This window comes from Cyprinodon tularosa, unplaced genomic scaffold, assembly GCF_016077235.1.
Source record: "Cyprinodon tularosa strain WSP-4 unplaced genomic scaffold, ASM1607723v1 ctg102, whole genome shotgun sequence".
NCBI classification, from domain to species: Eukaryota; Metazoa; Chordata; class Actinopteri; order Cyprinodontiformes; family Cyprinodontidae; genus Cyprinodon; species Cyprinodon tularosa.
The window spans coordinates 1,478,549-1,594,618 of record NW_024037805.1 but is presented as its reverse complement, the minus strand read 5'-3'; the positions used below and the strand labels follow the sequence as shown (position 1 = coordinate 1,594,618).

The 116,070-nt window shown below is 38.8% G+C and overlaps 3 protein-coding genes and 1 long non-coding RNA gene across 4 annotated transcripts; 3 read left to right on the top strand and 1 right to left on the bottom strand.

Annotated features, from left to right (window-relative positions):
• The first annotated feature begins 7,573 nt into the window (after nt 1-7,573).
• On the top strand, nt 7,574-8,419 carry LOC119779478. The gene is made up of 4 exons (XR_005280231.1): nt 7,574-7,768; nt 7,850-7,970; nt 8,145-8,223; nt 8,301-8,419. It is a non-coding gene; the product is annotated as an uncharacterized LOC119779478 (long non-coding RNA).
• Nucleotides 8,420-18,230: 9,811 nt separating this feature from the next.
• tep1 (telomerase-associated protein 1) lies at nt 18,231-76,395 on the top strand. The gene is made up of 56 exons (XM_038279842.1): nt 18,231-18,372; nt 20,990-21,498; nt 23,000-23,188; nt 23,279-23,428; nt 24,804-24,968; nt 25,040-25,177; nt 25,336-25,407; nt 26,631-26,755; nt 27,210-27,367; nt 27,488-27,597; nt 27,696-27,774; nt 30,460-30,652; nt 30,820-31,075; nt 31,177-31,329; nt 32,939-33,007; nt 35,452-35,570; nt 35,653-35,727; nt 36,828-36,971; nt 37,061-37,352; nt 37,857-37,978; nt 38,055-38,168; nt 38,528-38,645; nt 38,961-39,149; nt 42,089-42,276; nt 42,353-42,494; nt 42,566-42,745; nt 42,828-42,920; nt 43,005-43,140; nt 44,958-45,117; nt 46,080-46,213; nt 46,290-46,378; nt 46,553-46,683; nt 48,898-48,950; nt 49,079-49,289; nt 49,466-49,586; nt 52,720-52,844; nt 52,963-53,062; nt 56,088-56,243; nt 56,546-56,758; nt 56,925-56,981; nt 57,221-57,353; nt 59,544-59,795; nt 61,920-62,071; nt 62,212-62,319; nt 63,413-63,517; nt 64,562-64,691; nt 64,772-64,857; nt 65,007-65,127; nt 68,784-68,914; nt 70,190-70,314; nt 70,453-70,596; nt 70,706-70,814; nt 72,573-72,696; nt 73,214-73,296; nt 75,730-75,834; nt 75,972-76,395. The coding sequence occupies exons 2-56, from the start codon at nt 20,992-20,994 to the stop codon at nt 76,089-76,091; spliced, it is 7,854 nt and encodes a 2,617-aa protein (XP_038135770.1). The 5' UTR covers nt 18,231-18,372; nt 20,990-20,991; the 3' UTR covers nt 76,092-76,395.
• Nucleotides 76,396-79,291: 2,896 nt separating this feature from the next.
• Nucleotides 79,292-83,395, top strand: LOC119779470. Its single transcript, XM_038279131.1, has 4 exons — nt 79,292-79,405; nt 79,773-80,081; nt 81,663-81,947; nt 82,974-83,395. The coding sequence occupies exons 1-4, from the start codon at nt 79,354-79,356 to the stop codon at nt 83,099-83,101; spliced, it is 774 nt and encodes a 257-aa protein (XP_038135059.1). The 5' UTR covers nt 79,292-79,353; the 3' UTR covers nt 83,102-83,395.
• A 3,181-nt stretch (nt 83,396-86,576) lies between these two features.
• On the bottom strand, nt 86,577-87,381 carry LOC119779965. Its single transcript, XM_038279833.1, has 2 exons — nt 86,999-87,381; nt 86,577-86,920 (listed from the first exon to the last, which is right to left on the bottom strand). The coding sequence occupies exons 1-2, from the start codon at nt 87,336-87,338 to the stop codon at nt 86,577-86,579; spliced, it is 684 nt and encodes a 227-aa protein (XP_038135761.1). The 5' UTR covers nt 87,339-87,381.
• Nucleotides 87,382-116,070: the final 28,689 nt, after the last annotated feature.

The window sequence follows — 116,070 nt, the reverse complement described above, 5'->3', positions numbered from 1 at the left end:
CAAGTTGAAGGCTTAGATGAAGACAATAATTTTGCTAATTCAGAGAGTTCAACTGGATCAAAGCAGTCTAAACCCGGTTCAGATTCCATGACTACCTCAGGTACAATCGCGGATAGAGGAGTGCTTATGATCTTATTTTTAATAAGATCAATCTTATTTATAAAGAATCCCATAAAATCATTGCAGCTAAGAGCAGGTGGAATGGACGGTTCAACAGAGCTATGGCTCTGGGTGAGTTTGGCAACTGTATAAAAAAGAAATCTAGGATTATTCTTATTCTCCTCTATTAATGAGGAGAAGTATGCTGCTATCTTGCTTTACAAAGGGTCCTCTTATACAGCAGTAAACTATTTTTCCAGACTAGGAAGGACTCCCGCAGGCCTGTGGAGCGATATTTTCTCTCCAGTTTCCTAGCATTTTGCTTCAAAGTATGCAGCTCTGCATTAAACCAAGGAGCAAGCTTTCTATTTTTAACGGTTTTCATTTTCAAAGGAGCTGCGTTGTCTAAGGCAGTACGCAGAGAACTAGCAACCCCATCAACAAAATCATCAACCTGTGAAGGGGAATAAGCTAAGCTTTTGCACTCTGCAGCACTGCTCAGTGACACAGAGGAGAGAGAAAGTGAAGCAGATTCTTTAAAATTTATAACTGCACTATCTGATAAAGATCTACTAAAATTGAACCTTCTTTTGGGGGAGGAGAACTCTGTTAAAGTAATCCTGAAGGTTATTAGAAAGTGGTCAGAGAGGACAGGGTTGTGAGGAAATACTGTTATTTCTTCACATTCTATGCCGTATGTCAGCACAAGATCCAAAGTATGAAGATGAGAATGCTTGGGACTATTCACATTTTGAACAAAGCCAATAGTGTCTAAGACAGCATTAAAGGCTGCTGTTAAGCTATCACCTTCAATGTCATCATGGATGTTAAAATCTCCCACTATGATGACCCTGTCAGTATTTAATACCAAATCAGAAAGGAACTCTGAAAATCAGAGTAAGGACCTGGTGGATGATACAAAGTTACAAAAAGAAGAGTTTTCTTGCTTTGAAATTTGGATCAGGGAAATTAAGGGTTAAATGTTCAAAAGAGTTGTAGGTATTAACTGTTTTGGGAGTAATCAGTAAGTCAGACTGGAAGATTGTTGCTACTCCTCTTTCTCGCCCAGAACTAATGGTATGTGAAAATTTAAATAGCTTGAAGGAGTTGCCTCATTTATGCTCACATAATCCTCTTGCTGCAGCCAGGTTTCTGTAAGGCAAAACAAGTCAATGTGATTATCACAAATCAAGTCATTAACTAGCAGACTTTTAGAGGAAAGAGATCTTATGTTAAACAGACCACATTTAATTGTTTTAACTTTTTCCCCAATTGGAGTTATTTTGATTTTAATTAGATTATCATGATTTACTCCTTTGGGAATATTTGCTAATTTATTAGATTTTGGTCATGGGCAAGACACTGTCTGGATGGAGTAAAGAGTGGGTAACAGTAGAGAAGCTGCAGAGATGTGTGTTAAACTGCGACTCTGCTTCCTGGTCTGCACCCTGGGTGGTCAGGGTTTTGGAGGACTAATAAATGTGGCCAGATTCCTAGAAAGAAGAGCTGCACCATCCAAAGTGGGATGGATGCTGTCTCTCCGAATCAGACCAGGCTTTCCCCAAAAGGATTGCCAATTATTAATGTAGGACCAGAGAAAATTACAGAGTCCGACAATGATGTACACTTTAACACTAACATAGTTTAACGTGATGAACACACTTAATAATAATATGAACTATAACAGAGCTAATAGCTAGGCTCATAATTATGGAAAATTAATAGTATTTTGAATTACTATTACCACCTGGGAAACGGTAAAATAACCATGTCAATGGTAATGTTATAATATCTGCTGAATAAATCTAATATGTACACATTTGCCCGAGGATGGCAAGATGGGGGCACTCAAACCACTATTTTCCAATAGCTGGGCCCTTCCATAACATAAACTGATTTTAAAACTAACAGATAGCGCTCGCTATTTATTGATTAGCAAACTATGTCATGCTAACGGCTAATGCTATCATCGATCATTGTTCTGCAACAGCAAAATAATATCATTATCATCATCTTTACCTTAATATTACCTCTGTCTTTGTCATGTTTTTCCTCCTCTTCTTTTCTTTTTTCCTCCCTTGGGCACCAGACAGTTTAGGACGCTTTGACATGGTGAGATTTTAGATGCAACATAGACGGAAAAACGAGTTGCAGGTAAAAGACGTTGGGCTTGTTTTTTTTTTTTTTTTTATTAAGGTATAGGTACTGGCAGGGCGCCCCCTGGTGGTGAGCACCCTTAGCATTTGCCTATACTGCCTAAGCCACAGGCCGGCCCTGCAAACACTCATTGGTTATCTGAAGGAAATAATCAGAAGCAAGCAGGTGTTCTTCAAACTGCAAACGTAAATTGTCTATGCCATGCTACAATTGATGTAAAAATGTCTGAAAGGTCAGATACAGGCGAGAGCGTATCTGGAGACGGAGACCAACAAGGCCTCCCTCATCCTTCGCCCGATCTCAAAGGATTTTTCGAAATATTTGAAAAATTTAGCTTTCAATTCATATAGTGGCATCTGGCTGTTTTTTTTTTTTTTAAAGGTTACTTTATACTTTTATACTTTAAGTAGTTTTTGGAGCACATACTTTTTCACTTTCACTTGAGTAAAGAGGTCAAGTTGATACTTTAACTTTTACCAGAGTGTTTTTAAACTGCAGTATCTATACTTCTACTTAAGTAACAAATGTGTGTACTTTTGACACCACTGCACAGGGTGTATACAAAATGAAATTTCGTTCACTACAGCCCTCAATACATTTCCATTTCTTCCACCATGGGTGGAAAGGAACAAAGTACATTTACTTGATTGATGTAGTTAAGAACGGGGTGCTCATTACTTCTTCCTTTCGGCTCAGTTTAGCTTTTTAATCCATTGTTGCTGTTTTTCCTTCTTGAAAAGCAATTTTAACATTCAAGATAGCAACCTTCAGGACTGAATTTGGACACCACTGGTTTAGAGATTAGCATGACATTCCCCAAATGTGAGAAACTCAGGGCAGATCTTATTGATAGTTTATTAATTTTATTAAGGCATAAGTTGTGCCATGTGGCCAGGTTGGTTAGATAAGTTCTCAAATCAGAGTTGTAGTTTCTTTGTGGTAATAGATTCAACATTAAACCTTTACAGTTTGAGGAGAATCAAGGCTCTCCTGTTTTCTTTTTGGTTTGTTTTTGAATAATGAATAATAATCAAGATAGCTGTATTTATTTTTTGTGCCTTTTTATGCTGAAGTTCTTTACAAGTGGTGTAGAATTGGTATCAGGTGGTTCTACGCATCAAGCTCTTTTAAAAGACTGAAAATTACACAGAAAAATACTGATATTATAACATTTTGCTTGTATTTTTGAATACTAATACTTTTTGAATCCTCACTTGAATATTTTGAAGATTCAATACTTCAACTTGACTACTTTGAATTGTAGTTAAGTAAGATTAGACAATGAGTATCAATACTTTACTCAAGTACTACTGTTGAGCACTTCGTCCACCACTGGACATATGCAATGTAGATTATTTCACTCCAAAGGTCTGAATGGATGTGTACATGGATGCAAAAACTGAATGGCGATTGGGAAAAAAACACCTCTCTCATTTGGATTGAAATTTCTTTCTAAATTCAATTTATTGCACAATATTTCAAGTAGAAAAGCTTAGAAAGCGGCCAGTGAGCTTTAGAACTCGCTGCTTTGCTTCATTAAATCCAGCTTTGACTGAACTCACCTTTAGGTGAGGGTGAAACTTTATAATTGCACAAAAAACGTGCTTTTTTGTTGCTAATTAGCTGCAATTAGCAAGTTTTCCCCAATGCTTCTCACGCACGCGCGCGTGCGCACGCTCACCCGCTGCCATGGAAACGGAGACCTGTAAAAGTGGCAGCCATCTTTAACGGATCCTTTCTAACCTGGACCTGGAAGCTTGAACTGCTGCAGTCTGTGATTCGCTAACCTGTTAAAGATGTGCAGGCAACCAGAGGACAACAACTTCTGGGACGATCATCTGGAAGGTTTATTTCACTCTTTTACCATGTTAATTTAAAAAAAATTGAATTGAAAAATTATTATTTTAATGTTTTTTCACGAAGTTGTGACAGCTAGCTTAGCATCTAGCATCCATCACATCTCAGAGAATAAAAGTGTTTTTTACTGATTTTGTCAGAAATGTTAACAGCTATTTAATCATTTAAAAAAATGTGTGTTTCAGAAAAACACCTTTGTTGAATTTTATGTGAAATGTTTGAAAACTAGATGGAACTAGGTCTATCATATTTAAAAAATGCCCTGCCTCTGTATGGAAATGTTGGTGAAAATACATTAAATAATTTAAAAAGACATTAGAAGGACATTTGACATAATATATTATCAAGCCAAACTGTTTATTTTCCTATTTAATAAAAGAAAAAGATTATTTTGGAGTATTTTGGAATTTCAGTGCATTTTAACTGAAAAAAAATGAAGATTCTCAAGTTGTTAAGTTTAGTAAATGTGTTTAGGAAATTATATGTTTTTAACCAGTGTTTTTAAAAAAAAAAGTTTTTTTTAAGGCGTATTATGTATTTGATTACTTTTTATTGGTTGGAAATGGGAGGAATGATAACAGAGATGCAATAATGTAAAACAGAAACAAAGTTTGGTTTGAGAGAATAATCTATGATGAATTTAATGTGGAAATGGTTGAAAAAATAAAAATAAAATATTTCAGGATAAAACGGATTTTTTTAAAATATATTTGAACTTGAAAAGGAAGGTCTTTTTTAAAACATGCAGTGGTAAACATATTGGTCTCCATGGATACCTTAGTAGAATGCATTAAATAACTTTAGGACTTTTTAAGATGGCTTATATTTTCAACTTTAATGGAAAGTCAAAGGTGTTAAAAAAAGCTTGATTTTAAAGGTTTTTTTATTTTTACTCTAGGATGCACTGAGGAGGGGTCTGATAAGCTGAGAAATTATAGATCTGAAATTTAAAGCTTGATGTTATCAAGCCTTTATTTCTGTTAATTAGTATAATTTTCTGCTTATAGTGAATGAACTTCAAAGATTGATGATTATGTTACCAAATCAGCCAATGAAACTTTTTTTTAGAAATAAAGAAATCTATCTAATAGATCAAAACTATTTCTAATTTGGTAGTATGTGTTTAATGAAAACAATTTTTACTGACAGCTTAAAATGTCCTTTAATCTGAACTAATCTTAACGCTTTAGTTCCCAAAGTGGGGGTGTGTGCCCCCTAGTGGGAGCACATTTTAACTGCAGGGGACGTGGTAGAAATAAACTAAATAAATGGACCATTTAGAGCTAATTATTTTTTTGTAATGATAACTTTCTGAAAACAAAATTCTTAGCCCTATTTAACAGTGAAATAAACATTTAGATTTAAAATAAACTTACAATGTCATGGTAGTCTTGTGATTTAAAGGATATTGTAGTTTTTTTGTTCTAAACTTAGTCGTCAGCAAGATAGATGGTGAGGAGCAGCAAAATGTTCCCCTTTACAACAATCAGTCCTCAGTGTGAAGTCAGAAAAATGGTCCTCAGGCTGATGCAGAGACAGGAGAACACAATCATCTACACATTTGTCTCATATATAAATGTTTGTCTTAATGTATTTTTGTGTGTATGTGATCTTTTACAATAGTATTTTATATCTTAACACTAACCAAACCACTAGCATTGTTTATGTTTTTTTATTGAGTTATTTTAGCTCACAGATTGATGTTCTCACAGATTAAATCTACTTAAACCTGACAAAGTAACACAGGCACATCCAGCAACCTAAAATAAAGCATTTATTTCTTTTCATTTAATGTACCTTAATTAATGTTCCTGGTCTAATTATTTTTTTCCTCACAGTTCCTGACACCGCGCTTCCAGTTGATCCTGACCCAGAGCCCCAACTCTGGATAGAGCATGAGGGTAATTTAAATCAGTACCCCATTAACAGTGAGGATGATAATGAGGAGGTAGAATTCAGAGAACTAGTGGTGAATTTAGAGTATGATGAGGAGCTGATAGACCTCGAGGCCATAGAGTTGGTGATGGAGCATAACGAGGAGGAGGAACACCTCATAGGCATAGGTGTGGTGCTGAGGCATGAGGTAGACTTAGAAGTAATAGTGGAGGGGGAGGAGGAGGAGTTAGATACTTATGAGGATAATTATAGGGCAATTTTTGGTGAGTCTCCTGACACCACAAGCTCTGAGGAAGATTATGATGATGAAGACCATGAAGACGATGGCCACCTTCCCCCACATCTTCAGTTCACCCAGAGGATTCCCCCCAACTTCAGCCTTCCATGGAACCACAAGGAGCCAGAGGAGACCCTGGAGTGCCCAGAAGACCGTGTCTCCAGGAGGAGGAGAAGAGAGGAAGACGATGAAGAGGATCTCCCTGGGAAGAGGCCTTGTCATGAGAGGGATGTTTAGGAAGACCAATTCCACCTAGATATAATTTATCGTGTGTTTTCATATCTGGCAGGTCTAGGGATGCCTTAGGTAGCGTCTTGCACCGTGGCTTTTCTTTACCCCACTGCTAGATTTTGATTTAAGTTTTAGATATTAAGAATTGTCTTTAGCACAGACATCTGAGGACATGACAACATGGTTTGGAACATGAGAGCTGGTTAAGGCAGACATAATCTAACATGTTCTACATCTAATATCAGAGCTGGACAGTCGGCCAGCTAACAGAAGGCAACACAAACAAAGGATTGATAGAAGAACAAGAAGAATGTTCAACAAGGTGAAGCACAGAGTGGAGGCAAGTTAACAAAAAACAAATAAAAACACCAGAAGACAAAACATTAATCCTGGTTGAAAGCCACAAGGAGGCAAACCAATCCAACGAAACAGCTGGACATCGCTGCTGAGGACAACGGAGGAGGTCAAACTTAAACCCTAAACGTGGAGATGAGCTCAACTTAAAGTCTACAGGCAGAGAGAAGCGGCTGTAGTGGAGGCTGATTAGAAGCTGTCTAGAGCAGAGGTTTCTCACTCCAGTCCTCTACAGCAGTGTTTCTGCATCTCTCCTCCAACACACCAGAATCAAACAAACAGCCTTTTACCAGACCTCTGCAGAGCTGAATGACTGATGAGGGAATTCAGCCCTTTGATTCAGGTCTGATGGAGAAGAGATGTGACTAAAAGCTGCAGCATAGTAGCTCTGGAGGAGTGAAGTTTGAAAGCCTGATCTAGAGCAGGACGATGCTGCTGGGGACAAACTGGATACAATGGACAGAGACACAGCTTGTGGTGATCATCAGTTGAACTGGTCTCTGGGATGTTGGTGAAAAGGTAGAGAGATGACGCTTGATAATTGATTTTAGAGCAGTTTGAGGCAGAGGACAGGACTGATGTAGGGATTTGGGTTGTGAGAGGAGCCGACTGTTAGAAACAGCTTTCTGATGTGACTTGGTCTACTTCTAGATGTTCCTCTGGTCAGTTAGTTTTCAGGCCTACTTTGAGGGAGAAGAACCCTCTGCAGAAATATTCTTCATATGATCTAGGCCTGTTCTGACCGCAGTGGATCTCTTCTGTGTTTTTTGAATCCCATGTTGGACCGAGCCTCTCCAAGCTTTGGGCCATCAGAAGACGCTGATGAGATCTGCAGCGACCAAACCAGAGGAGGATCATCTGGGCTGCTGACCTTTACAAAGAGTGAGAGCATGTTCAGTAAGGAGCAACAATAATCCATCTTTTAAATAGAAAGTTAACATTTCAGGTGGCCTCACTTAGTTTTTCATGTATGTTCAGACACTGTGGACGTCCAAAAGCAGAACTTCTGTGAGGAACCGGGACATCCAGGATGGTGAGGAGCTTCCCAGTCCCCACCTGAGGACGGCACAGAGAAAGACTGGAACAGAAAACACATGGAGTAAGACTTTATTAACACCACAAACCAAGAACTAAAGCTTCCCAGGCCTGATTAAAAGCTAACAGTCACTGAAACACAGGAAGACTCAGATTATGATGAAAACAACATCCTGCCCCAGATTTCAACTTGGTGTTGAGTCAATTCTGTAGATTAATTTGTCATATTTTTTTTCAGGGAAAGCTGGTTTAACATGGAAGCAATGTTCTAGCAGTCGGATCACATTGGAACAGAGTCCATCCACACGTGTTTGGAGGTATGTTGGTTGTTGTTTGACTAGAGAAGCATCACATGCAGACAGACTCTGAGGACACTTTGCTTTCATTGATGAAGGAGCTGAAGAAGAGGATGGAGAAACCAGACTCTCTCTCCAACGTTCTGGAGTCCTGGAGTAAAATAACGATGACGACCCCGCAGCTAAACCATCAGTCTGCTCCACCCAGTAGAAGAAGGTAACGAACATTTATTGCTTCCAGATGTTCATCAGTATTGGTGAAGATACTAAAAACAGATCCAGAACAAACAGATTTAAAAGATACAACCATCCCATCAAGGTGGTTTAACCTTTAATTTTCATCTTTCCATCATGAATGGATGTTCACCTCTATTTGTATCTCTGTAACCAAACCTTTACCAGACCCAGAAGTTCTGACTTTTACATTAGACCACATAATATGGGAGAATTTCCCCCTGGTTGATCTCTGAAGGTTTTTTTTTAGAACTTATTAAAGCAGAGAAACGACCCTGATGAAACCGACTGAAGACTCCAACAAATGCAGCATTTTCAGGCATTTTCTCCAAGCATCCATTGTCTACAGTTATCACTGCTGTTAACTTTAGCTTCTCCCTGTGTGTTTCCCTCTTCTCTTGGTCAAAGTTCCACCTCTCCCAGTGTTCATGTGTTTAAATGTCACAGACTAGCGTGTTGTTCACTAACTCCTGTTCTTCTTTTCCAGATAAGGTCATCTGCTCCTTGGACCGGCACCTCTGTGTCTGTTGGACGTCTGCTGTCCTGTTAAAGACCCGCTGGGCCGCAGTAGATGGCCGCTGACATTGAGCTGCTGGAGGTTCCTTCCTGCTTAAAGCTGCTTTTCCTCTCTACTGTCACCACTTCACTGCTCAGGAGGAAGGACTGCTGCAAAATTAACGACTGTCTGTGATTGGCTGAGCTTCCTTGGATTGAAGACGTTTCTCTGAACACCATGATAAACTCAATTTATCTTCACCATGTTGTAAATAGGATCTAATTGGATGTTTGCGTTTAGATTTGATTCTGTGTTTGTGTTGACTTCTGTTACGTGTTCCCGTATTAAAATTGTCATGTTAATTGCCTTTAGATGACATTTGTTGGGACTTGTTTCTATTTTAAGAATGAATTATATTAAATCCCCTTACTGGGTCTGGTTCTGTTGAAGGATGCTTCCTGTCGTTTTATCTTTACCTGTTATTTCTCACTATAATAAAGGTTTGATTGCTGTAATGTGAACAGGATCTGTTTGTATTTTCTGGTAAAGTATCTTGAAATAACTGGTTGTAAATTGGTTCTTTATAAATAAACCAAACTGAAGTTAACTGGAGCAAGAGTCCTAATATTACTATAGTCCAGCGCTTTGGTAGTTATTATTGTTTCTCTGTTGGGGGGTCTGACCTGACAGCTCATGTTAACAGAATACTCGTTCTTGTCACTTTGTAGTGTCAAAAGAAATTAGCTCTAAATAAGGACGGTGAGACGTTCCTCCTGCAGTTCTTCTCATTTTATTGACCTTATAGACAATCTGGGAGTTTAACAGCAGAGCAGAAGGGACACTTCAACACTGAACCATACAAAAAACAACAAACAAATATGGGAGAATAAATAAAGATGAATGTTAAAATAAAACAGGAAAAAATATAATCAACTAGGAAGATGGCAAGAATGAAATGTTTAGTGAACCCAAAGGCAAACGGCTTTGGTTAATTTGAATAAAAGATGCTTTTTTCTTCTTTTAATTATACATTTATATCTCTACCATACTTGGTCCCTCAGGGTTGCATCGCTCGCCCCTTTTAACAGAAACCAAGTAGTTAATGTTTCCATCTCTATATTCTATCAGAGGAAATGTGGGAAATGAATTTAAATGGATTGATGATTCTAAACACATTTAAACTGGTTTTGGAATAGATAAAGCAGCTTTAAATGAACATCTGGAACCTCTGCCATTCTCATGTCTGGATGACCATGTTTAAGGCTACGTTCACATTGCAGGCATTAATGTGCTGTTCGATTATTTTTTATTTAGGAAATATAATTGTTTTACATGGTTGATCACATTTCCAAATATGTAATCTCCTTTGTGAACTGAATTCATTCAACTTAAGTCTCACAAAGGAGCGTGTTCTGTGTTTACGGAAGTAAACATGGAAGGTAGAGCTGGAGCGCATTTGCAGTCTTTCATTTCTTTCCCAGCCTCAGCCAGCGCATTAACAACACAATCTTTTCAAGATGGTTGAAAATAAAGAATGCTCTCCGCATTATCGTCCGCCATGGTTGTTTTTCCTGCTGCTGCTACATAGCAAGATGTAGAATAGTGACTTTAGTTGAGTATTAGTGGCATACAGATCAGATGAATGGGTAAGATTTGACTATGAGTATAAATACTTTTACTCAAGTACTCCTGTTGAGTATAACATCCAACACTGCATGTATGTAATGACAACTTTGCTTACTGACTTCAAACTCTTCAAGTTAGTAGGAAGAAGAGTAGAGCATCAAAAGGCGGGATTTCCTGAAAAGTAGTCATTCACAGCCGGGTTGCTTTGTCCGGTGGGTAATGCCTTCAAAGCTACAAGAGTTGACACGAGCAGATACATACATCAACAGTTATTTGATAGGATGTTTTCAAAATATGGTTATTAACGAGTGGTTAAAAAAAAAGGTTAACCTGGTAAAATATAACCTCAGCAAAAAGCTTATCAGGGTGAACTGTTTAATGGGTGAAATAGGGCTTTAGGAAATAAATAAAATCAATGAGGGTCAACGGAAAAATCTGCTGTTTGGTGATGAGTTTGAAACTGAAAAAAAAAACAAAAAACATCTCTTTATCTTAAATAAAAACTCAATTTAACCAATATAACTTTATTTCTAGTGTTTGTTTTCCATCAATAAATTATTTCTCTGTATCAAAAAGAGATTTCAAATATAAATCGGCTCATCAGAATACACAATGCAAACTCTTAACCTACCATACAGTCCATTTATCATTTCATCGTCACACAGAGCCTTTGCTTTGCCCTTTAGGAGCTGATTGAAATACGCATTTAAAACATTAAATTAGACACAGACATATGTACAAAAAGACACTGTCAGTAAAATATACAAGAGTCTTTAGTAAAAAAAGTTTAAAACATAGAAAAGCTGTTGTATAAAAGAAGGCAGTGATGCATCCATCAGTCTCCTGCAGGTCATTTAAAGGTCAAATCTCTTCTATGTCCGTTTGATCCAGCAGGTTTCATTAATTTCAGGCTCAGTTACATTTGATCAAACAGATTCATGAGATCCAGTCGGAGTAAACAGACACCAACACATCCCTGAATGGGGAGTTAATGCTTACAGCAGCAAGGTGGGGCTTAAGGTCTCATCATTTCCATCATCTCCTCTAATGACACAAAGCAGCCTGAGCAGAACGGTTCTGTGTGTCCCACACCAGTGGTTCAGTCTGGGACTCTGATCTCTACAGGTAGTTAGAGGTCACAAAGCAGTGGCTGAGCGGACTCGGCTCTGGTGGAACGGGGCGCGGTCGTACGCCACCTGTACAGACTTGCGGATGCTGGACTTGCGGCCCTCCATCATGTGTAACCTGCCAGCTGTGTCATCTACTCCCAGAGGGGTCACTTTGTCGCAATGGAGCCACTGCCTACAAAAACCAGAGATGGAAGGAGATTTAATAAAACCCATCAAATCAGAATCAACAAGAGGTCTACATCTATAACAGAACAACATCTGACTTGAATCCATTTATTTGAAATGTAAGAAGGTTCAGATTTCTCTTCATTTATTCTCCTTGATCGCTTTCAAATGAACTCCAGGTCATTTACACAGGACCAATTCACAACCTGTGTGACACAGATATGTGTCCATTACATCAGTGATGGGCAGTAGCGCCGCTACATGTAGCGAAGCTATTAGTTTTACTACATGTTCCAGTAGCTTGACCGTAACGTCGCTGCTTTATTTATCAAGTAACTTTCCAGTAGTGAAGTTATTGTTTTTATCAAGTAGCGACGTAGCGTCCACAAACGCTACAAAATCCAGGGCAAAACTAAGTAATGAAAGCAGGTTTTCTATTTTGAAACAACAATCTGAGTTATTCGTTGGACATTCATGCATGAGCCTCTATTCTGCCTCTCCTGTCTGTGTCTATGAAACATACGCATGCGCACTGTAGTGGAACTCAATGAATGACACACACAGACACCCGCAGCCACAAAGAGCCACACACACAGGATGGAGGAGGAGACAGGAGCAGAGCGAGAAGAGCAGCCAACTGTCCCTACCACACCGTGGCCTTATCTTCAGAGATTATGAAACTTGTTGAATCCTCTGATAAAAAGTACGTGTGCAGATGTCTGCTTTGCAATCCAAAAACCAAACCATTGTCAATGTCCAGGACATTGAACACCAACCTAAGAACTCACATTCAGGTGAATCACTGATTTCCCTCCTGCAGTATGCAACTGAAAATATCTAGCGTCAGTATAAATCCCAACTCATTTTAGCCAAATACTATATGTAAATTAGTAAAAACAAAGCTACCCACCTACCAACAAGCAGTGTGTGATGGAAAGGGACTATCCAAGTGGCTAAGAAAAAGTGTTTAAAAAAATGCAGTTATTATAATCGTAAAATATGATTAGCCTGGTGTTTTATAATGTTCAGTTATTCAAATATGAGTGATTTTCAAGGTTCTTGGCCATAGAGAGATCATGTGGCCAAGACTAGCCATTTGTTTTACATAGCCAAACACTCATTAAAACAGTCAACTGCAGTAAATTTTTTTGAAATAAAAATGAGAAAAATATATCAGCTTTAACTTTATTGGCGCCTTTAATTTCCAGATAATTAAATCTGATGAGTGCCACTAAGATATTCTCATTAGAGAGCAGTAGCCAAACTTCGATATTGTATTTTCATGGCCTAATTTACCAGACAGGATGTTTACATAAATCTGTTTTAAGGCTTATTTGCACAGATAAGATTTTTTAGGTATGGAGGAACAGCTCTCCCATATATAAAAAGAAATACATAAATAAATACATGCTCAATAAATAAATAAGGATTCAATTAATTACCCCCCAAAATACAATGAATAAATATGTAGGTAGAAATTAAATTATACAGCGAGACATAAATGTATATATATCTCTTAATTAGCTTCTTTATTTTTTCACCTTCTTTTGTAAACAGTTTCATTTGTTACTTGAATCGACTGTTTAATTGAGGTCTGAAGAGGTTTTCTCTAAGGGAGACCCTGAAGAAATAAGATGCCTTTTGTAGGGTTTTGTTTTCCCTAGAGATGTCCATTGAATGCAAACTCATAGCCATGTCTCCATGTGTAGAACACTACACAGTACCTTTCATTTGGTTCTAATAACAGCAGATTGTTTGTCTACTAGTAATTACTTCAGTTTTTATTTTATTATGCTGATCATAAAGCAATGTTTACACTGTGTTATGTCATTGGCTGATCTTTAATAAATATTTTAACCAGTGTGTCAGACTCATTTTGAATTGACATTAGCTTGGTACAAGTAGCTTCTGATGTAGTTAAGCTACTTTTAACACATTAGTGTAACTTAGCTTGCTATAATTCTTTAGGTGGTAGCATTGGTGTAGTGAAGCTTAATTTATTGTTGAGTAACTGATAGCTTAGCTCACTACACTGGACAAGTAGCTAGCCCAACACTGTGTTACATATGCACTGTAAAAACTGAAATAGTGTTTTTCCTGGGTGGTGCGGTCGCGGTGGGTGTTGCGGCCGGTCGCCGGGGCTTGGTGCCGGGGGGCGGGGCATGTTTCGGTGCTCTGTGGGGCTGGGGCGTTTCGGTCGGTGCCGTGGGGGGGCTGGTGTTCGGTGCCTGGCCCTACTTCGGGGTGGCCGGCTGCCGGCGGGGCCCGCGGACTCGTCCCCGCGGCTCCCCGGGGCGCCGGAATGGCGGTGGCTGGGGGGCTTTTTCGTGGCTGTCTCTCCTCCTCCCTTGGTGGGGGTCTGATTTCTGGGGCTGGCCCCGCCTTGGTGCCTTCGCTTCTGGGGTCCCTTTGGGCGCCTGGGGCTTTTGGTCATTTTTTCTATGGTTAAAACTTTACATGCACAAGTTCACCCTCACAAACAATTACAGGTGCTAGGCTCCAGGTACTCAGAGATTCACTTCCATACAGAAAGCCCACATTCATATCTTCAGGTAACAAAGAGTACATGTCAGACTTAATAATATTACTTTAGCGATAGTTTCAAGGTGTTTGCTTTATTGTATATCTCGTACCATGTCTTTTGGTTGTGCTGTTCTTTTTTTTCATCTCATTGCAGGTGATGAAGCAGACTGAAAATGTTTTGTCATTTTCTCCTTCCTATCTCCTCTTTCTTTCATCTTTTGTCCTTTTTTTTCCTTTTTCTTTTTCCTTCTTCTTCTTCTGTTTTTCTGCTCTATTTACATTGCAGTGTCCATATGAACTGTAAAACTCCCTGCATAATTATAATAAAGCAATTTATATACATGAAACAAGTGGAGCAGTATGGCAATTGCCATACCGCTACACTTGTGAAAGTAAAATGTGTTGGGCTCCTTTTGGCATCAAGACAATTATTCTTATTGCCATCTTGCCAGACAGGACACTGTAAAAAAAAAAAAAAAAAAAAAAAAACTGAAATAAAAGTCAGTCAATTTTCTTCTCATTAACATATTTCTCTTTGATTTAAGTAGGCAAGAAAAACAGCTGATTGGATAAGATGATTTCCCTGCAAAATAAGCAAAAAAACCCCAAACTATTAATTGATTTCAAATGCCAAATTTTGCCTCTAATTTTTTTATTTTAAAGCTGAAGTCTGTAAGTTTTTAAAAATCACTTTTTTGTCATATTGGCTAAAACTGTCCCTATGCCCAGACAGCAGTACATGTGATATGTAACCTGTGAAAAAAAAACTGCTTCAATTGGTCCCGCCTACTGCCTGTATTTCAATCTGGAAAGAATAATTCGGGACGAGTCAAAACAACCAATCACAGCCAGAGGAGCGTCTGATGGAGTGTCAATCACAGCTCACACACGCTGAACCCCGATCCCCCCCCGTCGCATGCGGTGGGGCATGAGTGAAGCAGAGAGGGGGAGTGGCGTGAAACCAGTTTTTCTTCAAATTTTCAGTCGAAGTCTGCTCTCTCCTCAATGTTACAGACTGCAGCTTTAAAGGAAACAAATATTTATGAAATAGGCAGAGTATCTTATATACCTGCTAAAATTATGGGGGAGACATTTATCTTATGTAGAATTGAATTAAGTTTAGATCATTTGCTGCGTATTTCAATTGGATCTTGGTGTTTAAATGTTTACTCACAGGATTTAACGCATATATTAAAATTATTTTTCAACTACTTATTTTATTACTAGTTTGATCGGAATTTCAATGTTAATAATACCCATGCAAAATGCAGTTTTAAATACTTGCAAACATATATTTATTTAGCAGAACAATGGAACTATACTTAACATTTATATATAAGCTGATTAGTCACATTTCTAATATAGATAACATTAGGGCATTCTAACTAGTCACAGTTACAATATTCCTAGTCAGAAATGTAATATAAATATAATAAATAACTTGTCTGCCAGTAGATATTACGTTTAAATAATCTGATTCAATAAACTAATTCAAGTATCTGAAATGTTAAGATAAACTTTAGATAGGAATAAATACATATCTGAAACGCATTTTAGTGAAGATATAAATGTAAAAACAGCCTGCCATATTCGTATACTGTGTAAAGATTTCTAGGTAGCTGAATGCCTCTCACCTCTAACCTGGAGATAGGAACCAGCAGCCCTCACAACCCCAGCAGCAATAAAGTGGGACAAAATGGATGGATGAAACCTTATTCGTACAAGTAACATTTTATTTTTTTCGACATCCTGGAATTCAGTTTCGGTTGGCAAAAATCTTATTTAGGAAAAATAGCATATTATTTAAGTTATGAATGATCCACAAGTGGGACAACAGAGGAGAGCTCTCTTAATAAATGGCAGGACGGCCTGCCATACAGTCTCTCTCCGCATGACCGCAGTTTAAACCGCGCCCAGTCCTTAAACACGTGGTGTTATGCTGACAAAGGCGTCCCTGCCGAGACTGCGCCCCTGCTGCGGGAGCGCGCATCGCTCTAAGCTCCCGCATACTGTTGAGAAAAGGGATTGGAAAATGAGGAAGGAGGCTCCTTTAAACATATCTCTGATGTAATATGGTTTTTTATCCATGAGTGCTCTAAAAGGGGAATCTTTGGTTGGCAGATACACTTTAATAAATGCGGTTTTGACGCTTCTGTAAAGAGAGGTTTGAGTTTATGTCAGTTAGTGTTTTGTGAAAATGTTCTCTGCACTGGGGATAACAATTCCCGCTTTTCTATCAAGAACATTCTTTATTATTTCTAACAATTTATTTATCAAAGTTATCAGGGGATGCAGATATATCTGGGCTGCAGGGATCTGCATCTATGGGGCGCCGTTTGTAAAGTTATGCAGTCAAAATTTAGAGAAATATTTATAGTTATTTACCGGATTTTAAGAAAAAAATATGGGGGTTGTTTTTTACTAAGTCATTTCTTTCACTATGTCATTCATTCATTAATAAAAATATTACTTTGTAAAATAATTATTTATTTTGGAGCTAAATATTTGGTTTGCAAAATTTGCAAACCAAATATTTAGCTCCAAACTAATATCTAAATAAGATTTTTTATAAATGAATGAATGACATAGTGAAAAAAATTACTTTTCTCTATAAATACACTAAATAATCATAAATATTTCTCTAATTTTTGACTGCTTAACTTTACAAACAGCCCCCATGCATCTCCCCAAATATTGGCCTACTGATATAAACCGTATACCTTGGAGACATGCATGATTATGTGGAAAAAGGTTCTTCTTTATTCTTAACATTTAGTTTCTTTTTGCAGGGCAAATTTTAGGGCTGATTAATCTTCATTTTCCATTATTTGTAAGATAGTTGTTCTCATAATTCTTCCTTTTTGTATCTTTGGTGTTTAATTTTGGTTTAATGATGGAATTTCATAGTTTAGTTAATTTGACTATAATTAAGCAAATTGTGAAAAATTATTCTCTTTAATCACCTCTAAATGGTTTTGATTATTGACACATGATAGTTTATTGTATGAAAATAGTCTGAGTGACAGGAGCTCATGTAAAAATGTTGCATTGTCTCAGGTCTCCAACAGTAATCAGTTTTTGCAGCAGATCATGACATCAAAAATAAGGGAGTTTGTCTGTGTTTGTTCAGGTATTATTTAAGGTGGATTTAAAATAATGCAATATCACTGAACTTGGGTGTAACAGTATTTAAATATCTTCAGATATATAACACTGCAGGGTGACTGTGATGATGTGATAACTGATAACGCTGATCAGATGCAGTCATTTTTACTAATAGATTGGTGGATAAGAAATATTTTAATAATACTGTAGGAGCCAATTATTTTTTGTTAATAATTAACAAAGTTTTTTTGTTTATGTGGATAATGCAGCTAAGTTTGTTCTACTTTATTGTTTGATATCTGTTATGAGATCATGTTGTTTGGTTATTTAGTAATGTTGCTTTGTTTCTGGTTATTTATGATTAATTTGGGTGAATTATTTTTATTAATAGGCTGTCAAGGGCAGGACCAGCATGCATCTGTGTTTGGTTTTTATCAGTGGAAGAGAAGCATGGAGGAAATGTTTGTCCTTTTCTGTTTGCTTGGATGAGGAGAAATAAACTGAGAAAACTGAGTAAATTACTTGTCCACGGTGAATCTGTGGCCTCTGTGGATTTCTTTCTTTGTGTGTGTTATCAAAGCTGGGCCACAACAATTACGAATGTGTTAAAAACTCTGACTGCCTCGTCGATCATATTTTAATGAATTTTCTCATCAATATGCGAGAACCTGAAGCAGTGCGCGTTCCCGCGACAGGGGGCGCGGTTTTCTGCATGGCTGCGTATCTCAGCATAACACCTGCTATGTGCGCACGCACAGTGGTAGTTCTGCAGTTCCTGGTTTCAGTTGACAGCTGTTTTATAGGTAGATCAACTCCAGCAGGACACCGAGCGGTAAAGTCACAGCTTTGTTAGAATCGGTCCTTTGTATGTGGAGTTTAAGAGGCATTCAGGTGAATTTTTCAGTGTTTGTTCTGGACATTCATTATAGTCACGGTTAAAAATGACTAAAGTCTTTGATGGCTGCTTACTGAGTGTTTATATCCGCTTCTGTCCAGCTTTAGATACAAAGTGATTCATGTTATATTTTAGACCTACTGTACAAACCTGGATATTATTGCTGTTAAGGAGTTGTTGTTGTTTTTAGGTCCTAATAAAGTTGTATTGCTTTAGGAAAGTCAACTTTATATAATCCAAATATGGTGGATTCATATTATAATGAATAGGCACTGATTACTTTTTTGACTTTATTTAATGTATTGTTGTAATGCCATTATTCTGTTTCCTAGGTCATCTGTTTTCTTTTTAAGACACACCTTAAAAGGCAACTACGGAAGAGGATTAGGGCCACTGGAAAAAAAAAAAAAAAGTAAACTGATTTTTAAGTTTTATTTCAGTTTAACATGGAAAAAAAGTCAGAATTCTGACATTAAAGTCAGAATTCTGACTTTTTCCCCATACTATACTGAAATAAAATAAAAATAAAAATCCGTTAACTTTTTTTTTTTTCCAGTGGCCCTAATCCTCTTCCGTAGGCAACAGCAGGCATGATCAATAGAAAGAATGCAGAGGAGCAGCTGCTGAACTAAATGCTGTCTAAGGTTCAGGGAGCTTTGCAGGAGTGGTTCTGTTCTTATCACCTTTGTCCCCATGAAGCAACCTAAAGTTCTTAGCTTTTTAGCACTTTTTATGCAAAAAACTAATTGTATTTTATGGGATTTTTTGCGGGCCAAAAAATTATGCAGGACTTTCAGATATTTTTTTTTTTTAAATATTACATTTTTGTATTTTTCACGCCTTTGATCAGTTAAACATTTAATTTATTCTTAGTAAGCAATCTTGGATATGTGTCTTTATATATATTCCTTTTATTGTGTGAATCCAAATGCTTTCACTTCCCTTTCTCTCTGCTACTCTAATGGATCTAGTTCTTCATTTATGGACAATAAAACCCAAATACTTTGTAAGGACATTTCTAGTTGCAAGTCTCCACGGGTAAATCAATGATCAGCTTTGGACAAAATAATATGGAAACATTTCAAATTAAGTTAATGAAGAAGGAGTGTCTAAAACCAACCGTAGAAGCATTTAATCAGAGGGAAAAGGCTCTCTGGTGAAACTATCTGTCTATTAAGCAAATAATAGATTTTTTTCCCCCATGTCATAGAAAGGGTTCCTCTATTGACCACCGGCTACAGGAGATTAAGTAATCACAGGAGTATTTAACAGAAATTCTAGAAGAACCTGTATAGCAGGGTTGACTGATTAAAAATCAGTAGAGTCCAAAAAAAAAGAAAACAACCAGTAAAGGTCTGGAGATATTTTTAATTAAAATCCATTACTTTGAACAGCATATAACACTGAAATAAAATGAGGTGTTTATGCATCCATGCTATACTTTTTTATTTTTTTATTTATAAAAAACAAAAGGGAAAAAAACGTTTTTCCATTTTTAAATCTAAACTGCTTTTTTAAACAATCCTTCACAAGTCGGCATGTAGATGATTTCCTGACTTTTATATCTTTTATAAAACACCTGAACTGACCTTTTTTTAATCTTTCCTTCCTTTTTTTCTGGCTTAATGAGAGCAGTGGGCTTTATGCTGCCCTGCAAGGCTTTAAACCTGGGTTTGAATGGAGACAAAGCCATTCTAAAGCACATATCAAGGTGCTCATTTGAAGCCTGGATCCATATTTATTTTTTAGTATATTCATGATGGAGAATCCTGCTTTGTCTGAAAGTAGCAGTAGCAGCAACCCAGACTGACAGCAGCTCATTGGCTGATTTGCATCACGTCCAGCCTGGTGCCGGACGCTCCGCAGGGCTTTACCGTACAAGCAGGAGAAGTGGTGCAAGTAAAATTAGATACTGTTGTCAGACAACATGCGGTAATTTCTAAATGTTTTAAATCAGGTTGGGTCCAAATTAGCCAGCAGGTAGGTCTGTATCTGGACCGCGGTCCGCTAATCTGTGACCTCTACTATATAGAAATAAACCTGGCTGGTTCAGAGATTTTCCCATGTATTCTCTCCAAGGCAGTTTTACTTTTGACCATGAAGTGGTGGTTTCTTTTTTTTTCTTCTTTTCTTCATGAAGCCACTAAACAGAAAAAAAAGAACAAAAAACAAAACAAACAACAGGGCGACCATTAATTATTTTAAACATTGAGCCAAAGAGTCACTTGCACCCCTCTGTGCAGCCCCCCCCCCTCCCCTACATTGGTTGTTGTTCTGAACAATTTTGCTAAAAAAAAAAGTTGCAATTTTTCATTTATTTTTCAACTTATATTGCAGTTGGGATTTTATTTTGTGCCTCAACTTGCATTATTATATGGCAAAATGCAATTAATTGCCCAGCTCTTATTGCTTTTGGGGCAAACTTTGAAGTAGACTTTTTGTGTTCATCTTAAAACTTTCAAAAACCAGATCTGATTAAAATACAACAAATAAAAGTGAAATGTGGAGAGGTTTATGTGTCTGATCTTTTCTTATAGAATAAACATCAACCTCTTAGCTGCTTCTCCGTTAAGGTGGTCTGAATACATGTACTGTATGTTCTTCTCTCCACAGACATGAGGTCGCTGACCTTGGAAAAGATGGATGTGGCCTCAGGAGAGCAGCAACATCTGCCCACATGTGGAAACAGTCTGACCTCCAACTACTGTCCGCCAAGTTTGGAGAATAAGATTTTAATGCAGGCCTCAGCAACAAATCCCCAACCCTGGTCCTCGCTCTTTCCTACGCAACCTTCCTCCCATTCTTCTCTTCAGCCAACCAGTCTGTCCTCCACCTCCTCCTTTCTTCTTTCCTCCTCTTTCTCAGCTGATTCCCCCCTCCTCAGCACCCACAACAAACTCCTAACAACTAGTTCTGCTACCCTTACTCCTTCCTTGACCTCTACTGTTCCCTCAAACCCTTTGGTCTTCTCAACACTGACCGGGAACCTTCAGGTCTCTGGTTCTTATTCATTCCTGAAGAGCAATCTGAGTGGAGAAAAGAAGATTGATGAAGAAGCAGAGGATGAGGATGATGAGGAAATCTCAGAGGATATGCAATCCTCTTTTGAGGAAACAAGCGTGGTACAAACACCCGTGTTTCTTATTTGCTTTTCAAATCAAATGTTTACATACATTTAGACACAAGCTTAGATTAAATCTTTTGAGTTTTATGTCAAACTCGATGCCAAAGAGGATTTATATTTGCTAAATGCCAGAATAATGAGGAAAAAAGTTATTAAAATCAGACGTTTACATGCATTTTCCTTTAGTTCTCTGTATAATTACCTTTAGGGCTGTCAAATGTTTTGAGTTTACAGAGCATCAGAGCTGCTACATCAGAGGTCGGCTCTTAGGCCTCTCCCCCATAAACGCCTCTTCCTTTAAGTCCATGCATTTTCTAATAGACTGAGATCAGGCATTTCTGATGACAACCCAAAATTACTGGCTTTGTTCTCCTGAAGTCCATTTAGAAAGATTTATTGGTGCTCAAGATTTAACTTTCTGTCAGATATCTTGAAATATTTCCTGAATATTACCAACTAAAGTTCTTTTTTTAAAGCCTGGGGAAAGAAATTAGTTCTTCCTGCATAAAACAACCCCAGGTCATGATGCTAACACCGCCGTTCTTTAGATTCAGTTGTTATAAAAATTCTTCTTACACTTTCTAAAACCACAGGACGTGTGGAGAAATGAAGGTCTTTGAACCTGCCTGCTTACTGTAGTCTGGGTTTATATAAATTAATGTGGACTAATGGCTTCTTGCTCTCTGAGTGGGTTTTTCTGCCTTTTATCGGAACGTGACGCGTTTCACTGTGAATTAGAGTAGTTTTAGCTCCATATTTGACCAGAAGGATGGGACACCTTCAGCTTCTGGACGTGCTTTCTGTGATCAATCTTCAAATGTGGTAAATTAACTAATGCTGAAACATCTAATCGGATCAATTGATTATTAAAATAATTCTCAACTAATTTAGTAATCAATTAATCAATAACTGGAGTATAAAGACCCTAAAACATGCCTTTAGCTGACAGAGCGACCCACTTAGGGCAGCAATTATACTTTAATTTAAATATATATATATACATTTTTGCATTTAAGATGTAGAAAAACTTTTCTCCTGTAAATATGCTCTATCCAGAACTCCTCAAGTGGAAATATTTTAGTTTCACTTGGTTTAAAACCTTCTTTAAGGAACCTTTTGCTATTTGATTATAAGTCATTTAATACAAAAAAAAAAAAAATCAACAGATTAATCAATTAGCAAAATAACCGTTAGTAGCAGCCCTAGCATTAATAATTCACCAATTATTCTGAAGTTGACATCATTTGGGCTCTCTCAAATTATTTAAAGGCCAAGTTATCTGAGCAAATGTAAACGTCTGACTTTAAAGAAACAAATTAATAAAATTTCCCCTTTTATTCTGTTATCTAACAATTGGAATCTATCTCAGTAATCCTGACTAAAAAGTGTTTGTTTAGTTTAAACTGCAGAATAAGCTCTAAAAAAATGATAAGTTAAGCATCTCCATGACAGCCGGTCTTAATTCATCTGCTGGTGCATTTTGTGACTGACTGCTGCAGCTGGATGAAGACCAGATGTCTGAAGAGGACGGCGGTGGAGGAGACGCTGAGACCGCCGCAGAGTTACCGGTCACCAACATGGAGTGGAGGGACCATGAGAGCGATGACGCTGGGATGATCAAGCAGGAGGAATTTGCAGAGCTAGATGGAGGAACCAAAAGTGCTTTGGAAGACTTGAAAGATAAAAAGGTTTTACTTCTTAATCTGCATTCTGTAAGAACATAAATGATGTCAGTTTTTTACTCCTGGACGTTGATTGTTGTCCTTTCTGTCCCTCAGTACCTTCTGTTGAACGCAGTCTGCTGCTCTCTGGTTAATAAGAGCAAAGCTCCTGGCCAGCAGGACTGGGACTCAGAGAACAGTGTTTGGACCAGAATCACTGATCTGGCCAAGGACATCTCTGATGGTGACCCACAGTTTCTTCTTAAGGTGCGTTTGCTGGTGTAACGTCTGTTTATTGGACTTTCTGTGCACATTCTCTTCAGTTTTGGTCCATCTTCTCTAATAGACACTAAACCCATGATTCCTTTGTCTGTCATGAAAATAAATCAACAAAGATCCTGGAGGAAAACATCCTTGTGCGTTATCTCTTATGCTGCTTCAGTTCTAATTGGTAATCTATAAATGTATCTGTCTATAAATTACCTGAATGTGCAGGTAAGGCCCTGAATGTTCTGTACTAAATACAATTCAAACTTTGCAAATGTTGACAAACATGTAGAAGGAGTCATTTTAGCCATAAAAAATAAACGGAAAAGGCAATGGGAGCAAGATCATTTTAAAAACAAAGTGGTTTACAAATCTGTTTTTTTTTCTTCTTATATTGAAGAAGGAAAATTTACTACAAACACTATAAAAAGCAATGTTTGCTTCCTAACATTTTTTTTTTTTACCTTTTTTTTTTTTTTGCTTTTTCTTAATGGTTACCCTCATATTTAAGGTCTAAAAGATTAACCAAAAATCAACCAACTGGATTCTGTGTTTAAAGAATTGAATATGATTATTTTATTTTATTCTTCCACAGTCATGGCTAGTGATGGGTTAATGAGGCATCTTGAAGCATTTCCACTTATTAAAAAAACTGAATTGATGCTGCGTTCATAGTGTCTCACGGAATACTGACACCTGCTGGACATTTAAAGACACTACAAGCAGCTTATTGGACAGACTAAACTGAATTCAAACTAAATTGATGCTGCATTGATACTGTCTCACAGAATACTGACACCTGCTGGACATTTAAAGACACTACAAGCAGCTTATTGGACAGACTAAACTGAATTAATATGATGACCTGATATAATGATATAATTTAAGTTATTTTAGGTTATATTGTATTATTTCATATCTGTTTAAAGTGAAAATATATTTGATATTTTTAGATGCAGCCTATAAATAATGTCATAAGGTGAAAATTTAGGGGAAAATGTAAATGAGGATGCTTAAGGACTAGGATTTTAAATCAATCAAACAAACAAACGAGTCAATTTTTAAACTGTGAGGAGTAGAAAGTAGAGATCTGTGCAAAAAAATGTGAGTAGGAGTAAAAAGTATCTAAAAAAAATAATTACAGTATAGATAGCCAAACAGCCTATCTATTCAGAAAACCTTTTTGGAAAAACATACCCGTCTTTTTGGGGTTTTTCTATTAGCAATAAATTGAGTAGAATTACCTTTATTTTATGTTCATAAACACAGATCATTTAATAAAAACAATTAACTGGATTAACAGCAAAAAGTGTCATGAGGTTTATTATACATTTTATCACATATAACATCTGTTTTCTCCTTGTTGTCCGTCCAGGTTGCAGTTTACAGCCGACAGGAGTTAAACATCCGAATCACTACAAACTTCCTATTGGCTCTGGCTGCCAGTCTGAACCCCACTAAGCCTCATGTCCGCAGATATTTCTGTGCTGCAGTGCAGCTCCCCTCTGACTGGCTGGAAGTGGTCAGAATCTACACTACGGTAAGCCTGAGTCATCATCAACTTCTTCATATTTTCATTTTCCTTTAAAGTAACTGATTATCCTCCTTCAGTGCTTCAGCCCCAGCCTGCCGACGTGTCTGAAGAAGGCCATGGTCGACAAGTTTAAGCAGTTCAATGAGTACCAGCTGGCCAAATACAACACACGCAAACACCGCTGTAAACACAACCGGAAGAAACCAAAACGAAAGGTAGGGGGAAAAAAGGCTTTAATGGAGCAAACTATGATGGTATTTTAAAGGTTTAGTGTCTGATGCTGGTTGAAAAGCTGATGGAAACATAACAATCTCTTGTTTCTGTGAATTAGCACTGGGCTTTCCTAAATGTAACCATATTTCTAATTTTGCAGAAACCAACTTCTGCAGATTTTAAACAATGGGCTAAATTCCTCAATTCTGAACCAGAAGTTCTGAAGAAATATGTAAGTTTTTACTTTTATTTGTTTATAACAGTTGATGTTTTCTCCTTCAGCAACGATTTAACAAAGCTTTTACTTTGAAATTAAATGACGCAATCTTTGAGGAGGCTGATTTTCTTGCAAAAGTACATCAGATATTTAAATCCTTGAGAGAAAATATCTCCAATGTTTTATGGTAACTATTGCAGCTGTTTAAAGACGGAAGGCCAGAACAAACAGACTCGGATTTTGTGTCCGATCTGACAGGAAATCTTGTGCGACCAGATTGTGGTGTTTAGCGCTCATTGAAAGTCAATGGCGATGATCACACCTGGCACGATTTTACTGAGATAGACCCCATGTCTGTTTTAGTCGGACTATGCAGCAATTCAGCTGCAATTTCAATGGGTCTGACAGGAAAAGAGACGCTGTTACAAAGTAAAACACATCCGCTTTGGGTGAAAATAAAAAATAAAATCTGTTAATCACGCAGAGAGAGAGTCCGTTTTGGAGGTCATGCATTGCATATATAGCAAGTGGGACAGACTTGTGCAAAAACAATGAATGATACATTAAAAAAGGGTTCAGGAGAACACACAATAGCAAAGTAGTGTTCCTCTTTGAGCCTCGCAAAAACAATGGACTGAAAGAGCAGTTTATCAACAAAAAAAATACCGTCAGGGGGAAAAAAAGTAGATATAGTAAAATGATCCTCTTTAGCCTTACAAAAAACAAAAGAACAAGTCGCAGACAGAGCATGTAAATGTGGTTTATTTCTCTCACCTCTTTATGGGGAAAAAAAGAAGAAAAACTCAGATAAACTTCCCAGATCTCTCTGAGAATCACCTCTCTGCCTCAGTCAGCATATAAACCCTCCCACTGCATTTATTGCTGTTTTTCTTTTCTGTAGACGTAGATCTCATTACCTATCTGTTCTGGTTGAAGATGCTGCACAGACTCTTTGAGTGGGGCGTAGTTTTATATTTTTATATAACTTTTCACACTCTGTTCAAGTCAAATGTGGGAAATTGTTTTAATACTGTGTGGCACAGAGACAGAAGTGGAAAACATCAGCGCAGATCCGCCCACCCTGCCTAGTCGGGGCCTCTCTATATGCAGTCAGTGTGTCAGTGTCGAGGCCTCTCTATATGCAGTCGGTGTGACATGGAATAAAATCGTATCTGAGATTTTAAAAGTCGTTCGCAACCGGTGTGTTCAGGCCCTAACAGCTGTTTATCTGTGCTCAGCTCCAGGTGGAGGATGGCAGAGTGGTGGTGGATAAAAAACAGGCCGAGTTCAGCCTGAAGAAGCTGATCAAGAAGCTTCACATTAAGGAACCTGCTGAGCTTGTTATGGCCATTCTTGGAAAAAAGTAAGACACATACATCAAGATGTTTTTTAAACCCAGAGGGTGCAAGGATTTAACACAGCTCAGCTAGTGAAATTTAGCTATGGTTGGATTTTTTATACTTTAAGTGGGATATGAATGAAAAAATGTTACGAAGGGATTTTAAGTTATGTGAAAGATTATTGGTTATTATTATTAGTTAAAAAAAATGAAATAAGTATAATTCATATCCCACTTAAACCCTGCGGTTTAGTCATACAGTGTGAGCAGTTGCTGCGTGCAACGACTGAAAAAAATTGCACATTGTACGCCCAGCTTAAACAAGCCCAAACTCAAAACTAATCTTTTTATGAATACAAGCAAATGTCTTAAGTAAGGATTTTATTTTATTTTGTCCCCTTTTAAACATCAAGTTGCTGAAATGGTGATTTAATTTGTAGCTAACCTTCTTAAAGCCAGGGTGTTGGACTTTGTGCAGGTATCCCAATGATGCGAAGGCGTTCATCCACAGCGGGATAAAGGGTGTGTGGGACCCAGACAGAGCCGGACAGCGGATGAAGCTCAAAGAGCCTCAGACGTGGGAACGACTGCTCAGTATGGAGGGCAACAAGGCCGCCACCTGGCAGAAGCTCATAGGTCAGAAATCAACGACGAGGGGTAGCAACCTGCGCAGGACTACAGGCCAGATGGGGGGAAAGTTATGTTTTACCTTTAATATTTTTCTGTGTGGTGAAGGATAACTTTGTTTCTATTAAGACAGCAGATCTCTTCCCTTCATGGCCATGTTGAGGAACCTAAGGAACATGATCACTAAGGGAATCAGTGAGGCTCATCACAAAAAGATCCTCAGCAGGCTGACCAATCAGGTTCAACATGTTCTAATGTCATGTTCCTCCTGCAAATCAAAACTGTTCTTTAGTCTCTGCTATGTTCTCTAACGTCTGTTCTTTTAACGTCCTTCCAGAATGCAATCATTCAGAGCCGACAGTTTCCTTTCAGATTCCTCGCAGCTTACAAAGTTATCATGGAGCTTCGCGCTTTAGGTAAGAGGCATCCACAATATCAAAGTCTTAAAGGTACAGCGGGTAATAATTACAGGGATTTACTGACAGAAATTTTATATATAATCTATATGTTTGCTATTTACTGTCACCTTTGAACTGAAAATCTCTGAGCTTTGCAGCTCAACAGAGCTGCTCGGAGGCAGCCTCTTCTTTTAGCCTTCTTGGCCTATTTATTCTCAGGCTTCACAGCAGAGCATGTGCTCAATATACCTAACGAGAGGTAGAGTGAAGGAAACAGAAACGTCTGTCTCACAGCGACACTGTGGTGAAAATCAGACACTGCACACAAAGTGATTATTTTAATAGTCTCAATCTTTGCCTTAGAAATAGCTTTTTATAATCACATAGGAGTGGGTTTTGCATTTGTGGAGGCAGACATCTCTTGCGCTATGGCAGCACAGAGCTAATAAACTAGTGACTATAGAGATCTGTGTTACATTTTGAATTAAAAAAGCTTCCTGGATGGGAAGCGAAAAGTCTACAAACTTGGAAACTGTCTGGCTCATAAAATGTAGGTTTTTGCAAAAGAAGAACTGAAATACACATTATGGATACAATTTCTGCAGAGAGGAGAGACAGTTGAATCCCAGACTCAAACACACTGTCTCCCACTGGACCTCCTCTGCAGAGCGTTTATTAACAGAACATGACGCATGGTTACAAACAGAGTATTGTTCTGACAGAACAATTGATCAGTTCATGAAGACAGAATGCTCCATCAGAATGACAAGGCAGGATGGTCTCCTGACTGGATCATGACACAGGAGTGGAGCATCCCCTCGCACAAATGTTTCATAAACACACATTAATTTTATATGTGTATTTTTCTTCTTCTTCAAATGGTAGAGGTGGGCAGATCGATACCAACTTTGCTATTGAACAATATGTAGCTTTGCTGCTCCCCCCTCCCCTCTCGTCACCGGCTCAGCCCGCAGGCTCAGCATGGCCCCGCCCATTCAGCTCTCTCTCCTCTCAACTGCACTGCTGCTCCGCAGAGGAGCATAAAAACATGAAGAGGGAAAGAAGCGGCGTTCGACTATATTTTAATAATGTAAATGTAACAATGGCAAGCTGTATGGTTTGTGAAAGCCGATTAAATGCAGTGGAAACACAACAAGTTTATATAAGCACATGAAAAGCCAACACAAGCAAGAAAAGGTCGAGCTACAGAAACAGAGAGAGGAGACGAAACTTCACTCATTGCCTCAATAAATAAATAAATACATAAAACTTATATGATCGAATGATCGATATCGCCGATACTGACCCTAAATTTACTTGGTATCTTATCGATTAAGAATTCCCAGTATCACCCACCTCTTTCAAATGGATAAAAATTCTTTACACTTTTGACCTAAAATGCTGACAGTTTCATTGAAGTATTTTAGCATCTTAATTCAAACCCCATCATCCTAGTCAGTAGAACAAAGGCTTTTCTCAAAACAACAGAGAGGGTTTTAGATATACATGCTGGACCAGGGATGACTAACTCCTGTTAGCCAGTTTTTCATAAGGGCAGCCAGCACATAGGATCGATACATGCCAAGTGCTGTATATATCGATCTGGAAAATCATTTGACATATGTTTAAATCAAGCTAATATTTGGGTCAAATGCTGCAGAAGTTCTCGTTAATCTACCAAACTCGTGTTTGGTTCAACACTGCTTAATGAATGCTACGTTGAAAGGGCAGGATCCTTTAAAAGTCAAGACTGAGCACGAATTAACAAACTTATGTTTCCTTTATTCTTATGAGGTAAAGTCGTTTCACATTTGACCCCACCCCTCCGACAGTCCTGAAGAAGTTTCAAAAGACTTACCCCAGACTGGGCCTCAGGAATGCGAACTTAATAAGATAAAGTTGTATTAAAAGGCACCCATCCATCCATCCATCCATCCATCCATCCATTTTCCGTCACGCTTATCACAAGCGCAGCTGCGAGGGGTTCTGGTGCCCATCTCCAGCTGTCTATGGGCGAGAGGCGGGTTACACCTTGGACAGGTCGCCAGTCCATCACAAGCAACACAGAGACAAACAGAACAAATAACCATTCACACACACACTCACAGCAAAGGAGAATTTAGGAGCCAATTAACCTAACAGTCATGTTTTTGGACTGTGAAAGCCGGAGTACCCAGAGAGAACCCACGCGTGCACAGGGAGAACATGCAAACTCCATGTAGAAAGACCCAGAGTCAAACCGTGAACCGTGGGTAGCTCTGCTGCCTTGCACCTTTCCATTGAGCAGTCCATGAAAAGGCACCGTAGCTTTAAATTTTTTAAAAGGTATGTAGGGGCAAGAGGAGGTCTAAATATGCAGGATGCTGGCTCTAAATGTCTCAATATAACAGACCATTGACAGCGTCACCTAAAAGGACACAAATTGTATTCATTTTTAGTTAATAAGGGAGACAGTGACGATAAACGTCCACTAAAGAAGACTTAATATTTAGGATATATTTAAAGTAGTTTAAATGCATGCACCAGCTTATTGATAGGTTTTATTTTTTATCCCTCTTATAAATGTTCATTTTTCAGCTCAGTTGCACAGAAAATATGCATCATTAAAGGTGGAAAAGATACTGTAGCTATAAAAAGTATCAGTCTCTGAGTTTCTGGTGCTGGATGAGGATTTTTTTATTTTGTTATCTCCTTGTTTTTTAGCCTCTGCGTCTCAGAAAGCGATCCCATCAACCAAAGAAATCCTGGTGAGCATCCTGAAGAAGATTCCCAAAAGCAGGCGCAGCAAGAGCCATGACTGGCAGACGTGTAAGAAGAGGGGACTGAAACTGACACTTGGTGTGCCGTTTATCTACCGGCTGTATAAAAACAAGAAGGCCCAGCTTCTACAGGCCAGGTAAAAACAAAGAACTCTGCAGAAGTTATTTGATTGTTTTCCTAAATCTGATCTTATATGAAGCTATGCTTTTTATGCAGAATTGAAAAAATCTTACACTTGCATATTATAGTCTCATTAAAGCAGGTCTAGTTAAAATAAACTGACCTTTTGATCTGTGCTTTAAGTCAGAGGCTTTACAGCGTCGACCTGTTGGACCGCTACCGTAAAGCCCTGGAGACGGCCGTTCAGATCTCCTGCTCCTACAATGTGCCCCTGCTGCCTGGCAAAACCATCATTTTAGTCATGGCTGACACTTGCAGTGACGAGTCCTGGAGCAAGAAGCAGGACTTTTGCCTCCCTCATGACCCCGATGAACAGGAAGACGAGGAGGACCAGGAAGAAAAGGGCACAGAGGAAGCGCACAACCCCCTCACTCCGACTGTGAGTGCTGTTGGTTTGGTTTTAACATTATGGAGGTACATGTAGGGCGGGGGAAAGCTATCATTAAGAAATGTTGTGTCTTTGTTCATGAACTATTGTAGATGGATGAGGTTTTGGCTTTACTCGCCTTGATGATCAAGAGCAGGTCTGAAGATTGCCGGCTCTGCTTAAGTAATTACAGCTGCAGTAAGGAAGTTGAGCTGAGTTCAGACGTTCTTTTGGAAAACGTCAGAGGCCTGGTCAAAGAATTGAAGGTAAGGATTTATATTAAAGGGATGATAGAATGATTCTATAGGGTATCTGATGCTGGTCCTTAAGGTCTCTGAATGGGTGTGTAACATGGGTTGGGCTGAAAATGGCATATTTGCTGTTCTATGAGTCCTAATGCAAGCCTGGTTATAAGCCCCAGAATGAAACGACAAGTTTTCTTCCGTTTATGGTATGCTCATAAATATTTAGATGAGCTGTGCTCTGATTGGTTGGTTTACAACGAGCGAAGCTGCTGAGCAAAGACGCATCATAGCAACAAGCACTCACTCACTGAAATATCAAACTGTTGATATGGTAGGGTGACCAGACGTCTTTTTTTTCCTGGACACGTCCTACTTTTCATACTTAAAAAAATTAAAAAATTACAATTTAAATCTCATAATGTTACGACTTTATTCTCGAAATGGAAGAAAAAAAAATCTCTAGCCCTGCCCTAATACTGCTTCCTAAATGACAATTCTAACAGAAAAAATTACATTTTTCTGAAAAGTTTTTCATGGTCCAGATTTCAAATTGTTAAGACGGTAACTAACTGACTAGAGAGAAGTAAAGATAAAAAAGGACAAAAAAGCAAAAGATGGGAACAAGGACATTTAACACCTAATAGGAATGAATATAGAAGACCCTTATTTAAAGGTAAAGCATTAAAAAAAAAAACCTGTATAAGAACCACAAAGAATATCGGCCTTAATTTAATAAATTTGTATGAAATGTATCTCTCATTAGTCCACCTCCGTATCAGACATGGGCAATGTGGAGTCAACAAGTCATCTCCATGTCATGTAGTTAATCTACTCAGCCAATTAACCAGGTGAGTCCAATCTGCACAGGTTAATTCACGGTGTAGATTGGACTCACCTGCTTCAGTGGCTGAGTAGAACAAATACATGACTTGGAGATGACTTGTTGACTCCACATTGCCCATGTCTGCTCCCTATCAAGTCATTTATTTAGTGAGAATCCTAAACCAACCTGGAAAAAAAATACCTAAACCTCCAGATTTTTCGGTAAAGTTGGGATAGATTACTTCACTGTTCAACATTTTATCCTTTAACTGAGTAATTATTGGTAAACTGAATCAGATTGATTTCCATTAAATATAGTTTTCGTGCACTACAAATGTAAAAAAAGAAAAAAAAAAACATTTTGGACATGAGTTTAAAGTAAGAGCTGAGACTCTCTTGGCTTTATTTTCTCTACCAATTGGGTTATGAGCTCCTGTAAATAAATGCTTGCTTAATGAGATAGAAAATAGAAAAAATAGAAATTGAACTTAATAGGAGAAATTAACCCTCTGCATTTAACCCATCCCATTGGGGAGCAGTGGGCTGCCACTGTGGGGTCTTGCTCAGAGACCCAGAGTACCGGCTGTGGGTACTACCAACCTTCTCAGAGCACCAGCTCACTGCTCTAACCCACTGGGCCAACACTCCCTTTCCTCCAACGCCCTGAATTAAAGTTGCAGGAAAACCTGCAAACATCACTTAAGTGGGATCTCGGTTGTTTTGGTTTAGCAGAAAAACACTCCGTCATCCTCACTGATAGTTTGGAGGCACTTTAGGGTGTGAAAATGTAATATGAAATCTTTTGCAGGACTTCGGCAACAATAATGAAGAACAAGATACCAGTTTCTACTACAGGCTGTTTTCAAAGAAAAACAAGGTAAGTTTTTCCTACTTACACTATGAGTTAATGCTGTGTGTTTCTTAAAGGCAAGGCTAGTTTATTTCTATGGTACCTGTTAGGGATGCACGATATTGGGATTTTGGCCGATATCCGATATGCCGCTATTTTAAAACTCATGTAGCCGATAACCGATATCGATACCGATATTAAAGCTGGACAAAAATAAGTAGTCATTGAAAATAGCAGTTTTGTTATCCATTTCTGACACTTTGAAAAATAATATACTATAATATATATATATATATATATATATATATATATATATATATATATATATATAATATATTTTCATATGCTGATATCAAATTGATTTTTAAAAACGCGGTATCGATCTATTTTACTTTCAAAATCTCGTGAAATTTCATCGTTCTGTTACAAACTCTCGTGATATTTTGCAAATTCTTGTGAGATTTTGTTAGTAAAGTAATAGCAATATTTCATTAGTAAAAGAGATTGATATGGTGTTTTTAAATGGCAATATATCAGTATATGAAGATATTGGGATATTTTTAATGTATCAATATTTTTTCCCTCGTCTTTAGAAGTTTTTAAGTCTGTAAAAAAGAAGTTTTTGAGGAAGAAGAAGAAGTAGTATTTTTTATTTTTTTTTAGACTTTAGAAACTCAGAAGCTGATCAAATATCGGGTTAAATATTGGTGGGGTGTCCGATGTCCGATATTCAGTTTTAAGGCCGATACAGGCCGATACCGATAGGGGGCCAATTATATCGTGCATCCCTAGTACCTTTCATACACAAGTTAATACAAGGTGCCTAAAAGAATATTGATACTTACAAAAAAATAAGTTATTTTGATTGGGAACAGAAGTCCATACTTTGGAATGAGATCCGTGGCTGAATTTGAAATCCTTGGTAACCGAAACCGCAGTCCTCCCACTCCGTTCAGGCATGGAATTATTATTATTTTTATTTTTTGTGGTTACCATCACTCTAAAATTAGGTTTTAAAAATGTTGAAAACAGCTGTGGTTTCTACCTCTACATGCCGTGTGGTGTTGTAAGCTGTACACACCAGGAGTTGGCCAGAGAATAAAATACGAGCAGAAAAGTTCCCTAAAGTATAACAGCTGCAGACGCCTCATTTTGGTGCAGAACGTGCATAAGTGCATCAAGCACAACTGAGCCTTTCTTCACTCTTGAATAAAAATACATATTTGGAAATGCTCGTGATTATTGTGGGCACATAAAGGTTCTGTGCTATTTTAAAGAAAAGACAAACAAGCAGGTAAATCAGCACAGTTTCCATAAAAACAGTTTATTTCAGCTCAAAATTGGAAGGAAAAAAGAAAATCAAAAGTCTTAATATGAAGCTGCGATTCAATTCAATTTAATCCAGTTTATATAGCGCCATTTCACAACACATGTCATCTCAAGGCACTTTACAATTCATCCAGACAGTCACAGTTAAAAACTTGAAAACTTTTTCAAGGTTTTTAACAGTTTTAAGAGGCCCTTATAAACCCTTTCGGTTGGATTTTTATAGTTTTAAAATAATCTGATTTCTCCTTACAAGCTTATTTCTTCAGTGTTTTTGCTAAAATGCTTGGTCTAAATTATAACAAACCCTTTCTGTTACTCCCGTTAAAGACAGGCTCTCTGTGTTTACACCTCGAAGCTTTCTCTCTCCAATTCTTTTTGCTGAAAATGGATCACTCGGGACAAAGTCTTTAAGTAACACTTAACAATGTACTTGTTTTAAATAACCATGAGACAGGACAACAGATTTTGATAGAAATTGTAACCTTACTCGGATCAGAAAAGTTGCTTAGAGTTACAGAAGGCAGCTGCTCATCTCTGGGCTCACCTCTCAGGAAGTGGCTCCGAGTAACAGTTAAAGAAGCATTTTATACATCTCCAGTCTGCCACATCAGCACATTTTACATCCAAGATGTTAGCAGATGAGGAGACATCCATGGCTCCAGCCTTATCAAAATATTACACTTTGTTCATAGCTGAAGGACACCGCTCTCATTCCATTCCCAAATATTTGTCACGTACAGAATAAAGATTATAACTGTATATTCAGAAAGAGGAATTTACTTAATTAGATAAACGATTGTGGAAAACATCAGTTCTGAAATGCAAAGGGCAGCTAATATTAAGGTGTAATAAACTCACTCATCATCAATGATATTTATCCCAACACTCCCCAACAACTTGCTTGCAAAATGATTGTTAAACATTATATATACAGATAGAAAAATATAACATTGTGGTTTGAAGTGGGCATTACAGCTCCTGCTGTGCAGCAAGTAATTTTCTAGAGATCCAGTTCAAACATTTCAGCTGCAAGGTGGGATAATTTAGATTGAAACTTTAGGTCCAATTGTTGTGTTGTGACTCCATTATCACAGATATGATCAATCTGAAGACCGTCTGAGCTAAATGTTTATTCTCCTCAGGTGGATAACATCATCACGTTCAGACAGTCTTGGCTGGAAAAGGACTTGGAATGTGCTATCAAGAACTACAGAAAGGAAAACAAAAAAACCCTTTATTTTGATTTCTTATTAGTGGATAGGTAAAAAAAAAGAAAACACTCTGCATTGGTTCATAGTCATAAGGCTTTCTAGGTTTAATTAAACCTGAACTTTTCTGTTCAGGTCATCTGGAGAATCGGAGAAGCCTCGAGACAGGAATGCTGTGGAGCTGAGAGGCTTCAGTGAGCAAATCCTGAGGTAAGATGGATCAAATAGGAGATCTGAAAGCAAACTTTCCACACCACACGTAAAAACATGTTGAACCCAACCCAATGGCATTCTGTATTTAATAAATTAACGAAATAATGTTTGGAAGAAGGTGAGAAAACTTGATTTGAACATTTTCGGTTTTTCTGCAGAGGTTATATGATTCTGAATCAGAACGCTGCTTTTCAGTTCAATTCACTTTATTTGTATGGCATCAATTCACAACACATGTCATCTCAAGGCACTTTATAGAGACAATTCAACCAGATCGTACAGTCAAATTCATTGAAAGTTTTCTATCTAAGTCTTCTATCCTTTAAAGTTTAACATTCATTCTAGTGTTTCTTACCTTAGAGAACCTTCACTGTGCTTAACATTTAGCATATTGAGCTTTTCTGCTCATTTGTTTAACTCCTCCAACCATATTTTATGAAACATTCCTACATTTTAGTCTGTTTGATTGAAGCTCACAGCTTAATTAACTTTCAGAACTTTTATTTTTTTACTTGTTAGGGTATAGCAGAAAATGATTTTTTTTTTTTCTGACAGCATCAGAATCAGTTCAATGATAATGCCATGCATATGATAGAAGCCCGGCCCTACAAAGGGCTTATAACCTACCACTGTTTAGAAACAGGTCTTTAAAGACATTAGAGCTACTATTTATCCAAATAAACAATTCTTCTGTTTCTTCCAGGCTTTACAAATAAATATGCCAACTTATTAACATTATAATTAAGCAATAATTTTACTTTGTCATAGTAATCCAAAACAAATCAGGCATTTGTCTAAGCATATCATCCATAAATACAAGTTAAAAACCATCATACGTTGGGCTACAGAAAACAAAATCTTCTCCATTCTCTTCTTCTGGGATTTGGTTAAATCTTCCAGTTTCTAAAGCCAAAGCAGGATTTCTGTTCTTTTTTGAGTAAAGATCTTTGGTTCCTGGTAAAATTCCTCTAAAAATCAGTTTAGTATCTTCTTTAATTTACCACACCATACATTTGCTAAATGTTATTACTTAACCTGAATTTAAAATCCTTTTGCTGACCTTTAACCAACGGGATCCATCTGTTTGAATTGATCAGATTTATAGCAGAGCGAGGATCTTCTCGGCTATTGGATCATGTCGAGAATTTGGACAAATTGTACAACATCCCACCACCAGATGGAGCCAAAGACAAGCAGATCTCCAACAACGCCATGTCATTGCCAGCCATCCCAAAGCTGAGGTAAAATAATCTTGGCTGGAATGATTTAGTGCTGAAAGTTTTAACTTCACAATTTTCACCTAATATTCAAACGTTCCTGCTGTTCTTAGATGGAGAGGTGTTCGAGTGTTCATCTCCTCCACGTTCAGAGACATGCACGCTGAACGGGATGTCTTGGTGCGCAGCGTCTTCCCTGAGCTCCGCCGCCGCGCCGCAGCCCACTGCCTCCACCTACAGGAGGTGGAGCTCCGCTGGGGCGTGACCGAGGAGGAGTCGGAGAGGGCCACGGAGCTGTGTCTGTCTGAGGTTTGCCGCAGCCAGATGCTGGTTGGGATCCTGGGGGAGAGGTACGGCCAGGTGCCCCCCCGCCCTGTCCTACCAGACCTGCCCCAGTACAGCTGGGTAAGACTTTATAGGGCACTTAGTAAATACTTTGAAAATCCAAATTTTTAGCCAATAGTGTTATCGGAATACAGGACAAGACCTGATTACCATTGTAACATTAAAAAAATATGTTGATTGCAAAAATTAATGTCAATGTAATAACAAGAAACGCCAACTTGTCAGAATATATTAAGAACAATAACAAAAGTGCTTCTATAAGAAATTCATAAAAACACTCTGAGAGTGACAGACAGGTTTTTTTGGTCCAACACAACCTTAGAGGCATTAATGCTGATACTGGCACTGACATTTTTTAGTTTATAAACCTAAATATAATTGTTAACTAGGAGCATTAACTTTACTTTTTAACTCTTCAGTTAGCTGTTTACCCTTTTCTTCTTGACTTAACTTTTTAATTTCAATTTAATTGAAGTAGGAAATATATCATTCAAGGGCTCATGTATTTGGTCAAATGCCAAAATTAGATGTACAGCCATGTCATATAATGATATGAAAATGCAGCTGGCCTCTGCTCCAGCTGGTCTCTCCATCACAGAGATGGAGATCCGCCAGTTCCAGGCTCTTTATCCCGACTCGGCAAATCAGCGGATGTTCTGCTACTTTAGAGATCCAATGGTTATCAGGTAAGCAGAAAACCTAAAACTTTGAGCTGAAGTCGTTTCCCTGTTTAACAGCTCTACCTTCCTGTTTTTTGTTCAGATCAGTCCCTGTGGCTTGGAGTTCACATTTCGCCTCTGAATCAAATGAGGCCGAGAAGAAACTGACTTCTTTGAAGAGACGACTTTTGGATGATGGAGTCAAAGTCACTGAAAAGTGAGTCCTCACATGTCTGCAGAAGAGGGGATTAATGTTCTCTCTTCTCTGCTTACGCACCTCGTTGCATCAGTTTTATGATGAAACGCAAAAGTTTCACAAAAAATGTAATGCTCTGAACTTCCATATCAGTGTGTTTTTTGCACCATGTTTTTTCTCCCACACTGTTTACATTGGATCACTGCTGCACTTTATGGAATGCAAATCTCATGAAAGCTGTACCAAAGGAAATTTTTTTTGTAAGCACTCTGTGTATACAAAATGACAGTAAAAGTTGTCTAAATCCTTGTTTGTTGGGTGAATAGCTGAATTAGTGCAGTAAATTTAAAGTCCGGAACTCCCCCTCTTCACTCTTTCAGTTACTCATGCATGTGGGGAGGCGTAGTGGAGGGGAAACCATACCTGAAAAAGCTGGAGGACTTTGGGAACGCTGTGCTCGAAGACCTTTGGGTGGCTGTGACAAAGCTGTTTGTGAATGTAAGTAAATGACCATAAAAAAAATCAGTGGGGCGACTCTTAGTCATCTTACAAATGAGGGGTTGTGGGTTCTGTTCCAGTCTCCTATTGATTAAGGTCCCCTATGTACATTATTTTTGGTCGGCATAATTGTGACTTTCCTTTTGGTGTGAAATCACATTAACTGGTTAGTGCACCTAGAATAGCACTATGAAATGTATTTAACTTACCATTTGCTATTTTAATTGCTAAATTTACAGAAAATTCAAAATCCCCTTGTGTATTTAATGTTTTTCATTTTTTTTATTATTATTATTATTTTATTGCACCTTGCAGGAGGATGAAGAGGCAGAGACGGCCTTGGAGGTTTCTGAGCAGGAGGTCCTCCAGGGGGCGCTGCAGAAGCAGTTCTTTGGAAGGGCAAAGCTACTGTCGAATGCTGTGGGGAAGGTGGAGCAGGTCCAGAACAAGGGAGGAATGCTGGTGATCGAAGGAGGACCTGGGGAGGGGAAAACTGTCTTCATGGTAAATTTAAGTCTTCAGCTACTGCTGAATATATATGGCATTAAAAAGATGGTGGCAACATAAAATCAGCTTAGAAAGGCATGGTAAAGCGATAAGATATCAAAGAAAATGTTTTGTAATTATTTCTTGGGGCATGATAAATTTGGATTGATTGGAACTAAATTCCACGCTGTTTTTACCCTCATTATACAAAAAGATGAGAGGCATCAAATTTGAATTACTGTAAACTCCACCTGGTCTGCAATTTGCCAACAGTCCTGTTTGTGGTTTGATAATGGACAGTGTTGTCGAGCCAACCTTTGCTGTTGTTGTTTTCTCTGTGGATTATGTGGTTTTTATATCAGCATGCCATGACCGGAACAAGTGAAGATTCCTCTGGAATCCAGGTCATGGTCTCAGCCTGAAAAAGACTGGTCCATATCCAGTGGACGATTGTGGCCTCATCTACAGCAGTGCAGATGCTGCTCCAGTCTGTTATGGAGAAAAATATGAGACAAAAAATAAGGGTCTTGATTTACTAGTGTGCATGCTTATATGATATCACAATCACAAATCACGATCAAAGATTCAAAATGCTAGATACTGTACAAGTGGCAGAAATGAGCTTACTGTATAGGAAGGCTGGGCTAAGTGTTAATAGTTGGGGTAGGAGTGCTGTCATTCAGAGGATGCTTGAGCTGCTCTTACTCTGTATATCAGGATACCCATCCCCTTGGGGAGCAGTGGGCTGCCATGTGCGGTGCCCGGGGAGCAGTGTTGGGGGTTAAGGGTCTTTTGCTCAGGGACCCAGAGTAGCAGTCTGTTGGAGTGGGGCTTGACCTCAGAACCTCAGAATTCCAAGCCCTATGCCCTAACACAGCCACTCCCTCATCTCTGCATTTAACCAATCCCCTTGTGTGACACCCAGGGAGAAGTGGGGTTAAGTGTTTTGCTCAGGAACACAGAGTGAAGGCTGTGTGGATCGAACAGGGTATTTGCAACCTTCTCAGATCACAATTGTGCTGCTCGGACCCACTAGGCCAACACTCCCCATTAAACATAATCTTCTTCTCAGGAAATATCCAAAGTAATTATAATGCCTTATCATCCCTTAGAATGGAGATCATTCCTGGGGCAACAGGTAGCAAATGGCCTCACCTGTATCAGCAGGAGAAAGCAAAGATTTTTTCTCAATAAAATGACTCACACTTGTACTTGTCATCTTTACCGAGTCACGGGGCAACGGTCTCAGTGGAGACTCCCATACATCCCTCTTCCCAGACACCTCCTCTAGCTCTGTCCAGGAGACAGAGCTGCGAGAAAATATGTCTGAGACACTTCAGCTGACTCTACTCACTATGGAGGAGAAGCAGCTCTAGTCCAAGTCTCACCTGAATGATCAAGCTTCTCACCTTATCTCTAAGGGAGAGCCCATCTGCTCTGTTGAGAAAGCTAATTTCAGCAACGTCTATCAAGGATCTCATTTTATTGGTCGTGAACAAGATCCTCAGGTACTTGAACACCTCAGCTTGAGGCAGGGACTCTCAAGAACCATGGCCTAGTATGTAGAGGAGCTGATTCTCTTCCTGGACTCTTCACACTTTGCTGCTAATTGTCCCAGTGCATGGTGTAGGTCTTGGTCGAGAGGGATCCAGCAGAACCTTGTCATCTGCAAAAAGCAGGAACGAAATTTGCTGGTCTCCAGACCAGACATGCTATGGGTCCTTGGCTGCAGTAAATACATCCTGTGCATATGGGTTATGAATAGAACCGTGATAGAGGGCAGCCTTATTCGGAGTCCAGCATGCACTGGGAACAGTTCTGACTTAATGGTGGCGTTGTGAACCAAACTCATGCTCTACATGTACAGTGACCGGGCGGCCCCCGTAAAGGGTCTCGACTCATTACTGCTGGGGCACCCCCCTCACAAGGCACCACAAGGGACACGGTCAATGCCTTCTCCAGGTGCATGTGCAGCTGCATTGTCCCTGAACAGCACATGATATTGAAGAGGCATCTCTGCCATGGCAGCTGGACAGCATCCGGAGACATAAGGTACTCAGAGCAGATCTCGTCTATCTAATCTTGCCTCCATGGAGGTTTTTGACCACCTTGAAGACTTCAGCCTGGGTGATGTACAATTCCGGCCCCAATCACCCTGTCTCTTGTTTCCCACAGTGGCATTGGAGTACCCCGGCAGAATTATGGAATATCCATTAGGGGGGTGATCCAACAGCCCAACCTTACAATGCTAAGAATGCCTGGTACTCTATACTACCGTTTGGTCAACAGGCCGAGACAATAGATAGAGACCTCCCCCCCTACCTGAAGGTGATGGAATGTGAACCTCTTGTCCAATAGAGGTACACTCCAACACTAGACAGGATAGCTGTGGGAAAATGAACACACTCATTTGACGTTCCATTTTCCCAGAGTTTGTCAAATTGATTGTGGATCAGGTCTCCTCTGACTGGTGCCCGATCCTCTTCGCCCGGTACCTCGTGGTTTCCCCTGCAAGTGGTAGGCCCATTTGAGGATGGCCACCCATCACTCCTTTGTGGTTGCCCCAGCTGGGTCCCCTGAAAAGGCACCTGACCACCATGTGCTTGCAGATGAAGTCCGACCCCAGGCCTTGCTCCAATGTGTCCAAGGTCCTGGCTCCGCTGTATCGGATGATATCAAGCTCCCCCCTCGATTTCCTTTTTTTTTTTTTTTTTTTTTTTTTTTATTGTCATCATTAGGACTTCTTGAACCACTGATTGTTAGACTCATCACGCAAAGCCTTTTTGTTTTGGGATTTTAGCCCCGAAAACTTTACCTCTGGAATAATCTGAGCACTGAAACATCTTGTGCTACGTTTAGAATGCAGTTCAAGAAGGGGTAAAATTAATTGCTTTATAGGAAAATGTAGTTTGATGTATGCTTTTCTTAATATTCTTGTATGCATTTGCTTCTGTCAGGCTGCTCTAGCAGAAGCCATCCGCAGTGGACTGAAGTCTAAAACAAAACTCTGCTGTGACGTCATCTCTTACTCCACTGCTGCCAGCCAGTCGGCGCGCTCTGTGGGAAATCTTCTTCGATGCCTCGTACAGTGCCTGAGAGAGATTAAACCCACACAGGAAGAATCACCTCTTCCTCACCTCTATAAGTAAGAGGCTCCAACAAATACAAAATACAAAACAGCTTTGATCCCTCGCTGTTTTAACTTTTGTTTGTAATATTAGGGATTTGCTGTCAGAATTTCACTCAACCCTTGGAGAAATGAAGAAGGACAAACCTCTGGTTGTGCTGGTTGATGGAGTGGATCTTGTCCAAGATGACAAAGGACAGTTTATTTCTGACTGGATCCCACAGCTGCTTCCTCAAGTTGGTAACAAGAAGATTAAAAAAAAGGATTTTGTTAAAGTTTATATATTAATTCTATTGTTTCTCTTCAGGGTGTCTGTTTAGTTCTGAGCATCTCCTCCAATACGCCTCTGCTGCAGACTTTAGTCAGGAAAAGAGGGACTGTCCTGTTTTCTTTGGGGCAGCTCAGTATGCCAGACAAGAGAGAGATTGTTCAGAAAGAGCTGGACGTTTTTGGGAAGAAGCTCAGCGATTCTGCTTTTAACAATCAGGTTCTGTTTATACATTTTCTATCTTTTTCCATATTACTGGACCTTGTGTTTTGACTATAAAACTATTGTGCTGTAAATGCAGCTCCAGACTTTAATAACAAAGAAAGGAGCAGTGAGTCCTCTCTATCTGCACCTGGCCTGTGAAGACCTGAGGAACTTTGCCTCCTTTGAAAAGGTATGAACTTTCATGCAGATTCTTTTTTTTTTCAACTTTCTCAGCTGCCAAGGATAATGGGAGCAAACTGTTGTTGTATTTCAGCTGATGGAAACACTGCAAGATTTACCTCAGTCTCTAAGCCTGCTGGTCCAGTACAGCCTGGAGAGACTCTGCATCCAGTACAGAACCATACCTGGGCTCCGTCTGACCCTTGCAGCCCTCACTGTCAGCAATACTGGTAAAGTTCTGCAGGAATTTAACGGTTTCTTGTTCATTTGCAGTTGTAAATGTCATGCTGGGGCAGTTGGATATTCCAGATGCCTTTACAGTAGCCACCATTCAAAATGGCCCTTCCCAGTCAAACGCCAGCCGAATGGCAGCCCAACTCCCAGCAAAATCCCCTCCAACTTCCAGCCACTGTAGTGACTCTTGCATATTTTTTTATTCTGACTCCATCCTTTCACTGAATTACAGTGTCTGACCAGAATATGATGCTTCTCTTTAGATCTTAATGTCCTCAAATCATGTCAGAAAAAATAATTTAGTACAAATATTGATGTTTAAAAAAGGAATTCTAGGGGACTTCAATTCGGTTTATTTATATAGCCCCACTTCACAACATATGTCATCTTAAGGCACTTTACAGTTCACCACATCATCCAGTCAAATTGATTCAAAGTTTTCTATCTAAGGAAAACCAGTTGATTGCATCGACTCATTGAATCGAAGGCAATCCCTCACACTAAGAATGCTTGTAGCGATAGTGGAGAGGAAAAACTCCCTTTTAACAGGAAGAAACCTCCAGCAGAACCAGGCTCAGTGTGAGCGGCCATCTGCCGAGGCCAACTGGGGTTCAAGGAGACAGAAGCAGAGATACAAGAAGCAGCTGTAAAAGGCGGCCCCGTCCAGGAAACACACAGCCAGGCAGACGAGCTCCGAGCCAGCTCTCATGTCAGAGAATGAAAGAGAGCACATCCAGCCAGTCACGGTCAGAGAAACAAGACTACACTGGAAAATAGGCAGATCTCCAACATCTATAAACAAAGGTGTTGATGGCAGCAGCACAACTGATATTTCTCTCCAGGATGGAGTCACAGCCAAACAGGAACAGATGAGGCAAAGCTACAGTAATATGAGAAAAAGCACAGAGAGCAGAACGTTAGAGATTTATTGAATGCTTTGCTATTGTTTAGAACAAAAAAGAACAAAAATACACTGATATTTATATTTATGGGTAGTTAGACATTAATGTGTAAAAAAAAAGGATGAATAACATCTGATTGTGATGCCAACAGAAATATATCTTCCTAGTATGGACACAATTTCAGTTTCATTCATCCTTCCATCAATCCATCCAGAAAAATGTGAATTGATTGATGGATGTTTTCCCTTTCAGCTGCATCAGTGATTATCCTCCTCCAAAAGTGGCAAAATCAAATTTAGAAAAATGTCCCACATATTGTTCAGAGCCAAATTCTATGTATTGAAATTTTTGGTGGAGACTATCCTTACCAATCCTTCAGAAAGTTAAGCCTGTGGGACCAGTCAAGGGCCTATCAAGGACAGTGTGGAAATTTTGAATGGCTACTACTGTACTTTTAGTTTATTCGAGGTAATTTGCTAAAGAACGGCACCAACATTACTGCAAACAAGACTCTGGTCTGTTGTCCCATTTCCTGCTATTACTGTACATATAACCCTTGGTGAATGATCAAGATGATTGGATTCCACTGCCTCAGGCAAAGATTGACCACCAACCCAGAGGACATCATCTGTCTTTGTCTGGATGAGTCTCAGAATCTCACTCCACCTGTGAAGGACAATGGATCATTTACTGTACAATTGTCTAAAGTCCTAGTTTCCTAGCCTTATGGGCAGACACATATTTTATTTTTTACTCTGTACCATTACCATAGTTTATTTATTCATTATTTAACCACAACAAAATCTAAGGTCACTACGGTTCTGTAATGTTTTATAAACTTTTAACCAATCATTCCTGACTTTGAGAGAGGATTCAGACCGTTCCATCTGTGTTTGCTTCTTTATCTGCAGGTTTAACAGAGCCTGAACTGTACTCTCTGCTGAGAACCTGTAATGACCTGTCTTCACGGGGCGAGCAGATCACATGGGAGGAAGTGCTGCATCTCTCCAGGAAGCCAAAAGGACGTATTCCCATGGCAGTTTTCACTCAGGTTGTGAGGAATTTACAAAGGTACAGGGTCATCGTCAGTCATTCATGGTTAAAAAACCAACAAAAAATACTTTATTAGGAGCGGAATAAGTACAGTTTGGAAATATTAGAAGTGTCTAACATTTAATTTCAATGTTATAGTCGGTTATTTTTAACAAAATCAATGATGTATTTTATTTTGAGGAGCTGGCAATTTTCCCATTTCCTAGTCAGTAACTGATGACCTCCACGTTCACTTGGGTGCAAAATTTTTTTTTCCTCATTAAGAAAGATCAGACAGATTAGGATTCTGTTTGATTAATCAGTTTTATTTTTTATTAGGGCTGCAACTAACATTTTTTTTGCTAATTGATTAATCTGAGGATTATTTGTTTGATTAATTGATTAATAATTGAAGAGCAAAATGTTCCTTATAGAAGATTTTTTACACAATTAAAACAGGTGAAACTAAAATATTTCCACCTCTGGCATTCTGAATAGAATATATTAATGGACAAAGACTTTTTTTTAATGTTAAATACAAAATGTTTCTATTTTTTTCAATGTTGGTATCTGTCTCTGTACACCAGTTAAATTGTAAATCAATTACTAACTTAGTTGATGATTAATCGATTAATCAGGATTGATCCAGTTAATTGTTTCAGCCCTAATCCTCATAGATAAATGTTACAGGAATATGTATTCTGACCTAAAGGTGGCCACATAAACAGTGAGAGGTTTAATGGAAAAACAGCTGAAACTGTCAGAAACACATTCATGATGGTGGAATAGGAGCTGAAATATACTCTACAATGGTCGCTATTAGAGATATAAGAAAAGACTGGTATCTTTGAGTCACAATGTTTTTATTTTAACATTTTGACCTTGTGTAATTACCTTTTTTTTAACATAGTTCACGAAATGTTCATACAATATTAAAAAGGATAGTTCACAACCTATGAAAGACAGTTAAGATTTTAATTAGTTTGCATCTTTTCTTTCAGTCTGATTGGTCTGTCTCATTGCCAATACACCAACGACGTTTTGGCTCTGAACAACCCAGAGGTGAGGAGAGGCTTTGAGAGCTTCCTCCTCCTAACAGAACATGACATAGCCAGAGCTCACCTCGTACTGGCAGGTAATGCAAACACATTGCTCTTCCATTAAAGCACCTCACTGACTCTTAATGTACTGTGATGTTTCTCATTAACCAGGTCATCTGTGGGCGATGGCTGACCCGGAGGGAAAACATACCTTCCTTCGCTCTGAGGCAAACTCGGTCATGCATCTGCCTTCAAGCCTGGTTTGCACTTTTTAAATATTACACCAAAAACATTTATTAATATGCAATGCTTGAGCCTATTGAGGCTGAAAATTATTGCAAAGATATTTTATTGGTTCCTGTTCAGCAGAAACTAAAGGTAAGAGATGAACCTGAGTGTAGATTTTTATTCCCTTGTTGCCTTTGCTTGGACAGATTCAAAGCGGACAGCTGGGGGCTCTTCACTCCCTGCTCTCCAATTATTATTTCCTGCGTGCCAATGTGAGCCTCGGCCTCCTTCACCACCTTCTACAGACATATGACCTTTATGGTGAGAATTCATTAAGGTGTTCAGGGTTTCCTCTACATGTAATCATTAGTGGGTATAACAATTCAATATAAAAGTCCCCAAACCTTCAGGATAAAGTTTTTAACATTATAACTTTACAATTTTACTATTTAATTCAATATGTTGGGTAATAATATTTTAATGTAAAGAACTCACAGAGGGTCAGTCTCAGCAGCCTCGTCATGCAGCAAACCCTACCTGCAGTAAGAGCAGAGAGGAGACCGACTTTCTTCTGCTTCCACGTTAAGCTTTATGCTTGATGAGTCTGCTAGGTTATTTTGGCCTTCCACCTAGAAAAATTATGTACTAGATGGATGGAACTGCATGGTAAACATGGCAAGCAGGCAGCAGACCCTACTTGCACACGTTCGTAAATGTAAACATGTAGAGACATCCCATGACTTGGCTCATAAATATCAACCCTATAAACAGATTGTTGAAAAACTCCAAGAAGGAAATGACTGTCGCTCTCCAACGGCATGAAGAGGCTTTGATAAAATTGGAAATGGTTGTGTTTTCTACTTTCTTGTGCATTTTAGTGTTTTTGTTTTGGTGTTTGTGTTGAATATGATTTTTAATCGCCTTCTGTCCTGCCCATATTGAGATTCCTCACTCCTACATTTCTCCTTCGATATTTCGCTTTTTCTCTACCTCATCCGAAACAGTTAAGTTTTCCTGAGTTATGCTGCTATAGGCTTAGAATAAAGCAGAATGATAAAAATTGTTCCAATGTTCTCCAGCAGTCTATCTCTACTCTCTCATTCTGCAGTATTTATGTTCCACTCATAACTTTATATTCTCTTTACTTTTTCTCATAGTAGCTTCATCTGGTCTGTTCCGGTTTGGCTATGACATCATCCTGGATTAAAATATCAGCTGTGCTGCTGCCATCAACACCTTTGTTTATAGATGTTGGAGTTTGGTCTGTTTTTCAGTGTAGTCCTGTTTCTCTGAATGTAACTGGCTGGATGTGCTCTCTTTCATCCTCTGACATGGGAGCTGGCTTAGAGCTTGTCCGCCTGGCTTTGTTTCCTGGATGGGGCTAGCTGTGGAGCTGGTTAGCAGTTTCCTTTTTTGTGTGTGTCTGTTTCTGTCTCCTTGAACCCCAGTCGACCTCAGCAGAAGCCGCTCACACTGAGCCTGGTTCTGCTGGAGGGTTCTTCATGTTAAAAGGGAGTTTCAGGCATGCTCTGTGTAAGGGATTGCAGAAGGGTCAACAACCAAATGCAAGCGAAAATTGACGCTGCAAGCTCATCCAGGAGGAGAATGTCTCACAAGTCAATAATAACTCAACACAATCAACTGGTTTTCCATACCAGAAACTTGTAACCAGTTTGACTGTATTGTCTCTTTAAAGTGACAGAGATGACGTGCTGTGAATTGGTGTGATATAAATAAACAGAATTGAAGTGAATTGAAACTAGGTTTTTAAGAAGCTCTCAGTGAGGCTGCAAACTGTGCCATTAGAATAGCCTTTTATAAGGCAAGTTACTGTTTTTTATCACTTGCCTACCCCTTACAAATCGAGTGCTTCCCGTCCTTCAGTGAGGTCTAGAAGCACAAGATCTAGATCCAGTCATTCAGCAAAGATCCTGCTACATGGCTGTACATCTTATTTTGGCATTTGACCAATTAGATGAGCCCTTGAATGATATATTACCTACTGTACATTAAGAAAAAAAGTTAACAAGTCAAGAAAAAAAAGGTAAAAAGTTGAAAAATTAAAAAGTTAATAAGCATGGTTAATTATATTTAGGTTTATCAACTAAAAAGTTAAGTGCCAGTATCAGGTTATGATAGACCAAAGAATAATGGGTTTATTTTAATTGTTTTTTTCATGAATTTCTTATAGAAGCACTTTTGTTATTTTCTTAATATATTCGGGCAAGTTGGCATTTCTTGTTATTATATTGACATTCATTTTGGCCATCAAAATATCCATATTGTTTTAATGTTACAAAGGTAATAAGGTTTTGTCCTGTGTTCCAATAACACTATTGGCTGGAAATTTAGATTTTCAAAGTATTTCACAGTGTCCTATAAAGCGGGAATACGTTCAATAAACATTTAGTTTTAAATAGTTCAAGTTTCATGTAACCTCACCAGACACCACAATGGCTTAAAAATCCTAGAGGAAACCCTGATGTTTGATAAATAATGAATACAAATACAGGCTTGTTTTTCTTTGATCATTGAAGGATAATTAATCTTTTCTGTCAAATGTTACCCTCCCTTTAGATAAGGAGTTCACTACTACAGCTTTACGTAAGTACTTTGAAAATTACCTCTACAAATAATTTATTCAAGGGATGCGATGTTCCTGCTGGTCAGGGAATTCTGATCTAAACGTTTGGAAAAGACTTTCTCCCTCATTCTATTGTTCATCGTGTCAGTCGACCCAGAGGGACGCCTGGACGACTGTCGTGGTTTCCTGAAGCGCCACACCTCCACGCTCTCCCTGTGGCCGGCTCTATTTATCCAGCAGGCGCTCAACGAACCTCCAGAAACATCAGCTCACATCTGGGCTAAAGGCCTGGTAGGAAAAGCAGGAGTCTGTGTGATCGAGTGCCTAAACAGCAGCAAAGACGATGCTGAAGAAGGGAGGTAAACATTATTGTTAACACGGTTAACATTTGTTTTGGATGCATGTTTCATATGTTGTGTTGCACTTCTAAACACTACATCTCTAATTAAAGTATTGCTTTTTGTCATTATTGTTAGTTCTTACTATAATTTGGTTTGTGTGGCATTTTAAAACCTGCTTCTGTGTTTGACCCCAGTGAGCTGGTGTCAACCTTCTCCTCTGAACCCACCTGTGTGGTCCTGAGTCCAGACAAACGGCTGATAGTGGTTGCTACGGGACGGGGATTGCTGCACGCTGTCAGCGCGCAGACTGGTCAGGTAGGATTTTACTCTTAAAATTGTAACCTTTTTTTTCTCCTTAAACTATTGTTTCTTTGCTTGTATTAAATACGGATAGCATCTGTTCTCTCTTGCTAGGGTTGTGCTCCAGAGCCTTACCTTTTATTCACGTCATTTTTCTGTAAATCCCACAAAGTTTTAAGCAGACTGTAAGCAAGTTTTTTTCTTTTCTTTTTTTTTTTAAATAGCACCTTTCTGTTAAAACATTCTTAATAATGCGTCTCTCATTCATATGTTTATGCTTTTCCAAATCTGAAGCAACCTTCTTGATTGAATTAAGATAGTTTTGAATCTAAATTAGGGCTGCAACTAACGACTATTTTAAAAATCGATGAATCAGCCGATTATTTTTTCGATTAATCGATGAATCGGATAAAAAAAAAATTTTTATATTAACCTCTTTATTCCAAAATAAACATTTTAGACAGAACAAACAAGCACACAAGTACAGGTTGCTCATTAACTGTACTGGTGTTAAAACTACACAAACTTACATGAGAAATGTAGCTGTACATCCACAAAATGTAGGCTACTTTGTTTCATAAAGTGCAAAAAAAAGACATTTGTTTTTAAAAGCCCCTAAGGGGGTAAAACAATAGGTCCCCCCATTTCAACAAATGAGTTTTTTTTAGACTAGAAGAGTTCTGCCTTTTAAGACAGGAAAGTATAGCAGTTAAAGTTGCTACTTGAGAAAATACTTAACCATAGAGATAAAAATAGCCCTGTGATTCAAATTATAAATTGTATTTGGAATAAAAATGAGAGAACTAGGGGTGTTAAAAAACACATCCTCCAAAGACAGATATTTACATGGGAATGTGGCAAATATAATTAATTGACATATTACTGATCTTGCTGGATTTTATTCTGCTTTACTTCCATAAATTGCAGGATCTTCTTTACTTTATCTTTGCCAGAAGATTTAAACTTTAAAAGCCTTGCCCTCATAATTTGCAAGTTAATTTATTTATAAAGAAAATATAAACGCTGCTTAAGCTAATTCAAATGAAATTAAAAGTAAAATAAGTAGCCAACCTTATCACTGTCTGTAACCTACTAACACGGTAAGGAAAGCATCAGATGAGCTACCTGAGAAACTAACGTTACGTTTCCCCACTTTAAAACGAAACAAACATGGTCGCTCATCCTGCTGATCAGCTCTCTTCACTGCCATCGAAGGCTCCAACGTGTTTTCTTTTCAGGTGCTGCATCATAACAGTGGTGCTTCCCTACCATGTTAATTTGTTTTTACAAAAGTTGCATGTTACGACTTTTTTCGCTTTACAAAGCGCAGGCTGTTTGCGAATTGGCTTGCGTTTGCGGTATCGGTCATTAGAACAGTTGACGTTACTGCCTTTTGAAAACAGCCTTTGCTCACATGCGGCGCTGGCTCGCTCTGCCGTATTTTTTTTCTTCCCGCGTTTCAATCAAGTGGCAGTGATGACGACGGCGGATGACCCATTAATCGCGCGACACAACTAATCGATGATGAAATTCGTTGCCAACGCTTCTAAATATCGATTTTTATCGATTTTATCGATTCGTTGTTGCAGCCCTAATCTAAATCAATCAGTAGTATGAGTAATTTTCATAATTGTTATATTATTAAGAAATTAAGGATGCCTGGCCTTGACCAAACTATCTAAGCAAACGTCTGGTCTATTTACTAGCTGCCTTTTATTACTATTTAGTTTACTTATTAAGTTTTTTAGGAAATGATCCATTCCCAGACTTTTTTTAAATCCCCTTGGGGAGCAGTGGGCTGTCATCGTGGGGTGCCCAGGGAGCATTCAGGGTTTAAGGGTCTTACTCAAGGACCCAGAGTGGCAGTCTGTGGGAGTGGGGCTAAAACCCAGAACCTCAGGATTCCCAGCTCTATGACTTAACCATTAGGCCGCCACTCCCTCACTTTAGATAAGCAATAGATCATGGAGGTTTTTCATTCTGGTTTTAAAACTCATCACATTACAGCGTCTTTCTGTAGACCACATCATTTTTATTATCAAGTTCACAAACTCAACCTGATTTTTGTAGCTTTGCATTGAAATGGTTTAGGTCTTATTCATCAGACAGAACCGTATATCTATTTTGAATCCTCATCCATTCCTCTACATCATGAAGTTCCACAGGGCTCAATCCTTGGCTGCCTGTTTTTATTCTTTTCTTTATTTGCTTCCTCTGGCTTCAATTTTCAGAAAACTCTGTATCTCCTTTCATTGTTAAGCAGATCACAGTCACGCCCCTAAAAAAAGAAAAGAAAATTATTCAGCCCTTGAATTATTGCAATGGCAAGAAAACAGAGGTGATTGTATTTTGCCCAAGCATTTCCCATGAACCATCTCTTTTTTTTTCTGGGGAGGGGAGGCATTTTCACGTCTTGCTTGAAGCAGATTATTTCTAATTTGGTTTTGAAATAGACAGTGCCCATAAACCGCATTGCCAGGTTGGGGCAGTGAATAATTCCAGTTTTTATCACCTCAGACAGCTTGTAGAGATGAAGCCCATTCTTTTAAAACACTTTGAAACAGCAATTGAGTTCTTAATTCAAACTCGACTTGGTTACTGTAATGCTCTCTACATCAGTCAGGGTTCATTTTAAGATTCTTTTATTTCTTTTTCAAAGTTTACATGATCTTGCCCCATCTTACCTGGCTGATCAGCTGCTCCTCTTGTACAGAGGTCAAAACTTAAAGGTATAGTGGAGGATTTTCATGAATTAAAAAAAAAAAAAATTTGCACATGCACAACCCTGTACCCGCTCCCGAGAGGGAACGCCTATTAAAAGGTTGCAAGAGCCAATTTCTCCTCTTTAACCACCAGTTTAAAAGTTGCTGTTTGCATCGCTCATACAAGCTTACTTTCCAAAGAGACTCGCCACCGTTAAGTGAAAATGGGGACGAGCACGTAGGACGGCTTTACGTAAACATATCACCAGAAGGATTGACAATTGCTGCCAGGTTTTTATCAGCTGCAATCCTAAAACTAGCTTTTGGCACAAGAGAGCAAACACTTTTGGTTGGGAGGTATTAAAAAAATAAATAAAAAAGAAGATTTTTGATCTAATTTCATATACGCTTTAACTATTGTATAAGGATGTCCTCTTGTTGAACAGGAAGTAAAGTCACTGGTGAGCAGCTGTGACGGCATCTCCAGCTGTGTCTTCCTAAGCGATGCGCAGCTCGCTTCCACCTCCTTCGATGGACGGATAGAAGTGTGGGACATGCAGAACGGATGCAGGTGGGAGGAGACCTGAGCCAGTTACAGAAGCAGCATCAAGTTCACCTCAGTCATTTAGCTTTTTAGTGATGTGTTGTGAAGTGACACGTACATTTTGTTAAATTTCCTCTGTCTGCAGGACGGCTTTGATTGAAGGCCACACTAATACTATAACAGCGAGTGACATCACCCCGGACAGGAAACACCTCGCAACTGTGTCCCTTGATCACACACTTAAGGTTGGTCCTTTATTGTCTTGACAGACAGCAAGTCATTTTCACTAATATACAATCATAGGCTGTCTGGAATAGTCTGGAATTTGATTAAAGTGTTTTCTTAGTCTGGAAAAGCTTTTTATATATATTTCTAAAAAGATTTTAGTGAAATATTAATATTTAGCAACTTACATATTTGCTGTTATCCATTTGATGCATCCTTTTCTCGGTTTGTTCTTCTGTCCTACTTCCTTGTTTTCTTTACTTTCTTGCTTGTGCACTTTTTTACTTCCTCACATGTTTTTTTCCAGTCTTTATACCTTGTGTCCTTTAATTCTTGTCGCTCATTATTCTTTTCCTCCATTTTGACTTTCATTTCTCCCATGTCTTTTGTTCTTCTGTTCCTTTTTCCTTTTCCTTTTATTCATCCTTCCTATCTCCCTTATCTCTTCCATGCCTTCCTTTATTTTATCCTCAGTTTAAACCTTGTAAACCACCTTATCTCCTCCCTACTGTTTTTTCTTTCTTCCCTATTTTCTCCTCTTTCGTCCATCCATCCTTCCTTCGCTATGTCCTTCTTTCCCTCCAGTCTGTGTTTTCCAGGCAAGGACGTGTAAAAAATTGTCTGGAAAAGTATGACTTTTTTTCTTTACAAAAAACATTGTGGGGAACCATGTTAGAAAAGTAAAAGGGAGAAAATACATTTTAAAAGAAAATAAGAAATATTCAGAACATTGGTTTCACTCAATGTGGAGTCAAAGAAATACGAACACTATCTTGCCAAAAGTATTTGCTCATCCATCCAAATAATGCCTTTTACAGCTGTTTTTTATATCTCTGCTTCTCTCTCCTTGAACCCCAGTCGGCCTCAGCAGATGGCCGCTCACGCTGAGCCTGGTTCTGCTAAAGGTTTCTTCCTGTTAAAAGGGTGTTTTTCCTCTCCACTGTCGCTACAAGCATGCTTAGTGTGAGGCATTGCATTCGAGTCAATGAGTCGACGCAATCAACTGGTTTTCCTTACATAGAAAACTTTGAATCAGTTTCACTGTATGATCCAGAGAGAACTGGAAAGTGCCTTGAGATGAAGACAGCAACTTGAGAACTGTGTTGTGAATTGGCGCTATATAAATAAACTGAATTAAATTGAATCAATTAAAATCAGGTGTTCAAACCATTTCTATGGCCACTATTTCTACAAACATCTGTGAAATAATGAGTCACCCTCAGGAGGTCACCTGTGCAACAAGTCTAGTTTTAAAATGACCTCACTCATTAATGTTTCACCCTCCACGGTTAAAGTGGAGATAGTTGGGACTGACAGCTCAGCTCAACCACACAGTCATAATAAACAGGCAGCATGAATGCAGAGAGCATCAACTTTCTGTAGAGTCAATCGCTACAGACCTTCATACTTCATTCAGCCTTCAAATGACCTTCAGACAGTTTGGCAGTGGAGTAAACCCCGCTTCCTCATCTGTTAATTAGATCAATGGTTGGTTGCTAGGACAACAGTGCTTTTCTGAAGCCATCATGTAAAGTATCAAGTTTCGTGGAGGATCCGAAACTTGATACATAAGGATCTGAAACTTGATACTCCGACACACAAATCTGATTTTTGCCTCTAATCCGACAGAAAATTGTGTCGCATGAGGCTCTGTCATGGTAAAGTATTCTTTACCCATGATAGGAGTTCAGGAGGACAGAAAATGGATAAAGTAGTGATCCACTTTAAACCTCACAAAAACAATGAGGGACAGAAAGCACAGTTTATCAATGTCCTCCAGGAAAAAAAAAAAAAAAAACCTCAGGAGAAAAAAATGGCTATAGTAAAATAGTGATCCTCCTTGAGCCTCATAGAAAACAAAAGAGTGGCAGATAGAGCAGGTAAGTGCAGCATATCTCTCTCTTTATGAAAAAAGAAGGAAAACTCCGATAAACTTCCCGGATCTTTCTCTAAGAATCACCTCTCTGCCTCAGTCGGCATATACATCATCCCACAGTTTTTATTGCTGGGTTTTTCTTTACTTTAGACGTAGATCTCATTATGTTTTTAATACAGGAACATTCCTTATCTGTTCTGGTTTGAGACACTGCAAAGACTCATTCAGTGGGGCTTTGCTTTATAGCTGTGCCTTTGTTTTTTATTTTTTCTATTTTTTTATGATAACGTTTCATAATCTGTCCAAGTCAAATGTGGGAAATTGTTTTAAATTTTTTTGTAGCACAGAAACAGAGGTGAAAAAAATCTGTGCAGATCTGCCCACCCTGCCTAGTCTGAGCCTCTCTATAAGCAGTCAGTGTGACTGCTTATAGAGAGGCTCTATAAGCAGTCACACTGTGGATTAAAAAGTTATATGCAACCAGTGTTTTCAGGTCTTTGTGTTTCAGGAGCTTAGTCACGCTCTGAATTCTTCAATATATAGGGAGGTTTTGGTAATTCTGCCAACTTTGTGGGGACAGTTTGGAGCTGGCCCTTCTTCTTCCAGCATGTCTGAGCACCAGAGCACAAAGCACAGCCACTACAGACATGGATGGCAGTCTGGTGTAGAGAAACCTTTGAGGTGAATTAGAGCAGAGACTGGGACCAGATCTTCTCATCCAACATCAGTGACCTCACAAATGGGTTTCTGGAAGAATCCTCAAAATGTCCCCTAAACAAGCTCCTAAACCTTGTAAATAGACTTTCCTGAAGCTGTTATAGGTGCAAAGGGTGAACCAATGTCATATTGAGCCCAATGGATTAAGAACAGAGTTTATATTCATTATTTTCAAAGAGATTTAAAATGGTAAATGTCAGTTTTCCATGCATTTGCCCTAACAGAGATTATTAAACCAAATTAAGAAAAGTTTGACTGCCTTAAGTCAAAGTGGGATGGGATATATTCAGAATAAACATGTTTTTTGTTGTCTTTTTTAACCAAAATAACAGTTTTATAAAAACAAAAGGTGCCAATGTAGCAAATATTCTGTTTATTCACAAATTAGGGTCATAGTCTGTCAATAATATTTTTTATTTTCTGAATCAAATCAAATCTTTTCTGTTTCTCAGGTGTGGGCTGCCGCTAAAGCTAAAGAGCTAGCCTCTCTGCCCAGCACCAGCCCTCTGAACTGTGTGACCTTTGACCCTGAGGGTTACCTGCTTGCTGCAGGATGCTGGGATGGAAGCATCATCGTGTGGAACTGGTTACAGAATCACATACAAGCTGTACGTTTTATTGCTGAAAGCGATTAGAGGGCAGAGTTGTTTTGATCTTTTACGTTTAAATATTTGGATTTTTAGACAAACTGACTTGTGAATATTTCCAGCTGAAATAGTATTCCTAATGGGGGCATAGGGTGGAAATAAATAAATGATTGTCTTCTAGATCTGGATGCTGGAACAGTTTAAGTATGTCAAAAAAATGTATAAATCTTAAAAAGTCTGTAGAAAATAATAGTGAAAGTTAAAAAGCCGCGTTCTTTCTCCACATATTTACACATATTTAAAAGTAGCATTTTCCTCCTCAGTCTCTGTGCGGCCACCGGCGATCGGTGCGCAGCCTCTCCTTCTCCCCCTCTTCCTCCATGCTCTGCTCCGGCTCCATGTCCGGAGAGGTGAGGGTGTGGTCGACGTCCACCTCCACCTGTGTGGGATGCTTTCAGGCTCACTGCGGAGCCACTGAGACGCTCACATTCCTGGAGGAAGGATCCATGCTGCTGAGCGCAGGCTCTGATCACACGGTCAGCCGATTCAATTATTTTTGGTGTTTTGTACTAAATTAGCTTAATAAAGTGACTGCAAACCTTTAATGAAATATTTTCAAACACGCATTTTAGACGTACTTAGTCTATGTAGCAAAAAAAACGGCATAAAAACATTGAAAGTCTCTCTATGTTTGTGAAACAGCTCCAGCTCTGGTCAGGAGGACTTGGACGATCAGTCGCTTCTTTAAAAAGTGATGAAGTAAGCATTTGTTTCTACATAAATAATGACTTTCCAGATTCGTTACTTAAAGCTATCCATAACTATTATATTTCATGTGGGGGGCACTTGTTTCCATACCAAACAGATCATGAATAACTAACCAGTAATGCTTGTTAGATGATTAACGACGAAGGCATTTTGTCTTATTTTCACAAATAGATCAGGATTGTAGCGTTTTCCTGTGCTCTCTTTAAAATATTATCATTTGTTTTTCTTAGTGTGAGTTTGAGCCACCTCAGAAGAAGAAAAAGCTAACCTCTGAGGCAGCTGCTCTCTGCGTGGCGATTGATGGAGACTATGCCGTCGTTGGTTACCACAGAGACGGCATCAAACTCTTCAGGGTTGATTCAGGTGTGTTTTAGAGACAGATGGAGAAAAAAATCTGTAAACATGGCTTATTTAGATTAAACAGACATGAATGCTTTTCTTTTCACAAAAAAATAAAAAAAATCTAACACATGGATGAAGCCACAAACAAGGTTCGGCTGCTACTTCCTGGCATAGAAAGTTCTCATGGATCAGGACTTTTGTGTGTTCTGATTTGTTGCTTTTTTCTTTTAACTGACTGAATTTTATTTTACATTGCCTCAATTTACAAATTAATCACTGTAACCTACAAAACAGATTTGTTTTACCTGTTGATATATATCCAGTGACTCAGTCTGATCATATACAGTGCAACGGGAATGTATTCCTAGTGCTGCATTTTTTTCTAATTTTAGCTTTGTTAAAACAGTATTCAACCGTAAATAGTATTGATTAACTTATTTACTCAAAATTCTCCATACAGTGGCTCCTCGTGGCAATGTGAAAAAGTGTTTATAGAGCTCTACATCTAACTCTAAGTCCATACCCCTTTCTCATTGGTTTAAACCCGGTAACAGTCAGCATTCAGTGGCAGTGGGAGCAGCTCACTGACGTGTCTCTAATCGGGTCAAACGACTCAGCAAGCAGCCAGCGTTTAAATCACCTCGGCTCTGATCAACATGCTGTGGGAACAACAGAGCCGTGGTTGACCTGCTAAATGATGTGACACCATTGTCATCAATCTTGCCAAGATAAAATATAAATCATGCATCCCTTGAAGTACCATTTCAATTCAATCCATCCATCCAGAAAAATATGAATATGCTGAATTTTATATATAGCAGAGCATATTTATTTTGTAAACTTTCTGGTAAACTTGGAGATATATTTTACTGCATGTTTATTATCCCAGTAAATCTGTTTTACCTTCAAATGTGCAGCTCTCCCTACTTCTCTCTGTGCTCTGTTTAAAAAGATTAATGACCCTCTTTACTAATATAATGATGCCAGAAACAAAATTTCAAGATATGTAGAAGCTCTGCAGTCTGATTTTGTCTGTAAGATAAGAAAACATTTTAACCTGTAACTTGGAGTCATGATCCTCTGAGAAGCCAAGCTTTTTCTAACTAGTAAAGAAGAATAAACTGTTATATTACTAACTTTTATAAACTTACAATCTGTTGCCATTTTTAACTGAAAAAGCTTTCAGTGGTATGAACTTTAATTTTTTTTTTTACAAACCGGTCTCCTAAGTTTTACTTAAACATCAAAGTAGCTGCTGGTTAAATTCACTGTGTGCTGCTGTGTGTCTCTCCTCTGTACCTCAGTGAAATCCGACCGTAAATCAGATGACTCAAAGCGACAGATCTGAGGATTTTACACCGAGATGCGGGACACGAGAGCAGTGGGAGAGAGGAAAAAAAAAAAGATGGACTCAAAACTCTCTGAACACAGTTAGCTGCAGCCAACTCTGTTACCTTTGGCTAAAGTAAATCAGCGGACATGTCCCCACCAATTATTGGTGGGGACATGTCCACCCCAGTCCTTCAGATAGTTACGCCTGGGGGTTAGACCCAGCTTTTCTTTGCCAGTGGTAACCAAATGACAATTGTTAGTGTGTCAAAAAACACGTGTAAACCCGCTATTTTCAGTAGATTAAAATATAGGACCTTGGCTAGACTGAGACTATAAGCTGACAGGAGTTTATCGACTGTCAATTTATGCAAACGGAGCGTCAGAAAGTCTAGTCTGCATACTTCTTGCCCTTAAAGAGTGGAAATTATCCAACTTATTCATGCTCTGGTAATACTGCATTTACAAATACCAGTAAGCTTCCATTTAAAAATGAATAGCAGTGGATGGTGGCAAAATTCAAACACTGAACAAATCCTTTGAGCAGATATTTATTAATAATGTCTCTTCAAATCAAAACTTTTGTTTAAAAAAAACAAACATTTGTTTTTAAATAACTATAGTTTTACATTCCTAATGTAAACTATTTAATTCAGTTTTTAAACTGGTTCATTTTTTCTGATTTATTTTCAAATGCTAAAAATGCTATGTGGTTTTGTTCATAATAAAGTTTAGTCAATTTCAGCTCATACTGTAAAATGTCTCGTTTAACTTAAAACTTTGTTGAAATAAAAATAAGGAGAAATAAACCTTTTAAAATCTGCACTTTTAATATTTATTTAGAAAATCAGTTCCATTAAATACATCTTCTTGTCTCGGTAGGAGAGAAGATGTGGTTTTCTACAGATCTCAGTGCCTCTGTACATTGCCTGCTGTGGGTTCACCTGGACCCAGAGCAGAGCAAGATGGAGCTGCTGCTTTCAGGAGGAAGCGACAAATGTTTGAGGCTGTGGAGGAAAACCGAAGGAGGAGAGGGAATGCTTGAAGGCCTGATACACCTGAAAACATTTGGGGTGCAAACAGAAAGCATCCTGGCAGTGGAGCAAAACTCCACTGTTTTGGCTACAGCTTCAGGTAAGAGTCACTCGTAAAGTTCTTCCTTTTAGCTTTAGCAAAGTAATCATGCGCCATACTGTGTCTTCTCTCTCCGTGCATCAGATATTTGTATTAGAAAAGTGTTTCTTCTCCAGGTGGTGGTTTTTATTTATAGCCCACTGCTCAGGGCTCCATGGTATTCGGGGTGGTAAGAACAGTAAAACCAAAAAGAAAGAGGGGGGTGGAAAAAAGGTGTTGCCAGCTGAGATTCATGCCAGGCTCACGGTGAATATGGATGGTTTTGGTTCAGGTGCCATAAGGAACCCAAATAATTAAAATGAGAGTGCATGGGTCCTCTTTCTCAGGCCATTGTTTTACCATTTATCTTTCCATTTATTTCACAAAATCCAGGCTGCATTTTCTTCATATAAATTTTAAATTGAAAACATTTGAATGGTCCAGCTTAAACTGGACATTTATTTACCAAACATATTTTCTTTTTTAAAAGTCTTAGGGAAGCAGCTTGTTCCAACTGTTGCATTTCCGAATTCTCCCAAGTGGTGCAGGGGGGCGGGATTGTTGTGGTGGTAGGTTTCTCTGAAGCATCATTGCTAACCAGTGCTAGCAGGTTCCCAATGGAAAATTACCAGAGATGGCAAAAGTACTCACTTTCTGTACTTGAGTAAAAGTACAGATACTTGTGTTAAAAAATACTCTGGTAAAAGTGGAAGTACTGATTAAACTTCTTTACTCAAGTAAAAGTAACAAAGTACAGGCTTGTAAATTTACTTGAAGTATAAAAGTAAAAGTAGAAACCACTTTTTTCATGCCGTTGCCTACATTTTAAATGGATGTCTGCCAATAGGACTAGATCTCCGTTGTGTTCATTTTCAATCATCTCGTCGTCCATACTACTATGCTAACGCCACCGCCACCAAGCTGCAATGATTTGCCGCGAATGAATACCGCCGAATCTGTCGATTCATCTTGTAGTGGTGCGTCAAATGCAACGTAGGTTCCCATCCAATTAGATTGAATTTGGTATTGATGACGTGAAAAATAATAACGGTAACTCCATTGAAATGATTCAAAACTAAAGTAACGAGCCAATTTTTTAAAATGTAAGGAGTAGAAAGTACAGATATTTGTGTAAAAATGTAAGGAGTAGAAGTAAAAAGTCGCCATAAAAATAAGTAGTAAAGTAAAGTAAAAATATCAGAAAAATCTACTTGAGTACAGTAACCAAGTATTTGTACTTCGTTACTTCCCATCTCTGAAAAATACCAAGTAGCACTAAATTGGTGACTTAGAAACGATGCTGTCAAGGAACGCTATGGACAGCGGAAACATGCAAGAGGAGGAGAGTTTAGTGTTTAGTGTCAGAGGTCGTTGATGAATCTCCTCCATCATACATTATTTATTTAGAGGAGGAAAGTAGGGACGAAGATGTTGTGGAAGAGGACGCCAGGGCAGCAGAAGCTTGGTTTGGTGTAGAAGGCTTACAGCCGTACATGTTTGAGCCCTTGCCTCGCAACGCTGCCAGTTCTGTTAGCAGATGACCGTTAGCAGATGACCGTTGACATATGATTGGCCAAATTTAGGTGTGCAAGCTGACGTATAACTAACTAGCCTGCATAAGATATTGGAAAAAACCCACAGATTTATATACATGTTTAAGCCAAAATTATTTTACATTCAAATATGACTTCCCTATGACTTTAAGGACAGTTTTCTTTATTAACTTTAAAAAAAATGCTGGTCTTCATGAAGACATGCATGGCTCTTGTTGTGGATTAAAAAGCCTCGTTGAACTGTACCTTACGACCAAACTAACCATTTGGGAAAACATTGGGAATACACACTCTCTTTGTTTAGAGAGGCACATTAAAACCATCAGACAATAGAAAAAACAGTTTGTACATGTTTTAATGTATAACACTAGTCAGAATACATTTGTAAAACCAAGATAAGACTTTATCTAGTGTCCCATGTGTAGTAAATTCTGTAAGTATGTTTTATGAAAAAGCCTTTTAATTTTTGTGTAAAACAAAAAAGATAACTTAACAGACTGGTTATTAATCAATACTATATATAAAGAACAGACGATAGAAACCGAACTGTTCACTTTAATAACCATTTTTTTATTTTCTCAATCAAAAACAGATGATTTCACCATCGCTCTGTGGCCTTTGAAGGACCTAACCGAGAACTCCTCCATTAAAGTATCAGCTGTGCTGAGAGGACACCAAGGAGGAGTCACCTGCATGGCTTTCAGCCCTGATGGTTCTCAGCTCCTTTCAGGTGGAAAAGATAAGGTACCTACTTCAGCTCAGTTAATTTACAGACCTTTTTTTCCCCATAAATAGTCCAACTCATACTTTACTAACCTCATACTTCTTTTGTTTAAGGTCTAAAAGCTGTATTTCTGTTCTGATGAGGCCTGTGTTTGTTTCAGGCTTTAATGTTGTGGAATCCCGACCCTTTTCAAGCGGCTCTTCTGAAATCCTTCCCTCACTGTCACCGAGACTGGATCACCGACTGTGCCTGGACCCCTGACTGCACTGTGAGTTCTCATTTTTCTCTATGTTAAATATCTTACCAACTTATGATTGTATAAACACTTTAATCCTGTTGGGTGTTTTTATAGTGTTTTTTAAATAAGTTACAAATGATCAATCATCAAACAATACCTAAAGTGGTTTATAGAAGTATGTATTGTCCTTTTAGAATTTGTATTTTAACCAGTTAAGACACAGTTTGGTAGTATTGTTTATTTAAAGGCTACATTATATACAAAAAACAAAATACTAAATAAAAACTGGATCTTGAAAATACAAATTATTATACAAATTTAAATGCAGAGAGTGAATTTCCCCATTGTGGGATAATAAAGGGATTTACATGTATTAACGTTTACATAAATATTACCATAATTGTTGGAAAGCTTGCAATGCTTTAATTCTCATGATAATAAAAAATAATTCAATACCAGCTGGAAACAAATGTCTGTATAAATAGAAACCTAGTGGATATTAAATCCTTGATGGCAGCAATTCATAAAGTATGTGGTGGCAATGGAGAAGACTGGAGGAAATATCCATAGGAGCAACACTGAGAATGATCCTATTTGCATTTAGGGCTGAGATGTTCTGGAAGCAGACAGATAAATCAAAGCAGAACTGGAGCAGTAGGGATTTCTATAGGGAACAAAAAACACAACAAAAGGGCAATTTAAACCTCTGTTAGTTAATCCTGTTCTAAAAAAAAGAATAAACCTAAATGTCGAAGCAGTGTATCAGGAAAAGTTTGCAAAGTGCACAGAATTGAAGAAATTAAATGTCCGTTTCTGGCATACAATGTAACAAAACCGGGTCAAAACATGTCGTGAAAATGGTGCGTTGCTGGTGGTGCAGGGGTTAAGTGCACGATCAATGTACAAAAAGAACTGAAAGAAGGCTTAGTTCTTCATGCGGCCATCACAGGTTTGAGTCCCAGTTTCTCCTTTATCATTTCCCATCTGCCTACTATTGAAAAATGACAAATATAATGGCCACTAGAGCCTAAAAATTCCTGAAAATAATCACCCCTCTAAAATATTCTGAACTTGTTCAATGAACCTCCCTACACATAGTCATTTCTTCTTTGTTTTCTTCCAGATAAGCTCATCAAATGATGGGAGGCTTTGTTTTTGGGACTTGGAAACAGGTTCCTGTCTCAGAGAAATCTCCTGGAGGAACCCACTTTCCTCAGTCTGCTGTGTGGTGAGCAAGTTCAGACTGTGTGTTTTTTTGCTTTCCTCAAATAGACGTTTCTCAAGTTGACTTAATTTAGTTAATCTAGATTGCACCATAAACATAGGGCCAGTCAACTAAATATGTTTAAATCTTTCTTATAATTCAATGTGCTTATAATGTAATGCACTTTAATAGAGTCAGTCTAGTTACATTACATGGTGGTCAGAACACGTTTCTTATAAAACTCACCAGCAAAAACTAGAAAAAAAAACAGGTCCCCAGTACTTTATATATGATAAAGATAAGAAGGTTACCCAACGTTAATGGCAGCAATATCCCTTCCAGGGGCTCTAACAATGAAAGGGAAACAGCTAATGACAGTCGCTCTTAGCCTGAAGTGCTTTCTATTTTAAAAAAAAGCTGATTTAATGGTAGCCAGAACTTTTGGATAACCTTATTTGGAAGAAAAGGGTAGTACTGTGAACAATCTTAATGGCAGCCGAAGTACTAAATATTTAAACTTAGAATCATTGAGTCCTGGGTAGTTTCTTTGGGAGCAACAGCTCTGTTAATAGAACCCTCCGTGAATGGAAAGGGGTAAGAACAGAATCACTGAACAAAGTCTACCTTCTATGGGAGAGAAAACAAGGAACATACAAGAGAAATATCCAGCTAAGTAGACCAGGTGTACCTTTAATGTAAAGAGAATGAAGTGAGAGCAAAGCATGAATAGCAGCAATAAATGATGCACAAAGGGAAAGTAGCAGGATACGATGATGAAAGTAGTCTTTATAGCAGCCTACAAAAATATAACTAAAGAAATAACCTAAGAAAACCTACAGAAAACCTCAACAACTCTAGATATAGGCTTAAAGAAAGTCTTAATCCTTGTTTTTCACATAAACATGTAACTTGCTGGAGGGATGAAAGCAGAGGGCTTGTTCCTCGGAACTGAATCTGGATTTTTCCTTTGTTCTGTTTTTAGAAGTCAAGGGAACATGGAGTAAAATCATATTTAAAGTGATTCTGGTAAACATTTATTCAGATAAGTGTTGGTGTTTCTGTGATCAGGGGCCGCATGTAATTGCTGGCTGCTCAGAGGGGACGCTGCATGTTTGGAAGTGGCAAGACAAAACGGAAATCTGCCACATATCTGCTCACAAGGAAAGTATAAACTACTGCCGCCCCGTCCCAAGCACAGGTATTAAAACCTAATCTCAATTTCTTGTGTTATTCTAATCTGAAATTGGAAATAACAGAAAGTTGAAATGTTGTCCTTAGTCCCGGAGAAGGAAACCAAACCAGAGGAGCTGACGGTTTTCACTGCATCTGATGACGGCTCTGTCCAGCTCTGGAAACCTTTGCAGGTATCCCACTTGAGATCAAATCAACTAATTTCATTAGATTCTACTTAATGTCCACGCAGCTTTCATCTGCAGCATTTACTCTTCACTTACAGAATGGTTATTACATTTCCTCAGGTTTGACCTAAGGTTTAATAAAGTTCTTCTTTCAGGTTGAGCACTTACACGCCTTCCTGGGTCACAGTGGTGCCGTTCATGGAGTGGCTCAAAAAGAAGGAGTCCCAGAGTTCCTGACTGTGTCTGAAGATGGTTCACTGAGATGCTGGAAAACAGGTAAAACTATTCCAGAGATGCCTACCTGTGACCTAAAACAGTGTTCTCAATCCTGGTGTTCAAGAACCACTGTCCTGTTTAAAGGTATAGAAGACAATCTTTTATTTCCAGATGGATCATCTAAATAAGTGGTCCTCCTTATTGTCAATCATTCTGGTGATATGTTTACATAAGGCCATCCTGCCTGTTCGTCCCGTTAGCCATCTTTTTCTTGCATGCGCACTTTCAGGCGTGTATCTGTGGTCAGCTACGGTTTCAGACAGTCAGTGAAACTCACCTTTCTCACCGCGGTTCTTTGAAAATGGCTGAGGGTCATAAGAGAAAAAGTGTCTACAAAGTGTTGAGAAAAAAAGAAAGGCCTGAGAAGAGGCAGATATATCCAGGAATGCTTTGCGTGGAGAGTTCTCCTCGCAAACTGTGACAGCGACCCGCCGCCAATACCCGACAGCGGAGACTAATAACAAAGATGGTGCAGGCGGCACCGTGCGGAATGGGGGGGAGTTATGAGACCAACAGTGAGCAAAAAGCAGTGATCATCTGTCCGAATGGTCCGCTAACTGAGTTCGCTATAAAGTCCACTATATAGTCTACAATATACACTATATTGCCAAAAGTATTTGCTCACCTGCCTTGACTCACATATGAGCTTAAGTGACATCCCGTTCCTAATCCATAGGGTTCAATATGACGTCGGTCCACCCTTTGCAGCTAGAACAGCTTCAACTCTTCTGGGAAGGCTGTCCACAAGGTTTAGGAGTGTGTTTATGGGAATTTTTGACCATTCTTCCAGAAGCGCATTTGTGAGGTCGCACACTGATGTTGGACGAGAAGGCCTGGCTCTCAGTCTCCGCTCTAATTCATCCCAAAGGTGTTCTATCGGGTTGAGGTCAGGACTCTGTGCAGGCCAGTCAAGTTCATCCACACCAGACTCTGTCATCCATGTCTTTATGGACCTTGCTTTGTGCACTGGTGCACAGTCATGTTGGAAGAGGAAGGGGCCAGCTCCAAACTGTTCCCACAAAGTTGGGAGCATGGAATTGTCCAAAATGTCTTGGTATGCTGAAGCATTCAGAGTTCCTTTCACTGGAACTAAGGGGCCAAGCCCAGCTCCTGAAAAACAACCCCACACCATAATCCCCCCTCCACCAAACTTTACACTTGGCACAATGCAGTCAGACAAGTACCGTTCTCCTGGCAACCGCCAAACCCAGACCCGTCCATCAGATTGCCAGATGGAGAAGCGCGATTCGTCACTCCAGAGAACGCGTCTCCACTGCTCTAGAGTCCAGTGGCGGCGTGCTTTACACCACCGCATCCGACGCTTTGCATTGCACTTGGTGATGTATGGCTTGGATGCAGCTGCTCGACCATGGAAACCCATTCCATGAAGCTCTCTGCGCACTGTTCTTGAGCTAATCTGAAGGCCACATGAAGTTTGGAGGTCTGTAGTGATTGACTCTGCAGAAAGTTGGCGACCTCTTCACACTATGCGCGTCAGCATCCGCTGACCCCGCTCCGTCAGTTTACGTGGCCTACCACTTCGTGGCTGAGTTGCTGTCGTTCCCAAACACTTCCATTTTCTTATAATACAGCTGACAGTTGACTGTGGAATATTTAGGAGCGAGGAAATTTCACGACTGGATTTGTTGCACAGGTGGCATCCTATCACAGTTCCACGCTGGAATTCACTGAGCTCCTGAGAGCGACCCATTCTTTCACAAATGTTTGTAAAAACAGTCTGCATGCCTAGGTGCTTGAATTTATACACCTGTGGCCATGGAAGTGATTGGAACACCTGATTCCAATAATTTGGATGGGTGAGCAAATACTTTTGGCAATATAGTGTATATAGTGATTGTGGGATTTAGGAGTTAAGGCTGATTTATACTTATAAACCAGGTCCCCGCCCCTTCCGCAGACACTCTGCCGTACCTCTACCAAATTGTAGGTGACCGCAGACAGTGACGCAGACAGGAGGCCTCTGATTGGTCAAATGGAAATCTGCTCTACACAATTCGTATTTCCTGTTTGGTACCTTACTGGCTTGTTTTGTTTGTATGACTGCCACTGCGGAAAACGACTCGTGAAGATGGACCAGCTAGATGAGCGAGGTGCGTGAGAACGCTGGGACCCACCTGGATCCCCGCTCTTTTTGCCCTCATCTCTCTCCTTTGTCGGAAAAACTTGCCCCCACTTCCTCACCATCTTGGCCGTATCTAGACCCACAGCTAGTTCCTGATTGTCCCTGTGTGGCAGAACGTGGAGAGTAAATCAAATATATCTGCGTCATACCTCCGACAAGCTCACTGTGACAAACTGCTGCAGGGAGTATAAACAGCGGTTTGGGGTGGACAATCGGACACAGTAAGCTTATATGAGGTATGCATACAGCAACTGTTAAACAGAGTGTGCACGAGGAGAAATGGGCTCGTGCACGCTCTCATATACGGAGAGGGCAGGTCTTTCAAAAAATGTGCGAAACCCTCCACAAAACGCTTAAGGTGACTCCTTGGTTCCACACACCAGACTTGCATAAGGGGATGATTAAAAGGGTTCTGCAGTACTTGATGGCTGCTGAGAAGCTCATGCAATCATTTGAAGCAGCTGTGCTACAACAGAGAGACGTCTAAAACATGGAGAGCAGTGGAACATCAGGACCAGGGTTGAGAACCACTGATCTAAAACTTTGGGATAAGGTAACTGTCAATAAAATGGATACATAGGTGTCCATATTTGTAAATGTTAGTCAAATATGTAAATAAGTTTGGGGTTTGTATTTGCTTTTATTGTTTTCAACCTCTACATTCATACGACATTCAGACGTGTGAGAACATATTTAGAAGTTACAAATACAAGGTACAAGGTTAAAACTTTGAAACATTACAAGTACAAATCTCAACGTTATGAGAAAGAATGACACATTTCTAAGAAAAAATCACAAATTTATGGGATTTATCACAAATTTATAAGAACAAATCACAAATTTATATGATTAATCACAAATTTATAAGAACAAATCACAAATTTATATGATTTATCACAAATTTATAAGAACAAATCACAAATTTATATGATTTATCACAAATTTATAAGAACAAATCACAAATGTATATGATTTATCACAAATTTATAAGAACAAATCACAAATGTATATGATTTATCACAAATTTATAAGAAAGAATCTCAAATCAATAAGAACCAATTGCAAATTAAAATATCAATTTTCTTTAAAAAGCCGAAAACAAGTCACAAATCTGAGCACATATTGCAAATTTATGAATACCTTCACAAATTTATTAGAATGAATCACAGGTTAACAAGTGCTAATGAGAACTATGAGAAAAACTACTATGAGAACAAATAACAAGTTCTTAAAAATTACAAATTTGCAAGTAGAAATTGCTAATTAATCAGTATGAATCACAAATTTATAAGAACAAATTAGAAATCTGAGTATGTAATGTATCAGAAATGTACAAATGTGTGTTGACAACAATGACCAAATACAAAATAAGTTGTTTACTGAATTGACTGACATTTAGAGACCTATGATTAAGTTTAGGTAATTAAGTGCTGGATTTAACTGTAACAGAAATCAAACTGCTTCAGTTTGCTGATCTGATCAACACCAGGCCGATTCTGTCTGGTGTCTGCAGATACTGCTGCCAACCTGAAAGGCCCCATCTCAGCCCTGTGCTTCTCCAAGGACGGGGACTTCCTGCTGGTTGGCTACGAGTCTGGTTTGCTGGAGCTGTGGCAGAATAACTCGGTTGTTGAGCATAAGCAGGTTAAAATAGTTTTTATGTTTCTTCCAGCTTCTGTTCTAGTTGTGATTTACTGTCCCACAGAGATGGGAAGTAACGAAGTACAAATACTTGGTTACTGTACTCAAGTAGATTTTTCTGATATTTTTACTTTACTTTACTACTTATTTTTATGGCGACTTTTTACTTCTACTCCTTACATTTTTATACAAATATCTGTACTTTCTACTCCTTACATTTAAAAAAAAATTGGCTTGTTACTTTAGTTTTGAATCATTTCAATGGAGTTACCGTTATTATTTTTCACGTCATCAATACCAAATTCAATCTAATTGGATGGGAATCTACGTTGGATTTGACGCACCACTACAAGATGAATCGACAGATTCGGCGGTATTCATTCGCGGCAAATCATTGCAGCTTGGTGGCGGTGGCGTTAGCATAGTAGTATGGACGACGGGATGATTGAAAATGAACACAACGGAGATCTAGTCCTATTGGTAGACATCCATTTAAAATGTAGGCAACGGCATGAAAAAAGTAGTTTCTACTTTTACTTTTATACTTTAAGTAAATTTACAAGCCTGTACTTTGTTACTTTTACTTGAGTAAAGAAGTTTAATCAGTACTTCCACTTTTACCAGAGTATTTTTTAACACAAGTATCTGTACTTTTACTCAAGTACGGAAAGTGAGTACTTTTGCCATCTCTGCTGTCCCATGTAAAGCTAAACATCTAGAGTCATTCATCTTAGTTTACACTGGAAAAAATCTAAATCTAAATAAGTCATTATTTTCTTAGAATAACTGTATTTGTTCTTGAATTGAGGACGTAAGAGACATTTTGCCAATGGAACAAGACAATTTACATTTAAAATAAGAAAACACAATTACATTGTTTTAAGTGCATATAATCTTATTATCTTATTTTAAGAGTAAAAATACTCATTCCTGCTCAAATTAAGGGTAAATACACTTCATTTAAGACATTTTCATTTATTTCCAGATGGTTTTTTCCAGTGTAAACATTGAATTAGAGCTGCAGATTATCAGAAATCTTCCCCATCTGTGCTTCCATCACTTTAACATTTTAGTATTTCCAGCATGTCTAGCAAGAATCTGTCCAACTAACTAAATATTGCATTAGCATGTAGAATATCGCTTGGAATAAATTAGGAAATACGTATCGCACTCCAATAGCCATTTGAAATATGAGCATTGCCCACACTTGTTCTTAAAATGGTGATATGTTTTGTAGCTGTATCAATTCGTAATGTTCTGGGGTGGTTTCTGTTTCAGGTATCCGACGGCCCCATCACAGCCGCCTGTTCCATGCCTGACAGTCAGTTCGCTGTCACCTACATGAACACCATGGTTGTTGATGTGTGGAAGATGGTGTGGAATCAACAATACAGCAAAGCTTGGTAAAAAAAAAAAAAAAAAGGAAGTTTTTATGATCCCAAGAAATATCATCAATCAACAGTTCAAGATTGTGTCTGAAACTTCTTTGATAATCTAAGGTTTATTAGTAAACCTTAGTTCTGATATTCTGTTGCTTCTAGCCTGGTGAAGGTGAAGACCCACAAACAGATCCACCCGATGATACGCCTCTTCTACAGCTCCATGCTGATCGGCGTCACCAACCTGGGACGTATGTGTGATGTGACCAGTGAAGACCAAGACCAGTGGGGGAATTTCTGCTCAGTGTAAATGTTCTGTTTTCTCACTCATTGATTCTAGGAGAGGATTCAGGCGACACTGAGAGACACTGTTTCATACGGTGCGTTGATACCTAAACATGTCTCTTGTTTGCAGCTGGAGTCAGAGCGTAAATGTTCTGAGTGTGGTTCGCAATGATGAAAAAAGTGTGTGGTTGACTGGCGAAGGCGGCGAAGGTGGCGAAGATGGTAGCCTTGGCTTTTTTGTAAGTTTTTTTCATGTCATTCTACAATTATATACAATGCATTTTGGTTAAAAGATATTCAAGCCACGCTACTTGATTTTGATGGTTTAGAACTCACTGAATTAATTTCAAAACTTTAACATTTTTTATTTAATATGTTATTCTATTAAACAAAAAAACAAAAAAAGGGATAATATTCTACACTGTAAAAAAAAAAAGTGTCATCCTTTGAAATGTCTTTTATGGCTCAGAATATAAGAAACAATGCCAAACCCTACTATGTTTATTTCTAAAGCACTTAAATTATAACATGAAAGCTGAGAGAAGTGCAGTGCAAATATACAAAAAAAGAACAATAAAACAGTAAAACAAGTTTACAAAAATAGAAATCATAATATCTCAAAGACAATGAACATATCCAATATTAGGACACAGATGTCAAATCACTTTGAGTTTAAATCCAAAGCAATTAATTGTTGTTTTTTCTTTTTTACAGTTTTTAAAACAGAAAGAAATTAGGCCTTCCTAATGTTGAGAAATGGCTCATTCCACAATTTAGGAGCCAGAGTTGTTAATAATTATAAATAAATAATAAAAATTCACCTCTGCATTTAACCCATCCCCTTGGGGAGCAGTGTGCTGCCATTGTGCTCATTGTGCTGCATTGTGTTCCTCGTGTGCTCTCAGACCTTTGTCTTTAAGCCAGTTTATGAAAAACGAATAAAGACTGTTCATATTTTTTTATTTCACCACACTGTTTTCACAAGGAAGTACATTACACAGTCACAGCTACTGCAAAAGTTGTAAATGATATTATTGAAGCCTTGGATACAAATCACTACTTTGTTGTACTTTTTATTAACCTGTCTAAGGCATTAGACACTGTTTAACACAGTGGTTATTAAAGGTGTGCCACAGGGCTCCATATTAGGTCCAATGCTGATTTTATGTATGTAAACAATGTTGTTAAAAACGTTTTTCCACATTTATATGCTGATGATATTGTAGTTTATGGCTACGGAAAAACTGTTCCTGCTGTGTTTGAATGTCTACTGTCTCCCTTTGACTCTATTCAATCTGACAGCCTTCATCTGAGGTTACGTCTAAATGCTGGTTTATGTTTGGCTGTGACTCCATCCTTGAGAGAAATATCAGCTGTGCTGCTGCCATCTACACCTTGGTTGCCCTGTTTTGTAGTCCTGTTTCTCTGACCGTGACTGGCTGGATGTGCTCTCTTCAACCTCTGACATGGGAGTTGGCTTCCTCTATGTCTGCTTCCATCTTCCCTGAACCCAGTCGGTCTCAGCAGATGGCCGCTCACACTGAGTCTGGTTCTTCTGGAGGTTTCTTCCTGTTAAAAGGGAGTTTTTCCTCTCCACTGTCGCTACAAGCATGCTTAGTGTGAGGGATTGAGTTGATGCAATCAACTTGTTTTCCTAGAAAACTTTGAATCAATCTGACGGTAGGATCTGGTGAACTGTAAAGTGCCTTGTGATGACATGTGTTGTGAATTGGCGCTATAGAAATAAACTGAATTGAATTGGTCAAATAAAAAGTCAGGTTGTTTGCAAACCAGAAGAAAGTTCAACATTACCTTCTTTTCACAGTAACAGCAATTGAGCCTTTTGGCAAAAACTGACAAACAACCCTCTTTTAAATCACATATTGAAAATGTGCACAAGGAACCATATTTATCAAAAGATGATAATTAGCCAGATGTATTGCGTGAGATGATTTACTGTGTTCCTTAAATATTCATAAGGTTCCTTTTCATTTCAGTTTGGCATGGGCTCCTCAACTGAAATAGCGACGTCTTTCTGCTCAGTGACAATGAAGTTCAGTGACGAGAAGGAAAAAGTGGAGAAAAAACAAAGCCCTATAACAGCCATGACTGTGGATCAAGGTACCAAACACAACAGATATTAAAGGTTGTGAGTTTCATTGCTGTCATGAAATGAGTGGTTTTCATGCTAAAGCAGAAAAACCAAACTGTGACTTTCATGGATTTAGGACTGCAACTAATGATTAATATGCAAATTGATGAATTAAATCAGATGAAACTCAAACTTTTCCACTTGAGGAGTTCTGGATAGAGCATGTTGACAGATTATAAATTTTTTTATCTAAAATACCAAATGTTTACAATTTTTTTTTTTTTTTACAATTTTGGTGTAATTACTGGTGGGTTTCTGTGTGACCTAAATGCATGTTTTAGAGTTTCTATACTCCAGTTAATGACTACTACATTAGTTTAAGATTATTCCAATAATCTATTAATCGCAATTAATTTGATAAATTTTTTTAGCCCTGCGTGGATTACAAGTTTAACCAGTTATAACGATGTTATTATTGAATTCATAGCGTTCGATGCTGTTATTAAACTACTTTGGTAGCTTTAATGTGATGCTTCTGTTTTTCAGAGTTTGTGGTGTGTGGAGATGATGAAGGCAACATGTGGTTCAATCAACATCCAGACATTTCATCATGGAGCAAAAGAAAACCTGTAAGGGCTACAAAAAAATCTGTTATTTGTTAAGAAATGCTCTGTGTTTAACATCTGGAAGCTTTCTCTCTAAAGTTCATTCCCTGAAATCAGTCAGGACAAACTCTTTAAATAACACTTCATAATGTATATGGATTAAATAACTATGAGACATGGCAACAGATTTTGACATAAATTGTAATCTTACTCAGACCAGAGAAGTTACGTAGGGTTACAGAGGGCAGCGCTTACCAACTGGGCTTACTTCTAGTTTGAGATGCCCAAAATCATAGTCAAAGAAACATTTTATACAACTCTTTAAACATTTCACAATTATTAACTGAAATACGAAAAGTACCTAAAAGATGGTCAAAGAAGGCAATAGCCCTATTTACACAACCTTTTTGAAACCATGCCGAAAACTGTCCGAGCACGGTAACCAAGATAACTGTTGAGTGTAAATGGTACGCAGACCTGAACCGGAACGTGCCAGACACAACCAAACCACGCTAAACTGGTACTAGTTCACCAGTAGGGCAAGGCAAGGCAAATGTATTTGTATAGCACAATTCAGTACAAAGACAATGCAAAGTGCTTTACATGATTAAAATACAGGAAGATAAAACAGAATCAAAGCAAGTTGGAAAAAATAAAAAAAAATAAATACAGGGCAGTTTCAGTTCTGGCTCAGTTCTCAGATAACAAAGAACGCATGAGCAGACCTCGTCATCTCCTTACAGTCATCCTCCCTAATCATGAAATTTCAGACATTCATAAAAATACTAGCTTCCCTACCATGCCACATGATGTCCAGTGATGATTCTGCTTAGCAGTGTGATGAACCTCAACGTCTGTCCTTGTTTCCTGCGTCTGTAAGCCCTGATTAGACTATCATTTGTCGCATCCACTTCCCAAAAGCCAAATCTTCCAAGCAAATTCACCAAACGCTGCGTTCTTTGCCTGACTCTCCACAAACGACATATCACAATCATAACCACACTTCCTGAATGTTACAGGTGACGCCATGTTGGTTTGCTTATTAACATCTAGACAGCAGTAGTACCATAGATGTTGATGAGGAACCGTGTTGGTAGGGTGTGCAAATTGTCGTAAGGAACCGAGCTCGGGATGGTTGACTGATTCAAGCTTGGCATGGATTGGTTTTTCAGAGGGTAGGTTAAATGTGGTAAATGGCATCAAAACGATCCAAGACCAACAATCCAATCCAACAAACAGATCCAAAGGAAGTAGGTTAAAAGTTAACCTAAAAGTGACCTGAAACAGGAGTTTTCGATGAACCTGAAACTAACGCATGCTTAATATTTCTCATTGGACGAACATCTCTGACATTTCGTTCCAGTATTTTCCTCCTCAGCTGGTCACATCTCACCAATTCAGTTAAAACGCATCCATGAAATCCAGCTAGCCGCGATGGATAACAGTGTTTTAAAGAGTTTGTCTTCAGATAAAGGCAATATTTGTGATTTCAGATTCCCCTTAAATATGGAGAAAGAGATTAACCACCATCAACACTTTAAATATATATTTTTTTACTTTTGTGTTTGAAGAGAGAATAAAATAATCACAGGATTATGGATTATTTACTGTAATAAATGTTTTTTAAAGATTAAATTCTGTGGTGGGCTAATGATGCTCCTGGGCAGCTTTGATTCCAACAAAGTTTAGTTTCTGATTAGCAACAAAAAGAAAAACAAACTGAACATCTCAGCAGATGTGCAAATGAATACTTTTACATCTAATCTCATACTTTTTTTCTAATATTTTCCATTGTGTCTCACTCTACAAATAGTATCTGTAATTAGAATAGAATAGAAAATCCCTTTATTGTCCCACAATGGGGAAATTCTGGTGTTTATAGCAGCAAAAAAATTACAGAAAAAATAATGTCACACCTTAGAAAAATATATAAGAATAACATAATTGTGAAGAGTTGAAAGATAAATAATAAAATACTGTACTGTAAAGTGTTTAACAATATAAAACTGTGCGCCTGGATAATAAATAACCAATATGCAGCTATGGACATTTTTACAGTAATGGATATTTGAAAATAGCAGCAACATCAGACATGTGCAGAATGACAGCAGCATGTTATTTAACTGACTAAGAATGAAACTGAATGTAAAAACTTATAGAGGTTGTTGGGAACAGTGGTGGTTATAAAGTCTTAACAGCTGCAGGGAGGAAGGATCTGTGATAACGCTCCCTGGTGCATTTAGGGTGAATTCACAGTTCATATAATGTTGTATATATTTATATTTGTTTGTTTGTGTTTAGCAGCCAAAACAAATTCCTCATACATACTATGAATCCTAATTCGGATTTTTAAAGGATGCTTTAAGTCCTCAGGAGTTGATCCTTTTAAAATAGTCATTTTGGGTTTGATTAGGAGAAAACAGTAGTATCATTAGTTGTTTATAACTCTGTCCTCAGGTCCATCTGGACAGGATCAGTGAGCTGAAACTCACTGACAGCGTCATCATCTCCGCCTCCTATGACCGCACACTGAAGCTGTGGGACAGAAACACCAAGAAACAGGCAAGCATCTGTATTTCAGGATAGACTCTCTGAATCATAACATCCACTCAACTTATCAGCTGCAGTTTTATTCTCTGTATTTAGTAAATTATCTGTGTCTTTGTTGTCCTTTTTGTTTTTTTGTCATCGTCATTCAGGTGGGAATGTTTGTGTGCGGCGGTCCTGTTCTGTTTCTGGAGCTGAACCCAAGAAAACCCAGTGAGCTAGTCTGTGCTGATGGACAGGGGAAGCTTTACTTCCTCTCCTGGAAGTATTAGACGTCCTACCAAATCCCCTGCACACATTAGCAAACTGCTTACCAAAGATTTGTTTAGTCCTCACAAAGTGCAATGCTTGAGTAAAGAAAACTTCAATACTAATGATTGTTGCATATTAGAAGGAATAACTATTTGTGTTTTTCATTTTTAATTTAATCTTTGTTTAGACGTCTGAGACTCAGGGGCTGTATGTCGTCTGATTAGATCTATTTTTGTTTTTTGTCAGGTTTATTCTCCAACAATAAATCGAAAATGAATAATAATCCAACCACCTTATTCCTTGCAATAAATCTCCTGAAAGGTCTTAGATTTTAGTACATTTATCACATTCCAGCCACATTGACTGCTTTGGTTGTATCATTTGTTGAAGTGCATTTGTTTGTATTTAACCTTGCAACAACATTTCATTCATTGAAGTTTTAGATGGTAGTTGCTGCTAATCCTGAGGATATTAAAAAAATATTCTCATATACGTCTAATAAAAAGTTGGTAAGTGGCTCAAATGCAAAAGCATCAATAAATCAACACTTCAATGTAATTGCCTCCATAAATCAACATTCTGGCTGTTTATTCTGAGTCAAAGCAATGTAAGACATATTTGGAGATCCAAGTTTTACTTGTTCGGCTGTTCTAAACTCTGAATTACATACATAAAACTAAATACTTTATTCTGAAAAAACATCCTTAGCAATGTGCCATGTGATGCCAAAAGCTCAGCTTCAAATTTTGGCAATTTCACAACTTTTTGACATCCTTTGACATCTAGTCTGTGTGCTTTGGGTCTACGCCCCAGTCTGAAGCAATCTGTTGCCTGTTTTTATCCATGAAGTCTCTCTAGTTGTACAGATTAATGCCCGGATTCAAAATCCATTATATCGGACAAGGAAACTTTTGCTGTTTATAAAGCCACTCCACCTTTCAGGCTTGATAGGTTCTTCATTATTGACCTGCTGGAAGGTTCTCTGCAGAGGAACGCTGAAGCACGGACAGTGACTTGTTAGTTACCCTTTCTGACCAAGGCCCTTCTCCTCCAATCGCTTAGTTTAGACGGCTGACCAGTGAGATTCCCACCATTTCCAAACTTATTCCATTTAGCAAAGATGGAGGTCTCTGTTTTGTTGTAACCTTAAGCAAAAAAAAGTTCCTCTGACTTTATCCTTTGTATTTGCACTCTAACATGAAGCTGTGTTTACTACAGGTGGACTCCGTTCAGCTGCAAACGCATCTTGAGATCAGAGAAAATATGTGTTTCATGCAAAGGCTGTGAATACTTACATTTGTTACCATTCTATTTTTGATTAAATAAAGAGTGGTATAAAGCCGTAACATAATAGGTAAAAATATGCAGCAGATAATATGTATATATTTGTTCTCATGTCCATTATAGAACAAATATCTCCAAATGCCTGCAGCGAGTAAGGCAAGTTCTGACAAGTCAGAACAAGGTCCAGGCAATCAACGGCTATGCCTTACCAGTAATCGGATACACTGCTGGGATGATAAGTTGGTGTACGGAGAAAATTCAGGACTCTGATGTTTAAACACAAAAGCTACTCACCACACGTAGTGGATTCCACCATGAATCCAGTATCCGCAGGCTTTAAACCAAGTACAAAGAAGGAGGCAGAGGCCTAGTGAGAATTGGAGCCACCATTAAAGATGAAACATCCACGCTCCTAGAATCCATCAGGAAGATGGCCCCAAAGGACGAAGCACTCGGGGAATGTCTCAGCTGGAAGCTGGAAATGAAGGAACAATCATGGGAGGAAAAACCCCTGCATGGTATGTATCAACCACAGATAGCTGAAGTGGCTGACTTGACTAAATCCAGACCAATGGCTAAAGAGGGCTGGGCTGAAGAACAGCACAGAAGCACTGATCATAACAGCACAGGAGCAATAGAGGGCTGGGTCTGCCATAGCAGGTGTTTACTGTAGGTGAAATAAGGTATTCTGTTGCTACACTTACCTCCCCAGAATTCATTGATTGACAGAGAGAAGAAATCACAATTGGACAGAAGTTGGAGATTTTTTTTCTTTATCAATTGATGTCCAGAGACTGTGCAGAAATCTACCTCGCCCCAACCTTCTGAACAGTTTGTTTTAATGATGCATTATATCCTACTCCTCCACTCTTGCCAATGCACAAAACTTAACAAAGTCACATTCTCCCTTTTGACGAAATCACTAAATCTTATATGATACAGTTACAGCATAACAGTTATAACTACATATTTTTGATTCATCCTTATAAGCTAAGACATTTGTTCGCACATAAGTTAATCCATTAATTTTTCTCAGGTGCAGGTTATGCAAAGATGCCCCAGAAACCATCCAGAATATCACAGCCAGCTGTAAGATACTGGCAGGAAAGGAATACATGAAACCTCATAACCAAGTGGCTGATGTGGTGTACAGAAGCATCTGTGCAGAATGTTATTTGCCAGCCGGTTGGGATAGCTGTAATGTTTAATGTGACCATCCCAAATGATGGAAACATCAGGAAATTAGAACAATAGCAACTGGAACAATACCAAGGCCCAATGGAAGAACTAGAAAGAACCTGGTAGGTAAATGCAATAGTTGTACCCTTGGTCACTGGAGCACTGGGGGCAGAAACCACCACACTGGAAAAGTGGAGTACAAGGGGCTGGTGACAGAACAGTTTCAGTTTCTATCTATAAAAAAATAAATGTTTTTGTATGCAAAATAGCCCCTAATTTTCAAATATCGTGTTAAAATCACAGTTCACAAGTTTAATCAGACGGTTTAGATGTCTCCTCTTCCAATAGATTGATTGATGGCTGCTTTGATTAAACATGGTGTCCGTCTGTAGAAGCTACGCTGTTAATTTGATCATCTCAATTCTACCAACAGTGGTTCCTTCTACTGTGAAGATACATCTTACTGTCGTTGAAAAATAAAAATCTTCTTATATTAAAATGTTTTTAGATTTGTTTTGGTGACAAACTGCTCTATGTTTCATATATATTTGGAAAAAGACTTGTCTTGCTGCAAAGTAGGTTCTCAAAAAGCATTTATTGAGAATTGTGAATTGGGAGAACAGAAAGCAGAAGTTTTTGAGATCTGATTGTAAAGGTAAAGGGATTAAAAACTAATGTGCTTTCGAGTTCTCAGACAGAAGGTAGCGGTTTTGGACAGGAAGAGCTTAAAGGTGACATTTCTCTTATGCACGGAGGTGCTGTTATTTCCTGCTTTACATTCTATACTCAGAGAGTAAAAGGCATACATTTAAGGAGTTTATGATGTCTCTGTTACTTATACTGGCTCTGCTGATCCTCATTACGATACCAGGTAGGAGATAATATACAATTGAATTAACGTTATTCACAACTTTAAATAAAAAAAAAATTGTAATATTATATGACAAGCTGAGCTCAAGTAAGGATAAAACAAAGTGAAAAATGCTTTATGATATTTTGGGTTATTGAAGTATTCAGCCTAAAGATTTTGCTGTTTACAGAAATATATCTTTGGGTGTGGAAAACACAATTTTTAGCAACTTTAGATAAGTTAAAGAAATGGAAGAATTTCATCAAAAAATATAAAGCGAATTGTAAACCTGGTATGATTTTTACAAGGATGTTTATTAAGATTTCTGATATCAGAAAGCATAAAACAGACACTCCTAACTATCTTACTGTCTATCTACATTTTACAGGAATCGATGTTTTCACTTCTGTTACGGTGCAGACGGGTGGGGATGTTTTTCTTAACATCTCAGAAGCAGATGTTCCCAAAGACTTTCACCTTCTTATTTGGAAATTCTTCACAGATGATGTGTTGGTGTCTTTCTGGCCAAGCGGAAAACCAAATGTCCGCATTGCTTATGCTGGAAGGATTGACATTTTAGAAAGAAAATACTCTATAAAACTAAAGAATCTCCAAAAATCTGACGTTGGACTTTACATGGCGATGGTAACGGCAAACTCAGAACAAATACTAAGTAAATATAATGTCACAGTTCAAGGTAGGATTATTTATATTTAGAATTAACTAAATGTTCCCAAATTTTAATGAAAATGTTAATATGTGATGTTGCATGTGTTACCAGAGTTTTATCTTCCTTAGTGGCGAAACAGTTGGGTGATCCCCTCTTTTTGCCACCCAAAAATATAAGATAAAAAAGAGCATAGCACCTTCAAAAGTTAATAAAACAGTTTCTGTAATCAGCAGCAAGCAGGAATAGCAACTCTCCTCTGACTGTATGTTTAGGAAAACCAATAGCAAAGTATGGTGGGAAAAAAATCTACTGTAAATCCTATTAATCTCCTTTTAGATATATTAACTATGAGTGCTGAGTTTCATTCATTCAGGACTCAGAGCTGCAAGTGTCTGAGTGAGAGGAGTGTTTGGGTTATAAATTTTAGTTCTCAAGCTAGGCTGTTTCTCAGGGGTTTTTTTCAAAATGTGTTATTTCCAAACTGTCTCTGTTTAGGTAAAGATATGTGGAGACCTTCACAGCCTTCCTACAGGGTTTTAATGAGGGAGAAACAAACACTGTCTGGTTCAGAACAGAGCAGAAACATCATACTGTGAGGGCTGTTGATGGTCTTGTTCTCCTAATTTACTTTGCAAAGTAAAATTAAGTGCTTACTGACTGAAATCCATTAATCTCCATTTATTTAACTGGATTTTATAGTTGAATATTTTTTTCAAATTACAATTTGGCGTTGACGGCAGGATCTTCTCGACTGATTTTTCTGGAAGCAGTCAGGTTAGATTAGATGAGCTTTATTGATCTCACAGCGGAGAAATTCACTGGTCACATATTGGCATAGTAAATAAAGAAGGTGCAAACAAGGAGGAGAAGGTGCATTAAGAATAAACAAGCAAGCACTGTATATACAGTATATCAAGATAAGAATAAGAATTAAGGTGGAAGTGTACATGTATCACACACAATGAAAAAAAATAAATAAATAAAAAATACAAGGGAGTAACACAGAGATTTGAGGTGTCATATGTACAATCAGGATGGCTTATATACAGGTGGATTGACTTTTACATTAAAGGGTAGTAGGTAAGGAACAACAGTGAGGTAGTGGTTATGTAGTTATGACAGAAGTGTCGAATCAACCTGGGATTAATTCACGGACACCACCCAAATAGATGGGGGAGGGGGAACTTCTGACTTAATGTTTCCAGGTTTCAGCAGGAGATTACGTACTGATGTTTTTGAGACGGTGGGAAATGTTCAGTCAGCATGGCTCAAATATTTTTAGATTTAACATTAAGATAGAGGTAACAGTTTCTACTGGGGACAATGGTAGATTTGGGTTTTTCCACTTGAGAACTTTCTGTTCTCAAGTGGAAGAAAAAAAAAAGTTATTCCAACCACAACAAGGTGATGACTAGTATTTCCTCTCTACATCTTTGCAGAATCGGCCCAAAGCAAACCCACTGCTATTAGGGCCAGCCTTGCTCTTGGCTGCCCCATTTCAAAGCCTTCCTGGATGGCTGCCTTACCGTCCAGCCGCAGACTCTTCTCGTTTTCTGTGTATCATTTTAATGCTTCAAATTGGTTCTCCCCCTCACTCCCTCTCTGTAGATCCAGTGTTTCCAGTGGATCTGGTCATTGACTCCGTGTCCAGCGCATCTTCCTTATGTAACCTAACAGTGACGTGCACCACCAAGGACTCCCGCATCAGCACCACTGTTAGATGTACCAACAGCACTTGCCTTCAAGAGGGAGGAGATAAATCAAAGGTCACCCATTCTGGTGCTTCTCTCCACATCTACCTGTCAAATGTGTCAGTCATTTGTAACCATAGCAACCAGGTCAGCTGGTCGGAGAAAAACACAACAACTGATCAGCTTTGTCTGCAATGTGATGGTAAGTCTATTTACAACAAGTTTACAACTGCAGAGCCCTGCCCAAGTAATCTTACCTCTTTAGCCTTTTTTACATTTTATCAAGTTGCAACCTTAGACTTCAATGTGGGGACATTGACTGGGCCTCTCTAAGACATTAATGTGCTTTAATGGTTGTCATTCAGTTGTTCCTCTGGGCGTAAGATTAAAGGTAATCTGCGTCTAGGTCATAAGCAACCTCAGCCTCCAGGTTTTTTTAGACCCCTATAAACCTGTATCTCTTAGGCTGTATTGTGCTTAACTTTATCTTCCCAGTAACTCAGACCAGTTTCCTTGTATCTGCTTAAAATCTTAATTTGCACAGAGGCCAAAAGGTTTGGTTTGGTCTAACCTGAACAGGAAATCAAATACACCCACTCTTCACTAAAGGCCACATTTGTAAAGAGCATGATTATTAGATGCTAATCTCTACAACTAAACCATAGTTCTCACTACTACTGTATGAAGCCTCCACCTACAGTATAATCTATCCTGCACAAGTTGCATTAGCAGGTTCCAGTCAGGTAATAATTTAAAAGATGTTGTGAGTCTTTTGTATCTTCTGTTTGTTTATCAATGTTCTCTATACAATCTCTACCCTTTACAGAGCAGCATGTATACTAAGGTCATAGTAAACATAGAGGTCTCAAATCTAATAACCAGGTTGCTTGTTGTCTGCTGCACTGGATTTTATCATGATCTGTTAGAGTAAAATGGGCTTGTTTCAAATAAACGAGAAAATCTAAAAACCAAATATATTTTCCTTCCTTGTTTCAATTATCCAATACTTTGTAAATGTGAGAAAGTTCAACGGGTATGAATTATTTTGGGCCAACTACATTTCCCGGAGAAAGCAAAAAACTTTTTTTTTTCATAAAAAATATATATTTGCATTATAGCATTTATTCAAGAAACTGTTTTAGATGGAATAACAGATTTGTAGAGATCTTAATTGATGAGTAGATATACACTGTCGAATTTTACTGCACTGGTCGTGTTATTGTTGCAGATGCAGAGGGACTCTCTGAACTCTCAGTCTGTCTGGTGAAGAAAGTCGTCTTCTCACTCGGTCTCATCATCATGGCGTCGGCTGTCATTGGTGTCCATCTCATTCAAAAGTTCAAGAGAGAAAAATAACTGGATCCCTGCTTGTCTTTTAAAAAGTCGGTTGTCTTTGTTTGTATACTGACATATTTCTTGATGTTGTGATGAGGACATTTCAGCTTGAATTTATGTCTGGCATGTAAAGCAAAGGGTTAAAAAATCTCCACATAAGCGTGAATGTTTATGTTAAATGAAAATATAACTGTAAATATATAACTATTTTATGTTATGACCCAAATGTTTGTCATTCTTTGCATATTTTTATTAATCAACTCTTTTTCACATGCAACATTGTGAGTGTAATGGATAAATAGAACTGAAGCAGAAACTTTACAATATAAAATTAATGGAAAACTGAACAGTAATGTTTGTGGAAATTGAGAAAGCCCCCCTTAATGTGTCCCTGATGTGAGCTGGTGCATCTGGTCCTTTTATAACCAATGAAAAGCTGATTTTCATTCTCAGCTTAAGTTTGTTTCTTGAACGTAGGTTGAACCACGTTGCCCCATCTGTTTGCATTCATGGACAGATTCACCGTGGTAAGACAAACGTTTCTGGTTTAGAAACCTCACGATTTTCACCACTGCTCTCTACACAGGATGTGGTTCTATCCAATGACCAAATGAGTTTGCTCTGGAGCATTTTGCACCTTTACAGACAAATTCAGGAAACCATTAGCATGAGATGCACAAAAGCTAATCTGTTCAATGTTTTTTGTTTATATTAAACCCATATGTAAATCAGATCTTTGAGTAAAGGGCTTCATATTCTCAAAGGGTTGTTTGGATGATCCACATTTATTTAAATATGTGCTGAGAACTCATTGAAAATGTAAGAATTTAATCAATTACAGCAATGAAAATGGATAATATAGATACGTTTTTCATTCTTATTAAAAACACAAAGTGCAAATATGCCTCTGTGTATTTAAACCTAGCTGTTAGTTCTTTACATTGTTTAAAAATATTTGTTCCAAGAGCAGACTTTCAGAAAAAAGGGTAGGCTTTTATTGATAAATAGCGCCTCCCAGAGGACAGTTGGTGGATAAGGTTACATTATACCTGCTTTTAAAATGCATTTCTTTATTCATCTGGGAGTCAAATATGAAAAGCATGAAACATTAACATGATAGTGGGGTAACATGCTGAAAGTTTTATTATTTTTTTGGCATAATTTTTGGTAAACAATGTTTTGGTTTAAAAAAGAAAGAAAAAAGACAACAACCAAAAACTGTATCCCCACACCAGGTAGAGCACATCCATTTTTTCTAACATGTGTTACAGTAGGTAGTTAGCATCCTCTTAAAATTTTATATATTTTCTCTCGAGTCAGGGTTTAAAGCATGGCAAAAATCATAATTAAGACTATTAAAAGTGATTTACATAAATAAAGTAATAATACATGTGCATTTTACATAAATAATACAGTAATTAAAAACAATTGTTTGTAAATAAAATGAGAGTAGTCCCATACATTCTCATCTTCATACTTTGGACCTTAGAAAAAAAAAATTAAAACTGGAACAATAAAAATCCCTTTATTGTCCCACAAAGGGGAACTTTTGGTGTTAAAGCAAAAACCTTGTGCTGATATATCAAATTGTAAGTTAAGACAGTATTTCTTCAAAACCCTGACCCTCTCCACTGTTGCTGCATGCATGCTTAGTGTAAAGGATTGCTAAAGAGTGAATACAATCAGTTGGTTTTCCTTACATAGAAAACTTTGAACCAATCTGACTGTATGATCTGGTTAAATTATCTTTGTAAAGAGCCTTGAGATGACGTGTTGTGAGTTGGTGTTATACAAATAAACTGAATTGAATAGAACAACACATCATGTAGAACATGGTTGCGAACCCTACATATTATTTTGATTTTCATTACATATGTTGTCTGTTATACAAGTGTTAAGGTGATTTTTCTAGGTGATAAATAATCTTGGTATTTACTAATTGGAGAACCACATACAGTATACTGAACTATCTCAGTGGAAGCTCTTATATTACTGGTTAGTCGCTCTTATCTTGATTTCCATGCTGCCCATGAGGGGATGGGATGGTGAATCATGGCAGACTAAAGTATTTGCTCCTCCTCAGCTCCTGCTTCCTGATCTGAATGATGTCGTCGTCTTGTTCTTGGACACCCATTGAAAGGTTGGGGCTTCTTTGCAGCAACAAAGGAAGAATAGTAAGAAACAGAACATTTAAAACATTCTAAAAAAGATTATGAAACACACAAAACCAAACTGAAAAGTAATGCTGAGAAGTTTAAATATAAGTCAAAGACTGAAGTTTCCTTTTCTAAAGTGGTTTAATACTGCAGTAAATGTGATTATGACTTTATGACTAACTAAGGTTGGAACATAAAAACTCAAAATCTTATTCTTTTAAGGAGTGTTGAACTAGTTTTAATCATCACATATGCAAAAGACATAAAACGCAGACCCAATAGTTTTGTGTATGCAGCACACTTTCAAACCTAAATCGGCTGTAATTGATTAGGAGGTAGTTTTTCATGAGATATGCATCTTTATGATACATTAGAATAGACTTACCTTCTTTATACAATATACCACAGCAAAACAAACAGCTGCAAAAGTGAAAAAAGCAGTGAAGCCAACTGCGATCCAAATAGAATGGTCTGTAGATTCTAAAAAACAAAAAAGGAACAGATCAAATATGGTGTTAAGAACCCTTTTAGAGGATTTTAGAACCATTTTAGGTTGTAAGCTGTCTCTGGCTTAATTACTGTGGGAACTACTGGTACAGATAAAACTCGTTCTGTTTAGCCTCTTGTAAACCTAACTTGTTCAAATTAAATCACCATAGTGGAAATGTTTTTGTTTTTTTCATGGGGAGTACATTTGAGCCAGAAAACCTAAGGCCTGGGCAGCTGATGCATTGACAACAGGTCTGTGACGTATTTCAGTGTTAGGTGGGTTATAGATTAGCAGAAGTATTTTAAAATCTATTCAGTTAGTCATAAAGAAACTGTTTTAAACTGACTTAAGGACTGGGGTATTGTGCTCCACTTTCTTAGTACAGTTCCACTTTTCTTAGTTTTAGTGAGGACACAGACGGCTGCATTCTGGATTAATTGCAGCTGCCTGATCCAGTTTTTAGGCAGACATGTGGAGAGACAGCTGCGGCCATTGAACACCTTGATGAGGGCAGTCTCTGTACTGAAGTGATCTTCCAATCCTGAGTGGAAGACATCAAGCCGGCTGTTCATTTCTGGGAAGTTCTTTAACTGCTGAAGCACAGCTTCTCCATAATGTTATTGATAAAGGAGGGGTTTGAGATAGGCCTGTAGTTCTGCAGTAGCAGATTGTCCAACTTGCTCTTTTTCAACAGCAGTTTCATTTTTGCTGTTTTTTGGCCTTGGAGGAACACATCGGACCACAGGGCAGTGTTTATTATTTGAAATAAATCAGATGTTATAACAAGAAAACTGTTGGTAAAACAGGTTGTTAGTTTTAGATGTTACTAAGCAGGTTTTCCAGTTAGTTTTTAACCAACTGCTATTAACTCCTCACCCTTTTCTTCAGATTGGAAGCAGGACTGGATGGATGTCTTATTTTGGGTGAAGCTGACCTTGTTGCTATGGTTGCAGATAATAGATGAATTATTTAGATGGATAATGAGGGAAGCCCCAGTATTGGTGACCTTTGACCTCTCTCCTCCCTCTTGGTGGCAGGATTGGTTTTCACACATGAATGTGCTGCTGATGTAAAAGTCCTCTGTGCTGCAGATCACAGTACATTTATTGGAGGAGGAGGAGGAGGAGGAAGAAGAAACTTTCAGACTAACTGGAGACACTGGATCTGATGGAGAGAGCAGGTGAGAGAAGCTTTAAAAACATTGAAGAACATCAGAGTCTAACTGCTCTGTTCTTTGTAATGTACATATCTTAAATATAAAAGAAAACCCACCTTGAACTGTAACGCTGTAGTATGTCGGTAGTCTATAGTCTTTATTTCCAGTCACTTTTATAGAATACTCTCCACTGTCTGATTTCTGTAGATTCTTTAATGTCACTGATTTTGCACTAGAAAACACAGCTCTACTAGTCATATTTGGTTCTCTACCTGGTGAGAATATTCCTAGGACTGATGATGAACTATTGAGCAATTTAAGCATCTCAAAATCTTTAGGAACATCAGCATTTGTAAGATCTAGAGTTAAATTCTCTCCAGTCTTCACATACACTTGGCTCGTTCCACCTGTAAGACAAAACAAATGAATTATAGTTAGAACTAAAAGCATGATCATCACCTCTGAACAAACCCAATGTGAGACAGTAATTCCCTCTAAGCCTAAGCCAAACTTAGAGTCTATTTTCCATCATGATGGACGGAGTCTTGCCCACTCCTCTTTATAGGGCCGCTTGGTTGATTTCACACTGCGATACTGAATCAGCCCCATCTCATTTTGAAGTTATTAGGATAAGCACTAACTGGAGTATTCCATTGCCCCATTTACACTACCGTTGAAAAACCGATCCATGCCAAGGACCAGGCCGAGCTCGAATCAGTTAACCAGGCCGAGCTTGGTTCTGACAACTGTTCACACATCACCCTGTCTCTGTTCGTCATCTCCTCGCCTCCTAGTGACGATCTGCGGTATTACTGTCAGTATTGACGGAGGAAATCAAGCAGTTGGTGGCGGTAATGCACCAAAAGTTGTTTGCCAACCGCCATAAAACACAAGAAGAATCAAGCAAATTAAAATGTTGCGTGGAGAATATTTCGATTGTTGTTTATAGTTGTTCTTCTTCTTCTGTTTTGTGTTGGTTGGAAAGCAACTTCCGGAGGGGCATTACCGCCGACTACTGGAATGGAGTGGGAATCGAGATGTGCAGCCAGACGGAGATGACGCGTTCTGCTCATGCGCTCTTGTTAGCAGAGAACCGAGGCAGGGAAAAACCGAGCCGAGCCCACCTCTGGAACTGGTCTGCAGTTAGCTCGGTCCGGTTGTGTCTAGCTCGGTTCAGTTCAGTTTGCTTTCCATTTACACACGATAAGTAATCTCAGTTACTGAGCTCGGACCGGTCTTGGCACGGTTTTTCAAGGGTAGTGTAAATGGGGTACATGGCAGCCATTCAGGCCATGCTGAGGCTGACCAGTCTGTGTGATGGAAGATGCCAAGCTACAAGCACTCAGACACTATTGGAGCAGAATCCCAAACTAAAAGCGTTCTGGTGGGTAAAATGGAACGGATCATGGAGAGAGCTGTATGTTCAGAAAGACGAGAGCAATCTAGAAATTTGGATGATTGGATTTTTGCCATAAAGAGTTCTAGTAAGACTCTAAGGAGGACAGTAAATCCAGCATCTGCCAGAAGAAAAACAATTGAGATTATTTGAATCTGGCTCCATGTGTCTCTTTCTCCTGGATGTTATGCAAACAAATGTTCTGCTCCATCTATGGTCTGGGATCCAGGAGGAAGCAAGGTCAACCTGAGGGACACTACATCTTTATGGACTTCTTATGGACTTGGCAACCATACACCAACAATATTCGCCCTCAACTCACTGCATTTGCTGGTTCCAATGTACTCTATGCAGAGTAGTTTTTTTTTTTGCAACTTTAGGTTCACACCAGACGCGCTTTAAGCAACAAAAAAGCACCTGCTGTTTCATTTTCGATGCTTGTACACATTAGGGTCATCATTGACACTACCAAAGCGTGTCCAGTAAAGTGTTTGCAGATGCATCTGATGCTTCTGTGTTCAAAGGCAGAGAGATGCTTTGTTATATTTTTTCCATGATCAGTTCATCAAGATTACCGTCCTGCCATGAATTGTTTTTCATTGTCCAGTGGATTGTTTTTTAAACTTTTACGGCAGGGGTCATCAACATGGGGCCCGCGGGCACCAAGAGGCCCTCAAGGACCACAAGGGGTGCCCTTAGAGTCTTCTGAAAATAGAACAACTCAACAGTGAGCTACGTTTGAAATTTCACTGTATTCTGTTGCTCTTCTTTTTTTATAGGGTTATAGAACAATTTATCATTTAAACATATATGGCATTTAAGCATTTATAGAGATTTAAAAATGAAAATGTCTAAAAGAAAATTATAAATTTAAAGAAACAATAAAGATATGTTTATAATGTATGAAGTTTAGGTGAACGTTGACCCTTGCAAATCATAGGTCAGTAATGGTAGCCCTTCCTGTGACTCGGTGCCCCTGAATTAGCCCTCAACTGTAGAAAGGTTGGTGACCGCTGTTTTACGGAATGACTATGATCTGGATGACTGAGAATCTTCATCAGCATCCTGCCATGAACTATTATTTCTCTGTTGGAGCAACCCACACCCCCGACGTGCTGGCGGTGCACTGCTGCTGGCAATCCAGCAGCAGCTTCCTCAGGCCCGTTCGTTTTAGGTTAATTTAGCCATTAACAAACTTTTTCAGTGGAATGATTATAGCTGTCTGTTTGAGCAGTGCTGTGTCCGTCTCCCTGCCAGCTCACAGACCAGCATATCTGATTGGTTGATGTGGCGCGTCGAGCAGCGAAAGCTAAATTTTTCCAATTCCAGGAGCTGCTGCTTCTGAAGCGCAATCATGCTCCTCAGTTGCTCACAAGCTCATGAGGCACTGCTTCAGCAGCTCAGATGTGCCAAGATGCACTGGTCCTGCTGCTCGAAACACACTGCAGGACCTGATGATGCGCCTTGATGCACTTAAACCATAGACTTTGCATGTAAACCAGCAGCTTTTGCTGCTCCTATCGCATGAAGTGTAAACGTAGCATTACATTGTGCCTTTGATAGGGCAAAGTGGTCAGTTACTTTACATTTCAGTTGCAACTCTTTAAGTTTCCACAATCCAACTAACTTACAAAGATATTTCAGGGGATGGATATAGACAACTGATTAGACTGCAATAGGAGAAAACATACTCAACAAAATTATATATATATTTTTTTTTTTTCCAAGTGTTACCTTCCATTCTGAATGAGAAAAACAGGATCAGAAACGGCAGAAGACTGATGAGTTTCATCTTGACACCAGGAAGTCAGACGTCTCTGATGGATATAAAGAAAATCCCGAAGTACAATGAAAGATTCTGCTATGAAATTAGAATCAGAAATTTAGGTTTGACACCAATTACTATAGTTATGGAACTGGACTGGTTCTACTGTTGTCCAGATGCTAACAAAGCACTGAAATCACCCTTTTTAAACCGTCATAAAACATAAATCTTTCACAAAACACAAACTAGGCTTGAATGATTCTGCAATTAATGTTGCTTAAGATAGTAAGAAAAAGAATTGGATGTTTCCCGATCAGAGACGTCAATAGACCTCTAACAGTTTTGAATGAGGATATTATATATATATATATATATATATATATATATATATATATATATATATATATATATATATATATATATTGCTGCTATTTTCAGATATTCATTACTGTGAAAATGTCCATAGCTGTTATAAATTTATTTTCCAGATACAGTGTTTATATTTTACAACATTGTACAATACAATGCTTAATTTGTTTTATTTTCTTATGTTATTTTTGTACACTTTTCTATGGTCCATATTGTGGGACCAGTCAGTTCTCATGTTTTTTTCTCTCTCTCTCTCAAAAATTATTAGCTTATTTAGCGTGTTTTAAGAGAAAAATAAGGGGTTTATTTTTTCCTATTAATTTTTTCACTATGTCATTCCTTCATTTATAAAATTCTTACTTTGTTTAAAAACATATTTTGTTTGCAAATTAAATATTAAGTTTGTTAAATAAATATTTAGCTCCTAAGTAAGTATATAAATAAATACTTAATTTTTAGCTAATACGCAAATTCACTTGCCGAAAAGCGGAAGCGAACTACCAAAGTAAAAGCCTGGGAACATCTATACAACTCCCTACGGCTTAAGACGATGGACTGATTTCTGTTTAGTCACTTTGTCGTTGTTTGAATCCCAAACCACCCGCTAAGCACTAACTCTTAACTATTGAGTATCACTCCCAATGAAGTCTCATTGGCAGCTGTGGAAGGCGCCTGGATTGAATGCGGGGGTGGAGCAGTCGTCGCTATGGCAACACACTGATGACCAATGTGCGTGGCTGTAGCTCTGTGGTGCAGGTTAAAATAACATTTGCCCATTTTCTAAAACAAATGTATACGGTCAAAGAAAACTACTTCACAGAGGAAATTGCGTTTTGGGATTAATTACGTCTTTTTCATATACTAACTTGCGATTTCCTGTCAGCGTGACGAAGATGCATTAGAAGTTGTATAGACAGGCTTTACTTTGGTAGTTCACTTCAGCTTATTTAGCTAAATATGGTGGAGCTCGGGGTTTGGGGGTGGATGCCCGGGTGGCTGCTGGCTCATTTATGGCGGCCTCTCCGCGGGGCCCGACCGGCCGGGGCCTGGCTGGGGCTCCTGTCTGGGGGTTGGACGCCCCTGGGGCCTCGGATCCCTGGGGCCCAGGACCGTCAAATATATGCCGGCGGCGCCTGCGGACTCGTCCCCGCGGCCCCCCGGGGCGCCGACATTGCGGTGGCTTGGGGGCTTCCTTGGTGCCGTCTCTCCTCCTCCCTTGGTGGGGGTCTGATTTCCGGGGCTGGCCCCTCCTTGGTGCCTTCGCTCTTGGGGTCCCTTTGGGCGCCTGGGGCTTTGGGTCTCCCGGCGCTGGACTCAGTGCTCTGAGGGTGTGCCTCTCCGGCTCTCCACAACCACTAGTGAGCATTTTCTCTATGGATAAACTTTACATGCACAAGTTCACCCTCACAAACAATTACAGGTGCTTGGCTCCAGGTACTCAGAGATTCACTTCCATACAGAAAGCCCACATTCATATCTTCAGGTAACACAGAGTACATGTCAGACTTAATAATATTACTTTAGCGATAGCTTCAAGGTGTTGCTTTATTGTATGTCTCGTGCCATGTCTTTCGGTTGTGCTGTTCTTTTTTCATCTCGTTACAGGTGATGAAGCAGACTGAAAATGTTTTGTCATTGTCTCCTTTCTATCTCTTCTTTCTTTAATCTGTTCTCTTTCTTCTTCTGTTTTTCTTGTTCTGTTCTATTTACATTGCAGTGTCCTTATAAACTGTAAGACTCCCTGCATAATTATAATAAAGCAATTTATATGCATGAAACAAGTGGAGCAATATGGCAATTGCCATATTGCTACACTTGTGAAAGTATAATCTGTTGGGCTCTTTTTGGCATAAAGACAATGATTCTTATTGCCACATTGTCAGACATGACACTGTTAAAGAAAAAAAAATGTAGCTAAATATATAGCTAGCTTATTTAAATAACGTTATTGTCAAATATAATTCATGTAATAGAAATATTTAGTTTGGAGCTAAATATTTATTTAACAAACTAAATATTTAATTTGTAGCTTTATATTTAATAAACAAATTAAATGTTTAGTTTAGAGCTTAACATTTATTTAACAAATTAAATGTTTAGTTTAGGGCTAAACGTTTATTTAACAAACTAAATATTTAATTTGCAAATTAAATATTCAGCTCCAAACTGAATATTTATTTAACAAAGTAAGATTTTTTATAAATAAATGATAACCCCCTTATTTCTCTCGTAAAACACGCGAAATAACCATAAATATTGATCCTAATTTTTGACTGCTTAACTGTACAAACGGCGCCCCAAGTGGTCTGAAAAAAAAACACATATCCCGACTTTGATAAATCTGAAATAATGATGAGATTTTAAGTGAATTGTCGCAAAGCTGCGCTTGTGCTGAAGGCAAAAACCTGCCGTAGATTTGGATTTTTCGGAGTTATAATACTGCGAGGAAGGAAGCGTCTTAAGCTAACGTTCAGCCTAACTGAAAGAACAGCGATGCACATTTAACTAATTAAAGTCCTACAGGTCCGTCGTTGTTTCCATTATTTGACCTAACAAGCACGGACTTAACATTACCTTACCGGTGTGACAGATGAACTGCTTCGGGTCCAGTTCTGTTTAAACCCCCCTCACTTTGAGTATGTTGTCAAGCTAACCCGCTGACTTCCTTAGCCAATGGGGACTCCCTATGGCCAATCAGCTGACTCCCATGGAAAAGGCGGTAGCATTTTAAAAGCCCTACTATGCCATCAAAACATAAGGTATCACATTCCTACATGTTTCCAATTAGCTTTGTCAGTTGACCTAAACCACTCCATTAGTTTATTGTTTAGGTTCCTTAGAATAGACTATAAAGTCCCATTTTAGCTCTGTTCATATGCATCCATTGAGAAATATTTGAAAGTTCAGAATATGCAGGATGAACTGTAAAAATATAACTGAAATAGCACAAAACAATAAATTATAGTTTATATGTCTACTGCATGTATATGTAAGGCTTGATCTGACTGAAACGTTGCGAGTTTGTCAAAAATATATATCATAAACTAATGTTGAAGCATTTCAAAAGAGTTCTTAAGTTATGAATTTGACTTTGGATTTATTGCTGCATTTAAATAAATATATTCCTGTAAAAACAATAGAAACATAAGGTCTGTAACACTGCTACCATTAAAAAAATCTACCCAAAGCAATCATGGCTGCCAGCTCAGCACTTAAAATATGTTTCTGCATTAAAGCCACTTTACACAATATTCTTTAACAATAGTTAAAGTTTAAAATGTGGCCATTTAACAAAATAACTTCTGACATTGAATCATTTTAGAAGCCCAAGAGTAGTTCCAGAACTTATATTGTGATTATAAAGGGCTAGTGGCTGCCTAGTGGTTAAAGCAATCCTGAGGTTCTGAGTTTGAGTCCCACTCCCACAGACTACCACTCTGGGTCCCTGAGCAAAAAGACCCCACACTGCTCCCCGGGTGCCCTACGATGGCAGCCCATTGCTCCCCAAGGGGATGGGTTAAATGCAGCGAGATCATTTCGTTGCTCTGTACTTGTGACAGTGTAATGACGATGAAACGCTGGAAAGAAAATTATATGTACTAGTAGAGGTTTATAATGTTAAAAGAAGCAAAGAGGGCAGGAGAACAAACTTTTGTTTCATTAAAGGCAGCAATTTAGCTCTTCTTAGAACCTTCATCAGATCTAATAGTGCAAACTTTATCATCTTTCCATATTTTGTTTCTAGTTTTCATCTCTAGTGTAATCTTCTATCGACAGATTAGAGCGGAGCTCTGTCTGAAAATAAATTTAAACTATATACTAAAACAAAAAAATAACATTTAATTTCACTTCCTGTCCATAAAATGCAAATGTATTTATATAGATGGAATTCACAACAAAAGGAATCTCAAATCATTTTACGGAAACAATGAAGTAAAATCACAGACAGTTTCAATAAAGATTTATAATAAGGAAAACAAGCTGCTTGCATTTAGTCATTGACTTGAAGGATTTTCACTCTTCCTGAATGAACATATGGAGACAGTATATATCTACCTGCAATACTGTTGTGGAGTATTTAATAAAGCAGGAGTTCCCAAAGTGGTGGTATGGACCCCCAGAGGGGCAGTGAGTTGCTTAGTAGGGAGTCACATGATGGTTTTTAAAATCACTGTGATGTGATCCCTGAGGTATATAAAGAGCCAAATTATATAATGAAATACATATAAATGACAATTTATTGAAATAAAAAAATGTCTACTACATTATTTAAATATTAAATATAGGCACTTAAATGTAACAGGACGCATTCAGAAAATAAAAAAATGAAATGAAAATGATGAATTGTTATTTTCAAAGAATAATTACTTAAAAATGTAGGTAATTATATGTATTTTTAGGGGGTTGCCAGTCTTTTGCATTATTATTTTTCGGGTCAGAGGCTAAAATGTTTGGAAATTCTTTGGATAAGGTATCCTTTCCATTTGTGTGTTATTCCTTTACTATTCCAGCAGATGGCACTATAACCCTACAATTAACCATGATATAATGGAGCCCAGACTCTAAAGAGCGAACATAAATTAACAAAGTAATTGCATACATATTTACTTATTAACTGCTGTGAAGCTGTCCAATTTAGATAAAAAATGGGTTACATGTGAGTGACCAGAAAAACTGGGTAAACCTATACATCAAAACCACCTAGATTGCAGATTTTGGGAATATTTAAGCATGTAACACCACTCCCCTTTTTATTCAATTCAGAACAAAATACTTAACGAACTCCCTAATTATGGGAAAATAAAAGTTATAGTAACCTATAGGTTGTTGTTTTTTTTGTTCATTTTGTTTTCATTGAGTTTTAGGTGTTGATAGCTGTGGGCAGGAAGGATCCTCTGTAGTGGTCTGTCTTGCACCAGGCCTGGAGAAGCTTCTGACTGAAGACACTTTTTGTTGTTTTAAAAACTTCTGAACACTGTTGTCCATGATATTGTTCACCTGAATAAACATACATTTTTATAAAATTATTATTTATGAAAAAATCTTTACAGATTCTAAATGAGTTTTTAGAACAGAACCAGCCTTCCCTATCAGTGTTCCAGCTCCAGCCAGAGTTCTGATGAAATAAAAAAATTGGTGATCATATTTTGCTTTTCTGTTAAATCTCAAACAGAATTTAAAACCCTCTTTCCCATGTACAAAGTACTAAATAACCAAGCTTCATCTTCAATCAGAAATTTGATTGTACCTCACGTTCCTAACAGAGCACTTCGCTCTCAATCTGCAGGTTTACTAGTGGCTCCTAGAATTTCTAAAAGTAGAATGGAAGGCAGATCTTTTAGTTATCAGGCTCCTCTCCTGTGGAACCAACTACCAGTTTTAGTCTGTGAGGCAGACACCCTGTCTACTTTTAAAGCAAGGCCTAAAACTTTCATTTTGACTAAAGTTATAGTCGGGGAGGGGGGGCTATCTCTATAGTTATGCTGCTATAGACTTAGGCTGCTGGAAGATATAGGAACCGATTTTCATCACCCTGCTTAGACTTAGACAGGTTTTATTTTGTCATTTTGTACACACAAGTGTATACAAAAAGAAATTTCGTTAAGTCCAGCTATTTCATTTTTCAAAGTGCAGCCTTGATAAAGGTAAGCAGGAGTGATAAAAACATTGAGATGAAAAAAAAAAACACTGGTGAAAAAAAAAAAGTGATGTAAACATAAGACTGTATAGTTACAGTTCCAACATTCAGGGTTTTCTTTTTTAACCCATGTTACACAACATTTAGCAGTCTAATGGCAGTGGGGAAGAAACTGTTCTGGAATCTGCTGGACCGGCATTGGATAATTCATTCTTCTTCTTCTTCAATTCTGCAGTGTTTGTCAGTTCAATTTCTAACTCTATTTTTGACCCATTATTTAGCTCTGACAATATCCTGGAAGGATGCATCAGATGGGCTGCTGCCACCTACTTCCATTATAGATGTTAGAGTACAGCCCGTTTTTAGTGTTTAATCCTTTTTCTTCTCTATGTTCTCTCTTTCACCCAACTCAGAGCTGATACGCATTACTGTTTCTTTCCTAGACGGATTAACCTATAGAGCTAGATTACTGTTATCTTCTCTAACATGAAAAGTATTTATAGATCAGTGTTGGCGACAGTCAAAACAACTAACTCGCCGAGTGGCTGATTAGGGGAATCCTTGTTGACGCGCTCAAAAGGTTCAGTCCAATATGCTGTTTTAATTGATCTTCAAAAAAAAAACATGCAGGCAGCATACAAGCAAATCCAGAGGTTGGAGCCGTGATCAAGCGCAACAATAATCTCAACTTAAAGCGGTCAGCAAAATGTAGACATCCCCCATCACCCACGATCTGACACAAAACACCAGGTGAAAAGAACAGGTGATTTTACCAATCACCGCTGACACCACGTGATCAAAACTATGCCCATTCACCACATTCCGGCCCCTAATTATTACTTCACTACAAGGTAATAATTACAAATCCAACACACATATGCTGAGATATACATTATATCAGAACACTGAATGAGACATTGTACGTTCAAAGAGTCCATAGATGTCATATCCTCCTTTCTTCTTTTGTCCATATACAGTAGTCAGTCGGTCATAGGCCAGAGGTTACCAGCACTTAGCCTTATAGTCAGTCTGTGATTTACATCAAGTAGTATTAAAGTCAAGTCAAAGAGTCAAGTCAAACTAGGTACAAAAGTGTTTTCCAATCGTCGGAACTTTCCTGAAGAAGGCGTATCTTTGTGATGGGTCTGCATAGATGGCTGGTTGGAGTCTTAATCCAGACCTGGCGTACAAGCCCCCTTTTGTCTGGTATAGTTTCTGTGATTCTGCCAATGATCCAAGAACCACGAGGTGAAGAGTCGTCCACTATAAGGACCACGTCTCCAGGAACAAAGTTGCGTTTCATTTCCATCCATTTTTGGCGTTGTTGAAGCAGTGGCAAATATTCTTTAATCCATCGTTTCCAAAACAGATCAGATATGTATTGGACTTGTCTCCATCGTTTGCGTGCGTAAAGGTCACCTTTCTGGAATAAACCAGGTGGTAAGCATGGGTTAGACTTGAGCAGAAGGAGGTGGTTCGGTGTTAGAGCTTCCACATCATTTGGATTAGTAGATTCCAATGTAATAGGTCTACCATTGAGGATCGATTCCACTTCACAGAGAGTAGTTTGAAGTCCTTCCTCGTCCAAATGCTGTGTCTGCAGGGTGGAATTAAGGACCTTTCTGATGGAACGAATCAATCTCTCCCATGCCCCACCATGGTGCGATCCAGCTGGAGGATTGAAGATCCATTTCACTCCCTTCAACAACAGTGTATCAGAGATCTTTTCCTGATTCCACTTTTCTATGGCTTGTCTCAGCTCACGCTCGGCACCAACAAAGTTGGTCCCATTATCAGATCGCAGCTCTTGAACTTGACCTCGCCTTGCAATAAAACGGCGTAAGGCGTTAATGAAAGAGTCTGTGTCAAGAGATGAGGCGACCTCAATATGCACAGCTCTAACTGCTAAACACGTGAAGAGAACTCCATACCTCTTCACAAGACTTCTCCCACGCTTGATCTCGAATGGACCAAAATAATCTAATCTACTCCAACAAAACTAAAAGGGGGTTTCTCAGGGGTTACTCTGCTGTCAGGTAAGTCTGCCATTTGCTGCCGGCCTGTAGCTCCATGGAGCCGTCTGCAGGTCACACACCTCGACAAAATGGTTCTAATCAAGGCTCCAGCACCAGGAATCCAAATTTCTGATGCAGCTTTGAGAGTATGTAGTTCCTATACCCATGACCCACACTTTTATGGATATGCTGAAGAATGAGATCAGCAATGTGAAGGTCCTTAGGAATTATGATAGGATGTTTGGAATCTTCAGACATGACAGCCTTGCTGAGACGTCCTCCAACACGCAGCACATTATCCTCCAGAACAGGATTTAACTTGTATATGTGACTGCTTCGCTTCACGCTCTCTCCCTTTTGGAGACAGGAGATCTCTTCGGCATATCTTTTCCTTTGACAAAACTTAATTATTTGCATCTCAGCATCCTTAATCTCTCCCAATGAGAGAAAGTTATTACAGAACTCAACCCTAGGATGAGCACTTTTAGACTGAGTTGTATTAGATGCAGTCTGGAAATGTGTCTTGTTCTTTTTGCAACGTAAGAGCAATGTTTTGAACCGCAAAATCCAACTCATCACCCTGATAAGACAAGTCCAGGATGAGGTATGATGAATCAAGGAATCCAAAGGATGATCATGATCATGTGTAGGTGAGAAAACCACAGAGGCACACATCTTGACTTCCTGGTCTTCATATGAAAGTTCCTGCAAGTTATCTGGGTTAACAGGCCAATCTGTCTCTGGCTGTGTAAGAAATGCAGGACCAGATAACCATTTAGTGTCACGCAGAAAAGGTTTTACCTTCATACCTCTGGAGGCAAGATCTGTGGGGTTATGTGTTGTGTTCACGTACCTCCACTGTGAGACTCCAGAAGACTTGAGAATCTCAGACACTCTGTTGACCATAAAAACACGAAACCTAGTAGTCTTGTTATTGATGTATTTCAATACTGAGGTGCTGTCCGTCCAAAACACTGAGTCCAAAAGATTTAGCCTCAGCTCTCTTCTCCAAAGCCTGTCCATGCGAACTGCTAGCACAGCCGCTGTCAACTCCATACGGGGAATTGTGACTGATTTTAAAGGTGCCACCCTGGACTTCCCCATTATGAAAGAACTGTGTGCCTGTGAGAGACTGTTGTGTAGCAGCGAATAGGTAACAACCCCATAACCCTTGTCACTTGCATCTGCAAAGTGGTGTAACTGAGCAGAAGTTATTTCTCCAAATTCAGTAGGTTTGAAGCATCGTCTGATGCTGATGTTGTCCAACAGATGCAGTTCTTCCACCCACCTTGTCCACTCCTCAGCAATATCTGATGAAATAGCATCACCCCCCTCTGACACAGATCTTGAAGTATCCTTTTAGCTGTGAAGATAACAGGAGCAAGGAATCCCAGAGGGTCGTAGAATGAGCTGACCATAGAAAGAATTCCTCTCCGGGTCAATGGCCTGTTTGGGATGGAAATAGAGAACTTAAATGCATCTGACTGTAAACACCACCAAACTCCAAATGCTCGTTCAGCAGGCAAGAGGTCACAATCCAAATCTAGATTTTTTAATTCCTTGGCTCTCTCCTTCTCAGGTATTACTGCCAGGACCCTGCGGCTGTTACTTGTCCACTTTGTTAAATGGAAGCCTCCCTTGACACAGATGTGTCTGAGGTCTGTGTAAAGAGCGATTGCTTCCTCTTCAGTGCTTACTGAACCAAGGGAATCATCCACGTAGAAATTGTGTAGAATGGTGTCAATCACCTACTGGTTGAAATGTGCTTTGTTGTCTTCTGCACATTTCTGCAGCGCAAAGTTAGCACAACTGGGAGAGGACATTGCTCCAAACAAATGAACACCCATTCTATACTCCTGCATGCTCTGATTGAAGTCACCTCCAGGCCACCAGAGAAACCTCAACAGGTCAGCATCTTCCTCTGGTACGTACACCTGATGGAACATGGCTTCAATATCAGACATCAAAACAACATGCTCTTTTCTGAATCTAGTCAGCTCACCAACCAAATTATTTGTTAGGTCGGGACCACTCAGGAGCTGTGCATTAAGAGAAATGCCCTGGAATGATGCTGCACAGTCAAATACGACCCGAATATTCCCTTTGGTAGGATGGTAAACCCCATGATGAGGGATATACCACACCTTCCCATCATGTCGCTCCAAGCCTGCAATTGGCACTCTTTTGGCATAACCTCTGGATAGAAGATCTTTCATGAAGGCAGTGTAGTCTTTGTGGAAGTCTTTATCTTTGATGAACCTCTTTTTCAAGCTTAAGGCGTGTTGTTCAGCAATTACACGGTTATCAGGCATTTTTATTTCTCTGTCTTTCAAAGGCAGGGCTATGCTGTAATGTCCATCCTTTAAGGTCACTGTCTTATTAACTAACTCCAGAAACTCAGAGTCTTCCTGTGACATCCCCACATGCTCATCATAGCTGCTCTCAGGGAAGTCGATCTTGAACTGTTGCTTCCATAACTTGTCCAATGTAATGGCAGAAATCCTATTGGTAGTAACTGTTGACAGACAATTTGGTTTTCCACAGCATTCTTGTTCGAGTGGCCCATTCACTGTCCAACCGAGCATCGTTTTAATGGCAAAGGGTCCATCACATTCACTTCTGATGACCTCCAAAGGTTCTAAAGCTTTGGGCATGTTTAGGCCAATCAGAAGCTCCACCTGAGCTTTTATCTCAGGCAAATGAACACGCTTCAAATGTGGCCATTTATCCAAGTCGCGTTGCTTCGGGATGTTTCCTTGGTCTACAGGCATTCTGTGCTGAGTGAAGAGGTCAGGCATGTCACAATACATATTGCTGTCCAATCCAGCAATTTCAAGTTCAGGCACAATAAAGCTGTCCATCACTTTCTCTTGTCCCATGGTGCGCAAAAGAATCTTTGTTTTCCTCCCAGTGAGATTCAACTTGTCCATAAGACCCACTGTACAAAAGGATGCTGAACTCCCTTGGTCCAGAAATGCATAGGTTTCCACTATTATTTGACCTTTCTTTGATTTCACTTTGACTGGCACAATTGACTGTGACAGGAGTGTTGCCTGCCTCAGTGTCAAGTTTGACCCGGTTCTTCTTGTCGTGGATATGAAGTATACTTGGATGTCTAAAACCACAGATTTTGCATGAAAGGCGATTTCTGCATTCATTGCTGATGTGTCCTGTGCCCAAGCAACCAAAACAGACATTATTCTTCATAAAATATAAAATCTTCTCATTATGAGGTTTATTACCAAACAGAGAACATAAATCCAATGTGTGTCCACCTTTGCAAAACAAACAAATCTTCACAGCAGTCTGACGTTCTTGAGCCTCTGAAAAATTATTTCTCCCCACAGCAGATATGGTTGTGCCAAAGCTACTCCCTCGAGTTCTTGGACGAGGAGAACGTTTCTCACCATCACTATTCTTGACTGTTAAGTATGTTGGAGCATCACATAGATTTCCAAAGACAGGATCTGTAATAATTTTAACTTGACGTTCAAGGAAGAAAACAATGTCAGCAAATGTAGCTCTGCGATGCTGCTTCTCTTGGATGTCGCATGCTGCTGTGCGCCATTTATCTTTCAACTTATAAGGCAATCTTCTAATTACAGCAAGCATATTGGCAGGTGTATTTAATTCGGAAAGATCATAAACATCCTCCATCGCATTGCAACATCCACGTAAGAACAAACAGTATGCCTGAAGAGCTTTTCCATCTTCTGATTTAATCAAAGGCCATGAGTGTATTTTATTCAGATAAGCAGATGCAATGACATGTCCATTTCCAAAGTGCTCATACAACATAGTCTTTGCTTTTATATATCCAGCACCATCAGACATATGTTGACAGCTTTTGACAAGTTGGCAGGGCTGACCCCTAGTGTACTGTGCAAGATAATGCAGGCAATCATCAGGATTATCGGTCTTTGCTTCAATAACCTGTTCAAATGTACGCATAAAGGCCTGGAAGTGAAGAGGATCACCATCAAATGGTTGAATATCTCTTTTAGGTAGAGAAGAAAGGCTTTGTTGACGTACTAACATACAAGTTAATTCATTTTGTTTGTCCATGATGGACAACAGGGTTTCATTGGCTACTGGTTGAGCAGCTTCCTGGAGAGGCATATATGAAGGTTTCTTTGTTAGATGATCGGAAGGCCTCGTAAAAAGAGGTGTGTTTTTTTCCCTTGTCACATTCTGTTGCATTGTTTTTACTTGCAGCTCTTCATTTCCAAAAAATGTATTTCTCTTTGGAAGTGTCTGTGGAACAAAACTCTTTGCATCTGCTTTAAGAATCTCAAGAGCATTTCCTTTTGTTTTGAAATATGATTCCATTCCATTGGATTTCTGTGAAGCTGTGCTTTGCACTGCAGATCCAGTTTTCAGCACATTTACTTTTGCAGCAGTTGCAACTATTTCTGCTTCAAGTTGAAGCTGTTCTTTCCTTTTCCTCAGTTGCTCCTCTTGTTCTTCCAGAGCATGTTTGATGGAGTTGATGATACTTTGGAGCTTGACCTGCTCCCTTGATTTGAAATACTATCAGATGGCAACACATCCTTCTGGTTATCATGCTGGGGATTAACAGACTTTCTATGTTCCATGTGCTGTTGAACCTCCGCTTTTCCTCCTACAGGAGATTTCTCTGACTGTAGCATGTCGGAGGATGGCCTGCTTGAGCATTTATTGATTTCAGAAAGCCATATTTCAACATCCTCAGTAAACCCTTTATTGTATTTTGTGATGCTTGAGAACCATGTGTTTTGCTGATGTTTTTCATCAGATGGAATTAAAGTCAACAGAAATTCATGCAATGCGTTGGCATCCTTAGAGAGGCGCCTTAACTCATCCAACTGTAACTTTACTTGTGAGTAATTTTCATCACCTTTCATTAGATCTTTGAGAGAAGCAATTAGACCTTTCATTTTATTTACATGCCTTTTTCCGTTCTGTTTGGATAGTTTCAATTTTATTTGCAAGAGCCTTCTCAGTGAGAACGATAGTTCTTTTATCCTTTTCAGGTTTTTCACCAACAGGTACAGTAGATGATCCACTCATTTTGCGTCATTTAGTTGCCAAAAATCCAAATCACAGGAAACTTCAAAGCACCAGCTTGCAGAGATTACGCAGAGCCACACACACACACGCACATCAAATCCTGCAGCCAGAGTCCAACAGTAAACGTAGCAGGGAGCGTGTCACGACAGCTTCACCAAACAGAAGCAAACTGGATTTAAACAGCACAAACATGCCGATTACATACCCCCATCGTCTTCTCCTTCTTTATCAAGTTATCCATTTCCGTAGGTGTGGTGTGGGCTCGCGTCCGTTCCTGTGTGCTAGAAGCTCCGTTGCTGTCGTTTCTTTATCCAATTTTGCTGACAATTGTTGGCGACAGTCAAAACAACTAAGTCGCCGAGCGGCTGATTAGGGGAATCCTTGTTGACGCGCTCAAAAGGTTCAGTCCAATATGCTGTTCAGTTCCTTTTATTGATTTTCAAAAAAAACATGCAGGCAGCATACAAGCAAATCCACAGGTTGGAGCCGTGATCAAGCGCAACAATAATCTCCAAAAACTTAAAGCGGTCAGCAAAATGTAGACATCCCCCATCACCCACGATCTGACACAAAACACCAGGTGAACAGAACAGGTGATTTTACCAATCACAGCTGACACCACGTGATCAAAACTATGCCCATTCACCACAATCAGTGCTTCTGTGTTATTTTTTTATTTCTGCTTCTATCTCCTTGAACTCCCAGTTTGCCTCAGCAGATGGTCGCTAATACTGTGTCTGGTTTTACTTGAGGTTCCTTCCTGTTAAAAGGCAGTTTTTCCTCTCCACAGTCGGTGGGGTTGTCGTAGAGTCAAAAACAGAATGCAAGTGAATGCCTTCTGTCACTACATGCTCATCCAGGAGGAGCCAAGTCAAGGTCTTGATGCAATCTGCTGCTTTTACTTAACTTTGAACCAATCTGACTGCATGCTTTGATATATTTGTCTCTTGAGATGATATGTGTTGTGAACTGGCACTATGTAATTAACTGAAAAGACTTTATGTCTTTCTGATAAAAAAAAAACTTCCTTGTTACTGTACTGCCTTGGTTTTTATCGCTATCTGCTACCATCTGTACTTAATAGACTAGGAAGAACTCTTGTTGTTTGACCCATTTGTTCTTCCATGAAAACATCAGTTATATTACCTTAACCTTCCCTACTGTAATGTATTGTAAATCCCTTTATTGTCTCACAATGGGGAAATTCACCCTCTGCATTTTGACCCATCCCCTTGGGGAGCAGTGGGCTGCCATTGTGCAGCGCCCAGGGAGCAGTGTGGGGTTGAGGGTTTTGCCCAGAGAGCCAGAGTGAAGGCTGTGGGAATGAAACCGGGTACTTCCAACCTTCTCAGAGCACAATCGCTCTGCTCTAACCAATTGGCCAACACTCCCCTTACAACACTAATACATGCTTGGACAAATTCTGGAGACCTGGTAATTCAGCCAACACAAGGAATACGCGTACAACGAATTTATTAAACGTACAATTGCGTTGTAGGAAGTAATGTCACACACAAATAAAACTTTTTTTTTTCAAACTGTCCTTAAATATTGCACACACACAAAAATTAGTTTTACAAACAGGACTCTAACCTTGCACTGAAAATATAATTTGTAAATTGTCCCCGAGTACAAAACGATCTCTGCTCGCTTACAAAACAGCCTCTCCTCGCGTACGAAACAATTCTTCACACTCTGCGGTAAGTTTCTGACAAAAGACATGTGATACATGGAGAATTGTCGTTCTGACTAACCGACAGCAGGAGGCGCCATACCATCAAAACAACTGAAACGTCGAGCTGGGTTTCCCCATCACATACGGTTTCCGCAGGGGGCTTGGATCAAGGGATCCACTAGTAAAAAGTGGAAGGTGGAGGATTTGAATATTGACTTGGTTTCTTTATTTATTTAACATGATAAAGTATGGGCTATTGCTTGAATTTGATTTTTACAGATCAGTTTCAGATTTAGATACTTTTTGTGACATCTGGAGTTATGGGAAAGTAATTTGCAGAGTGGTAGGAGGAGAACTCATTTTTGGAAAGGTGTTAATGTAATTCATTCTTTGGTATATGTTTTTTCTTTTTGTTGAATTGAATTTTGTGTTACATAGTTTTTGATACTATATCGATTATTTGTTGGGAATTAGTCTTATTCTGGCTTTATCTATCCAACGTCATAACTACGGAGCCACATGGGCAGATTTTATTATTTTTTTTAAGATGTGAAATTGTGGCTACGACTTAACATCTTCAAAAAAATAAAATAAAAAATCTGCCCATGTCACCAGAGGGGCTCCGTAGAAAACATACTGCAGCACTATGTTCTGTCTATTTTATTTTATTTATTTTTTACTCATGTTTTAACGAGTTTTTGTACACCAATGATTTTTTTATATAAAGTTTTGAAAATAAATAAAGAAAGAAAATAAAATACAGAGAAAGTGGAGAAAACAATTATATAAATTATAATAGTTATATTAAAAAAATACTTACCGCACCCCCCACTTCTGCAAACAAAATGTTGTCGATGAGTGTGAAGAAGATGCAGCAAACCGGCGGACCTAACATGAAAACAGACAAAGAGACAATGTTCAGCCTGTCAAGTTTTCTCAGCGTTTCCCGTTTCTCAGTCATAACTATGGCAGGCCATTTTTACATTTATTAGCTTGACTGAATATATATATATTCCAGATGTCTCGAATGAATTTCTTCCTAGTCAAAATGAGCATTTCGGATATCTAAAATAACATTCCTCCTATCTAAAATATATATTCCAGATATCTGAAATGTAATTCTTACTAGTACAAATGACGTCACGTTTCCCATTCATGTGTGTTCGGCTTTTACTTCCAGATATCTAAAATAACATTCTTCCTATCTAAAATAAATCGTGACTAGAATGAATTCTAATTTCAGATCTCCACAACAGAATTACTGCTAGTCATAATTACTGTTTCAGATATCAAAAATTAATGTAACATTACAGATATCTAGAAATACAATTCTTGACATCTAAAATATAATTCTGCTAATAAAAATATAATTACAGATCACTGATTCTTGAAACTGTGGCAAAAACATGTCCCACTAAGAAAAGTGCTAATTCTGTTGGAAAGAAATAACATTTTCATGAATAAAAACAATCAAGGTTATAATCAGGGGGTCCTTTGCACAAATGTAAGGTTCTTTTAAAGTTTTTTTTAATTTTATTGTTAATTTAATGATTATTTGCTGGCCCATTGCCTATAAAATCAGTTGTCCTTGGATAGTAGATAATAATTTCAACTTGATTAAAAAAACAAAAAGTAATAATTGAATTGAATAATATCTTTACCAAATGAAAGAGTACATTTTAATATGTATTTAAAACTACAAACAGTGAGTCTTGAACAATATTAACCATTATTTTGTGATTGCTCAAAATGTGTCCCACATATTTGTCACCACCGTCAGATATTTATAAAAAGCAATAAAATCAGGCAACTAAAAGGTCAACTACATTCCTGAGGACCCCATTTTCAAATCTTCAGCTCTACTGGATGCTTCAAGGTCACTCAAGCTCCTGTAAGTTTGCTATTTTCTCTTAAACTTGTTCATATTTTTGGACACTGCTAATGTCACAACCATAACATGTCAACACCGTCTCTTTTGTATAAAAAATATTAGATTAGATTATGACATAAATGTTTACTTTTTAAGAAGAGGTCTAAGGTAGCTAGCAACAGAGGGGAAACAAGATGGCTAATGTGAACAACTCATGCATATCATGTGAAAGAGTAGGATTTTGTCACCACCGTCAGACGTCACCACCGTCAGACAGAAAATCTGACGGTGGTGACGCACAGTCTGACGGTGGTGACAAAAAACTACATATGGTTCTCAACGGAGGCTAGAAAATAATTGTTGATCTGTAATGTTTCATTAACCTCTTTTATATTTTTATTTATGTAATTCCGCCTAGATTTCTTCCATATTGTATAACCCTAGGGGATGGGGTGTGCCTTCCCTGTCTCTCAATTCACTATTATGCCATGTTCATTTGGTTTACATCATTTGGGATGCACTTAGTGCACCTACGTGCACCTACTACCTACCTACATAGCACATAGTATACAATATTCCTTGTAACGTATGGCAGGGCAACATTTAACCAAATCTAACATTTACTGTAATTCCCCCCAATTTCATAGTCATTACACTCAACTTTGACTTTATGTATTTTAGGAAGTTATGGCTAGGAAGCAGCTATTTGTGGAGGAAAGAAGGAAAAGAAACAGGGAATATCAAAAGAAGTGTAGAGAGACAAAACATAGTGATGAAGAGTTAAAGGAGGAATACCTCAGAACAGAAAGGCAAAGATGGAAGAAGAGGGTGAAGGAAGGGAAGATAAAAAATATCAATGATTTGAATGAAAGGGAAAAGAGAAGTCAGAGAAAGGCTTGGAAACGTAAACAAAAAGTATCAAGAGAACGTAAGAGAAACGGCTCGATCGCCCAGAAACTTCCCCAGACAGTCCAGTGGATCAGGCCATACACGAGCCAGCTCGGAGTAGACAGGCTGTAGCAGGAGAAAGGGAAAGAAAGAAAACAAGAGCAAGATACTCGAGAGAGATGAAAGCTATGACAAATAAACTTAAAGAGGTAACAAAGGAGAGGAACAGAATGAAAAAGCGTTGGGTACGAGAACAAGCTTGGAATAAAAAAACACAAGACTCACCAAGAAAAAAAACAGAGCAGCTGCTGCGGGGAAGCCAACTCAAAAACCCCTCCATCAAGAAAACTCTGCTATTCCACAACGCACTCATTCATGAATTGAAACAAAACAATTCTGCTCACAAGAACAAGAACCTGACTCTGTCAGGCAAGGTTCTGAAAAAATATCGGCTAATTCACCAGACAAGACAATTTGGCATAACATATAACACACTGCGGAAGAGGAGGCCTACTGACAAAAAACCTACATATATTCAAGCAATTACTCAGAAGGTTCAAAATTTCTACCATGATGCAGCACGAATGACAACTGACAAACAGGACACAATCACACGCAAGAAAATAAAGCATCAGAGAATGATTCTGACTGATACACTGTTGAACCTCCACAAGGAGTTCACCAAGAAAGAACCAAGAGTGAAGCTCAGTTATTCATCCTTCTGTACCTTACGTCCATTCTATGTCACAGCACCAAGACCATCAGATCGTAAGACATGCCAATGTCAGTACCATGAGAATCCTAAGCTGATGCTTGAAGTCCTAAGAGAAAATGGTGTTGTCAAGTCTGGCAAACTGGAGGATAGTTTTGAACTTGTCTGCTGTTCACAGACAAGCGAGGCATGTCTTCTGCGCTCCTGCACCCGGTGTCTCCACAAACATACACTTCCCACACCACAGAAAGACCAGACCAATGTTGAATGGCAGCAATGGGAACGAGTTCAGGATCAAACAGCAGATAGGCTCCAGTTCAACACAAGACTTGTAACACACAGTGGCACGCTGGGAGAGCTTCTTCAACAATATGAAGACAAACTGAAGACAGAAACAACAACACACGTGTGCTTAGTTCAGAACCAGACCAGAGAGTACAGGAGCATGATTGAGAAGTGCAATGTTAGCACAGTAATTGTGCATGTGGACTTTTCTGAAGCGTGGAAATGCAAGTATAGTTCTGAGGTACAGTCATGCCATTTTGGTCAGAACCTCCCACAGCTCAACCTGCACACTGGCATATACTATACAAAAGAACAGAAGACAGGCTTTTGCACAGTATCAGAATCCAGGCGACAAGATGCGTCTGCCATTTGGACTCACATGGAACCAGTCCTGACTGACATTCGTTTAAAGTTTCCAAAAGTTGATACTATTCACTTTTGGTCAGATGGCCCCAGCAAGCAATACAAGAACAAGAATAACTTTTCTCTCCTCTGCAGTGTCCCTCCAACTCTAGGTTTCAAGAAAACAACCTGGAACTTCTTCCCCACCTCACATGGGAAGGGAGCCCCTGACGGCATTGGAGGAACTGTTAAAAGGACAGCAGACAACCTTATACTGCGCGGGAATGACATTGTGAATGGGAATATCTTCCATGAGATGGTTGGCAAAAGCCTCTGTAGCACTAAGCTCTATGTCATTACTGAAGCTGATATGCATCCATATGATGCACTCCTTTCTCAACCACTAAAACCTGTACCTGCAACAAGAAAACTCCATCAGGTCACACCAACATACCAAAACGACTCTGAGATCTATTGCAGATCACTGTCCTGTTTCTGCAGTGAGCCACAGATGTGTAAGTGTTTCAGCCCAACAATATTCCAGTTGACTGCCAACACACCCGGGGTACAGGTTGAAGATGATGGTCCTATACCAATGCAAAAGAGGAAAGGTCCTTTGGCAATGTTGGTGGAGGAAATGGAACAGGAGGAAAGTGAGCAAGAGCCAATGGAGCTAGAACAACTGACCAAGCCGGGACCTGATGGGACTGTGACAGATCTATCTGATGATGTAGTTCATTGCGTGATTGGCTTGCTGTCATTTATGACCAGAACTGGTGGTTAGCAAAGGCTGTCACTGTGGACGCCCATCATCAAGATGTGAAAGTAGAGTTTTTCCACCCTCATGGGCCCAACACACAATTCTATCAAAAAAGAGGGGGAAAGGATATGTGCTTCATTCCATTTGACCATGTTCTGGTCAAACTTATGGAACCATCATCACCAGGTCGTGTAAGCAGGACGAGGGAGATATACAACCTGTCTGCTGAAGTCATGGACTTCATAGAGGAGAAACATATACAGCATATACTTCCTGATAAAGATACATGAAGGGTGAAGTGATGTAAAACAGTCAGGGAATACTCACAGGAGTTCACAAATTATTATTATTTTTGTGCCAGATGTGTTTTGTGGTATTTACACAGAATGCTTTCTGTATTTTGAAACATTTCATTTTATGGAAAAGGGACTGTAAAACATAGTTATTCATTTATCTGTTCTTCACATCCAATATAAAATGTATAGTCTAGTTTACAGAAGAATATGATCTATATTATTTTATGAGTGGGGGGCACTACATGACAGTTTAATAGGAGGTCAGTGATGATTAATGATTTTATTGCTACAGGTAATGATTTATTTTTCACATATTATTAAGGGGTACTTTTATTAATGATAGCCTGTTGCTAATTGAACATGTTTCTTATTGAATGTTTGCCCTATTGCTCACAGTTGTTATTTGTTATCTGTTCTTGATATGGGGATGGGGTACTTTTAATATATTTCTTAATTGTACCTTATATTCCTTGAAAAATATTTATCACAGTGCTCATGATTGTTATTTTTTGAACCAAATAGTTAAATAAAGTTAATAAGCAAGAAACCATTGACTTGAATTGTATACAGTTTGGAATTGTATGTTGAAATGAGGCCACTGTCACCACCGTCAGTTCTAAAGTCACCACCGTCAGAGGGCTTTTTATTTGTTTTAAATGAATATGCTTGCAATATGTTTCTTCAGTGCTGTTCTCTCATTAAAGTAATAGTCTCTTTTAATACAAAAATATGTTTGTTAAATAAAAAAACATGACTTTTTCTATTTAGGCTTAAAGTAAACGTTATCTGATGTTAGATCTTTTAAAGGACTACAAGTGAAACAGTTAAAAAAAATTAACAAAAATGAATATTCAACATTTAACAGCATAAATGTGTGCTAACAATGCCAGATAAAGATTTAAAAACTCTAAATACTTATTAGACCAAATAAATAAAAAATAATTAGCTTTTTATTGTGTCTGATGGTGTTGACAAAAACAAAGTAATAACTGGAAAAATGCCTATTTTATGAAAGAAATACAAAATGAGGAGGTTGCACCTGTACACTGCTGAACAGCCAAGACCTTGGTCTATAACAATATACCTTCAGATTTTGTAATCCAACTAACTTTTTATTTTCAAAATTAAAACCTGTTTTATCCAAATTCCCAAGAATCAGTGAGATATCAAGTACTTATTTAATGACTAGTTAAATTAGAAATCCAGAAATCTCAATTTTAATAATGCCTATCTAAAATTTTGTTTTAGAAACTTTCAAAAGAATAATGGGGCGACGTTTTAACATAAAATAGGCAGGCTGACAAGTCATATTTCTATTATAGATAGCACTAAAGCATTCACCCTAGTCAAAATTACAACAATCCCAGTTAGAATTGTGTTTTAGATATCACTAATTACATTTCGACGAGTAGAAATTATATTTTAAGTACTCTGGAATCAAATTTGTACTAGTAAGAACTACATTTCAGCTATCTACAAATCTTATATATATATATATATATAGACCTCTAATGTTTTACCTGGAATCTGCTGTAGCCACTCTCCCAGTTTGGGGGTCACAGTACTCTTACTCTTTGTAGGTATTTAGCTGTGGCAGTCTTTCTTGCCATCTCCTCGTGGTTTCCGTTAGCCTGTGGCACCCCAAGGTATTTGTAGCTGTCCTGCACATCTGTATTGTGGCCTTCTGGTAGTTCAACCCCCTCGGTTCTGATCATCTTCCCTCTCTTTGAGACCATGCGACCGCACTTGTCCAGTCCGAATGACATCCCAATGTCGTTGCTGTAGATCCTGGTAGTGTGGATCAGTGAGTCGATGTCTCGCTCACTCCTGTCATGCAGCTTGATGTCATCCATGTAGAGGAGGTGACTAATGATTGCTCCGCTTCGGAATTGGTATCCGTAGCCAGTCTTTGTGATGATCTGGCTGAGGGGGTTCAGCTCTATGCAGAACAGCAACGGAGATAGTGCATCGCCCTGGTATATGCCGCACTTGATGGTGACTTGTGTTATTGGCTTTGCATTGGCTTCCAGACTTGTTTTCCACAGCTTCATTGAGTTCTTGATGAAGGCTATTAGAGTCCTGTTGATCTTGTACATTTCCAAGCATTCCAGTATCCATGTATATGGCATTGAGTCATAGGCTTTCTTATAGTCAATCCAGGCAGTGCACAGATTTGTCTGCCTGGTCTTACAGTCTCGAGTGACTGCTCTATCCACTAGTAGCTGGTGCTTGGCTCCTCTGGTGTTACTGCCTATTCCCTTCTGGGAAGGGTGCATGTATTGAGCCATGTGTCTATTCATCTTAGACGCTATGAAGCCTGACAGGAGCTTCCATGTTGTACATAGGCAAGTTATTGGCCGGTAGTTGGATGGGGTTTTTCCCTTCTGGGGATCCTTCATGATCAGGATTGTCCGTCCTTGGGTTAACCATTCTGGGTGGGTCCCATCCATCAGCAGTTGGTTCATTTGTGCTGCGAGGTGTGCATGAAGTGCAGTTAGTTTTTTCAGCCAGTAGGTGTGGATTATGTCAGGGCCTGTGCTGTCCAGCTCTTCATACCTGCCGCTCTTTCTTGGACATCTGCCGTTGTAACGGTTACTGGTTCTTGTTCTGGGAGATTGCTGTGATCTGTTCTAAGATCTTCTAGCCACTGAGCATTGGTGTTGTGGGATGCCTTCATCTCCCATATGTTTCTCCAGTACTGTTCAGTCTCAGCCCTGGGTGGATCTGATCTTGAATTACCCTGCCACTGTGAGTACACTTTGGATGGGTTGGTGGAGAACACCTGGTTTATTCTCCTGGCTTCTGCTTCTCCCTTGTATCTCTTTAGGCGGGTGGCCAGGGCGGCGAGTCTTTGTTTGGCAGTTTCTAGAGCCTCAGGAATCGACAGCTTGTTGTACTTAGGTAACCTCTTCCCTACACCTTTCTGCAGGTCTGAGAGCTGACTAACCTCTCTTCGTGTTGCCTTGATCTTGGCTTCCAGCCTTCTCCTCCATGGGGGTTCTGCTTTGTGGCCTGTGGTGTTTATCTTATAGCCAAGCATCTCTAGGATCACTGTAGCTGTGGCGTAGGTCAGCTCGTTGGTCTCAGTTATGTCTTTAGTAGGGATAGTATGTAGTGCTGTATTTACATCTTCTAGAAGACTTTCAGAGGGTACTCTGTCACTTAGCCTTGGCAGTCTTGGTCGTCGTACTAGGGGATCCAGTTTGGTTATGATCTGCTGTCGTAGATCAGCCGCCCTTACGTTTAGTGGGCTTGTTGTTGTTGGGGCTGGGGACCCAATCTCTGTGTGTTGGGATGATGATATCTCCCTACTGACCTGTTGTCCTGACTCCTCCTTGCTGCAGCATGTCAGTTGTACCTCATCAATTTCTAGTTGGGATAGGAGCTGCCGTTTGCGGATGTTAGAACACTGAGTTAGTAGTTGTTTCTTTGTCAGTGTCGATGATGGTTGTTGGAGCTGCCATAATTCCCATAGTCTCTGCATGTAACCTCTATCACTGGGGACGCTTGTATAGTAGCATTTCATCAGTACCAAGTTTTCTGCTCTAGTCCATCTATGTCTTGTTCCAGTAGCCAATTTGTCATCAAGTTGCCCTGGTTCCCTAGCAACTGACACGGACCTTGTTAACCCGGGCGACGTCCGAGCCGGTATGGCTCTTGTATTTGCGGTATCACTCATGCCTGAGGTTGGCCACTAAGCACAAAGGACCTATATATATATATATATATATATATATATATATATATATATATATATATATATATATATAAAAAACTGTTTTCTCACCCCTCGTGGGGTGGTATGTGTCATCCTCAAGCTCGGGTCCTCTACCAGAGGCCTGGGAGTTTGAGGGTTCTGCGCAGTATCTTAGCTGTTCCTAGGACTGCGCTCTTCTGGACAGAGACCTCTGATGTTTTACCTGGAATCTGCTGTAGCCACTCTCCCAGTTTGGGGGTCACAGCCCCCTGTGCTCCAATTACCACTGGCACCACTGCTGCTCTTACTTTCCACATCTTTTCTAGCTCCTCTTTCAGACCTTGGTATTTCTCAAGCTTCTCGTGTTCTTTCTTCTTGATGTTGCTGTCGCATGGGATTGCCACATCTATCACTACTGCCTTCTTCTGCTGTTTGTCGATCAACACGATGTCTGTATATATATATATATATATATATATATATATATATATATATATATATATATATATATATATATATATATATATATATATATAACGTGACCAGCGTTTCAGTGTTGTGACACCGGGATGACTGAGAATTAACTCAGGCATCTTCACTAGGTGCAAATACTATAAAGAAACTAAACTCAACCCCACAGTAACGCTGGTTTTCCCAGTTTAATATTAGAACCAAAATGGTCTGATCTTACCTGTCAGAGGTGATGGTGAGTCCTGGCTTGCAGGGCTGAGTCACGGAGCTTGTAGTCTGTCAGCTCATGCCGGGAACTTAGTTTTAACTTGGATATTAACGAGCGAGAAACATTCACGCCCCCTTCACTCCAGGTGAACCTTTTCTGCAGCCTGAGCACATGCAGACTCTTCAACAAACAAATTTTCAATAGAAATAGGTAAAAGACTTCCTCTGTAAACTGAACTTATATCAATAATTTTGTTTAACATAACTACAAAAAATTCTGTTAATGCTTAAAGATGTTTCCTTCTTTGTGTACTTTGTATATGAAAGATTTAGGCCTTAAATTTACATACATCCATATTATTATTCCTTCCAATGTATCAGCACGGATCATTATGAATATTACTCATATAGAGAACCATAGTCAAGAAAAATAGCTTTAAGAAAGGACATTTTTCGGTTTTCCTCTTCGAATATTTTGCACACCAGTTTTAAAAGTTTGTTGATCATAAAGGTTTTCTGTAAAAGCTTTGAGGCCTTCAAAGAAACATACAGATGTTATGTGGGGAGTGACGTCCTAGTGGTTAGGGCATAGAGCTTGGAATCCTGAGGTTCTGACTTCGAGCCCCACTCCCACAGACTGCCACTCTGGCTCTATGAGCAAGACCCTTAACCCCACACTGCACCCCGGGCGATGCACAATGGCAGCCCACTGCTCCCCAAGGGGATGGGGTAAATGTGGAGGTACATTTCTCCAATCTGAGATCAATAAAATTAAATTATTATTACAGTCATTGGGTGTCTTCTGGAGACAGATGATTGGCCGGGGTTTTATTCGGGTGTCGAAAGGAAAAACGGCTTAGTACGAATGTGTTACGAGACATTTCTGACAACCCAATGATCAACCAGACACAGCTTTGTGCTTTAAAGGTTTATTACGGGTCTGTGATATTGGACTGCGAATGTAGACAGGCGTTTAAACTGGTTGGCTTGAGGGGGATAATGATGATTGAGAGAGTTGGAGAAATCAGATTATAGCTAAACAGACTGGTGAATGACCAAACTGTCTGGAAGCAGATAACAGACTGGTGACAGACTGGGCAAAGACAGTCCAGGATGTGACTAGAGTCAAAATCCGGAAAGTGTCCAATGAGGGCATGGCAAGCACAGGAACTCGGAAGGCAGGCGGTATACACAATGAGTGGAACGGATCTGTTTCTGGTCTGGTCACATTCAGAGTACAAACTTCAGAAAGCACTAAGTATGAAATTATTACATACTGTTCAATAAATGATAAGTGACTTTAATTAGGAGTAATTTCATTTGATTGTGCTTTACTGAAGACATTCATATTGTCAAAGAACACTACTGCCACCTTGTGACGTCACGGTGCGGTATCGGCTGTTGATCAAGTCCCAGTGCTGTATCTGGTGTTTGTCACAACACGCTATTATCCAAGTCACCTTGAAAACATTCTTCTTCCAAATGTTGGCTACATATTGCGTATTTTTTCTCTGGCCAGAAGTTCGATGGCAAATCCTCCCTCTTCACGTTGGCAATCCAACGACGAACCCGTCCGTGGAGGATCAGGATTTAGAAAGGTGAAATAACTTTTTTTTACTTTTATGCGATGTATTACCAACTGCCATGCACATGGGCATCATCAGTTTAACTATAGCTCTGGTGAATTTCAATAGTGAAGTCTTCTGGAAATCATAAACAACTGTTGTTGATTGCAGATGTTTCTAGTCGTTCA

Excerpts from the sequence above, each read along its gene's own strand:
- LOC119779470 (XM_038279131.1), top strand. The coding sequence starts at position 79,354 with ATGATGTCTCTGTTACTTATACTGGCTCTGCTGATCCTCATTACGATA. Across the intron at positions 80,082-81,662 it reads ATATAATGTCACAGTTCAAG|ATCCAGTGTTTCCAGTGGAT; the intron begins GTAGGATTATTT and ends CCCTCTCTGTAG. Across the intron at positions 81,948-82,973 it reads GCTTTGTCTGCAATGTGATG|ATGCAGAGGGACTCTCTGAA; the intron begins GTAAGTCTATTT and ends TTATTGTTGCAG.
- tep1 (XM_038279842.1), top strand. The coding sequence starts at position 20,992 with ATGAGGTCGCTGACCTTGGAAAAGATGGATGTGGCCTCAGGAGAGCAG. Across the intron at positions 23,189-23,278 it reads AAGACTTGAAAGATAAAAAG|TACCTTCTGTTGAACGCAGT; the intron begins GTTTTACTTCTT and ends TCTGTCCCTCAG. Across the intron at positions 65,128-68,783 it reads ACTGAGATGCTGGAAAACAG|ATACTGCTGCCAACCTGAAA; the intron begins GTAAAACTATTC and ends TGGTGTCTGCAG.
- LOC119779965 (XM_038279833.1), bottom strand. The coding sequence starts at position 87,338 with ATGATCATGCTTTTAGTTCTAACTATAATTCATTTGTTTTGTCTTACA. Across the intron at positions 86,921-86,998 it reads CTACAGCGTTACAGTTCAAG|AAAGCTTCTCTCACCTGCTC; the intron begins GTGGGTTTTCTT and ends TTCAATGTTTTT.